The sequence below is a fragment of the Thalia democratica genome, chromosome 1, assembly GCF_965202585.1.
Source record: "Thalia democratica chromosome 1, ktThaDemo2.hap1.1, whole genome shotgun sequence".
Classification (NCBI taxonomy): Eukaryota; Metazoa; Chordata; class Thaliacea; order Salpida; family Salpidae; genus Thalia; species Thalia democratica.
The window spans coordinates 65,881,382-66,025,560 of record NC_139165.1 but is presented as its reverse complement, the minus strand read 5'-3'; the positions used below and the strand labels follow the sequence as shown (position 1 = coordinate 66,025,560).

The window sequence follows — 144,179 nt, the reverse complement described above, 5'->3', positions numbered from 1 at the left end:
ATTGATTTTTCTCCTTAAGTTTTTCTATTTATTTATTTTCACTGAAGAGCTCGACAAAATGACCTGAAACTAAAGTGATTTTAAACTCGGAGATGCGTTTTGCTTTGAACTTAAAAACGCCAGTCGTGAGAGGATTACGCTGGCTGGCAACACATGGAGATACTGAGGGGTGGCTGCAGTAAATAAGGCGGAAGATAAAAGCGAGAAGTAAAAAATTGCGACCGCTTTTCAAGCCGATAAAGATTTGCGATCAGAGCGAGAAAGTTTGCCTCGTTCTAAGCTTTATCAACGCTTCAAATCGAGAATTAATGTCGGCCCAGCCTAGACATTATGCTAGAAAGATGTAGATCTGTTGATCGCATTGCCATTAAAGCAGAGTCATCATCTCTTTTAGAAACTCGTATCAGCGACAAAGACAGTTACATCTAAATTGGCCTGTTGATACCGTAAAATCATTTGCAAAATTGCGTTTAAAGAAATAAAGTTTGATTTTATTCTAATTTTTAGTAATACAAAGTTAATGATGTCACAATTTGGTGAAAAATAAAAGCTAGCGCTGGTCGCTCAAAAGCTTTTTTAAATAAACAGCGCGTACTTGAGCGCTTTGATATGCGGTACGTTTCCTTTTATTTTTTACTGCCCGCTTTCTCTTTTTATTTGTTTGTAAGTATATTGTTGCAGGGTTATTACACGAAGACGTTTTGGGTGTTCTTTTGGTTGCGGTTGACGTCTTTAAATTGTGAGGCTGTTTTTTTTTCACATCTTCTTTCAACGCTTTATTTTCAAAACTTTATCAGTTCTGCCTATTCTTCAACTCACACTTGGGTTTAAACTGCACACATGATTTTATGAATCAGTTTTAAGCACATAAGTGGAATTAAAAAACAAGTTAAAGAAACTGGAAACTTTTTCAATTCTAAACTTTTATTTAAGTATGAAATTATCAAGGGTTAACAATGTTGAGATTATTAAGAGCAAAAAAAATCAGACTAACGTGAAAATAAGCTATTTGCCGCGATGCATATTTGAAGTTAGCCTCTGCTGTTGATGGCATGGCGCTTTGAAGTCGGTGTTTGATGTTGGCTCTTGCTAGAGTGTGCTGCCCCTTGAGACGCTCCATGCTTCTATAGTTTCAATCCCTTTTTAGTTTAAATATTTTGTGTTACTCTAAATTTAAAAAAAGAAAAAAAAAGAAAATGTGTTGGAAATATTTTCAAAGCAATTGTCTTTATAAACATCACCTTATTTTTGAGTTACTAAAAAATCACTAATCTTCATAATTCACTAATATCAATATGAAAGGAATGCATAAAAAACAAATATAGGAAATTATGTTTATTCAAAATATTTAGCAATTCTAAAGTACTTAAAGTCCTTCAATAGAATCGATTTCCGACCCCGAACAATTGATTTTATTCTTTTGTAATTAACAGAATTAGTGCTTGTTTTAAGCGTCCTTGAAATAGCATTTTTACGTAAAGCTTCCTCATTTGATTGATTTTTTTGACTAAAAACTGAAACTTTTATAGGTTCGAAAATCAGTAGGTCCCCTCCCAATGCTTCTGGATCATCAATGATAGAAAGGCAGAGCCCTGAAGGTAAAAAAAATACTTTAGTTAAATATGTGATGCTTCAAATTAGTTTTTGTAGTCCAAACATTTGAAAGTTGAATTTTGAATATATAAATTTCAAGTTTCAATTCTACTATTTAACTTCTGTAGTTAAATAAAACGACTAAAATATTTATCGATAGTTAACTTATATCAAGTTGCTTTGTTTTTGTACTATGCTCAACAAACTTCCAAATATTATTAAAATATATACTTACGATTCAAACTAGAACTTTAATTAAAATCTAAATGTTTAGAAAAATTCGAAAGCATCGGTTGTTTGTAATATTGGATAATAAAGATTTGAACAAAAATGTTTGTTTGAATATAACAATTACAAATTAAAAGTACTCAACTTATTAAAAACTAACAACGTTTTTCTGTGGTATTCTAAAATTAACTTTGTCGTCTTCTTTATAAAAACTCCGTATTAAATGTTTATCATAAATCATTAGGAAATAAGTTTAAAATTTAGAAACTTTGTATTTAGACAAAATTGTTTTAGTTTAGACAAAATATTTTTTAATATTTCTATGAAATTTTTTAACAACATATTTTATCGTCATTAACACAGTTATTTACAAACTTTAGATAAAGTTATACTGCTTAAACTGCTATAACTTTTAAACTCGTTTTTATTCAAAGCTTAATTTAAATTATAATAAAATTTATAGAAGAAAAATAAAAGATATACTTTTACAGGTGGCACGTTTAAGGTTACTAAAGTTCAACTGAGCCCTACAGAAATATCCAAAGATTGTGAAAAATCAATTTGCAACTGCGACAAAAAGATCGAGACAACCAAAAAGGTAATTTTGCTTATTCTTAGAAAAAATCAGTATATGTTATCAAAAATTAAATTCCAAAAAAATAGTTTTAATCTTTTTTAAAACGAGTGGCAATATTATTGTTTTTTATTTTAATAGTTATAAAACTTTTTCACGACTAAGACAGCCCGGGGCTTAAAAAGTGTTTGCAGGTAAAGTTTTTATTGCTTGTGTGGTATATATAAATAAGCTTTTCTACATGTTTTTATGAATGAAAACTTCGTTGCGACGCTTGTGTGATTGTATCAATAAAATTCACACAAAAGTTTTGAGATTTGCTTCCGTAATAAACTTCATTTTGTCACCAGTAAACATTTGTTTCATTAAGAGAAAGTAGCAGAAAAGAAGCTTTTTCTCACAAACATTGCGATTATCATCATTAGTTTACCAACAAGAGTTCCAACACGGAAATATGACAGTTTATCAAAAGACGCTTTTAGCTGCTGAAAAAGTCTTTATCATCATCACATGCATACGACTGCGGCCTGGCTAATACTAATATGATGCTAATCAGCTTATTATGGGTCGACCTTCCGCCCAGAGAGAGCCTCTGAGCAGAGCGCGTATCTGCAAAAAGGAGATGGCACAGGCAACAGCGGAAGCGATTTTATAATAACTGTTGTTTTTGACGTTTTAGTACAGAATTTCGCCTTTCTAGTCGGTGCGCTCTCGGATTTGCAAGCTACAAAACAGATTTCGCCCTGCCCTTTAGCCAATAAAGTATACCTTTGAAAGCGCCTTACACGGTTTATTGACTTCTCCGGTGCTCAATGCTTCGCTTATCGGCAACATTTCGTATTTTAACATTATGCTACTAACTAAAATTGAAACTTTTGACGGTACTGTGCAGTTCTGCTTAGTTTGTTTCCAATAGTCTAAATGGATTTTTCATTTTTGATTTGTTTATAAAATTACAAAATTCGATTATTGAGAGTTTGTTTTTGCCTTCTTTACTTGATGCACAATGTATTTAGTTTTGTATAATATCTTTTGACACTACAAATAAGTACAGTTAAGTTTATGTTACTACACAAAAACCTTATTAACAAAAATATCTGTGTAAACAACCTCGACAAACGGATCTCCAACAATAGCACTAAGCTTCAAAGTCTGTTTCCGCTTGAATAATCGGCTGATGTGCCATAACGGGATGTTGAGCGTCCGGAAGAAGTAGCATCATCCATAACAAGCCATCGACATCAAAAGAACAAGGCCGCACAAAGGGGAGGCGCGCCAACACGAGCAAAAATTTTTGTGCTTGAGCCGAGAAAATATGAGAAAATTAGCTGTCAAAAGCTCTTTGTTCTCTCGGCCCTTCGCATTCACGTCCGGCGTGTTCGGCCTCTCTGCAGTTGATAATCACCTCACGATAAAACTGCATTACATTTGAACGAGATATGAGCTAGAAAAAATCTCAAACGATTATTCCCTGCTTAAATTTCGGCGTGTAAAAGGGTTGACCCTTTTAGAAAGGCCTTTGGTGTTCCCTTTTTTGTCAGCATGAGTTTTATTGATTGGTTTTTAATGAGAGTTTTAAACAGTGGGAAAAAGTTAAGTTAGAAAAGGGTTTAAACGCAAAAGTGAAAAATTAGGTTAATTCAAGAGTTTTCGTATCTATCAACAACACTTTGAGTCTGAAATTTATTGATTGTGGTAATTTTGACCCTTTGACTCTCAGTAATTGTTTACCGCGGGAAGTTTTGATTTTTCTGTATAATTTAAAATTCTTGAAAATTTTACAGTTTAATTTACCTGAAGGAACGTCCAAAAATTCAGTATTGTTTTAATGGTTTAATATTTTTAGTTTCTAAGTTAATTAGTTAACTTATAAGCTGGTAACAAAAATTCAATTCAAGCTAAAATAAATTAATATTTATATAATTTAAAGATAAATAAAAATAAAATTCGGTGATTTTGTCAGCATAAAACTATTTCAAAATCTTAAAATAAGCTTTTTCATCGTTATTATTTCCTAAAAACACAGGAAGCATTTTGATGGGTTTTTGTTGTTGTACCGTACCGTTTATTTGTTTGTATAAAAGTTTATAACTTGATCAGTAAGTGCTTCAAGTAGTGAACAAAAGAAAAACTAAATGCTTTTTAAAAGTCTTATAAGTTAAACTTCCTTTGTCTACAAAATAAACTGTTATATATTTGTATAAACTATTAAGATTTTAAAATTTATTAAAGCTTTTAAACTAAAATCTAAAAACTTAAACACGTTGATCACTAGTATTATAATCTTATTGGTTTTAAATAAGAAATCTAACAGTAAGTTGTTTTATTAAGCTAAAAAAGTTACCTTTTATAACTGTTTTAAAATAGACGAAAAAAAGTATTTAAAGAAAACTAAACAAACTTAATTTTTTTAGTATTTGTACTTTTAAAAGGGCAACAGTGTTTATATAGAAACTAAAGGTTAACATAATCAACTTTAAAACACTATAGTTTATTTAATGTAGTTTACGCTCATCATAAAAAGGGTTGTAACTGAAACAAATTTTATTAAAACCTCAAATTATTAATAGTATTTTTTATTTGCATCCAAGTTCGGAAAATTTCTTATTTTATTTCATACTTAAGCAAGCAGCAAAAAGTGCTAACGACTATTTTTGCATCATTAAAAAAATTGATAAGACTTGCAAGCTTGCATTTGACTAATATTTTTGTTTGCAAGGCAAGCAACAAAAATCAACCCAATTATGACTTAGGTCGAGAAAAATTAACTGATAACTTTTTAAATAACTAACTTTTTTGACTTGATAAACTTTTTTTTGAACAAGCAATAGTTTTTTTAACTTTAAAAATTGTATTCGTAACGTTTAATAACAACTTTGTTGGATACCCTAGTAATAGTTCTTATCAAAAGTAACATTATAAAACAGAAAAAAAATGGTAGCTTTTTTCCTAGTAAAGAAAAATAAAAAACAAAGGGCTGAGGTAAAACCTTTTAAGGACACATTTTGCATGGCAAATTAGCGCGTAGTTGCGAGGCGTTGCCTTTCTCAGGCGTCGGGAATTTCAGATGTATGCGGTCCCAGACGCGCCTTGCAAGGAGACTAGTGTGTTAAAAATTTGCGGGTGTATTTTTCATAGTATAAATTTGCGATGCTTGCAATCTTTATCGAACACGCCACTTTGAAATAATCTTTATTCAAAGTTACTTTTTTGTAACTTTGTAATTGTAACTTGTGTAAAACATCGTTAAATCTATGCGTAAAATACGATATTTTATAAACTAAATTATATAAACTAAATTGATGGAATTTTACTGCAATAAGACAGTTGAATTATTTACCAAAACAATTTACAATTATTAAAGTTTATAAACAGTTATTATTGTTTTTTTTAATTAAATATAAAAAACCAGGTTTGAATTTTTTTGATTAGTATGAAGTTGTTAAAAAATAACACATCAAGTTTAACGACTGATTAAAAAAAATTATAAAAAATCCTAAGTTAAAAAACTAAAATTTATATTATTTATTTTCAACACAAGTATCATCCCAACAGCATTATTTATTTTACTTGTATAGTATAATTTTAAACAACTACAATGCAAGATATTGTTTATTATTTTAAAACTTTTGTTATTTGGTATTAAATAAAGAAAACAACTTCAAACCTTTTACGCTTAAGTATTACAACCAATAACTGAGGCTTAATTATTTGTGAAACTTAATAATTTAATGATTGATTTCACAATGATAAACGTAGTTTCTTCATTTAATTTTAAATGAATGAAGGTTTATATTTTCTGTAGTTTAAACGAACTTGTTTTGTTATAACTTCATATTTTGTTTTATTATCTAAATAATATATACTTATTATTTAGATATATATTTGATTACCGTTATAGTAATATTATAAACCTACTGAATTAGCATCACATAATATATTTTTTTAGCAGTCAGAAAAATGCATCGCACGAAAAGTATATTTTTCAAGTTTAGTATGAATAATTCTTACAGGCCGGTTTGACTATCTTATTTCCAGGCCAAAGCTTAAAAATTGTTAAGGTCGTTTGTGCAACGATTTTTAAAAGAAATAGCGGCTCAAATTGGCGGCCAGATGAAAAAGACTGAAGTATAGCGTCACATTTTTCTATTCATTTAGCTTCAACCTTATTCTCTTTCTCTTTCTCTATAGTAAAAGTTAAGAGCGCTTCAAAAATTTTTCTCAAGTTTGCGTTCCGCTTAAAAAAAGCTTTTAAACGACGCAAATTTTGTTTAACTAACAATATTTATAGTTTGAATTTAAAAACTATTAAAGTTGTTACAAAGCAAAAAAAGTTAAGTGTTTCACACTAAATATTATTTAAAACTTACAAAAAAGATACAACAAATTTTTAAAAAATATTTAATCTGTTTTAAAGAAGCTCACATATAGTTGTTTGATACTTTTTAAAGTCGTTTTTGAACAATTAGACATGAACTAGTTTGTAGTCGATAAACAGTGATTGACAGCTGTACTACAATGTTAATTAGAAGTAATAAGTAAAACCCGGTAATTTAATGCGACTTATCAGTGTCATTAAGCTTTTGTTTGATGATAGAAATTGTTTAAATGGTTGTACTTGATTTTTTGACAACTTGTTAAAAAACATTAACTGTTTAATGATTCCATTTATACTTTTTTGTGATTTTAAAAGTTTACACAACTAAATTTAGTTCGACCGCATTTAAATAACAAACATCTGTTTGAAGTCAACTTTGATTGGGTTATAAAAGCTTTCAAGCCTTTTTTGTAAGGAAGCAAGCCGTCCGACATAACATGAAAAGACAATCAGCGCCGAGATACAAACAGCAAATTCAAAGTTTTATCTGAAAAATATGTAAGCTGAATATTTTTACGTCATAGCTGTTGGGAGTTGAAATGATCGCGTGAGAAAAGAGCGCAATTCGGACAAGGCTGGCTGTTGTCAACGAGCGTTGAGATTATTAGAATTACTATTTCGTTTGTACTATCGGCTGCGTGTGATAAAGAAGTTGAAGTTTTTTTTTTAAACTGTTCCTTGAGTGTGAAAAAAACTTTAAACAGCATATAGCTAAATAGTTTGAACTCGATTTTATAGTCATTGTTTAACGAAAATTAAATGTTTTAAAAATGTTATTGAAATTGACGTGAACTAAGAATAGATTAACTTAAAATACCTTAATAATTGGAAATGATTAGTGCAAAACAAAATAATTTCCTACTTACATTTGTTACGAAGCAAATAAAGGATTTTGTAAATATTTTAAAAGTACTATTTTGAAACATTTTTATTAATGAAACTATTTTACAGACGAGACACCTTTTAAGTACAGCTCAAAAAGAAAACCTTAACAAGAACATCAAACTTTACCGTAATTACAGCTGCAAAAATTTCCTTTCGGGTTTAAAAGGTATGTTTTGTAAAAGTTCTCTTGTTTAACAAACTTCGTTTATTAAAGTATTGTTTTGAGTTTTTGAATTATATCTTATAATGAGGGAAAAAACCTAAGCATTCGAACTGAAAATTTTTAAATAATAAAGCTAAAGCTTTTAAAAAAACCTTACACAGTAAAATTTATTTCTAAACATTTAGTACGACAAGAAATTTATTTTACTTACGCAATCAATGTTTTTGTACATTAAACTTTTATATCTTAAGATAACGAAACAGCATAAATGAACTATACAAATTGATAAAAACTGCCAACTGTAAAAAATCGTAAAAAAGACAAATAAAAACTTCAATTATTCTTCAGTTGAACTTCCACCGGAAGAAGTTTCAAAAGAAAGCACGCACCAGGAAAAGCGCAGTGAAGGTCCATGCAACGTCGCTGAAGTGGGAGAGCACACTCTGTACTTCAACAATGTCAACTCTACAAAGTTTCAAAAAGATGTAAGTTCTCTTGTTTTCAAGTAATTTGTACCAGTGACCGTGCGTTCCTGTTTGTAGTTTTTTAATTTAAAGCAAATGTTTTTGAAGTGTCTTTTGGAAAGAAAACGTGTTTCCTAAATTAGTTATGTTGTAGCAGATCAATGTTTTAGCGTACACGCCGCTTAGCAGCGTTTACAATTTTGTTTTTCGATTTTATTAAAGCAACGCGTGTTCCAGCAACTGATTAAAAGGCTAAGATTTTTAATTTTTTTTTCTTATACTTTGCTTGCTCAATCTTAATCAACTAGAAAAGTTTCCTTTGTTGTCCGGGTTGAAAAAATATACACAACCGATTATCTCTAAATAGAATAGCTTTGCGGTTTTTGCTACAGAAAAAAATAATTAAGTAAGTGCAAATAAGCTAAAATCTTAATTGCTTTGTATTTTCTTCTTGTGAAAGTGTAAAACGCGGGACTAATTGCTCGTCGGCGTGTCATTGTGTTTTGAGGCGGTCTTTTTATTGTTTCCGACTTCAAAACCTCTTGGCCGCGCCGTCTCCCCACAAGTATCATTGTTGAAAAGCTTTTGTCGAGTCTTTCGAGACTTCCGTATAAAAGAATGCCATGAAATGATTTTAGTGGATAGACTGTATTTGGTCGTAAGAAAAATATTTTTTTGACATTTAATTATTAGTTTTTTCTATCTAACTCGGAATACTTGGTATATATATATTTAAACTCAAAACAGAATACATTAAAAAAAATTGTTTGAACTAATAAACTGAAACTAAACTGTGGAATAAGACTTTTACAGTTTTTAAATATCTTGCAGCGTTTATAGATTTTAAAAGTTTTCGCATACTTAGTTAAATTTATTTAGTTTTATTTGAACTTCTGAAAAACCTTTCACTTAATTTCACTAATTGTTGCTAATATTAATGTTGCTAATATTTACTTTCAGCTAGTTGCAAGGTTGACTTCCTCTCTTTGTGGGTTGATTGATCATCAGTTAATATCAGAGAAAAGTAGCCAGAATGAGAAGTATGCTTTGAAACTACAACTCACGCTTGTTCCAGAAATTTCTAATCAAACTGATAATTCATCTACTGAGAGTTTTAAAAACGTCTTAACAAAATCAAAGAACCGAACCAAAAGGTAAACGTTGTTAAATGTTAAACATTTTGTTAGTTGCATAAAAAATGACTAATATTATTATTAAAAGTTTTCAGAGTTAGATTAAAATTATCAATTAAACACAGCACAATAATTTAAGATACAAAAAGTAAACATAAGTATTTACAAAATTGTAAGATTTTTTGGAATAAAATGCTTACTAGCTATAATTATTTAAACAAACTGACTGGTATTCAATTTAAACATTGTTAAATTTTTCAGGCTCACAAAATTAAAACACACCAACTGTTCTGAGAGCGTTTTCAAACCCGAAGACGGACAAAACAGTTGTGATGAGAGAACGAAGTACTATCATCAGATTCCTGGCACAGAGCGAGTTAGCACTCAGCTCGACGACGAAGACAAAATACATCAAAAGCAACATCGCAGACCGCGGTTCAACCAAGGCATCAAGCGCGTTTCATCGGAGGCGTGGAGCAAAAAACGCGTTTCGCCTTCTGACGAAAAGTTTCACGAGATGCTAAACCTCCGCCTTCGACAGTGGCAAAATCAGGAGGACCTCCTCAAAAATTCGCAGCAACAGTCGCCGCAAACAAAACACGTTAACATAACAAGCAAGCAGAAAGGCAAGCTGGTGACTTCGTCTACTTCTTCTTCGTTGTCAAATTCTGAATACGGAGGAGATGACGACCGGGGAAGTTGCGAAGTTTTAGTTCCGTCTAGTTCCGCCAGCGTCCTACGCTTGTACCAGCCTGTCAGCAGGGAAGAAGTCGGAGCGACCATTTTGCCTGTTTTGCTTTCTAACGAACGGAAGGTTACCAATTGTAAAAAAGTCAAAAGGAGAAAGAGCAAAGTCAAGACGAACTGCAGTGCAAAAGGCGAAAAGTACATTATGTCGGAAGAAGATAAAAAAGTGCAAGAGTTGATGGAACCTTCTACTAGGGGCAACCACGGCTACCTGCGGGCCAACTCCATCGATCCTGGCGCTCCTTGCCCCTTTCCCAATACACCGGGCGTGACCGCTACTCCCTTTGCCATTGTTCCCTTGTCGGGCAAGCAAAATGAACCGATTTCGCTGGTGGTCCAGAGACACAAGCACGTCCACCATCATCACCATCACTACTACCACCCGGAATCGTGACAGTGACCTTCCAACGTAGTTTTTTATTATAATTCCCAATTCTCACAACTCTCTATGTTTTGTATAACTTATCGTGACGACTCTTGCCAAAATTTAGAACATCTTCTTATTGTTGTGTTTTTACGTTTCACTTTTAATTTTTTTGTGCTACCTCTAAATATTTCTTTTATTTATATACTACAAAACGCTGAATTTCTTCTTCTTACTTTCTTTTTTAGGCAAATGGCTTTTGACCGTCTTTTTCGATACAGACGAATAAACTATCAAATTTAATAAATTTCTGATTTTGCAAATGTTTCGTAAAATTTAGTTGTAAATAATAGCGTATTTGTAGACTTATTTATTTAAAATTAAAGATACTTTGTTAATTAATTATTTAATTACAAGTTTAAAAGTTTAACTACAAGTTTTAAACTAGTATTTATTAAAAGTAAAAATTTCTTATTTAAATAAAAAAAGTTTTTTTTTAGATAACAATAAAATAGGCTCAATCAAACATTCAATAAATTCACTTTAGAATATACGCTTTTAAAGCTAAAACTTCGTTTAAGTCAATCGATTATTTACTGCAAAGAAGTAAAAAATATTTGGTTTTTGTTAGATGCATTTAAAAAAAAATATATATTTTACAAAACTATTAAACAAAAAGATAACTAAAAAATATTATAGAATGTTTTTTTTTGTAGTTTATGAAAGTTTTTATTTCTAAAAAAGTAAATACCGAGTTAGAAACTAAACAAAAAATAAAAATTTGTTTTTTCTAAATTAAAACGTAATAACTTAATAAAAGTTGTTTGGAAAGTATTTAGCATGTATAAAATTTGAACTTTTAATTCCGAAGATTTCCAAAGTATCAAAGCACTAACCTTTATACAAACAAAAAAACACCTGATGCGTTTCCGTGTCAAGCTGCAAACACACACGGTGACGTAATAATCAGCATAGAAAATTCGGGACAGATAAGAAGGAGGGATTAAAGAATGCAAGTTTTGCGTAGCGCACGGACTTACCGAGCACAAAGGAAAAGGCAGAAATAAATAGAGCTTTAGAGAAGCGGTGTGGATCTTTTGAAGGTGGCACAGATTGAAGCTAACACGAAAAACGCCCCCAAAGTTTTCTTCGAAGCTCTAGACACCGGAAACTGAAACTTCTCCAACATTTTCGCTTTTGAAATGTGCTTCTTCTTAATGCGTTCTTCGATGAATTACTTTTTTTTTTGCTTTATGTTTAAAGTAGTAAAGTATAAGGTTTTTTTTTAACAAAGTGTTTTATAAAAAAAAGTACGATACTTTATTTAAATTAATTTTAATTGCTTATATTAGTATTATTATTACAAATTATTTCTAGAATGTTAAATGTACGGTTTGTATTTATAGTCTAAACTTTTTATTGTAGATTACATATTATTGCATTAATTTAATAAAAGTAAAAAATATTGGAATACTTTTTACTTACTAGGGTATATAAATAGTTTAAAGGTTTAAAGACTTTGTTATGCAAAAGTAGGACAACTACATTTGTATTATAAATTGTTTTACAGTAAGTATCAAAATTAATTAAATGCGACATAACGTTATCTGTTTTTAAGTATTTGAAAAAAAACGTTTGTAGATGGTTTGATATAGATAAAAAATAATTGGATACGAGTTCACTTAGTTTTTTAAATGATGAAAAATGCTTTTTATTATAGAGAACTTTTAGAATACTTTAAAGTATTTTGACCACAAAAATGAAAACTGTTTTAAAAATATATATTTCAAAACTATTTCTTACTTGTTTTTAATTAATTTTAGTTGAAAAATAAAGCAAATGACTTAAATAACTTTTACAGCAAAAAGTTATTAAAAAAAAATTTTTTTTTAAGGTAAATTAAATTTTAAGTTTTAGTTTCTAATTAAAAAGAAATTGAAAACAAAATTGTACTTTTACAGATATATTTATAAGTTAAATGTACAACCAATGTTCTAAAATATTATCAAGTATAATTGTGTCAACTACCTCCTGTTTTAAGGCAACTATATGTAAAAAAGTTAAAAGCGTTATGGAAAATTGATACATGTGAATATTACAAAATGTATAGCAAACATCGTTTACTTTTGTGTTTTCTTCGACTTATTGCAATCATGTTCTTGAAAAAAAATTAAAGGTTATGATCTAAAACTAAATTATTCTTTATATTAAATTTATTTTTACTCAAGGTATACTATATTTGTTAGTTTACATACAGTTTTTTTACACTATAAATTTTGGTTAAAGTTTATTTTTTACATTTTAAAAATTTTCTTTGCAATTAAGTATGATCAATCTAAAATATTTTTTAATTAGAAGTAGTAAAAACATATTTTTTAGGAAGTTACGAAATAGTGCTTTTAGAGAAAAAAAGTAGTAAAGATTTTTTCTTGTAGTAAAAACTTACTAAATTTAGCTTGATAAGCAAAAAGCTTAATTTTAGTTATTAAGAAAAGCATATTGTTAATTTTCCCTTGAAATTTAGAATTTTACAATAAGTTAGTCATATAATTTACTCTAAACTTCGTTTACATTTATGTACATCTTAATTAATTAGTTATTATTTTATTTAAATGTATAGATCAGGGATCAGCACCATTTTTATAAGTCACAGCAAATTTTTCTAGAAAGACTAGCTCGCGGACCGCATAGTAAAAGAAAGTCTTTCGCAGTGCGCATTTTTTTTATAAAACTGAAAAAAATATAAAAAAAATACTGTTCCTATACAAAGATTTAATAAAACATTCTATTAAAAAGCACTTGTACAGGGGTCGGCAAATTGCGGTCCTCGAAGGGTAAATCTGCGGCCCGCGAGCACAGTTTTTTTTTTGATTGGAATGCGGCCCGCGAAAGAAAAACCTGCGGCCCGCGAACATGTTAATGTGGCCCGCTGAACAAAATATGTTTTAAGTAGATTTTTTTTCGGTGATTTAATGTAAATTGACTAATTTAGTTTTAAGTCTGAGTATATCACTGTAAAACCATAAATATTTAGATTTCTTTGACTTAAAAATGTGAAAAAGACAGCTTAGCTTTCTAGAAATGTGTTTTCTCTGTTTAAATAATTACATTCTCCTTTCAATAACAACTGGCAAACTTCAAAAAATTACGTACTTATTAAATAGATAAACTAAGTGCAAATGTATTCAATTGTGTAAAAAATCATTACACAGCGTTTAACTAATATATCATATATTTGCATTTTAAATATTTTCTATAACCTAATCTGTACCTAAGTTTCTTTTAAAGACGTTTTATCACCGTATGTTATTTTTGTGTGTACACAATAACATTTAAAACAACATAATAGTTAGACATAAAGTAGAAGATTATTTTTCTGGTTTTGACTTTTTTTTTTGTTTTCTGTGCATTTTAAATAAATTCAGTCAAATAAATTCACAAATGTGCACAAACGTTCATTTCTGGAACTAAATTTAAGTTAAGTGTTATCTAAGCATAATTTTTTTCTATTAAAATTGTTTTTTCACTTTAATTATATTTAAGTGTGTTCAAACAAAAATAGAAAATTATATGTAGGCCGGTTTAATATTAATGTTGTGTTGTAGAAATATGGATGCCATTCGTTTTTGGAATCTTATTGAACAAGTACTACTTCCGTAAACTGTTGTGAAATAAGAGCAGTTTTCGGTTTCTGTTTTTATTTCATTTTTTGTGTTAGTATTTTCATTTTGTTTAAATGTTGTCGATTTCTCGACACTGAAGTAAAACAAGTATCAAATCAAATACACACAAATGTGTACAGAAAAGTAACAGACACAGGTTTAATATATGCAATACACTAGTATTTGTAAAAAATATTGGAAACTCGGTTTAATAAACTTTTATCTAAACAGAGCGCTTAATATATGCTCAAACTTTACCGCTTTTAAAGACGAACTTACAAAAATTAAAAATTAATTGTTTAAGAATTAGTATCCAAAAAACCTTTCAAATGGTATATAAATTTTTAATTAATACCAGGGTTGCCACACAATTAAAAAGCTCAGGGTATTTTAAAATTTCAGAAAATATCAGGATGAATCAGGATATTAAGAATATCTGAAAAAACTTAGGATGACTTAAGAAATTTTTTTTATTTTATAAAATGCTGAGGATAGTTTTAAGATTTTAAAATATCTCAGACCAGTTGGTCTCTCGATTTTATTTCTCGAACATATTTTTCTAACAAACTGATTTTGTTTATATTGTAAACTAAAAAAAAAAATTTTTAGAAATTAGAAAAGTACAGATGACTTAGAACATTTTAAGGTGACTCAGAACAGTTTTTTTAACTTAAATTAACCCTGTAATACTTAAGTCAGATAAAGTGTAATTTAAGCACAATTTTCTATTACAATTTTTTCTACATAAAATGTTTAAGTGTATAAATAGAAAACAATATATGACATAAGTTAAAATAGTTTTATGTTCATTTATACATTTTGGGTGCACGATTATTCGAATTCGTACACTTAAAATTCAAACAATTCAGAATAAAAATAGAGTTTAATTCTGCACAACTCGAAAAATAATGTATATAAAAACATAATTGAAAAAAAGTATGTAGGTCTTATATCTACAAGCTATTTTTTTCGTTTTGCAAAGTATCTATTACTTTTTTAGGTATGAATAAAATAGTTTTCAAAATATAGTAACTCTTATACTTTTATAAAATACTTTTTAAAAATCTATAAAACTATTTAAAATTTTACAAAAAAGAAAAATTGAGCTGTAGATTTTAATTTAACGTATTTTTAATTTAACATTTTTTATTTTTACATGTATTTAGTATATATATTGCTATAAAATTATGGTCTCTTAAACGTTTTTTTAAGAATTTTATTGTCGAAATTTGAATTTATCGATTTTGAATTGTTATATAAGTGTAAAATATCTATTCCTTTTAAATGATATTTATTTAAAAACTAATTCAATTCCTTTATATTAAACACTGTAATACACAGATGTTCTTTTTATTGAGCTAATATATAAGTTTATACTTCATTTAGGTATGTTAAATTTATTATTCTATATATTTTTAATCAATATAGTTTTAACTTATACTTTTTTAAATGGAATATAAAGCATTAAAGAATTGCCATAATACTCAACAAAAATTTTTTTTTGATTTTTATTAATTGCTTAATAATTTTTTATACTTAAATAAAAATAATTTTAGAAATTCATCTGTCTTTTCAAAGCTAACTTATGATAACTAAACGTTTGTGTTTATGCTGTTTATACTTACTTAACTATTAGCAAACTTCGTTATTGTTCTTTTTTGTGAATTTGAAGTCACATTAAATAACTTAGGTGTTTTAAAATTTCTAATTATACTACTTTAAATGAACCTTCGAATTTTTAAAATATTTTTCAAAATTGTAGTTTATAAATTGTATTTTTTTTAGTCCAGCAACATATTAAGTAATTTTATATGAAAATCATATTTTAGGTATTTAAGCTTGGTTAATAGTAAGTCTTTAAGTTTTTGGCTTTTTCAAATTTTAATAAACTTAGACTAGTTTGATGTAACTCAGGCATTTTTGACAGCAACCATGTATAAGACTGTATTGATTAATGATAAAGAATGTTACTAGAGTATTTAACCACTAGTTATGTTAAAAACTAGTTTTAATTTTCATAATACAGACGGGTATGAATTTATTTTAGTAAATTAGTTAAAAGATTACTGAATTTTTAAATAAGAGCAAGTTATTTAGTTCGTAAAGATTATTTTTAACTAATGTTTTAAAAAGTATATGAATCGATATTTGTTTACATGATAAATATATAAAAGTGACCTATAAATGTTTTTCTAACTCAGTTTTCATTGAAAGTTAAATGGTAATTAAAAATAAAGTTATTAAGTGTTTTAAAAGTAGACATTTTATTAAGATTTAAGTACATTATTGAATGTAAATTTTAGTCCGATAAATATGTACGATTTTAATAGGCCATCTATGTGTAGCTAAAAGCCATTTAAACTCATAAAGTAAATAAAAGTAAAACTGTTTTATTTTTGTTTGAAAAAATTTAACTAATAAGTTATTAAAAATTCACTAAAACCAAAACTGCGGCCCGTGAAAACTTTAAAACTTGAAAATTTGGCCTGCGACCTCCAACTGCCAGTCGACCCTTGCACTAGTACTTAATAATTATCAAATCAAGATCCTAATAGTTCGTTTTAAGCTCAATAATTTTACTTTTATTGTTTTAAAGTAGGATGTTTTTAGCTGGAAAGTTCTTGCAAGCCGCAGATCTTTACTTTTAGGGCCGCAGTCCGCTTATCCCTGGTAGAGTTGTATGAATGAACTATAAAGGTAAAAAACATGAATTTAAACTTTTAAAATTCCAATAATTAAAAACAAATTTATCATTAGAGTTAAAAAAATTTTGGTAGCCCTTGTTTAAAACTAAAACTCAAAAAGTAAAACAAGTAGAAAGTTTAAAATATAACGTGGGTTTAAGTCGTACTATTTAAAAAATTATTATTAAGTACTTATTTATGTTTCATATTTTTGTTGTGCTTCTTTGTCCAGAAAAAGAATACTATTTGATTTAAATATTTGTTCATTATTATAGTTTAAGTTTTAGTAGAATGTATTTTATATTCTAAAAATGTATTTTTGTGCCAGAAAGGTAGTCTAGGTTTTGAATTTCAAGTCCTACGGGAAAAATATAAAAAATCTAAATACAGTAGTTACCGCTTAGTTACGCAGTTAGAATACAGTGCCAAAGTGCGTACACAACTGGCATTGCGTACCCAACAAATTTTGGTCTTTAATTACCTACATTTTAGATAAATATCTTAATTATGGGATATGTAAATGTCAATTGCAATGCCTTTTTTTTCGTTAGTTTCGCTTTTTGTACAATTTTTACGTTTTTGTTTCAATCATACGGGGTATTATTTAATTTAGATTTTTATACGCTTTTAACATTTATATTTTAATCATGTGGTTTGTAAATTTAAGTTGCACTGTTCGTTATTATCTTTAAATAAATAGCAATATGTTTGTTTAAAATAATTGATTTGTTTTCCATCTAATATGCTCGTAATTTTTTTTCTGGTTTCTTTAGTTTTAACTAAATCAAAATAAATACAGTATAAAGTATAGTACTTTTGTAGTACTACTTTTAGGCTTGTCTTTTAATCTTTAAGTAAAAAAATTGCATTTTGTACACAGCGTTTTTCGGCTAAAGTGTACTTACCCAACCGGCAGTGCGTACCTAAGCGGCAGGTTACTGTATTAAGGTTTATCAAAAACAAAATAGTATAAAAATAAAGTTCGTAAACTTAGTAAAAATTCATTATTTATCAAAATGCTGTTAATTAAATATTAATTCAATTTATTCAAACTATTTAATGCAATAATAGTAAAAAAAAATGTCGTTGAGTCAAAACATAATTGTTTTTAAAAATTTTTCTGTCATAAGCAAAATGTATTAAAATTGAAAACTTAAAATAGTTTGTAATAAAATTAAAAAAAATCAACTAGGAAAAGATATATTATCGAAAATTATTACTGCTACATTAAAAACATTAAGTTATAAGTAGAACAAAAACCTAAATTATTATGAAGACATAATGCTTCAGTTTTTAAAGTTTTTAAAAAGCTTCTAAATGCTTCGAAATAAGTTATATATACTGCAAATTTTTGCACTTATTGTATTTATATTAGTTACAAAAGAAAAAGTTAAATTTTAATATTGTAATTATGATAGCTAGAAATTATTTTTGATTTGTTTCGACTGTTAAAAAATTTTCAGATATTTTTAAAAGTTTTAAATATACTTTTTTGGGAGAATTGCTGTATTGACTTTTTTGTATCAATATAAATTTGTTCAAAGTTTGAGAAAACTTTATTAATATAAAAAGTAGAAATAAAATTTATGAAATTCTAAATCAATATAAAAAAAAGTGTTAAACTTAAAGCTATAAAAAGTTTTCAAAAAAAAAAAGTGTAAGTTATTAAAAGTAGCCAAAGCTGAGAATAAAGAAAAAACAATCGATAAATGAATAAAAAATCATTCAGTTTTTATTTTAGATTTTACATAAGATACTGTGAAAAAAAAACTTGTTATTTTTTAACATGATTATTTTTTAGTTTATAGTTTAAGTTTTTTTTTAATTTAAATTTAAAGTTTTTGTTTTGTTATTCCATGTTGTAACTAGTTAACTAGCTTAACTTTTGCCAAAACAAAATATTCATTTCATAAAACGTTATATTTAATTTAATATTTATCCAAAACAATATACATAATCAGTTATAAACAATTAAATTAAAACATTTCAATTAGTAATTGTTGCAAATATACCGATGACGTATCTTTAAAAAACTGATTCAAATGTTAAACCTAACTTTTAAAAATAAAAAAAACTTTTAAAATTCAAGAACTTTTAGGGATGTAGTTAATTCTACAATTTTACCTTGTTTTGCACACTTTTGTTTACTCTTACATATAATTCTTAAAGTACAACATATTTTTTACAACTTAGGAAATATATCTTAGTTTTCAAACATAAGGGAATAACGGAGAGTTCAACAAGTTCCTCACAAAGTTGCATTTTAGAGAAATTAATACTATAAGTCTATCTCTCACTATATTTTAAAGAAATAATCTTATTTTAAACAAATAAATTTATAAAAATACTAAAAGTTATTTTAGAAATAAAAATTGAAATTAAAAACCAAAAAATACTTTTTAATAGTTTTTAACAATAAAATTTGTTGCAATATTTTTCAAATTCCAAATATCAATTTTTTTTTGATCAATGCAAGAAACATTTCCTATCAATTTGATCTCCCTAGTAAGCAAAACCTTTGTAAAAGTATAAATATAAGTTTATTTTTTAGCTTCCTATAAAGTTGATAATAAAGTGCTTTGTTTTATAGGTTTTTGAATTTTTTTTTTTCAACTTTCACTGTATCTAAAAAGTTATTTAATAAAAAACTATAAATATTAACATATATATATTTCTTTTTTTTTTTGTCATTAATGTAAGATAGCTGCGTTTAAAACTCCGAATACTTTACAAAACAAAAATAATATTTTTTTAGCTTTACCCATCGAAAAAACTAGAAGAAATCACTTAACAAATACTTGATATTGTGTTTTTTGTCGTAAAAACTAAGCGGTTTTCGCAGTTTGAGGTAAACAATTAAGGTTTAGTATAAATAGCAGACTCAGTTAGTACCGTAGCCAAACTAAGTTTTTAAACCAACTTCTTAAAAAAGAACCTGCTAAGTATAGCCATTCTAAAAGTTTGTTTTTTGCATTAAAAATATCAAAAACAGACTCATGACGTTTAAATACAATAAAGCTTGGAATTTATAACCATCAAATTAAAAAAAAATATCCTTTTAAAATTATACTCGGCACAGATTTTAATTTATAAAATTTACGTTACAATTTTTTTTTTCACTTTTTAACTAGAAAGACATAAATATACGTAAACCTTTCAAAAATTATAATAAATTAGCAATACAATTACATTAAAATGTATCTGACTTATTTCTAATGAATTTAGAACATACTTTGTATATATTACTATTCTTCAGTTACTTAGATAAAATTTGACTTCAATTCAGTTCAACTTTTCAGATGTACTAGTTTTTAGAAGTTTGATTAAAGATAAATGTTTACATTTAATTTTTGGCTAAGATTTCTTCAAGTATGAACTGAAATGTTAAAAATTTAATGACATATTAATAAAGTTTTTAATTTAGATAAACAAAAGCTCTAGATACCAGAATTTTAAAAAATATTCACTTCATTTAAACCATAGTCATGAAACCTTAAAAACAAAGTATTTTTTATAATTTATCGTTTCTCTTTAGATTTTAAAGAATTTTAAAGCTAACAATAAAATATACAATTGTTGCAGACTATAAATACGCTTTAACAAACTAAGCATAAGGTTAAGACAATTTGGATCTAATTGTTGTCAAACTTTGCTCGAAAATCAATGATACTAATCCTGGTTGCATGATGAAAAAAAGAGTTATCCTTTTTGAAACAATAACCATTATTGCACAACTATTTTATTATAAAAAATGAATGGTTTTTCAAAGGGAGCAATATCGCTTCTTAATTTGGGAACTACTGGTTTAGAGCTAACCCTGAATGTACAGAACACTATAATGAATCTAGAATAAATATACGCAGAAGGTCTACGACTTTCGACTTATAAATTGATTATATTTCGAAATAGTTTTTAATAAATACTATTATTTCCAATATTTGTTTTAGGACTTTGTAATTATACTATATCGTTAACGTTGAGTCGATCTGTTGAGATTTTATCAATTCGTAACGTTGAAAACTATTTATTGACAAAAGTTTTTGAGAATTAGTATTTATAATTGTTTCAGAATTTTTTTTTAAAGTCTTTTATATTGTTAGGTCTTTGTTTTAATTTCTAAAAATTAAAACAAATGAACAATAAAAAAAGTAGTGTGCTATTATCAATATTTTATATATGCAATGTTTAATATATACCAATATTTCTATCTCCGAAAGGTTTTTTGTGCACCAGGTCCTAGAGCCAACTATTTTAAGCGTCTTTTTTTTTGTCATTCAGAAACTATAAACTATGCGCATGATTACATGAACAATACATAAATTTTAAAATTTCGGACCACTCACCTTAAGATTAAAGAAAATTTTAAATATAGAAATAGTTAAAAAGTAAATTAAGTTTCATGAAGTAATGCCATGTTTTTTATAAAAGTTAAAGTCTTAATGCGTTTTTGTTTACAAATATAAATGTTAAGCACCGCTTTGCTAAAATAATGTGTTATCAATATGTAGTAAAGTATTTCGCGATTGATTTTTCTAAACATTGAAATTTTTTACAATAAAACACTCATACAAAAAGGTCACTTTACTATTTAAAAACAAAACTTATACAAACTAAGTTTTTAGAGGATTTTAAAGAATAACGTATAAAAAAGGCTTCTTTCTTGATTGATGTAGTAAACTTTTTTTTATAACTAGAGAGTTTAGAACAAATAAACAGGACACAGTAATCTATCCACTAATAGGAGATTGATAATTAATAATTTATTATTTTTGAGAATAAGCAATTACTCAGTTTCACCGCAGAGCGGATTTTCAAATTGTAAATCTGTAGTAAAATAATAATGTTAAAAATGACAAATATTTAAAAATTGGTTTGAGTTAAGCTTATATACAAAAAAAAAATTATACAATACAATTAAACCATAGTATACTGTGGGGTATTGATATCTCATAGATTTAAAGAGATAAAAACTATACAGAGTTAAAAGTTATGGAGTAGTAGATACATATTATTAAGCACACAGTTCTAATAATAAATTAATAATGTTCAAAATAAAACCAGGGAGTAAGCATTAAAAATTTTTTTGAAAGCATTGTTGTTGTTAACACAGTTGTATTATGATGACAAAGAATAAAATGGCTTTTGTGAAAAATTTTAGATAAGCGAAAAATAGAATGAGGGTTAGATTTCAGATGTTAAATTTAAAAAATAAAATATATTTAGTTGAGAGATAATCAAAGAGAGTATAAACTACTAATAATTCAACTCAAGAAAAAAATAAATATATATACTAATTCTCCAACAATTATGATTTACAACTGGAAATGGGTATATTATAGGGTATGCACAATTTATCTTATATCTTAATGAAATATATTTAACTAATAAACAGACTTGAAAAAATAAATAAATAAAATTGTTTTAACAGTTTAAGACTGAGAATGGGAATAATATTATGATACATGCACAAATAATAAAATATCTTAATAAAATTGATACCTATGTGAGGTATAAATTATAAATATTCATTTAAGTAATGTGGGCATTGGGTTATCAGTTCGTTTCTCTTGTTTAAGGTTTTTCTCTTGTCTGCTAGGGCTATAGTTTTAATTTTTTTTGTATATAAACTTAACTCAAACCAATTTTTTAATATTTGTCATTTTTAACATTATTATTTTACTACAGATTTACGATTTGAAAATCCGCTCTGCGGTGAAACAGAGTAATTGTTTATTTTCAAAAATAATAAATTATTAAGTAAACTTTTTTTTTACTTATCTTGAATTATGTTTTTATACCTTTTTATTTTCTTAGACAGAACAGGATTACGTGCCTCTAGTAACAATTAATCTTAAAAAAATAACTCAACCTCTAAATATATTTTAGTTGTGTTAAAAAATTTCAAAGCTATAAAAGTACAAACTTAGATATAACTTTTAGAATGGTTTATTTTAATATAAATTTTAAAATAGATATTAACCTAATTCAAATTATTTATTTTTAATATTCATAGTAACCTGTTTTTGTTGATAATACAGAGTGCTTCATCTTATCCGGCCGATTTTAGTCGAGAAGTAGATTTATTTAATTCAGCTAAAATCAATGCTTTATAATGAATACATATCTTATTTGATTTCAATAACTAAGCAACCAGTTTATATTCTTTAAAAAAAAAATATGTTATAATTCTACTTTATTGCGCTATATAAATATAATAAGAATACAAAACTGAGGGCTACTCCCAGCACCGAATTATTAATCGCGATGAAACTAGGGTTGTATTTTAGATTGTTACCAGGACATATCTCAGCATTAGTACACAACCGGCCGAATGACACAAAAACCAGAAACCACACCAGAAAAGTTTTTCACAACTTATCCACTTTCGTGAGTTTTATGCTAAGAAAAAAGAAAGTTATGTCAAACAAACTTCTACTTTTCTATTTTTGAAAGAGTTGCGATATTAGAACTGTTCACGATGTAATTTGTTTTCGTTAAGTTAATTTCAAACTTTATAAAGTTTTGTTTCGTTTATTTTTTTCTGTTTTAATTTCTAGTTTGTTGAAGAAAATTAAAATAAATTAGCAGTTAATTAAGCGTACGTTTTATTTTATGCATTGCATAATATTAACGAGGTAGGTATTAAAAAACTATATTTTGTTATTATCCGGCCAAAGGCTAATCCAGCCTTATTTACAACTTGCCCAACACGGCCGGATAAATGAGGATGCGCTGTACTGTCTAGTTAAAATTTTAAAACAACTACAGTTTAATTTTAACTTGTTCATCAAAAATTACATTTAAAAAAATATTTGTCAACGTGTGTAAAACAAAAGGTAATAAATTTACAAATAATTAAGCCAAGTAATCAATTGAACTTGTTATCAAACCTTTTTTTTAGTAAATATTCTGATAAAAGTAAATTGTTTATATAATATAATTTGATAACAAAATATTTACTTAGTATTTGAATACAATATTTAATAATAGTGATTCTTAACCTGGGGTAAACTCCCTTGTTTTAGGAGGTAAATTTTCTTTATTAAATGTTGTGTAAATCTATGATTATTAATTGCCTTTTTAATTTATAAGTTACTATTTATTTGCAATCTCTTTTTTAAATTAAATTTTACGATTTTTTAATATCAAATAAGATTAAGGTTCAAAATAAAACACTATTTTGTATAAGTAAATAGAAAGTAAATTTTATAATTATCTTTTAAAAAGAGGTAAACTTGGTAATAAATTTCCAAAAAGTCTAAGAACCGCTGCTCTTAAACTACAATTACTTTTTTGAAGCTATTTTGTTCTTTAATTTTTGTAATACTTTTTTAAAGCTAAGAAAAAAGGCAACTTTAAAAGTTAAGGCTCAGTCGTTATCGGCAGATAATTTAGTCGAGTCTTAAGATTTCATAAACTAAAATTGTTTTATTACAAGCACTAACTTTAAATCTACAAAAAGTAGTAGGACATGTTACATTCTGAAGTAATTAAATAATTTTAAATATACAATCTATACTTAGTAATATTAGCCAAGAATTGAATTAAAAATTAATTAATTTATTAAACAAGTTTATCTAAAGAAGACATGAAGTCTACTTGAGCACAAAGCCATATAAATTTTTATCAATTTAAAACCTAAAAACTTAACAAGACACCAACTAAAAATAAATTATTAATATTGATAAAGATATAAACAAAAAACATAATAAATAGAGCTTCTTTTTTTAAATATAAAATTTCTACAAATGAAAAAAAACCTTTGAGTAGAACTTCAGAGAATATAAATTATATTTAAATTTTAACTTTAGTTATAGATTAAAACAGCTATAATTTACTTTAAAGACGAGTTTTTTTTACGTAAGTATTATATTAACTGTTTAAAGTAAATCAAAACTTAATTTAACTATAAACAACAACAAAAAAGTGTAAAAATAAAATACTAATTTAGTCTAAATAGAATCTTAAACAAAAGAATATGTTAAAAAAGCCATTGGATGTTGAAAACATCAACTTTATAAGCTAGTTTAAAATGATACAATACTGTTATAGCCTAATACTACATAAAAAGCTTGCAACATGTTACAAAAATAAAAATAATAAAATTGCACTGGTACCTAATCCTTTGTGACGTCATAACTACATCTGCTGAGTTGAGTTGCCGTTGTAAGTAGCATCTTCGTCATCGGAGTAGTTGCGGAGGTCGTGCAACCTGCCGACATTGCGCCTTCTCACTCCTCCGCTGCAAATAAATAGTAATTTCATTTTTTTATAACCAAGTGTGAAAATAAAGAACATTGGAAAACAAACGATGTGGGCGATGGTTGGTTTTGTTGGTCGTTCGATGTGATCGGAGTGACGGCAGGTTGGTCCACACGAGCGCTGTTCATACCAGGCACGTATGAAAACAAGTAAGAGCACAAATCGCCGATTCGCCAACCTCTATTGATAGCACCCTGTTGTATGTTTCAGTTACTTGGTTTTTATTTCTTTACTTTAAGTTTTAGAAATTCAATAAAAATTGAACATTAATATACGCAACATTGTAACCACAATATTTTAACTAGTGGTCCACAAGTAACTAAAATAAAACTTACTTATTTAGAATACTGTAGTCAACAAGGTAATAAAACATTAACTAAAATCAGTAAAAATGTAATTTATTGACAGTGTTGCAGCAGCAAATGTCGTTTCTAAATAAAACTGCTTGCTGTTTCGCATTAGTGAAAAGTGTGAACCGCTAGAAGACGCTTGTTAGGGAATATTTTTCGGTAATATTTATATTTTTCATAACTTTCGGTATAACCAAAAAGTAAGCTAGATAATTTCAATTAATTAAACGGGCCCATGATTTTTGCTTATTTTTTACTCATTTTCAATAAATATTACACAATATTATTTGTATACCTATCAAAAAAACTAATTGCATTAGATTTTTATATTTTTCAAATACTCTTAGTAAGCTAAGAATAAGATTGTGAGATAGTTATAAGAATATTTTTACAGCTTTACATTAGTTTAGTTTGAAGCTTTGTAAAAAACAAAATAAGTAAAAGGTTTCAGACCCATTTAATTAGTTTGCAATTATCTAGTCAGCTTTTTAATTTATACAGGATATAATGAAAAATACAACTAATTATTATACCAAGAGTTAGAATCCGCCTATAATTATAAAAGAAAAGAACTAATTAAAAGCAATTCAGTTAATTAAGTTTTGTGAGTAAATCAATTGTCTTGTTTTTAGTACTGTCAAAACAAATCGTTTACGCATTTTAATTTATCTAAGTGTTTGTGCTTAATCCAATTATAACAACTACTATTAAAACAATTACTAACTAACAGACCTTTAAATATATAACTAAACGTTTCATTAAAGTTGTACAACTAACACCAGCAAAAGAAAATTGTATGAAATAAATCAGAAATAGTAAAACGCTTATTTTAACAAAACTTACTGGCACAACTTTTACTGATGATCTGTTACTGATTCCAAGCTCATTAAGCTTCTTATCACCATCTTCAATTTCAAGCACTTGGTTAGAGTAACTCAGCACTAATTGGAAATTAACCCCAGCAGTATTGCTTGCCTCGCTGTTTATATCTGACAGAACATCATTTAAAGTCGCATCTGCTTCATATGTACGCACTAAGTTCGACCCATTGGGAAATCTAAACTGTGAAATTGAAAGATTATAGAGTTACTAAACATAATTTTTTTAAATTGACAAACCTGCTATTATCAGTTTTTTATTAGTAAGCTAATTTGCAAATAGAAATATATTTTTAAAGAAGTCAAAAATCTAACTTGTATTACTATTTCTTTAGTGTTCACAACAGACGCAGTAGCTTTCTGATCAATAGAGGTCGAACGATTTCGATCTTCTTTTTCTTTTCTGTCCCTCGCCTGCCTTTCAGCTTTGTCTTGAGCTATCTTCCTCAACACCTCCTCTCTCGCCTGCCTTAAAAGGGATAATAATCTAAATAGCAATTAAGATAAGTACAACAAAAAAAATCGGGTAGCTGTCTAAATTGCACGAGCGTACAAAACTGCACGAGTGCACAAAATTGCACAAAGATACTTTTGCACGAAGGATCACTTTTGCACGAGCAGACAATTTTGCATTTTGCACGGGCTATAATTTTATTTTATTTTTTTTTACTATCACTGTTACCCTTAACCCTTACTCTCGGTCGGTAAGTTACTTAATTTTTTTTAATTTTTTACTATAACTATTACCCCTACCCTTACCCTCGGTAGCATTTATTTAAACTATTTTTTTTTTATTACTTTCACTGTTACCCCTAACCCTTATTCTCGGTCATTAATTTTTTTTTCATTTTTTTCATTAGTTTTTTTTTTTTGTTTATTTTTTATTCTCGTGCAAAATTGACCCTTGGTGCAAAATCGTCTTCGTGCAACTTTGTTCCCCCGTGCAATTTTCTAACCTCGTGCAATTTTGTGCTTTCGTGCAATTTAGTCCCCTCGTGCAATTTAGACTCGTTCCAAAAAAATCAGTTATGTACTAACAACCTATGTTTTAATATAAATCAGATATATTTTCAAAATCGTATTAATTAAAGTTTAATCATTTTGTTTTCAATAGAACTTATAATAAATTTCAAAATTCACACTAAATTACAGGGGCCACAAATAAAAAAAAATTCCTCCAGGTTTTTGAAAGTACAAGTTTGTGGGTCTATTTTTTGTTTAAAATTTAGTTTAAAGTAATAAACTGTTTTAAATAGTATAACTAAATTGAAAAGATACTGTTAAGCTACTTTAAATGTGTTTCTTTATAAAAAAATCATGAGGACAGAATTTATTTATCTCTATAATAAATTTTTGTCATATAGAAATTTCACTACTATACACGTAAAATTGTTTAAAATTCCAGGTTTAGTGACCACCCTGTAATTAATATTGTTTTACAAATTAACAGATACAAAATAAATATGAGATAAAAACAAATAACGTGTTAGAGTAATAGTTTTGATACCAATATATATATATAAAACAAATAAATTGAATTAACTGAACCATTATCACAATTATACTTGAAACTAAATAAATAAAAAAAACAACCGCTAACTTGATAACAATTTTAGCTAGATGTTAGAAATTTGAGTGCAAAATATTAATGATGTTTCAAGTTTTTACTACATATTTTATTTGATTTTTTTTTATTATTAACATACTACAATTTTATTCTTTTAAATATTAACTATAAGCTACAACAAAATAAGTATAAATCTAAATTAACGATAATTGTAGTGTTGCACGAACCTTTTACATTCAGTCAACAAGTTTTTAAAAACTATACAAAAACAAAGAACTATATGATAAATGAGAATCAAATCAAATTAAAACGTTAATATAAAATACTTTTCAAGGATTTTGTCTTTTCTTTTTTGTGCGGCGGCTTCCAACAACTGCTTCTTTCTCTGCTCTTCTTTGAATTCTTGCATCTGCTGCCCCATTTTTCTCCGTGCTACTTCATCTTCCTTTTCTTTCTGTAATTGGAGAAATCACTTTATTATTAAAATATTGTTTTTTGTGCAATGTTGAACTCAGGCATCACAACCTGAGCCACTTAAACAGTACACACAAGAAAAAAAAAAAAAAAAATACATTTATAATTAACAAAAAATAAATATAAACAAAATATTAAACAAAGTTAAAATTACAAAGAACTCATTCATAAGTTTAAACTTATTTGCTTGATATAAAAAGCGATAACTTAGTACATACCAACACATTTGTACAAAATTAATAAAAATAAATTAATAGTTTGTTAGGAGGGAGGCGTAGGAAAATAAAATAATTAATATTACAAAGAGAAAAATGAATAAATCAGTAGTTAATTTAGATGATATATTATGAAAAAATTATTTACTTATTTTTCTCTACTGTTTTTAATGGAAAAATATTGAAATTTACTGATATTTATAATATTTAGATTAAATCTCTTTAGTTTTAAGCTAAAATGTTACACCCTCTCACACGATACCACACCCTGTGGTAACTTTTTCCACATAGTCTTTGCTCTGTGAATAAATGAACCTTGCGACTGACTGTTGTTAAAATTATGTAAACATTAAATGTTTTTACTATTTCCTCTTAACTGATATTTATTATGGAAAAAACTGAAAAATTGACTGAAGAAAACCTTATATTTGCATTTATAATTTTATAAAGAGTAAATAAATTAAAATACCATCTTCTATGTTTTAGAGCAGGGGTCGGCAGCCTTATGTGACTTAAGGGCCGCATTTATTTAAAATATATTCCAGTAATCAGTAGAAAAATATTATTTAAGATGAAAAGTATAACAAATTAAGCAATATTAGACCATTAATAATAAGTATTTATTGAACTAAGAGCCTAAATAGAAGTTTTTACAACAAAAATATAACTTTTATTGTTTTTAAAATGTATATTTTTTGCTGAAAAGGAGCTCGCGGGCCGCAGATTTTGACTTTGAGGGCCGCAGTTTGCCGACCCCTGTTCTAGAGATTTTAATCCAAGTTTAACCAATATATCATTATATGATGTATTGGATATGTTACAACGATTACATATAAAACGGGTAAAATTTATTTCCACAGAGTCAATTTTATTAGTTTCTTCTTTAAATAGGGTGACCAAATTTAGGTATTGTATTCAAGGTTAGGACGAACGTATATTTTAAATAGTTTTGTCAGAATAGTAGCTGAACTAGTTTTAAAACTTTTTTATATAGGATGAAATTTGTGCAACTTTATATAAATAACTTATGTGTTCATTCCATTTTAAATATTGAGAGATATATATTCCTAAATCCATAAAAACTTTAACGGTTGGTATCTTAGTGTTATTGATAAATAGGTCAATCGGGTCAAACGGTTTGTTTTTCTTAATTGCTAGAACTTTACATTTGTTATGATTTAAAGCAAGTTTTCTTGTTTTTAGCCATTTGTAGATATTATCTAGAGTAAATTGTAAAGATATATTTGACTAAATAATTTTTTTTGTATCATCTGCAAATAAACTCATACCACTTTTAATATCAATGTTTGAATTAATGTCGGTAATGTAAATTAAAAAAAGGGACCAACTACACCACCTTGGGGTATACCACTGTGTTTCGTTAAAGGGTCTGACAGCGTATCATTAATGTGTGATAAATTATCTTTGTGATCTCCTATTTAAAATATTATTGAACCACTTCACTAACGATTCATGTAGTTCATAATGACTCAATTTTTTTTAAATCTTTTGTGTGATACTGAATTGAAAGCTTTTATAATATCAGTGTAAACTACTTTAATATATTCGTTTTTCAAATAAGGAACTATCCATGAATGTAAGCATGTTAACAGTTAAATGTTTGACGAGCGGTTAGGGACGAAACCAAATTTTGTATTAGATAGTAAATTATAGTCAAAAAGGTGATTAAGAATTTTTATAGATATATAAAATTCAAAAATTGGAGAAAAGCCACTAGTTAAAGATATTGGCCTATAGTTTATCGCGTTGAATTACTACTTTTCTTATGGACTGGAGTGACAAAAGACATTTTCTATTGTTCCAGTACTTCAGCTAATTCTATATAGCAATTGAAAATTAATGAAAATGGAAAATTTAATGATGGAATTGCATACTTTAATGAATGGCGGGATATTTTCTGTGGTTCTTATGATTTTATGTTTTAGGTGGTTAGTTGAACTTTTAATGTTATCATTAGCTATTAAAAAGTTTTCCATTTTACTACAATTTTTTTGAGCTAGTTTAAAACTTTGGTGGTTATCATCTTCTTTAAATACTTTTTGAAAACTTATGTTAAAAAGTGAGGTTTTTTAAAAATCTAAGGTTACTGTTTTATCTTAACATTCTCATATAAAAGGGGGTATTACAGTACTAAATTTAAGGTTAGATTTTACGTAACTAGAAAACTTTTTTGAATTCGGTTTTTTGCAGAATTTTTCTTCATATTCAAATTCAAAACTATATATTTTAATGGCTAATTGATATTATTTTGACTTATTTTTATTATCTTTAGAAATGGATTTATTTGTCTTATTTTTTGTACAGAATAAGTTTTTCTTTTAATAATCTTGTGAGATGGATATTTCTTACTTTTGTTATTTTTTGAATTAAGTGGTGTGAAACGTTTAATTAAGGTTTGAATTGAGCTTATGAATTCGTCATAAAAATGTTGGAAATTTTTTGACTTGTTAGAGGTCCTATTATTTTTATATTGATATTTTCAAAATCTGCATTTTTTAAACCGTATGATTTTTTTTAGCATTACTAACTTTTTGACTTTTTTTTTTAATGAGATCTTTTTATGGTCACACGTATTTGTTAAAATTGAAAAAGTTGTTGAAAAAATTACTAACTTTAAAAATACCAAGTTTATCCTAAAATAGTAGTATATAGAAAATATTTTTAAGATTTTTTGTCAGAGTATATGGATTGAGAAAGTTTTATATTTGTTATTCATACAAATAAATTTCTTATATAGCTATTATTAGCAGGATTGAATATACTAAATAGTTTTAAAAGTTTACTGAATAACTCAGTTTACTTTAAAAAAGAAATTAAAACAACATAATTTTATTGATCGAAAATAAAGAAATTGTTTGCTTACAGAATAATTACTTCGCTAAACTCTAAACTTCAAAGTAATAATAAGCTGATTGCATATAATAAAATCTAATTGATTATATTAAGATACATTAAATAGATGAGTATTTGCTAAACCTTTTGCTGTTCAAGAAGTTTTTCAATTCTTCGCTCATTTATCTTTTCCTTATAGTCTTCCATCTTTTTCTTTTTTTCTTCTTCAGTTAACGGAACATTATTTACTTTTGTAGGCTGAGAAGAGCCTTTATTAAAATATAATAACATATTTATTCAAACATCGAACGCAACTCTTAACATTTAGCTTTAAAAAAACACTTTTTATAAGTTAAGTGTAAAACATAATATAATGTTACTAGTAATTATTTGACCAAATTTATTTATACAAAAAATGCTTAAAGTTTTTTTTAAATTCTAATGTACAATGTTTAAAAAATAAATACATCAAAAAATCTGAAAATACTTATTTAATGAAGTAATCAAGATTAAATTATATTTTAACAATTTCAACTATGTATTTCTAAAACCGACACACGTTATTTACTAAACATCACTATTTTTGAAATAAATAATAACACTTCTTAGCAGAGTAAAACTTTTTATATCTACAAAAAATAAAAACCCTAAAACTTCTATTTCAATAGAAAACTTGAGATTAAAAACAAAATTAAAATTTTTCTTTTTAGTTATAAGATATGATGTATCAATATTATTCTTAGACTGTCATTTTTATTAGTTACAACATTTTTGAGTCAGTACAAACACGTTTAAGACGGTCTAAATTTATAAGTAAAACTTCAAAATTTCTCTACAGTAGTCTACATAACATTGTAAAATTATCAATTGTTAGAGTTATAACTTTGAACTGTAAAGTTGTAGTTAAAACAGTTTTCAAGGAGCATTTATTTAAATGTTTCAATAAAATTATTTAAAACTAAGAATATAAGTAAAAGTGGCCACATGAAAAATAAAAATATTGAATTAAAAATTAATAATAATAATAATTAAAAAAAGCATAACTGTAACTTCAACAAAATTTCTACCACAATTTTTAAAACAAAATTGACTATAATTCATTATATTTGAAATAAAAACTTGTGTTCACAAAATCTAAAAAAAACCAAGTCTTTAAATATAAAACAAGTCAGAGTAAACAACTACCCTGCTTTTTTTAAATAGTAAAATTTACAAAAAAAAAAAAAACTTAACAAACATATTGCAAAAAATATAACCTTGTCACTTTTATTACAAATCGTTGTAAAATGAAATATTAGGTAAAGTTGTATCAATAAAAGTTAACAAACCATTAATTTTAAAATATAGTTTAAAATATAAAAACTTACTTACAATTAGAATTAAAAAAACTGCTGCAAATAATGTTTAAATCACTTACTAGGTACACTGCTTGAAGAAGCACTTGGCTGTAGTTTGTTTTTCTATTAAATAGTATTATTTTAATAAGAAAGGTGAAAGTATTTAGCACTTTTAAAAGCAAAAAATAAACAATTAAGTCAACCATTATCTATACAGTGAAAGTTTACTTACTTCTACAGCATCTTTTAATTTTTCAACGGTTTCTTCAGCTTTAATATTTTGACCAGTTAAAATATGAATAGGGCTACCATTGTTACCAATCACAAAAACAGCTGGTAAAAGCAAAACAGGATCTATAAGTGAATATATTTTATACAGAAAACTTGTTAATTTTAATTAAAATAGTATAGTTTTGAACTTTAAAAATAAAGTATTAAAAGTATTTTATTTGAATATACTAAAACTTTTACCTAGCAACGTTATTCAAACAATTTCTATTTTCAATTCTAATGAGTTTGATTTATTTAAAATTCTTTAAAAAAATCCTGAAACATTCTTTTATATATTTTGAAATAAAAGAAATGTTTTTACTTTTAAAGGATTGAGAAACAAAATTTTTTGATAAAAAAAATAAAAAGGGGTAAGCTGTTAAATATTTTTCATTCAAATCATAACAACTTGTTATGGGTGAATTGTTTAAATATTAGTAATATACTGTTTGTAAAAACTTGAAAAGTCTGGTTAAAAATGGAGGAAAGATATATTTATTTTAATTTAAATAACTTTTTTTTTTGCTTTTTTGGTATTTGCCTTTCATTAGGTACCTATTAAGTTCACCGAATTTGATTGCTTTATCTCAAAATTTACTTTGAGTTTTGTTAAGCTGTAAAAAGTATCTGATTGTTAAGACAAAACTCTATAAATTAAAATAAATTTGTTTGTAAAGAAACAAGGTGGACCCCATTATGCCCTTAAGAGTCAACTTAAAATTTGTATCAAAACTAAAGTTTGTTCTATAACAATGATAAAAAGTTTAGTAATGGTCATCAAAAATATTCAAAAGTAAATATTATTAAAAAATTAAGCTAAAACCATAGTGATCAGAATTACGAACCAATTGAAAATTGTGATGATATACTTATTGATGTGTTAAGTAAAATAAAAACATAAACAATAGTATGTCTAAAAAATAAACTTACAAATTTGAGAAAACTGTTTTCCAGATTCACTGTAAAAAATATCAATTTATCATGTGTGGTCAAGATATGGAAGAAAATTTACTGCTTAATATTATACTTGAGAAAAAACTATATTTATTTGATTAGAATTCAATTTAATTTATAAAATATTATAAATAATTATTGAAATGTTGATCTTACCTTTCAGACTGAAGATTAAGACATACGCATTTGTTTGTGCATAATTCTACAAGCTGTTCATTTTCCCAAACAGATTCAGGCACTTCTTCAGCACCTACACATTTAAATAACTTTTAATAACAATTTTGGAAAGTAACACTAAAATAAGTCAAATAAACTTTAATTTACATTTAGTTTTTCCTTTGACTTCATTTGTTATTAAAGTCTTAAATTTTAGTTTGTATAAGTATTGCTTGACTTAATAATACTATTCAAAAAGTATACTTAAAAATTGGTCATGACAATTCAAGTTTTAATAATTCTGAGTTTTTCTGAACTATCTCTTTTAATATTTTTTCCTTTTTTATTAAAACAATCTTATTAATAAGACCTACATGACTACATATAATTTTCTATCAATCTTTTTTTTTTGAGATACTGCTTAATAAAGTTTTGAAAATTACTGAAACATAGTTATTTTTAGTAATCATTAACTTTATTTTTAATTTTTTTCAAGTAAAAGTATTTAATTGAGATGTAACCCCTTTAAGATTTTTAATTAGAATTTAGTTTACGGTAGTTTTAATACTCATGTAACCTTTAAAAAACTGTTTTCGTATATGTTTCAATAGGCAAGAAAAATTTTAAAACATTTTTTTATGTTTTTAACCTTTTTTAATTACACTAACTAAAAAAATAGTAATTTTTAGTAAAAACAGAATGGTTAAAATAAAATTATAAAAAAATATCAAAGCTAATGATAACCAACAATCATTTCATATACTTGTTAATTTACATCATTATGTAGTTTGAATTCAAAAATATATATAAACTTGTAAAAAAATAATCAAAACTTTTATATTTAACAACATTAGTGTTTAGCAACATACGTTTTAGTAAATAAAAATTATGATCATATGTTTATCATAAAATAAAGTTTTGTATTTTTCTATCAAACACCTGCTTATCATAAAATTACTTGCAATAATTGTCACATAAAAATATATTTATTTTTTTAATCTAACTAAAACAAAAGTTACAAACAAAAATGTAACTTATTACTATTCAATTGAATTTAAATATACAAAAAGTTTTTATTTGGATTAAGTTTAAAAAAAAGTTTAAAAAAACCTCTATAAACCTTTTAACGTCTAAAGAAGTAATAAAAATAATTTTATACTTGATTTAAAAACCACACTCATATGATAAAACTACATACTTAATATAAAATATACTTATAAACTCACCATGTATATACACAACTATTAGCTTTTTGTTAGCATTAGCTTTACCAATAGCTTCACCAACATTACCATTATACCAAACCATTTTTTATCTAAAAAAGTATAAAAAAATTATCTCTAATTGTTAATTAACTACTAAATATCTTAAACATAAAATAAGTTAATTATTGTTGGTTGATTTTACTGTGTTTTGAAGACACTCTCTCATTGTCATATATCTAGATTGAGCAGAATTCACACACAAATCAGTTGCTTCTGCTAAGACTTCTGAAGTCATTATGCCAGAGCTTAATAAAGCAGAAACTTGATTGAGAGTTGGAAGAACTGCAACTGTGACTAAGGCATTGCAGCTTGCATCAGAATCTTCTGGCACATTCTCAAGGTCTTCCTCATTCTGGTCTGGGTCAACTAGAAACAGTTCTTTGCCAATGACTCTTACACTGCAGGCAGTCAAAATATCATATGTATCAATACTTGCATCTGCCAGTGCAAATGAAGCTGCCATGAATACTGCAGACATTGCAGAACCTCCATTGTCTAATATTATAACATAGATTTCAATCTGGGATTTGGGAAACTTGTCTAAGCAAACAACAGACTGCATAGCTTCAGTTAATACTTCTGAAAGCTCATTTTCTTCACTTGAAGGAATGTGTTCCTTTCTTTGTTGACAGGAAAATGGAGCATATTTCACTTCACACACTACCTTACCATCCATTTGATAATCTTCTTTTTGTTCTATATCTTTTGGACCATGAACAGCACAAACAACTTTGTTATTACCAATCTCACAATAAGCTGACCCAGTTGCTTCTGACACTAATCCACACTTCACAAACAAATCTCTGAGTTCTTCATCTTTTCTTCCATTCTTTCTTGCACCATCTTTGGTAAGAATAACATTTTTACATTCTTTTTTGTACAAACATGGATTTATACTAATTTCTGGAACTGCCAGACGCCTAGAGTCAGAGGGCATTATTTTGTTTAATTATACCTAATCAAAATAGTATATATACTTTTGATATTTTAGGAGTAATAATTATCACCAGCTAAAAAGAAATCTAAGCTAATTTTTAAATGATGTCTAATTTTATAGATAATATCATTAGTTTCAGAAAAGTTTAATTTATCATGAATTTAATTAATATATATATATAAAATAAAAAGAAATAAACTGATTGTGAGTAGCAAAAATCTTTTTATATTTTCAAAAGTTAAATACAACTAAATTGTTTGTAAAAAGGTAATACCTGTAATGTCTTTTTTATTCACAAAATTATAATTTAAGCCAATCTATACTTATTGTTAAACAATTTTTTATTTAAAATTACATACAATTTGTGACAAGTTACAAACATTACATACAAAATTACATAAAATTTTAAATTAAAATATGAATATTACAAGAAAGTATTAACATATATAGGTACAGTGTTCATATAAAGTGCAAACAAAACAAATTAGTTTTCCTGGTCAAAGGTTTTTTTTAATTGTTACAGTAAGATTTTTTTACTAATGCAATTGAACAATTCCTAAAAATTTGAGGTCAATTGACCAAAAAATAAAGAACATAGATTTTTTTAAATTCTGAGAAAATGATAAACTTTTTTTCTATACTTTTATACTGGAAACCGTTTACACAATGTCAATACCTCAAAAGTTAATTTATACTTTTTAGTATGTGAAAAGTATTATACAGTATATAATTATAGCTTACATTTATAGTTCAAAGTTAATTTTTGTAAGAAAAAATGTTGTACCCCCCCTCTTTTGGCCTTAATGAATTTTAGATGAACTTTATTTTAAATGATATACCACTTTTTGCAAAGATCCAGATTCTAATTTTAAGAATAGATCTACATCCAACCAAATAATGATCTCAAAAACAGGTCTGTTCCGGGCCAGATCCTCCCAAAAATTTAGGCAAGATCTGGTATCAATTAATTCAAAAAAGCAATTCTTTTTTTAATAGAATCAAAGTGTTTATATTATAAAACATAAAAACCACACAAGATTTATATGAAGATTTTTTTGAAAAAATACAAATAAACCATACAGATACAGTATTAAGACTTTTACAAATTGTAATTGATGTAAGTATATGGTATAACGTACACAAATGTTTAAAAACATTTTTTTATGAGATTACGGGTTGAAAAAATGTACCTTGTTAGTAAAAATATAAAAATAATATACATATATATACATATTAGGTTTAAAAATATATTTAACAGTGTGAAATTACTGTAATGCTACTTTAAATAGTTTTCATAAATATATAATGAAAAATGTTTAATTTTTTTATTGTATACAATATTTATTGAGTATCCTATCTAAAATCTAAATTTTATAATTTTGTATAAAAAATTATTTAAAGTTGAAAGTTTTGACATGATTTGAATTTAAAACTAAAGGTTTTTTTTTTAATTTTTAAACTACATGATTTCCTAGGTAAAATGGTTACCCTGAAGCTAGTATGAGTTTGCCTTGATTTAGCCCAAGTTTAAAAAAAATTTTAAACTAGCCTGAGTTATCCTGACAAGCCTGAAGGTGTGGCAACCCTGTGAGCTACCATCACTGAATGCAACAAATTTTACCTTTATTGAAACAGTTTATTTTATTTTGATAAATCTTAATTTGATCACTCAAAAAGTTGTAGCTTATATCAGGATTGTCATTGTTTAAGAAAAAGCCAACATGAGTTGCATAAAACTAGTTTCATTCAAGCTGTAATTATGAGAAGCTAAAAATGAACTTTAAAAGCAAAACAAAAAAATCAAATCAAGCTTAAATCAGGGTGGCCTCTTTTTTATTTAAAAAGGCCAAAAACTAGTCTGATTTAGCCAGTTTAATAAAACAACAAAAAAGGTAGAATTAGAGATAGTTTCTGATAATAAAGCTTAAAAATAAGTTAATTATTTTAAAAGTAGTTTTTAGTAAATTAACTTATATCTAATGTTTTTCATTCATTTCTCTAGAAGGAAGAAAAGTCTTTAGATACCGTTATAAAAACTAATGTATGAAAAATAAGAGATCTGGGAATTGTGTCATAAGTTAATGAAAAATTCATCTCTATTGGATACTACTTGGCTCACAAAAAAAAAACTAAAAATTCACTATGTATTTTTTTAATCTTATAAATAAAACAAGTAGCAAATTTAAGTAAGTGAATGTTAAACACTCATCTTTAAACCCATTACTACTAAAGCTGACTATAGAAACTATAGTCTACCATGGGCACCAAGTAGATTTTGATTTTTAGGATCTTTTTTGTTCATGTTTTTCTTGTTGCTCTTTCAACAATCTTACTATAATCAAGAAGTTAAGTAAATATATATAAATGTCTTTGAGAGTTTCCTCACACTCAGGGTATTTTGAAGTTTATGAAAATATCTAGATTATTCATAACATTTTAATTTTTTTAACATAGGCTGACTTAGGATTACTGGTCATTGTTGCTTTTAAGGGGCGAGTATTTTACTTATTAAATTCACCTTTTTTAGAGGTACTTTTCGAAATTATATTCAATTTTTATCAAAGTTCCTACAGTGCTAAACTATATTTACTTTGGGAACAGGTCAAAATTGCATTACGACAAAATTGCACGAGGGGACTATATGCACGAAGACAAATTGCACGAGATGACAAAATTTCACAATCAAAATTTTCACCAAAGGTCAATTTTGCACGAAGACAAATTTGCACCAAGGGACTAAACTGCACAACGGGTTAATTTTGCACCAAAGGTCAAATTTCCACGAAGATACTTTTGCACGAAGACAAATTTGCAGGAGGGTTCAAGTTTGCACCAAGATACTTCTGCACGAAGACAAATTTGCACGATGGGACAAAATTGTAAGAAGACATTTTGAATAAAGAGGCAATTTTGCTCGAGAGTAAAAAAACAGAAAAATGATATAAATAAAAAGCAGAAAATAAAAATAAATAAATAAATTAATTAATAACTAACTAAACAAAAAAAAAAGTAACTGACCGATGGTAAGAGTTAAAGCTAACAGTGATAATAAAATTAAAAAAAAATATATTTATAAATATTATTATAAAAAAAAGCTAGTAAATTAATCAATAAAAATAAATTATTAAGAAAAAAAAAGCTATTGACTAAGGTTAAGGGTTAGGGGTAGAAGTAAAAAAATATAAAAAGAAATAATAGTCAATGAGAGAAAAAAAAAGATAAGTTACCGACAGAGATTAAGGATTAGGGGTAACAATGATTGTAAATAAACAAAAAAATTAAATGATAAAAACAGTTACACAAATAAATAGAAGGTTTTAGTTTAAATGATAAGATTTTATTTTAAGCATTTTCAGTATGTAAAATAAAAGAGAATCAGTTGTTTATGCTAGTTTATATCTAACACAGTACCTTTTCTTAAAAACTTTTGTATTCTTAAAAAAAATGCTTGCTCTTTAGAACAATTGAAAATTTATTAATCTTTTCTAGTCTACTAAAGCGTTTAATTAAATAGTTTTAAAAACATCTTTAATATATTTGCTAAAACGTTAACTTTTTTTAACAATGTACTTTTATAATCGTTGATAATCTTAATTTTTTTTTTTAACTGTAAACTTTTTTTAAATGTATTATAAAGTAAACATTGTTAAAAATAATAAAACTTTAATTACGATAGAAAAAATATGAAAGAAACTTAGATAAATACATTTACAACTTTCATCATAATTTAAAATTTATCAGTCATATAAAATAATTAAATAAATATATTCGTATTAGCTTATATCTTACAAGTTGACATTTTTTAGTTTAAAAATAATCTTACTTCAAGTTATTTAACATGATGCAAGTAAAACACTTTAAAATCGTTTTTATCTTTTTATAAAGTACGACAAAAAAAAAGTACATTCGTTTCTATCAGCAAAGCATAAAGTAGTGTTCGTTGTATGACGAATATTAAAAAATGAAAAAATAAAGTGAGACAAAATATTTGTTGCAAAAATTTTATATATTTTATTTTCTTATGTTAGTTTTTGGAATAACTTCGTTTTTTGTTTTTGTATAATAAAAATTTACTAATTTTTAAATCATAATTAAGCTCAGTTATTATATCAAAGAAATATAATTAGTTCTTCATTTTCTAAGATAATAATCTGAAGCAAATAAATATTTACTATAAAAAGTAAAGTAATGATTAAAAATTCAAAAAATTTTTTCAACATCTTACATAGAGATGAGTCAGGCCCGCAAACGATTTTTTTCTAGTAAAATCTGACCCGCTGACAAAATAACGTTGCCAACCCATTTTCTAACAAATTCAAAGTTTAAAAAATTATTTCGGTTACAGTGCAACAGAAAACAACTTTACTTCAGTAAACAAATTTCATATAGACAGTGTACACTCATTATATTGTATTATTTAGTAGGATGTGTTGTGTTTGCATTGATATAATTTAACCAGAAAGAGCATTTATAAAGAAGAAGCTATGGACAAAAACTTTGATTGAAAAATTTTAATAGAACACAAAGTTCTACCCAAAGGTGCTTTATGCCCTAAGTGCCACAAGCCTTGCAAGTAACTGTTAGTTTTATATTTTTCTCAGTTTAATTTATTTAACTTTATTAATTATTTATTTCAATTTATTAAATTTAGGCTGAACGTTAGTATTATAATAAAATTTATGTTAAATATATTTTTATTAAATTATAAGTACATTCAAAATATTATAAACCAAAAACATTGAAATATTTATGTTTTGTAAGCTTAATTTTTTTATCAGGTTCTCATTTGTCGTATGAACAAGTTCTAGATTTTGCTTTTGAATTTACTATGAAAGAATTTACCTGTTCTTCTGTTGTAAAAAGCCTTAAGTTACATAAGTCTACAGTAGTTCAGTGATGTATCTACTTCTGTCAAGTTATTAGTTTATTGTTATAAAATTTTAATCCGGCATTTGCCACTTTACCTGCAAAAACCAGGAACTTATGTAAAAAAAACCTGGAATTGAGAATTTTTGTAAAAAAAACCTGGAATTTAGATCACAAAACCTAGAGAAAAACATGGACTCTTGATAACTTTTCACTAAAAACCTTTTGCTTTTTACAAAAATTTGGAGAATTTTTTCTGAAATAATGAAAAACACCATAATTTTTAGACAACATTTTTTTTAATTTTAAAAATTTAGCAAAATTTTACTTAACTTTGTTTCCAATTTAATAAATACTTAGAGTATTATTAGAATTAAATATCTAAAATTAAGTTTTAAATAAATTAAGTTTTTATAAATTGCTAAAAACTAATGCTAATGTGTAAAAGAGTGTAAAAGCTTCAAGTATAAAAATAAAAATGTATAATTATAGTTACGTCATACAAAGTAATATGTAAAACATGTAAAATGAAAACTTAAGCAAATATTTTAGCTATAAGTAATGTACATCTTAAAGATAAAATGTTTGCTTTTACAAAATATAAATATTCAAAAAATATTTAAATGAAACATATATTTAAAATTACTATACATAACATTTTTTTTAGTCAAGCGTATTTGATAATAAAAAACAAATTTTTTTGTTAAGTCTGTTTGTTTTTGAAAATAAAGTTAGTTGTATATCTTATTATTAAAAAATGTAGATAAAGTACATAACTATTCGACAAGACTTTTACAAAAAAACTTTATTTACCAAACAGTAACAAACATAGGCATAGATTTCTAGTATATCAGGATAATAAACGGAGAACTATTATGCCAAATGACTTAAAAGATCAGGCTCATTTTGTAAGGTACGAAAACGATCTGAAAAACTATTTACTAAAAGAACGTTTGAATGGTTAGAGTATAGATAGATTACAATGAGATATTACTATCATAAGTATTAGGATTATACCGATAATCACTTTACCCAGAAATAGTCCCTACCAGTGGCGCAGCGTGGTATTTTGGTCAGGGGGTGCGCAAATTTTTTTCTCAAAAAATCCTCATAGTTAAAACTTTTGTAATTAGCTATAAAAAAACTTTTTATAAGTAATATAATTGAAATAAATTTATTAAGTAAAATAAGTTCGTTAACTGTTTTAAAAAATATTTATATATTACAAAATTAAATAATTAAATAAAAGTACAAATTTCATTAAAATTACTTATACTTGCAAAAATGTAAACTCACTAAATAAAAATTGTTTTTATTACTCAGAGTAAACTTTATATCATTAAAAATTAATATATTCAATAAAACGAAAGTATCTGTTTTATTTACGAAAAAAATATTAATCTCTTTAATATACAATACAACGGTGATACCAACACCTCATTGCACATAATTTTAATAAAGTTACACAGAAGTTAAAATAAACCAACTTTATAACTGTTATTACAGTTTATTACAACTTTGTCAAATAGTTAAAAGTATACTTTTTAAATTTAATTCATTTGATTGTATTTGTTTAAAATAAAAATCACAAACAAAGTTTATTTCTTATAGGCCGACACGCTCATCTTGTATGTTTACAAAAATAAAGTTCAGAAAACTAGCAGTAGTCTTAACAATGTAGCATAATAAAAAAATTGTAAAATTGTTTAATTTTTCTTTAAGCGTGACGTATTTTTGTAAACTTTTTGTAGAAAAATAAACTACCATAAGGTTATACTCCAGCGGTGCGCTACATGAATTGCGTACTTTTTGAGTATAAATTCTTATGAAGTTAATAAACTTATAAAATTTTTCCTTATAAAGTTTTTCATCAACATCGGTGCGCGTTTGCAATTCTGCACCGAATCAGTATATTAAGTAATAACATGTACTTTCCTAACTTGTCACTAATTGATATTCAAAATTTCGTTTAACTTTTTGAATACTTGACAAACATAGTTGAAAAAAGGCAAATTAAGCAGAAAAATTAAACTATAAAGGATAAAGATATTACATTCTTTTTTTTACATTTTTCTTTTTTTGGGTGGCACGCATGCGCCAGTGTCCCTCCCCACGCTACGCCCCTGGTCCCTACTAAGCATATTAATTGGGTTTTGATGACATTCATACAGTCTAGATTGTAAAAAGTACTGCTACATTTTACATAAGTTTAATAAAATGGTTTTTCTTTTATATTTAGATACATTTACAAAGTCTTTGGTATGATTGCTTTAAACAAAATAAAATAATAATCATTACTTAAATTACTGTAAAAAAATACTTATAAGATTTTTTGTATTAAACAAACTTATCGTATTAGTTTACTGTTTTCTTACTACAGTTAAAAACAGTTTAAAATAAGTCAATAAGCCTAAGTAATTGTTCTAAGAAACATACACCTTACAACTAAAACACCATTTATATATTTTTATCTTATGACAAGCTATTCTGAGTAAAGTTTTATAGTGTGTCTACTTTATTTTAACATGGTTTATGTTTATTTTTATTTTATAAAACTATAAAATTCTAACGCTAAAAATTGTTACTTTTTGTGTGTCTTATAACAAAAAAAAAAAGGATTCTGTCCTGGATAAGACCTTGAAAGTATCCGTAGTGTACAACTCGATATTCGAAAGCTTCTTCGAGCACCAGGTCCTAGGATCAAATATTTTGATCGTTTTTTTGTCGTTCAACGAATTAATAATATGTATAAGTTGTTATAGTCTGAACATAAAATGTGGTTACTATAAAAGAACGTAAAGCTAGTTATAGTTTTTGTATCACATGTATTTAAAATCTGTAAATGTTTAACAACTATTTAGTTTTTTTTTTCTGAAATATTATATACATTTAAAAAACATAGAGTACAGAAAGAAAGTAGAATACTTTAATAGCATACCAAAAAGCTGCAATTATTTTTTTTTGATATCTTTCAAACTAACCAACGTTGAAATTAAATTTCTCTTTTACTTTTTTAGAGCTTTGATATTTTCTATTTGGTTTAAAGAACTTACACTTCTGTTTAGCAAAATCAATTATTAAAGTATATTTTTGTAAACAAGGTTTCTTAGAAAAATTAAATATTTTTTTGTGTAGTTAACGTTTTATAAAAAAAAAAATAATAATAAACTTGTTTTTTATCTGGATATAACAGTTTTTTTTCTAAACTTTAACTTTGTTTCAAGTATGTGGCCAATACTTGTTATTGTTTTTTTATTGGTATTGGCTTTTGTTACCGTGTAAATAACATTAACTTATAAACAATTAAATTTTGATATGTGTTAACTATTGTGTTCTTAAAGATTTAACTTTGAACTACAAATTACCTATCTTCATTTAATTTAATTTTTTAGATATTTTCTTATAAAGTTAAGTTTTAAAGTTTCATAAAAGTTACAAACAGTCTTGAAAGCTTTTAAAAAAATTTGTTTGATAAGTTGTCTAAAAATCTTAAAATTAACCAAACTTTAAAAAGATACAGTGCTTCAATGCTCATCCGGTCCTTGCTAACCCGGTCTCTCGCTAATCCGACCGGTTTTAGTCGAGGAGTTGATTTAATTAATTCAGATATGAAAATTAAAACCGATATAAACAGTACTGTTTACGGTGTGATTTGCTTTAGTTTAATTCAATTTTAACTTTATCAAAGTTTAGTTTTGATTATATTTTCTATTTTTATTGCTTGGTTCGTTGTAAAAAAAACATTATATTAACAATAAATTTAGTGTGCGTTTTTATATATGCATTGTTAAATGTATACAAGGTAGATTATTTCAAGAAAAGACTTATTTTGCTCTTATCTGTCCAAAGGGTAATACAGCTATTGTTACAAAAAAGCTTGTCCAACATGGCCAGATTAGCGAGGATGCACTATACATGTAAAAAAAAATAATTTAAAATTTTAAACAAAGTTTCCATAACAGTTACAACAATTATTAATTTTTAAATTCACAGCAAAATTTTCACTTGATTTTCGTAATATCAGGATTTGAAACTTGAATATTTTGCATAACAACTGCATTATATTAAAGTATAAAATAATGATTTGAAAAAAAGATAGATAATAATTTTATTAATTATTTCAAACAGAAAAAAAGTAGTTAAAACATGTTTTAGTGTTCACTTTATGTGTTCTCTCACAGTACAATTAAATATATAAGTTTAAGTCTTCAAAATTTTATTTGTGAGTAACCTATTTATATACAACCTACTAATAAATTAAAAAGTAAGTATGCTACATTTTATAAATCACGAGAAAGCTTTTTATTTAGACGAAAATAAGAAATTAAATTTAAATTAGGACAACACCCATTCCAAGGCTAAAAGTTTTGGCGAAAAACTGAACCTCATAAAACCATTATAAAAAGAACGAATAGGCATTTGTCTTACAATAAAGTTGTGTACTTTATACTTTACAGATAACAATAAAAATTCTCGACTATTAATTTACAATTAAGTTAAATATTTATTTTCTCTAAAGCTTCTCAGTCATTCGTTAATTAGAAAATTAACTGCAGTAAATCAGTTTTGTAATATTTGACTAATGCGCCATATGGAACTTGCTAAGAAAAGCTTAAACAATAAAAAAAAGAAGTTTTTACAAATTATTTTTTGTTTTATTTAAAGTGTTGTTGATATCAACTGTATATAACTATAACAAAACTAATATACAAGTTTATAATTCTTATATTCAGTTATTTTGTTTTAAATCTACGAATGATATATAACACTAAATAAGTTAAAATAAATAAAGTTGTTAATTTTTTTTTGTACACTATATAAAAAATATATTTGGTAGGTTGTATTACTGTGAACTTATATAAAAAACGAGTTAAAATAAAAAGCTGTTGTAAGAGAAAACCTGATGATAACAAATAATGTTAGTTACTTATGTTTTAATTTTTCTAGGGCAAAAGTTTTTTTATGTTATACCTCTAAAAAATAATTAAAGCAAAAAAAAAATGTTTGTAAATTGAAATATGGTGTAATCTTGTGTATATAAGCAAAGTTTATAAAGCTCTTTTCTTAGTTAATTAAAAAATTAACTACTAATGATTAATCCTAGGGAATTATATTTACTAATTTTGCAAACAAAAATCTATTTCAAAATATATATGTGATATAGACACTTCAAATAAAATAAATACATTTAAGTTACATGATATAAATTTAACCCTTGTCTGTTAAGATAACCTTTCTGATTTAGATCAATAAAACTTTGGTATTGATTTTTTCTAGCTCGCAGTTCAAAGTTCAACTGTGTTCTGTATTTTTTATTGACCAGCTCTGCACTGGTTGTGAACGTCTCTTCTTTTCTTCATCAATAAATCTTGTGTTTGCTCTTTTAACTCTATCATAATGACTGACCACCCGGGATTTTCTTTGTTCTTTGACACTAGACGATGTTCTTTTTTCTTTGAAACCGACTGGCTGATCTTTAAAACTGGATGTTGTTCTTTGCTTGGCAGTTAGTCTTAATCGGTAGGATTTAGGCACAAGGGGCAAGTCGTCATCTTTTGAAGTCTTTTCCTTCTTTTTCTCCTTCCCAGAAACTTGCAAAAATCTTAAAAATTACACTTAAGTTGTTTAACAAGTACTGAGCCTCAGAAAAACTTATTGTCTTATCATATTTCAACTTAGTATAAGTAATTGCAAAACAAAGAATAAGGAAGCTGAAAGTTATTAATAATATAAAAAAATCATTTTTAAAAATATGGTTGATGATTTTTTAAAACAACTCGCTAACAAACAGTTGCTAAGAAATCAAAAACCATAAAACAAAATTAAACATTTAACCTGATTAAGGGAGGACTATCGTCACTTTCTCTTGATGATAAACGTTTTTCGCCTTTGTTTATTTTCTTTATGTTTCTTCTTTGCTGTAAACTTTTCACATTTTTCAACCTGAGCTCATTTGCCTCGCCTTGCACTACGACGTCATTTAGATCCTCATCAGCCTGGTAACCTGAATCATCGTAGCCGATCGTTTGATTGGCGGACACCAAGTTTTTAATAGACCTGTTTGTGGACTGTTTAACGTAGTTCTCAATTATACTGCGCTCGGACTCGTCTTTAGGATCATTTCTTTTGATGACGCTGGTGATTTTTTGTTGCCAAGCTGGGCTCGGTTTAGCATAGTAGAGCTTCAACTCCGCGTTTCTTCTGAAATTTTTCCACTTGTTACAAGATATAGCCAGTTTGTAGCATGTGAAAAGTAGCAGTATAACTCCAGCGCAGCATGCGAAGCCGGTTACAAATCCGGGCCAGAACGAGTAAAAAACGTCCGAAAGGTCACTACCTGTTTCTTCGTGGGTTGAATTTTCTTTTCTTAATCGTACCGTTTCTTTTAAACTTTTGTAGATCTTTCTCGTTCTTTTTCTTTCGCTTAGAATATTTGACGAGTTAAAACCATCGCGTTTGTTACGAAACTTACTACACTTTTTGCATTGCATGCATTTGAAGACTTTTTTATTCAAACCACAATTTGTATTATTCACAATAACTGTGTCAACCATGCAGTTTCGTTTTAGTATTTTAGTACAAGTTAAGTTACTGTTATTGAAACTGTCTATAAACCAATCACTCCATCTAGCAATGTCACTGCATTTACTAACGTTCACTTTTTGTGAGCTTTTTTCTAAGCTGACTTTCATACAGTGGGCTTGATTAGGTTCAACAATTAGTTGCGATATATTTGTGAAGCACGATGGTTCTAACCATACAGTTCTTGATATTTTCGAACAAATGGATCCGTTTAATTCTAGTTAAAAATTTGCATATTAGTGAACAAAGTATAAGTGTAAATATGAAACTTTTTACTTTTAGTGGAGTTTGATAACGTGATAAAGTATTTGCAATTTTTTATTGAGCTATGAGCTTTTTCTCGTAAACCTTTAAGTTCGTCACCATATTTGTTTATTGCGTGGTTTCCCAAGTTTCTGAAAATTAATCATTATATAAACTTAAATATGACTTTTAAGCTTTTACTTTTACTGGATTCTCTCTCAAAAGCAATCATTCATAATTTAAAATATTTGAAACTTTAGTTTTAATGTTATTACAAAGAATTAAAATACTAAATAAATTAGTTATGGTATTTGACATAAACAAAGAAACTTTCTAAAATTAAAAAATAAGAAAGACAAATTTAAAAAGGTAATGTAATTTTCGAATATTTTTGCAAACTATCAGTTAAAAAATATAATTACATAAAGTAGACTTGATCTACATAACGAAGAATATTTAAGCTTTAATTTTTATTTTATTTTATTTGGCTTGTTAAAAATTTAAATTTGTGATAAAAACTGTTACAATTTCGCTTATACCTACATTGATAAAAATCACTACAACTATCATTAAGAAACAAAACAAAAAACAAAATTTGTTCTACAATAGGACTGGACAATTTTTAGAGTGGCTGAGCCAAATTTACCAGAAAAATATTTTATCTGGGGCTAGACTTCTTAAAAACCTTTTAGAGGGTGGTCTATAAAAAAAAACTCCTCTAAAGTAAGTTGGCAACGAAATTATCATTTAATAGATCCTATTGTGAACAAAGAACTAAAATAAAAGCACATTTCATTTTTTTTTAAAGCTCAGTATTGTTTGATCAATATGATATGCTATCAATGTAAAAAATACGTCGCAGGCCGTACGTTGCCCATCCTTAACTAAGATACACATATGTAAAAAAAAAATTTTTATAGTTATAATGTTCTTCATTAGTGTTTAAAAAAATTAAAACTATAATAGTTAATATTAATATGTTTTATGGTTAGCTTTTTAAACCAAACTATCGCTATTGGTTATAAATATTAAGTTATCAACGAGCAATTTTTAGAAATCAATAAGATAATTTCCTAAGAGGACTTTAGGCAAAATTAAAACATTATACTTTGGCACAAAACTTGTAACCGACTAATTTTAATATGATTTAAGCTGTATTTTAATTTATTAATGTATTTCGTTTTGAATGCTAACAGTTATAATTGTCAACTTCAGTAGCTACAACTTTATTATATGTTTGGTTGTTTTGAAGAAACAATTAGAGATATCTACTTTAATAAAAAAAAAGTACACGGTTTATTTTAACCACTATTGTAATAAGTTTCCATAACTTTTAGAGATATTTTTTCAAAATTTTAGTTTATAAACGCAAAATGAGGAGTTGAACAAAACATTGTTTGCTTAATAAACTTTAGAAAAAACTAAACGTAGCTACAACTTTATTAATAAAAAACATACGTAACATAATAAACTTAGTAAAATAAACTAAATAAACATTAAAAAAGTACGTACTCTGTACATTTTACAGTGTACGTACACTTATCTAATTAACAGAAATACACATTATTTTTAGTACAATTAATGATATGATAAATAAATCTAATAAAAATGCAGTTGTTCACGAACTTAGCTAGTAAAAAAAATATAATTTATATTTATAACTTCATTGTTATATAACTTGATACTTGTGTACATTATTTATAAGTAAAAATTATAAGCCTGAGGTTAGAAAGTTATAAATATTTGTATAGAGTAAAACTAGCTTATAAATAAAAACAAATGATAAAATTTCTTAAGTATTTTTAAACAAACTTTACCTACAAACCGTTGTTTGGGAATATTCAGTCTTTAAGTATTTTAACTCAAAACTAAGTTTAAACGTTAAAAACAAAAAAATGATTTTCTTGAATATTTCATAGCTTTTCATTTTAAAAATTGATTATTTATTCTACGTTGTGGTGAAAGCTCTCTAAAATAAAAGTATTTTTTACAGTATAGTAACTTTGAAGTACTTATCAGTAACGTTATATAATTACAATTAATTTTTCTAACTGTTTTTTATTTATCTAAACGTTAGCAAACTTACAAAAAACCTGATAGTTATTTTTAAAAGCTCTAATAAAAAAGTGTTCAATTTAAAAATTAAAACATCATTTAAAAAATATCGTTAAAATAGTTGCCTTTTTCTTGTTGCTTATCAGGATATTACGTCATAATGCAGTCAAATCACGTAGAAAGTTTATTTAGTGATGCATGTAAAAAGTAAATGATGCCAATAAAATAATTTTTGCTTCAATAAAAAAAATCCTATTATTCCTTCACTTTTTCATAATCTAAAAAATATATAGGCTTTCTTTTTATAAAACTCGAGTTAAAACTAATAAAATCTATAATAAAAACACTGAATACTGTCTTAAATTCATAAAATTATTATTAATGTGAATTTATTTTGAAAATAAATAGTAAAAGTCAAAAAAAGTACATTTTAATTGGTATTTTAGGTTGAAAAAAAAAAGTATATACGTCTTTAACAAAATGAAAAGAAAAGATTCATATAAAAAAAGAAACAAATAATAAAATTACTATTGCTTTATTTTTGAGCCACTTATTTTTAGTATAGTAAATTAAGCTTAGGTAAAAAACTTGAACTTTTTTATTAAAATAATATTGTAATTTTTTCTACCTTCTTTATAATGCTTTTAACTTAACAGACTTAACATATAAGTTATTTGCGTTTAATACTTACGTCAAAGTTACATCATTCAAAAATTTTAGTTAATATTTACTATTCAGAGTTATTTTTAGAAAAAAAACGAAAATACCTTTTATTTAAGAGAGTTATCACTTAGAGACTTTGATTAATTAAGGAAAGATTAGAAAAAACACAAAAAAATGAAATTGATTTTTTTTTAAATATTTTGATCTTAAGTTTTAACAAATATCTAAGTAGATAATAAAATTATATATCATATCTTGTGAACAGCTTTGTACTCTTAACATACTTATTTACTTTTTTAAATAGATAAAAACTGTACTGTTGTTGTTTACATGCTTTTGTATAGTTAAATATTCTACTCAGTACAACAACTAATGTTATTTTAGGTAAGGAGTACAGTCACCTCTCACGAATCTACGCACTATCGTTTAGTTACGCATTTAAGAGTTCTCAAAAAAAAAAATTAAAAAGAGTAAATAGTTTGAATAACACAGGAAGAGATAGATTTTTGAGTTTTTAGTTTGTTCCTTCCTTAAGGATCATATTGAACTCTATGGCTTTGCCCTTAATGTCTTAGGTGTCTTAAGCTTAATACCTTTCTCAATCAAACAAGGTACAATACTCAATTCCTCAGAATATTTCTTCATTCATTTAAACACAATAAGTCCCATAATATTTTTCTAATACCATTTTAGAAAAGTTTAATTTTATGTGGGCAATAAAACTAGAAAAAAATAAATTCTTTACCTATAAACTATTTTTTTAAATTTTAATTTCTTTAATTTCATCAATGTCTTTTCAAAGAAAGATAGCTGTTACAAAACTAGAAACGAAATAATAAAAAAACAAATTACCTAGGTCAATTTCAACAAAGCTCATGATTATCTCTTTTCAATTACAGAATTATCATAAAAATATTGTTAGGGCAAGTTATAAGGTAGCAAAAGTAATTACTAAAAAGGATATATCTACTAGGACTTTATGACCTTCAATTATTAGAAAATAATTTCAGATCCTATAAAACTTGCACAAAAAAAGCATTTTGTTAAAGTGTATCGCACATTTACAACCAAAGTTTAATAGGTGCAATAGCTTGATTGATTTTTTTTTGTAAATTTTGGAGTACTATAATTTATTAAAGAACGCGAAAAAATGGCAAAAAAAACTAAACTTTGCAACAAAATATTATTTGAAAACTGAAAATATATAAATAACAAAAACTTTTTTAGTTTATGTCAAATATATTATTTAAAGTGTGTCTGTATACACTTAGATATTATTTATAGAAATGATAATAATAATACATTATTTTTAAACTTAACTTAATCTAACTAAGTATTAAATAAAAAAGTGGTTCAAAATATGAGCGTCTAAGTAAATTTGTGTGCATAGAAATTAATTTAAAGTGCACAGAAAACTTCTTAAAAATCAAATTGTGTCAAAATCAAAATATAATAAACATAAGTTTTTATTATTATGTAGTTTTTATTATTATGTAGTTTTTATGTATTTGTGTATATTTAAACTTAAAATATAGTTATAAAACTAGTTATAAGAGAAACATAGTATAAACTACATGTTAAACTAAATACTTCATTTGTAAAGAAATGACATTTTAGTTAATTACTGTGCATTACTCTTGTACATAATGGAAAACATTTGCATTTATTTTATTTATTAAATAAGTATTATATATTACTTATTAAATCTAAGCACTCTTAACACTTTATTTCAGATAATAACTTGCTGTTGTAAAAAGAAAGTTATTATGAAACTGTGAAAATAGTACTAGTCGAATGCTAATCTGACTTTTTCACATTTTTAAGCCAACGCAGTAAAGTCTTTTTAATTTTAAAAATCTTATACAGGGACTTGAAACGAAAATAATTAAATTAAATCGAACTACCGAAAAAAAATTGACTCAAAATATGTTTTTGCTCGGCGGACCGCATTTACATGCTCGCGGGCCACATAATTTTCTTTCGCTGGGCCGCTTTCAATTCAAAAAATAAATGTGCTCGCGGGCCGCAGTTTGTCGACCACTGCTATAAATAGAGTTTTTGTAAACTAAGCAGGTGTAATTCCTCTGATTTCTTACAACTAGATTGCCGTGCATTTGTTTTTAACGAAAAAAAAAACTAAATAAAAGCTAGAACTGCTAGATTTAAGACAGTCTTATTATAAATACTTTGCTTCGAAAATAAAATAGATTGTGACAATACGTTTATCTCCACAATATTAACTGTGCTGTAATTAAAGTATGACTACCGTAGTTTGAATTTTTTGTTAGTCTAGCTCTAGCGGATAGAAATGTCAGCTTTTTATAATTTAACAGTCATCTATAAAGTCTTAAGGAGTTAAAAGCAAAAAAAGTATGTTTAATAAGACAGCTAGACTAACGAAAGCTTCTTTTGGAACAGCTCTGATTTAAAAATAGATTTAATTTTCAATATAAGTTCTAGCTCAACATCTAGTTTTTAAAATATATAGTCCCGTTTTTTAACAAGTCTGGCCCGCAAAAGATGCTGTCTTGAAAATCCATAGTATTATAAAAAGCTGACGAACCCTGGCTTAGGGAGTTAATCTACACAGGAAAATTATCAAAAAATAAGTTGCATTCAACGCATGAATAAATAAAATGCACTCTTAAAACTTTTGTATTGTATAAGTATTTACCTAGTTTTAATTATGTTTTGTATTACAGACTTCATCATTCTTGTAATTAGTTTATGAATAAACTCAACCAAGAAAGATATATTTATTTATGATAAAGTCTAGGTATTTTTATTTATCTTCCTCATAGCATGGAGATGACAGAGGTAGAAAAACGTCGTCAACTGCACCAGTGCTGTGAGGAAGATCTAGGCGATGCTATTTTGAAGCGACATGAAGATGTAGTAAATTTAAGTGAGCAAGAGCTTTTAAGGATGATCAAGCAGCTTGCAGTTATTCTTGTTTCATTTGTTGTACGACGATCAGACTTTCTTAGTACAAGACAGGATTTAACTGAAAAAACTGAAAACACTAGATCATTTGCTGCCCGTTTAAAGAGAAAAGGCAGTACATGCTTGTACATATGTAAATGCCCAAAGGATGGATGTAATCAAATGATAGATTTTACAGACATAATCCTAAAAGATGTAATGGTGACTGGTCTAGCAGATGAGGATATCCGTAAAGAGGTGCTAGGATGGGAAAATCTAGATGAGAAAAATGTCAATGAGACAATCGGTTTTATTGAAGGAAAAGAGATGGCACAAGATGCGATGACGGAACCCGCTGTTACAGCCTCAGTTTTCTCATACAAATCCTTAGAGAAAACCACACAAAAACCAAGTGGTAAAATAACTTCTAGCATATGTAATAAATAAACTGATAAAATTGTTTGGAGCAGTAAAAATATGAAGTATATTGAGTGTTCTGCCTGTAAAAATGCTTGATAAAGTCCCGTAAAAAAGTTTATCAAAGTCACGAAAATAATGCTGATGAGTCAAATGCCTTTCTGGTTGGTGGATTATAAACACAAAATTTTGATAGCTTTTGCAGCCGAGGTCGTAGGGAAAATATGTTCGAGCGTAAAAATGTAAAGAAGAAAAAGAGGTACAGGGACAGAAAAATGTATTTCTATACACTGAATGGCGACGAAAACCGCACAAATCCCAAAGCAATCCTCGCCTACCTCCAAATGAGCTATTGATTCCAAAAGTTCCCTTTGAATCGATTGTCTGTGATTATTTTTATTTCAAAGTGTGGTATTATTTTGTAGCCGCTGACAGACTTACAGGTTAAACAGAACAGCAAAGAATAAAATTAGGTACAAATGAGTCTGGTTCAAAAGGACTATGTAAAGCTTTACGTCATATTTTTGTTACTTTTGGTGTTCCAGTTGAAGTATTTATAGATGTTGTTCCAGAGTTTTCAACAAAAGTTACCAAGAGTTTTCTTAAACAATGGGGTATCACCATCGTATGCCATCTGCATATCATCTTATGTCAAACGGTAGATCAGAACAAGCAGTAAAGGCCACTAAGCGTTTGTTAATGGAAAATGTTGGTCTAAATGGTCAATTAAATAATGACAGAATGATACAAGCTCTACTTCGCAGAGAAATACGCCTGATCGAGGATGCAAACTATCCCCTGCACAGTTCCTTTTGGGACGAAATTTAAAGAAGTCATTACCTTACGTCAGAAAGAGTGTTAACCCGCAGATCTCAAAAATGTGGTGTGACGTTTGGAATAAAAAGAAGAAGAATCTCTCAGTATTCGTTTTGTTAAGTTTCTCAAAAATTTAAGTGAGACGGTGATCATGTCATGATACAGAATCAAGCAGGTAACCTCCCTAACAAGTGGAGAAAAAGTGGTATAATGGTAGAGCTGAAAGACTATCATCAGTATGTTGTCAAGATTGATGGATCAGGTCGCTTAATTGTACGAAATCGCAAGTTTTCAAGAAAATTTAATCCTTCTGTTTGCAAATATCGAAATAGTATCCCTTATCTTAGAAAAGCAAACATACCACTGCAGAAGTTTGTCTTTTCTGGCAATGATGAGAGAAGAGATTTTAAGGAAAGTTTTGATGGTGAGCGCTCCCAGAAAGGAATACGTTTCAAAGCTGGAGATAACTTTGACAAGATTTGCAAAACAAAACTAGCTACCTTCCTTCCACCTGAGGACTCAAATTGCATAGATGAAAGCCAATCCTCTACAGATCAGAAAAATGGTAGATTGTCTCGTTTGGACCCTAATGACAAATCTAGGGTATAAGAAAGAAGTTTTTTTAACGATGGAGTGTTTCCAGAGAACGAACTGCGTCGTTCCGGTCGTGTAAGAACCCGGAGAAGGATTCACGATGCCGAAAGTGGTACATACAAACCTATTTAAACTGATGTTTAAATTAATGATTTTGTACAATTGTAACTATGTTAATTGTAACATTTTAGTGGTTTCCGTTCTTTTTGAGTGTTATTTCGTTGATTTTAGCACAGAAAACTGTATTTAAGTTTGCAAATTTTGTAAATATTTGTTTTGTCAACTAAACGTGTCGTTTCATCTCCTTTGTAGATAAAATCTGGGGGAGATGTATAAGTATTTACCTAGTTTTAATAATGTTTTGTATTACAGACTTTATCGTTCTTGTAATTATTTTGTGAACAAACTCAACTCTGAAAGAAAGACATATTTATTTATGTATAGTTTCCTGAAAAATATTCTTTTAAAACTTTTGTAGATTTTCCATCATAGATATGACTGATTTATTTTCATATAGTTATTAACAACTTAGAAAAAATAGTTATGTTAAAGGCTAATAGCTAGATATTAATTTGTTATATTTTGCTTAAAAAATTTACATTTGTATATGAAATGAAAACATATTATTATTGAAAGATGTTTTTATTAAATTTAAACTAAACACATAAATTTAGTTTAAAAAAACTAGAGAAATGAACAGCAATTTTGGATGAAGACTTTGAGATGCCATAACTTTTGTTTAATGTTGATCGTTTTGTAGCCTGAATGCTAAAGATATAGTGAGAACTGTGAAATTTGTTAAGTATATCTTGAAGATGTTAAAAGATTTAAAAAACAATTTATTACTCAAATTTAGTGTTGATATTGTAAGAAGTCGAACTTTTTTTGTTTTTTAAATTGAAAGTATAAGATTAAAATAAAATAAAAAGATTTGGTCGTTCTCAAAACATTTTTTATTTGAACTTGATTTTTTTTTCCATAGCTAAAAAATAACTACGTTTTATAAAAATTAACATTTTCAGTTGTATGAACATGTTAAACCGAGGTCAAAAAAGCGTAGTTTTACGGCAGCTTAAAACTTTGTTTTTAAAATGTTCTCAACAGGCCTACTTGTCACTGATATATGAACAAATATAACGGTTACAAATTGAAATTGATAGTGTTAGAACATAAACAAAACTTGTTATAAAAAAAATATATTAACTACCAAAAAACAGGTATATATAGAAATTTCTACAAAAACTATAGATCATAAATTTTTAACAAAAACAATAAGCAAAATAAAAAATGAAACACACAAAAAAGAACAGTTGTTGAAAGGAGTAACAACTTTAAATAGCAATTTAAGATAAAAATTATTTCTATATATGTTGTTTTAGGGAACGGGTCTAAATTGCACGAAAACAAAAATGCACGAGAGCAAAATTGCACGAAGCCAAAATTGCACGAGGAAACAAAATTGCATGAAGACAATTTTGCACGAGTTACATTTTTCCACGAGAGTAAAAAAACACAGAAAAAAAAAACTAAAAAGTTATTTAATAAGAAAAAAGTTCCTGACCGAGGGTAAGGGTTAGGGGTAACAGTGATAAAAAAGCTAAAAAAAATTAAAAAAGATTATAAAAAAAATTTAACCCGTGCGAAATTGTCTGCTCGTGCAAAAGTGCCTTCGTGCAAAATTGACCCTTGGTACAAAAGTATCCTCGTGCAAATTTGTGCACTCGTGCAATTTTGTCCCCTCGTGCAATTTTGTACGCTCGTGCAATTTAGACAGCTACCAATTGTTTTTTAATATTTGTAAGTAAGCGATTGTCACAAAAATATATAAACATAAAAATATATGTTGTTAGTTTTATTTTTTTTTAGTAACTTTATTTAGAATTTAATATAAAAGTATAGTAAAAGTATTTGATCTGAAGTTATATGCTTTTAAGATGTGTAGATATATGACATGCTTAATTACGCGGCAGGTTACTTTACCAATAAATTTCAACTGCTTAAAACGCTTAAAATTAAACAATTTTTTTTTTGTTTTAATTGTTTAGTACTTTTAGGTGTATTTTAGAACATTAGCGTTTTTTTATTTTAATGATCTAAGCCTATTTGTTATAAAAACAAAAATTTTATTTAAGTTATTAAACGTAAAAGTGCTTAAAAGCAGCTAGTAAACGTTCATTGCTAAAAGTCATTGCTAAAATATTTGCCTAATCGTAATAGCTACATTAAAACTCATATTATAAAAAAAATGTATTTTTGTTATAGTTTTGCTCAAAACTTTATTACAAAGTTTTAAAACTATCTCATTTGTTATAAAAATTTTCAATCTATAGGATAATCTAAACTAAAGTATAACAGAACAGTTGGATCTTTTTTTTACTTTATAATTGAAGGTTAACTTAATACTTATATATCAAACTATTTTATTTCTAACAGTTTGTTAACATGTATCATGTCAATGATTAAACCTAAAACATACTAAAGCTCAAACATAGTTGATGAGTTTCTATTCCCTTAATTTTGTATAATTTATCTAGTGCACCCAAAAACTTCAAAAACTTATTATAATCACTTTAAACTACTTTTAACAAAATGATCAAAAGATTATAGAATTGTTAGTACTTAGAGTTGATTATTCTTAATTATGATAACGTGGTGAAAAAAAAAATAATGTCTAAATATTATATGAATAATATTCTGCGAATTTACAAAGTTCTTAAACCATTTGTAGAATTGATTATACTTTTTGATTTTATATTTCTAAATACTTTGTATTTAAATCATACAAATAAATTACTTTATATAAAAAAGTTCTATTTGAATAACCAAGCCTAATTTCGATAGACAAAACTTTATTGAAAAAATCTTAAAATAAAATTTGTTTTAGTTTTTTAGTAAATTAATTTGTATTATGATCAGTTACAAAATATTTTATTGTTAAAAATAGATTAAAAAACTACACCAACTTCAAGAATTATCAGAAAAGTCTGTAGTTTTACAATAAACTATTAGAATACTGTACGGCTCAAACTTTAGTTTGAGATTACATTTATTACCAGTGTGAAAATCTCTGTAAAATTTGACGTTCGGTCATGTTTTAATTGGAAGTAAATTAATTTACAAAGTTAGAAAAAGTTGTATAAAGTTAAAATAAAAGCAAGAAAACCATACAAAATATACTACTATAGGTAATATTTTTAACGTCAAAAAAGGATTTTACAAAATTAGAAAAAGTTGTATAAAGTTAAAATAAAAGCAAGAAAACCATACAAATTATACAACTATAGGTAATATTTTTATCGTCAAAAAAGGATTACTGAAATTTAAATTTGAATAAGTTAACTACCAATTTTTACATATCTTGTGTTTATGTTGAAGTAGATAAGTTATGTTCACTTGATTTTTTATTAACTTTTTAAAATCTTCAATTAATTTTCTAGACAAAACATTAAAAACAGTAGCTACATATTGTTATTCCTCACAAATTTAAAGTAGTAGTGCATCTTTTGTTTTTACACTCTAAGTGCAATTAAAAAAAATTGTACTAAAATTATGATGCAAAAAATCTATTGTCATAGCTTAAAAAGTTCTATACATTTTACGAGGCGAAAGTGTTAAACTAAAAACATATAAAGTTTTTTACTAAAAAATTTAGTATTCAACTTAATTACTATTAATTTTTTTTATTAATGTTCTTATTGAAAAAATCAAAATAATAAACAAAAAAAGCCTAATCTACTACGCTAATTTTTCATGCTAAACTCGTAAAAACATTATCTAATGATTTTCCTTTTTTTTGGTCTTGGCCATTTGCTTTTATGCTTTTTCGTAAATCGCTTCGGTCGCAAATTTTGTTTCTATGACTGTTTATGTTTAGCGACGATGAAAACGATGGGTTATCATCAAAATTTTGAATTGATATTCTTTTCTGCGGCCTGGGTGGAAGGGGTGGTTTTTGGCGCTCCGGTTTCAACTTAAATTTATCGTTTTCATTCAAAGATAACCCGGGATACATTCTCGAAGCAAGCTTTACTTCGTTTGCCCTTAAGTCAGGGTTTTGTTGTTCATCTTCACGAGAATGTTTAGTCTCTAACTTTTTAGAAGTCGATGTGTTTTCATAAATGACGTCCCGCGAAGCACTATGATTATGATGACGTTCTATCGGAACTTTGATGTTAGGCTGACTTCTTTTTCTCGAACCACCGCTTTTTACAAGTTTGTCTTGTCTGTCTGGTGTTGAACTGTCACTGTCAGAATAAGTGATGTCAGAACTGTGTGCACTTTCGGTGGAAGATGGACAGTTTGCCATGAAGTCGTTCCAACCATTAATTGCTTGTTCTGTTTTAAAAAGCATTTAATAGTCTAGATTATGTATTCTAACAAAAGTTATATCTTTCAAATATGCATACCTTTGTTAAAGTTTAATTTTCTGTTATCAAACGTTAATCCCTTGCTCATTATTTGAGTGTTGTTTGTATCTGTAAATAAAAAATCAACTAAAAAAAGTAATTTTAAACAACTTTTATAAACTTAAACATAAAAAAATTTTTCACTTCAATTTCATAAAAGAGTTTTATTAAACTAAATAGTGTTGTATAAAACTACATCGTTTTTTTTGTTAGTCGTAATTCATGTTAGTTTTTAAATAAAATAACAGAACAAATACCAGTTGTGTGTCCTCCGACTGTTGTGTTATTTAACAGATATGTTTTCGTGTTATTTAGATGATTTGATTTTGAATTTTTTTCTTTAAAACATCTGCAAAAATAAAAATAAAATTACATTTGATAAAGTTTAATAGAGTAATTTTAGTTTATTATTTAAAATTTAGTATAGTCTGCTTGATATATACAATTTTACTGATTTAAGTCAAGTTGCACAAAAAAACTATTTATCAAAAAAAAAGTCATGGGTAAAACATTTATTCTAATGTTTATATTTACATACTTTTTGTAGACTGTATCAACATTCTTAATAAAAGCTTACATATTTTTTGAAGGGCCTCTTTTCCAGGAGTTGTATGTTTTTCTTCCAGCAATCCAAAACAAAGGAGGAAGGGCGACGACTAGTGTCATTGTGTACTTCACATAAAAAATAAATAGTGGAGGCTGCTTGTTTTCTGTTTATTTTTATTGAATATCTACAAGCAAAAACAAAATAAACAACTTCAGTAATAAATACGATCAAAACATCAAAAATTAGAATAAAAATATTTAAGCAGTTAAATTCCAATAAAAAACGTTATTGAAATAAAATAACCAGTTCTTACTTTAAAATACAAACTTTAAAATCTTTTTTGTTTTTATTCTTTTTTTTTGCACATACAATACTGTGTATTATCTAAAAAAAGCTTTATAAATAAATTTATCCTTAAACTTCAGCATTACAGCAAAAACTTAAATCATTACGTTGTGCGTATTTTCCCATTTCAGTGCTCTTTACAGGGCAAGGTACACCGAATGTATCGCAGTTTTCACCAAACCATTTAGCTTCCCATGCCGACCTATTTGACTCTTCATACAGATAAACTGCTATGAGTATAAGCTGTTAAAAACATCAATAATTAATCAATTTTTTTGAGAAAAATAAATACACAATGTAGCTTGTATCAAAAACTTTATGAAGTACTTGAAGCAATTTTATCTAATAACTGCTGTATCAACTTTATCATTTATAATCATTTTAGTTATTTTTTAAACTTTCATTTACATTTATTAAACTACTACTGATATTTTATTAAAAACCACGAAATTTTTTTTATCTAAATTAATGTTTAAAATAAGTTTTTAGTTAGAAAAAACTTTGTTTGAAAAAAGCTTTTAAATAAAATAAATATAGCTAATGTAGTTTGTTAAATTTTGCCTTATAAAAATGAAGAAACAGTTTATAATTCTATTTTTCTAGTGTATATTTTGTTAAAAATATTTTGAAATTCAATTTCGGCAAAAATATTTAATTAACTAGCTGAAAAAATATCATTGACTATTTTTTCTCTTTTTTTTTCTTAAGTAAAAAACAACTTACAAAATTCTAAAATATGTTGTAAACATTAAATAAACATTTAAACATCAGATTGAAGCTTTAGAACTATAATTAATTACTTGAGGAACTATAAACAGTAGACTAAATATTCCAATCCGTAACATAAAGTTCGCTAATTTTTGTTTATTGTCTTCGTCATTGTTTAAACTTTTTCGAACACGATTCAAACAGAAAAAACCTGTTAAAATTAAAATTATTTTTTATAACCAATGTTGAGTTATATAAAGATCGATATTTTTTTATAAACTAGAAAGAAACAAAAATCTTAGCATATGAAAAGTAGCTACTTAGTTTTAAAACAAACATACCTGTGAATAGAATTATTATTCCAACAGAAAGATAAACACCCATAGGTACCAATAGCAAATACTTTACTCCAACTGTATCGTATATACCGACGTAACACAAACCTGGTTCAATTTATTTGTTTTTACAGGTTTAACACGGTTAGGATTTTAATAAAATTTTTATTTTATTAAAAAAAATAGTTTTTACATACTTTCTTGTAAGTATCATAGATAAAGAAAAAATAAATAATCACAAAATTTTTTAGTGCAGTTGTAGGGAACTGATAAAAAATAAAAAATACTTTTGTTATAGACATCTTAATATAGTACTTCGTATTAGTTTTGATATCGTATTTTTGTCATACTTTTCAGTTATAACAGAGTATAAAGTATATTCAAAAAGTTAATTTAGACTAAAGTTTACGAATGTCTATAAAATTTAGTAAGGCCAAGGGTTTTTGACTAATGCAACAGCCAGCTGATTTGTTGTTTATCTTTTCAAAACTATAAAACAAATACAGAAACTGAAAGTTAATTTACCAGTAATGTTATCGCCTTCAACTTTCCTGTGTAGAACAGCAGCAGTTGTTTGGAGGGCGGGTAACAGCAGAGCAACTATGTGGTACAAAGTTGAATGCTTTTCTATTGCTTCTTTTGCCCATTTAAAAGCAGCAGCTAGAAGCCAGGTGAACGTGAGAATCACCCACCATACAGTGCCTTTCACTGTGATAAAATTTAACACATTAATCTAAACACATTATGTTTGTGCATGAAATTAAGATAACTTTTATTCAATTAGTGTTTGATAATATTATGATGCTTCATAAGAATCTACAGATACAAAATGGACACTTTAATGCTTAGATAAACTAAAGATTGCATTAAAGAAACAAAGTGTCAATAGAAAGGAGTTGTTGTTAAAATTATTTTAAAACTTTTATAATTATTTTTCTTATATAAATGTTGCAAAATAATAAATGAGTCCCTAAGTTTTCATAAAATAATATAATTCTACTTGCTTATCAATACTATTTAAAACATTAAACACCAATATAAATAGGCTCAGCTCAATTAAGAAATTTTAGAGAAACTTTTAAGACACTGTTATGATTTGACTTTTATAAAAACTTTGCTTTGGCATAAGAAAAATTTTTAAACTTGTTTCATATACGACTGTTGTGAAACATTTAAAGCTAAATTTGAAATCTACAGCTAAACATGTAAAGTTAAAAAGACTTAATTTTGTTTATTTTTCGATAATATTAAGTCTTGATATCACCGGTTTCTATCACAAAAATATATGTAGATACTAGAGGAAAACCATTAAAAAAATTAAAGTAGGTATAAAATAACATCGTAAATGTAAAAGATATTCTAAAATACAAAATGAAAATTTTTACAATTAAAATTTAAGTTTTTATTTATGAAAGTTAAACCCTCGAAACACTCATTTTATTATAAAAGTTTTTGACCGAAAGCTGTTTTTATAATGAATAATAATAAATAGTTAGAAATTTTTAAAGTTTAATAACTATCTGTCAGAATTTAAGTTTTAGCTTTGTTTTTTTATTACCAGCTTTTTTCAAAAAACATATAACTACTTCACTGAAAAATCATTTGCTTAAAGTAAAAAAAAAAGACAACGTTTAAATACAAAAACAAAACAATATTTTATTTGTACTATTTATAATTTTTTCATAGTAGACTATCGAAAATTATCAATTCATTAATATTAAATTCTTACAGTTTCAAACAAGTTTACTCAAACTAACTAAAACAACAGTATTTGCTCGATAAAAGCATTAAAATGTTGTGACAACAAAAATTCACGGTTTATCAAAGTTCAATAGAAAGTAAAAATTTAATTGAATTTTAGTCACCTATGTTTGAATTTCATAGGCTTAACGGTCCATTTAATTTCGACATAGATATACATCATGTAATTTTATTACAACGTATTTCTAATTCAGTTCGAGATATATTTTAAAAATATAACAAATTTATTTAAATGTTAACAGTAAGAAGTTTGAAGTATGAATTTAGAATATTTGAATAGTTTATAATAGAAAGAAGTATAAAGGTTTTAAAAGTAACAACAAAATTAATAAAAAGTGGTTAAATGTAGTGTTATGTTTTGTTTTATTATATTTTTAACCTAAAATAAAACAGTTTGTTTGATTAATCAAAAGCAAATATTTGTTTTTACCCTAGGTGTTTGATGGTTTTAATATGATTTGACTTAAATATCTTAATTTAAGTACTAATTGTAAAGGCATAAAAACTGAAGTAAAGTACATTTTATGGTTAGATAGTATTAAAAAAAACTTTTTGTAAATGAAATTCATAACTTCAATGTTTTTAAATTGTTTAAAGATTGACAGACTTGATAAGTTGTTAAAATGACAAATATTTTTTATATTACTTGAACAGAATGTGTGTTTGTTACTAATAAGAAATTTGTCGTACTTTAAAATCCAAGTGAAAATAAATTCTTAATAACAAACAAAAAACTGATTTTATAAACAGTATAAAAAAATGCTGCAAATACAAAAAAAAAACTAATTAAAGTTATTCTTACTTTATTTTTGCTTTGAAACTTATAATATAGCTTTGTTTGTATTGTTTTAGTTACTTTTGTTTAATCTTTTAATTTTAAACATGAACTTTCTCACTTGTAAAAAAGTATAGTAGCATAAATATCAATGTGCACAGTCTTTGGTGGATACCTTCTACAACAGTAAACCCATAAATAACTTTATTGTCGTCATCTAGAATCTAAATAATTTTTATTTTATTAAAATAACAATTTTAGTTTTCAGTGCTTAGTTAAAAGCAGTGGTTTTCACGGTCTGTGTACATTTAACGTGGATAAAAAGGTTTTGTGCACTCAAAGCTCCCCAGAAATATGCAGAAAACCGTTTTTTGCTCTTCATCATAACTTTTAGAATGTCTAATGTAACTTTGAAAATTAGTTTCGTGCATCCCTGCATGAGTTTTATGCACCCCAAAATAAACTTGCATGGGTACACACCGTAAAGACCACTGGTTAAAAGTAGTGAAATAAATTAACAGTCTAAGATTATTTTTGCAATGTATATTGTATACTTAATAGACAACTTGCGATTGTATATGAATGTCTAGTTCATAGTCAACTAACTCGTTTATTACAAGATGCATTTAGATTGATAAAATATGCTGCAACATGCAAAGAAGATACTACAAAGTATGATGCAGAGTAGAAAATTATCGGTCTTTCTGGATATCTAAACCTGTAAAACTATTTTTTAAATAAAACCTTACAAGTTTTCACAGTACAGTATAAGTAGTTTTAAAGAAAAAAACATAACTTTTTGACAGTGAGTATATGCAGCTACTCATTTAAATATTAAATTTATAAACCTCTATATATTTGTCATAATAGAAAACATTATTATCAGCTTACTAATTTTTTACTTATAAACTGGTTAAAAAATAGAGAGTTAATTTACACACGTTATGCTTTTAATAGCAAAAATTTTTATTATATATTTTTTTTGGAAACATAAAAATAAACATGCTGCTTATAAGATAAAAAAAACTATAAATATCCTCAAGTAATTGTTTTCATAAAATTTTCAAAACTCATAAAAATTAGTAATTAGCAGTGCGTATATTATAAAAGAACTTTGAAAGTGGGAACAATAAGCATAAGAACACTTAAAGTTTAAAACTAACGCGAACTGTTTTAACAATGGATAGCAGATCGTTTTCCTACGCGCATAAGAAATGGCCACGTGAAAATAATCAATCACATCAAAAAATTCCGCAGTAGGTTAATATTTAAAGTGCACATCTTTTTAATTAAAAGCAAAAACATAGTTTATTATGAAAAAGACTAACATTTTTCTTTAAACTAAAATAAACTAATTTTTAAGTCTTAGTTTAGTTCTAATGTAAAACTTGATACTACCTTTTTAAAATAACTTATATAAGGTTCTCTGATGTTGATACGATTTTCTTTTAAATCATTAACTTATTCTATTTTTTACAATCTGATAAGTTTATGTTACGAAGAAATCGATGTATTTTAAGAAAATAAGCACAATAAAGTGGCAGATGTTCAAAACATCATGTTAACAAACATACAACGTAAATTTTTTAGTAATGATAAAAAAATTCAAAGCTGTTATTAAAACAATGAATTATTGAGTATTTGTTTTAGAAAACAGTATTGTCTCAATGTATAGGAATTAAATTTATAAAGATAAAAAAACTGAATAAAAATAAAATGCAGGTCTTAGTGCTCAAATAAATAAAAAGTTGTAAAGTTAGTTTTTTATAGAAAACAATAAATCAGCTTAAATATACTAATTATAACATTATTACAGATCAACTTTGTTGATCACGAATCAAGAAAAATCATTGTCAAATAAACCTGTCAGTGTTTATTAGGAATGTCAAAAGAGTAAACAATGACACAATTGAGCAAATCAGTGAAACTAAAAGAATGAAACCTCTCAGAACAACCAGTTCGCCTTCGCTTACGTACATGTTCGGGCATGGAGGGCTGCATCCTTCGATATTCAGAAAGCTGTAGCTGTTTTGATTACACGATTAAAATTAAAATAATTCTCTATAATTTTAGATGTGCAGTGCATATCAATATAAACGAAGTAACTTAAGAGCTTACGTTTTGATGTAAGAGTGTTTTAACTTAATTTATATAGTTTCCAACACAAATTTGTATCTTAAGCTTGTATCTAATTTTTAAAGATCAAACTTATGTGACAACCAATTAGGAGATTTGTACTACTATTTAACTAAATTTGCATAAAAAGCAGACGGCTGAATAATAGTTAGATCTCTGATGATGAATTTATCTAAAAAACTGTTTTTTAGTTATTTGTAATAAAACATTGATTAAAAAATATATAGTATTTACTTATATTTGTATTTTCAAAGTAAGTTTTAACTTTACTTTTATCAGTTTATCAAGCTTTTTTTTTGTTGAAAGATTTTGTAATTAGATTAGGATTAAAATAGTGGTATGTACTTCTAACTTCTTAAAAATATAGAACAAAGTTAAAAAAAAACTATTAATAGTTTAAATGCTTACGTAGAAAGACATTAAATTTAACAATACAGCTCCAAAAAAATAAAAAACATTAACAAATGCTGTTAGAAGCTAAAAATAAGTTTTATTTTTGTTATTTTACATCAGTTGGTTAAGCGAAAGTTCTTGTGCAAAACTTACTATATTTAATTTTATAAAATAATTTAAATGCTTACTTCTATATTTCAGTAATTGTTTCAATTTTATACTTTGATAAAAATCGAAAATATAAACTAAAACAAAAAATATAATTCAAATATCGATCAGAGATTAATAATTAGCTTATAAAACTTAAATATTTGGTTTATCTCAAGTTTTTGTCAGTTGAGCACGTTTAAAAACTCAAGAAGTTTTCGTTTTGTTTACATTTGTCTGAACTAATAAACTGCTATCACTGTATAAACTTAATTTAAAACGTTCTAAAAATAAATACATAAACTTCACATGCTTTTTGTTCGCACGTCAAAAATTTTTTTGTTCAAAAGCTACCAGAAAAAAAACAAGGATGAAAATACAGGTCAAGCATAAACTATAAGTAAGTTTTTTTTTTTAAATTTATATAAAAAATATTCTATAACGATGAAAGTATACTACGTAAATAAATTTCACTTAGAAAAGATTAATTTTTAAATTATTTTTACGAAAGTCTTTATAACTTGCACGAATAAACACTTCACCATTAAATATTTTTATTAAACATTAGGGGTGGTGTTTAGCTGTTTACTTTGTTTTAACTGTACTTTATCAACTACATAATAAAATTTAAAATCTTGTTATACAATATGCTTTAGTAAGCAAACAAAATTTTTACTATTACGGTGTTAATAAAATGAGTGATAAAAAACAAATTTACTTAGTGAAAGTATTTACTTGGTGTATTTACTTTTATACCATTGACACAATGTTGGAAAATTTTAAGTACAAAAATTAAACTAGTTTATAACCGGTATTAAAAAAAATAATTTATAGTTTGTTACGTTTTGTTTTTTAATTAAAAAACAAATATCTGACAAAAGTTGTTTCAATAAATATAATATAGAGTTGAAATTATTTATTACTGCAAACCATTACTGTTTAAGTGTTGAAAAACGATTATAAATTCAATTGATAAAAAAATAAGTTAAAAAAACCCTGAAAAGCTTTTTGGTGATCGCAGTTCAGCAGGGCACCAAATTCCAACATCTATATTGGTGATATTTGTAACTAAAGTTTCGTTTATAGCTTTATTTGGTTTTTTAGCGATTTCGTTAATTATTTCTAAAGAGTTGTCTTCGTTTGATGGTGGTATGCATACCTAAAATATTCTTAAACTAAACTAAAAGTCTGTAAAGCTTATTTGTTAGCTAATATTGAGGAGATACTTAAGCAATTTAAGTAATAGATAAAACAGCTAGACATAGTACGAGTTTTTCAAATTATTATTTTTTATAGTATTTTCAATTAAAAAATTACAACTGTAGTTATGTTTTTTTTTTACCTCGTTTATCAAAATATTGTCTTGACTCATTTCTAATGTTCGGCTAATTAAGCGCTCGTCTTTCTTAGTTTCTTTTAAAGCTACTTTTTTGTCTACAAACTGATTGTTTATTTCCATTGAAGGTAAAAGACTGTGAACAATTTTTTTATTATTACTTTAATTTTAATACGTAAATTTTCCGTTTCTATAAAAGAGGTTTGACAAACTAAAAAACTAGTTTAACTAGAAGTATTTCAGTTCTTTAAGAAGTTTATTTACGATTACTACGTGAAATCTTTTAAAAAATTTACTTGTTTTTTTAAAACCGATTATTTATAAAGTTAACTTTCTTTTCCTATCAATAAAATACTTTTTTTCAAAACTCAAAATATTTCACCTGCACTGAATCATGTGTTCTGACCATATAATACCAAAAGAAGAAGCAACTTTGAAGCATTCCTCATGAACTTTCTCGCAAAGCTCTTTGCACGGAAGAAGAACCCCCACATCGATGCAAGCCGGTTGGTGGAGAGAGCAAGAAAACTGACGTATGTGCTTTGAGCATTCGGTTTTTATGAGAGGGTACATAAAACTAAAACGTTCAGATACCTCACTATCTGAGTTCAAGCCCGACAAAGTTGGGTAATAAGTAGAGTTGAAACCCCAGTTAACAGTGTTTTCAAATTTTAGTTTCTCATTGAAACAGTACTTTTCTGTGACAGGAACACATTGTAAACTTAAGATTTGTTTGCAGCTGTATAGAAGAAGTACAAAAAGCGTAGATATCACGTACATTTTTCTCTAAAATTTCCTCTATTCTGTTGTGTTTTGTTTGTTCATCAGTTATTTGGAGTATTCAGTTTGTTTCTTTTCTGGTCAGCAAACTTGTTTGTTTTCGACAAACACTTTTAAATTAGTATCAAACACACGTTTTATGAGAGGTTGACGTAGAACTGCAAAACGTGCTAGCCATATAGATGGTTTTTTTTTGTTTATAAGCTATAATAAAAGAAAACTAAATGAGAACATTTCTTAAAGTATCTTGATTGCAGTAAAATATCTACAGATTTTATATTTATGAATAAGAAATTAAATAAAAGACTAATAATTAATTACTTACATTATTTTTATAGATTTTACTACTTGAAAGAATATACAATGATTTTTCGTTTCTAATAATTTTTTGTTTATCATTGTTAGACTCCTAAAATGATCCTAAAAATGATCTCCTTAAATAAATTGTTAGACTTAGAAATAAATATCTATATTTAGTTTACAAATACTCGTTTATAAATATGTCCAATAGTTGAAAATACGCTTTAATTTTAAAGACAAATGTCAAACAAAAAGATGTGTAAAAATAATTTACTAAGTAATGATGGCGGGCTTCACTGTGTAGGAAAAAAATATTTTGCGGGCAGTAGTTGAACAAAATAATTATTAAAATATATTATTTCAAACCACAAACTTTATTAAGAAAAAGAAATGTAAGATTGATTAACTAGTGATTACTACAATCAAGGGAATAGTTATAGGATTTTACAATGATAACTAAGTTGTACTTAAAAAGTGTGTACGGCCCGCGGACTGTAATTTTCCGACCTGTGATGTAAAGAAAAAGTAATTTTATTTGATTTAAAACATTAACTACTACTAGCAACCACAAACTTTTCTTTATAAGCATTTAAAACATCGTTTTGCAAAGTTAAATACATTAAGAAGTTTACTAAGGAATGAAAATATAAACATAAGATATTAAGAAATTTGTATGTTTGTTATGGTTATTATTAAAACTTAAACCAAGAAATAATGAGTATTAAACGTGGATTATGATTTTTGTTAAGCTTCACCAGTAAAAAGTGTACTTATCCGTATACAAAAGTAACCCTTGCAACTCTGACACCGATCTGTATAAATAACTATTTTTGTTGACTACGCATGGCATACTATTTTCAAACTAGTTCAACTCAGTTTAAAGGGTTAGTACATAGTCAAGGCTGAAGTAAAGTATTTTTTAATTAACTACTAAATTTTTTTAATAATACAAAAAAGTTTTTAATTAGCTGCTTAAGTTATCAAAGTGCTTATGATATAGTTTTTTTTTAATTTAATGATTAAAGCTGCTGGGTACCAATAAAGCTCTTAGTCTACTACATTCTATTTAATACTCTAAAAAATTCAAAAACTTGTACAAGTTATTTTAAAAAGCCAACATTTTTTGTTTAAATCGCAGAAAAGTTTACAAAAGCTGATGATATTAAACAACAAAACAATAATGCAGACGAGCCGCGCTTCGAACAAAAGCCAGTTTAGATGATACTTGAACGGAGGCGCCGCACGCTAAAACGACACAATTCAAGCAAAAATAACAAAAGTGTGCGAGTTTTAATCATTCATTTTTGTTCTGACTGCTTGTTTGTTCGAAGCTTACAGTTTATAAATAATTCGAACAGACAAAAAAAAACTTTATCAAAATAAGTAATAAAAGATTGTTTTTCTATAAATAAAAACTTAATTTGAATTCTTGTAATCGTTATAAAGATGTATAAAACTGATAATTGAGACGTAAACCAAAAATAGCTTGGTTGTTTTATGTACTATTAATAAAAAACTTAACTTAAACATAGCACTAAACTTATTATTTGTTAAATTAAATTTTAAATACGAAATTGACCTAACTATGTAACAATGTATAAAAATACAAGTACGTTATTAATTATCCTTGAGCAAATACAAAATTTTGAATTAATTTTCTTATAATAGCATAGTAAAGTACAGGTTAAAGATTTTATCAATAGTCAGCGAACAGCCAAAGGCTAACTAAAGTTAGACAACAAAAATATCGAGTTATGACAATTTTGAGCGATTAGAAACGTAATAACATCAATTTTTGTTTACTTTTCTTGTATTTGAGCTTTGTGATTTTCTCAATTTTAAACAACCGTAAAATTTGTTTAGTTTTCTATTTGAACTTTTTTGACAAGTAGCTATCAATGAATTTTGTTTTAAAATATTTTTATGGCATTAAAAAAAAACTGTTTCTTCAATAAAGTAAAATTGTTTCAATATGGAGTAAGAAAATCAATAAACTAGTATACATTCAAATTAGAAATTATAATAACTTTTTAAATATAAGTAGTATAAGATAGTTTTTAAAACAATATACGTATTAATTTTTTAATTATTAATTTTCTAAAATAACCTTTATTTTGAAAACTAAGTTAATAAATTTTTTTATTATAGCAAACGCATATTTCAATATACTTTTTTATTTTTAAACTAAAATTTTATGATTTTTAAAATAACGCTTTTTCTAGACTAGTTTGAAACAAAATAAAGATCTTCCGAAAAAGAAACAAATATACTATACGAAAGAAAACTTTTTTTTGTTTAAAATAAACTCTTCTTGTTTAACGAAATGTTTAGGGACCATTTTCATAAACTTTTATTTGTCATTTATGATGAGTGTTAATTCTAGTTTATAGTATTTACACATTTTTTGAGAGAACTGGTTCTACAAAAAAATCCAGTTTGAAAATTTGTAAGAGCGTTTCAAGCGGATATTTTTTATAACTTTCAAACATGTTGGTACAATCTAATATCTGATTTTAAATAACAGTATATTTTTATTAATTATAAATAAGTTTTTGATTGGTATATTAAATATGAGTAGTAACCTTTTGCTATTTTTGATGACTTAATTAAACTTTTAAATAGTTAGAGAATAATGATTATAATAAATAAAACTCTTAAGTTACTAAATTTCACTTTAAATGAGGTTTGAAAAGAAAGTTTAATTTTCTATCAAATTAAGATAAAAAGGCATAACTTAAAACTTAACTAATCTACATTTCTAATTTTTTAAAGTCTTTATACATTAGTTTATTTACTATTTTTACTAGAGATAGTTATAATACAATTTTATTGCTATTTTTAGAATAAGTATATTGAAATAAAGTTATTAAACAATCTTAATATTAGAATAGGTTTAAGGTTAACTGTATATTAAAATTTACATATCGTTCTATAATCATCGAACAATCTTTGCATATTAAAATTCAAGCTATATCAACACTTCATAAAAGTAATTAAAAATAAATATTTATTCTAGTCTATTTCCTTTTGTAAACAAGACATCACATTAATTTTTAAGCTATCAGACTTAATTTTTCAGGTGTTTTTTTATTTTATTTACAAAATCATTTTATTATTAAACACTTTTCTGATACCTTACTTATATTTAATGTCACTATTTTTACTAGCTGATTATAATTACTAATCAAGTAGTCCTAGCACATCATAAATTATTTTTTTAGTATTTAAATAAAATTTAAAACTCTTTTTATTTTGATTCTTATTTAATAGCACCTGCTTGATCAAAGTAGTTTTTAAATAGCAATTTTGATAATATGCAATTTTTCTCTAAACTACTCAAATTATTTACATACAATGGTTTAACTTTTTTATTTTTTAAATAATTGCCATGAAGTCGTTGTTTATTGTGCTTGATATATTTACAACTATTAGACGTATTACGTCCTTAAAAAATTATAAACTTAAATTAATCAATTAAATTTAATTCTAGCTTTATATTTTAAAAGTTGCTTTGAAGAAGGGCTTCCCTAAAGTAAACGGTACAGCCCCCTTTTGAGAGATTTTGGTTTGTCACTGGACAAAAAGTAGTTGATTGGTGGAAGAGGGCCAAATTTGAGTTAGTTGGTAATGTTTCTTGCGTAAGTAATATCTAAAAACTTATCTTAATACTTTGTATTTTTCCTGAGATGTTGTTTAAAAAAAAAGCTAATATATAAAAATTAAGATTCTATTTTCATATAAAAAAGTTTATAATACAGCCGAAAAATGAACTAGTATCAGTTGCATATTCAAAACAATGACTTTTTAATGTGTAAATAAAACAAAATAAATAATTATAAGTCTTCTCAAAACTCTTTTTTAATAAATTTAAAAGTTCTGTAACTTTGATAGTTTAAAGTTTTGCTCAAACAGTTTAGTTGCATTGTAATAACTTTCATACTGATGCACAATTATTTGGACAACTTAAGTTCCGAGAATTCAAAATTTGATAATTGTGTGTTTTTGTTAATATACCTTTTAATATATTCTAAAAAAATAAATTATTATACATTCATAATGTTTTTAACTAGATCTACATGCACAGTTTTCATTTTTTACAGTTTTAACAATTTTATGAGGTATAGGTTTTCAAATATAACTATTCAAAATTTGAAATTGATCATTTGCTAATAAAGATCCTAGCGAATCAAATTCACTGAAATATATAATAATAACAAATTTGAACAGTTCTTTCTTTATTAATATAACAAAAATGTCTGTTTTAAACTTGTTAACACACAGAAACATGCGTTAGTTTAATAAAGATAGAGTACTGTTAAACTTTAATATTGACTTTTTTTTCAATATAGTGATTTGTAGTAATTTTAAAAGTAATCTCATTAAATAAACAATAGTTTTATTTTTTAAATACTACCATAATCTCATTAGTTAGAACTAAAAGACCTTTTTTTTCAAGTATATATTACTTTTGAGATGTGACTCCTTAAACATTTTCTTTAGAATTTTAATTGTCATGTAACCCTCTCATACCGATTAAGAAAAAAAAAGGTCTTAGTGTTTAGCTTTGTAAAACAATATTTCTTAAAGTAATTTAAAGTTTTAACTATTTAACAATATTTATAAATAAAGTACTTTAATATAATTTTACTATTAAAAGCTATAATCAATATTTAAACAAGATGTACATAAGTTTAGGATACTTCACTAAAAATACATTTTATAAGTTGGCAAGTTTGTCATAAGTTTTAAAAACCCTGCTTTAAAGCCTTTGTCGTTAGTAAGTAATAATTAGTTTGTAACATCAACTTAAAAAAACTATTCTGTTGTTAATATATATTCCTGAAATTCGATTATACTTGGTCATCAATGCTAGATGTAGTTTAAACCCTTTAAGGGTAAATTTATTTTGGTCGTTAACAATATTTCGACCACAGTGCATTCTTAATAGAACTGAAACTTTTTTCTTTGTTTAAGTTGTAGAAAAAATAAAATATGAGTTTTTGAAAACATCTTAAAAACATATATATGAAATTGCTGTAAACCTATAATTTTTTAATTAAATTTTTGTTAACTTTAAAAATATATATGCATCTGATAATGTGATGTTTGTTATATTTATCTTAAATTTACGGCAGTTTAAAATATCAAAACTGATGAAAAAATGAATATTATTAACATTTTTAGTAAATTTTAAAAATAAAGCAAAATGTTTTAATCAAACTAAGCTATTTAGGTATTTTTACTTAGTTTATTGAGCTCGAAAAGAAAAATTCTCAATAAATATAAGAAGAAAAGAAGTTTAAAATTCACAAGTATTTTCAATGAACCTGGTATGAAAAAAGACCTTTCGGTTATCAAGCTACACAGCATTTATTTACTTTGATTAACCTGAGGTACAAAAAAACTGCTAGAGTCTCAAATTTTGTGAACAGAAATATAGTTTAAAAAAAACTACAACATTTAAATAAATAACAATCTAACGTTTATAAAACAGTTTTACTTAAAAATTTTCCTTAAAATATAAACTCAAACATACTAACTTGCTATAAATTCTAAAATCAAAACTTGATGTTTTCGAACAAAATTTATCTTTTTTTATAAACTATCAACTTTACATTTGAATACCTACCTTAACCTAAGAATATAATTATATCTAATATAAACACGAAACATGCCTAAACTGTTAGTATCTTAATTTGCAAGAAAAAAAAAGCTACAACATAGCTAACATTGAAATTAGTTAATAGTTTTAGTAATTTTTACATGAAAAAAAACTTAAACTTATGTGAAATATTTAGTTTAAAACGATTTTATAGTACAAGAACACTTTTCTACGATTAGGAAAAAAAATAAACCATATTTTTTTTTATTTAAAGTAGTTAACAAAACTATAGTATTCATTGCATGACCATTTACTAAAATTTTGATTTAGATAAGTTTATTTTATCTATTTATAATAAAAGTTGTTAAAATTTTGAAAAAAAATTCTTGAAGTATAGTGTACAATAATGTTTAAATGTATAGTATAAATTTGATGAAAAAGTATATTATTAACAAAATAATCGTTTTTTACTATATCTACAAAACTAAATAAGTCAATAGTACCTAGATAGTGTTATACGACTGTTTTACAAATTGTTATAACATAGAACTATTGTTTTATCTTGAAACACTTTATACTTTCTAAATAGAAAAGAGATAAATATTTTTTTAGGACTTAAAGAAAACAAACTAAAATATATCAAAAAAAAGTATTAAATTGAAGTTGAGCCTTGTAAAAGCTTCAATTGGTCAGTTAACAATATATTTATTTTAGCTAATTCACTTTAAAGTAAAGCCAATTTCTTAATGTCCAAATCCTTTTAAAGATTATATTCATTTTATAACTTGATAAGTAATACATATCATAGGAATTTAATAATTTCGTACTTAACACATATTACGTTAATGAATTTTGAAGTTTATGTTAAATATTTTAATTTATCGACTCGTAAAAGTTATTAAAAAATGCTAGAACTAGGTTTCTATCAATGTTTTTATTTGTTGAGTGTCGAATTAGACATTTATAAGTGATAAATAGCGGAGCTAATGCTAAAATCTTTCAGTTTTGAAAATTTTAGAAGTAACCGCACAGCTGTGCTAGTGAATCCAAATACGAGTAGCTTAGAAGTATTTCGTTAGATTAAAAGTTTATAATAGCGTTGATCTATAATGAAAAAACAATAAACAGTATTTTTTAAACAATTTCAGTAAATTTAAACTTCTGAGTAATTTGTTTACTATAATAAATAATCAATAGTTAAAAAAAACTATTGATTACAACCTTTTTTTTTAGTCGGTTTAAACTACAATTAGGTGATAATAGTAACTGTTGTAAATATTTAATTTTACAAAATAAATTTACAACATTAAACTAAGTTTAATTTACTTAATGTACTTTAAAAACAAGATTATTACTAATCATAAGACACTTTAAAAGTTTTTTATACACCAGGTTCTTTGATCCAAATTTTTGCACTTTGATTTTTCATTGTGTTTAATAAACTTAATTTTTTTTAAACTGTCGTAATTAGTCTAGTTCTATCTACATAGAAAAATGAAACTATTAATTAGGGTAATGCATAAAAAAAAGTAGTCAAAACTTTACCCAACCTAAACAATTTCTTATATTGTTTTTAAAGTCAACTTTAGTAATTTGCAAAACTTATTATAACAATTTTTTATTCTCAGTAAAATATTATTTAATGTATTTGTTAGAAAAAAAGTATTTTTCTAATTCTAACATGTTTAAGAACTTTGGTTTTCAGTAACTTATTTTAAAGTAAACCATACCAATGGCTAATAAAACATAAAAAATTGATTGAATGGTTTTTTAATGGTTTTAAAGTAAATTAAGCTAATTATTTAAAATCTATACTGGAAAAGTGACTTTGCTAAACTTGAATTATACTATAGTCTAATGTAAATTAATGTTTGTTAAATCTTTATAAAAATTTCTGAAACTTTTTTCATTTTAATGTTAAGTCTAATGAAGTACATTTATTTTAGTAGTAATTTTAAACAAACTTAAGAATGTTAAACGTAAACCATACATGTTTAAATGTATTAGCCTTCGGACTTTGAAACACTGAAAAAATTAAATTTACTGGCTTCATATGTTTTGGCTTTTACTTTAGTACTAAAACTAAGATCTTTTTGTAGTCTTTTTTTATGTTTTATAAACATATTTAGTTGAAAAAGAGGTATCAAAATACCTTAATTTTATTGTTTGCAATGAAAATGTAATGTTCAGATACTTACAATGAACTATACTTATGTTTTTGATATGCTAAAAACATTAGTTAACATAGGTAAATAATAAATTTAATTTTAATTTTTTAAAAACTTCATTACTAAATTTAATTTTCAGCAGTAGAAACATTTTAAGAACTGTTTTATTTCTTATATTGTTTAAAGTTTACCTATTCTGAATTTTATTTTGTTTATAACTGTTTTATTCCTTAAGGTTTGAAAAAATATATACTCATAGCTGAAATTATTCAAATATACTCAGTTTTAGTTCTTTTTTTATGGATTAAGTTAAAAGCAAAAATAATTTTATAATTACAAAAAGATAGTTTTTGATTAATGCAGCACTAAATAGAATGCTTTAAATTTCTTAGTTTTACGTTAAAGCGTGGTATTATACTGATATTCAAACAATTTATAATGAAAGAAGTAATAAGTTAAATTCTCAACTTGCACACAAAACATCAAGACACTTAAGTCAGATAATTCTAGGTAAGTTATGAGAGTATTAAACAAATTTAAGCATTTTAAAAAACTTTTTTACATAAATTTTGACCTTAAACTTCCAAAAATGAATACACATTACTTTTTTTAAAGGTAAATTTTAAAAGAAAGCAATGTAAATGACTTATAAGCTGTCATTTAAAGCATTGAGCTAAACGATAAGGCATGTGCTTGCAGGTGCAGCGTATTAACTGCTCAAAAGTATAGCTTAATAGTCTACCTGGTATAACAGCCACAAGCAAAGGCTTACATGTGTATTACTATTTATTACTGCTTCTATATTTTAGCGTACTTTAAGGAAAACAGTTTATGTTTAAAAATGCTGTTAATATTTCAATTTTGTATACTACTTTAGATACTATAAACATTTTTTATCTGAAACAATACAAAACTTTCATCTTTAATAACATTGACCTTAAGAGGAAAAAGTAAGTAATAACATAATTAATTATGTTATTATCTGCAGTCTGTAAAATAAATTTAAGACGGTTAATTTATGTATTAAATATTCATAAGCAGTCATAAAAGTTCAAATAAATCTAAAATAAGCAAAGTTGTCTGGTTTGATTGCGAAACAGTTTTGCTTGTTAGCCCCTAAGTTTAAACCGCATAAGTTAATTGTTAGACGAATCGAAAGGTGAGGCGCCACAGCTTTTGTTTCAGACGGTTTTTGTTTAATTACGTCATTGTTAGTGAACATCACGGAACTCGCAAAGTTTTTGTGACAACAATTATGTTTTGGCTACTACAGATTTAGTTTGGTCATTAAAACTTTTAATTTAAACTCTTTGTAATTTGTTTTTTTTTCCTGATGGCTAGCAGGTCAATAAAGAGCTAGCTACAAAGCTAAATCAATTCATTGAGTACAACCAAGTTAAGAAAAACAAGATGAATCAAGCATAGCCATTTTCTGTTTAGAGGTACACACAGAGTGTAAAAAACTTTTGTTATGGTAATCACTCCGAATAAAAAGTTTTGATGTAGTTGACAACATTTAGTATGTTTCGCAAACAAATTTTTGTTGGGTGTATATAAGTTAATAAAATGATTACTCATTAGCGATTGTTTATCTGTAAACGCTTTAAAATGTCTATACGTAAAACTTAAACAAATGAAAGAATTGTTTTTTTTAATTATAAATCAATTCTTTTATTTTCTAAGTGTTTTACTATATTTTCTGTATGCTTTATTCGTGTGAAAAAAAAAAGAATTTTAATGGATATGTGTTAAAATATTGCAACTCTTAATTTTTTTTAATCATTTTCGAAAGAAGATTTAAAAGTTTTAATTTAAGAAGAAAATATAGATGTATAAACTTTGAAGTTAGAGGAACAGAGCATAAACAAGTTTAAACTTACATTGAAATAGTTTATTTATCACAAATACTTTTAAAACCTATCAAATTTGTTAAGTAAAAAAGGCTTTTTGTACCTCATTTCGTATCTTACTTGAATAATAATTACGAGGTTTTAATAACCAAAACTTAATAACTATTCGGTATTAGTTTAAAAAAATTTTCATTAGTAAAATACTTAAAAAATGGGTAAGTAATAAATGTAATCAAGTAACTAGTTTTCGTCTAAAATTCTTTATTTTACTAGATTAAGCAAAATAAGAAGACTTCAGATTAAAAATAAGAAAACTATCTTCATAACTATTAGAACTTAAATTTGTTATAAATGCACATGTCAAAATTAAAGCTTAATTTGCACAAACAACTACTTTTAAAAACTTACTTTAAATGTTTCATCTTTAATGATATTATAATTAAAAGTACAGTTCTCAGCATTTAGTTTATTTTAGCATTTAATCAATTGTAAGAAAAACATTAGTAAAAATTATTTTGTGGTATCTACCTAGTACTAAGATTTTATGAACTACTATATTACTTTTTTTTTTCTATTCAGTCAAGTTCAAAAAATTTATAGTGTTGCGACGGTTAAAGAGTATTTATTTAGTACTTTTTAAAGTTCAACCTACTCAAACTTTAGTATTTTGTTTTGGGTTGCTAATAGTTGTTTACATAGTTTTTAAACTAGCAAAAAACATTTATACTTTGACAGTATGCAGAAATGTTTTGTTAGTTTTGTTAATAATCAATTAAACAGCTAATGCAACAATTTTTTTTTTAATTTTACATCTAAGTATATCAAGAAGTAAAATAGTTATATAACTGTACTATTTGATGTTAGCTTTAAAAATAAGAATAACGATTGCTGTAGGTGTTTAATTTTAATGATAAAAAAACAAAAAGGTAATAAATAAACGACACTGACTTCCACAATGATCCTTTAAACATTTTCACTTCACAATAAAAAAGGCATGCAAACATAATTGCTAAGTAACAAAACTTTTAACAAAGCAGAAACAGAAACAGTTTTTTATTCCTTACAAACTTAAAATGTGACTGAATATTACAACAAAATTAACGATTAAGTTCAAAACTCTTTCAAAAAAAGTGGTGTAAGTTTGGTAATTTAATTTTCAATAATGTTTGTATGGTTTTTACACACTTAAATTTTGTTATTTAAGTATATTTTTGTTCGTTTTAATTGTTGTTAACTTTTAAAGCGTGTGAGTTTTAAATTAAACATACTAGATTTATGTTCTTTTGACACTATTGTTGACAAGTTGTTCACGAAGGCACAATCTTCATAATGATCATGCCTTAAACTATTTAACATAAAAGTACGGCTCTTTGGTTTAGTTATATCTCAGCATGATAACTAATCAACTGTTGTTATCTAAACGAAAGCGAAAAAGCAAAAGAAATAAAAAAACAAAAAGTAACAGGCATCAAGTGTATGTACCTATAACAACTAAATCTTAATTCATTTAAAACGAAGTTTTTTTACTCTACTATTTGTAAATTTTTTACTTTGAAAAAGTTTTAGAAGTTTTAAGAACCAGACTTGCAATAGGTTTTATATATTATAACCAAAAATAAGACATGAACTCAATGTACAAACAATGTAAAAAACTGTTTTTGTTATAGCTAGATGTTTCTTTGGAAAAAAAAAAGAAGTGTATAAGCTAGAACGAAAATAAAAAAACTAAATGCAGAATGTGTAAAACTTTTTGGTATTATGTCACAATTAATAAACATTTCAAAGGCCAAACTCGGTCTTCATATAAAATTACTTTTATCATGTTAAGGAAACTGACGCAAGATATCGGAGGTAGCAACTTGCTCACAATTTTCAATCTTTGGAGTATTAGGAGGTAGTGTGCGGTGTTTGCTGCAAGTGATGCTGTTGCTGCATCTCCGCTTGCTGCTGCTGTTGCAACCACAACATGTGCTGCTCGTGCTCTGTCACGGCGACGTTGTGCTGCTGGGGGCCGGTAGAAGACGACGGTGGCGGGTCGAAGGGTCCCATCGAGGAAGGGGAGGGTGAAGGGTGCATGGAGGTTGAAGCGCGGTGCTGGATCGGCTCGTTCTGGTGAGGGACTCCACCTTGGTGCTGCATCTGCATCATCATGGCCACGTTGCTGTCCACGTCTATGTGCGGCATATACTGGCGCAGGAACTCTGTCGGCTGCTGACCCGGCGCTCCCGGATGTAGATGGTGTTGTTGCATTGGGTGAGGCATTCCGGATGGCGGAAAAATGTCGCATGTTGTGTCGACGTTTTGAGCCAGCCTTCCTCCCATGACTGAGGAAGGCTGACAGCACGGGAGCATTGGAATTCCTTGTTGGTTGGAGGTCATGGCCATCATCATCTCGTCGCTCCCGCTGCTGCTCGGACCTTGCATCCCAATTCCCATCGGCATGCCTGTAATCTATAAATAAAAATAGTTATTTAAGTTAGTTTAAAAAAAAAGAATAACAAATTAAGCATTGCAAAACTTTTTAACTGGAAAGAATTTAAACCGCATGCATAAAAATAGTTTAATTTATTCACTTCAGTATAAAAATAGAATTCCGTTGGTGTGCTTAAAGATTAAAGTTCAGAGGGTAAGTAGGTGACTGAGGTGTACGGATCAGAAAAAAAATGTTAGGCAACATATGTTAGCGTCGAGGTGACAGATAATAGAAAGTAAGCGATTAATTATATTTTGCAAACATTGCAGAAATCAATAGTTTTCATTGCAACTGCACTGCTAGTTTGAATAGAAAAAAAAATCGGCAGCAAAGTTACAAACGTTGAAAAATTTAGTAATAAATCTTTGAACTATTTTTAGAACACCTTTAAATGTATTGCTCAGTATCGTTTATTTGAACACCAACTCATACGTACAGTTTCGAAAAAGTAGAGCTAATTATGTATCGAACTATTATTTTTAAGCTTGTGTTATTTTATAAGAAACTGCTATTTTAAGAGTAGGGTTTATAAATATGTTTTATTCAAAAATTTATGGTGCGAAAGAAAACTTTTTTCTGTGGTGTACATTTTTTTGGAAACTGTTTTTAGCTATGAGTTTTTCTTAATTGTTTTAACTTTTAAGTTTTAGGAAAGCTCATGTTTACAAATATATTTAATAACAGAAAACTTTATTTTGATAACATTTTTAATTTAAAACTATATATCAATGTACATGCAATTCACACTAATTTAATCTTATTAATAGAATAGTACTAGCTATGGTTAAAAAAGGTTAAAAAGGAATGTTTTAATTCTATGTTCTTATAAATAGAATTAAACATTTGAAATAGAAGAATTGAACATGTTGTAATAAACAAAAAATATTTTTCAAAGCATTTTTTTCCACAGTTTAGACAGCTTTTAAATTAGTTTTTTACCATAAATATTATTATTTAAATTATTACAAACTATCCGATACTTAATTAAAAAAGGAGTTTTATTAACTTATCTTTCTATTTAACTATATAGTTAACCTTTTCGATTTGACAAACTGTAGTAAATGTTAATACAATGTTTTTTACAATTAAATATATACATTTTAACTGAGATACCTAGGTACTATATATAAGCCTTGTTTTAAAGTTAAAATACAAATACTTCAATTTTTTTTTGTTATTTATGTATAGGAAAAACATTGATACAAGCTATTAATTTTACATGTACTTAACATTTTTAAAATAGTTGTTTAGTTATAATAAACTAAAAAAACAACAATATAACTATAATCGGCTAAATAAATACTTTTTAAGTATTAAAAAGTCACAAAAGATCTAGAGTATGCTCGAGCATACAAAGAGAACTATTTATTTGTATTTTAAGAACGAATACTTTAATGAGAATTTTTTTAGCTTTTTAAAGTTTCAAATTACTAACTAAACCAATTTTTTTAAGTACTTTTTTTTTATTTAGCTACTTTACAGCTAGATCAAAGTCTTACAATCACTATGTAATAACAAATACTTTTGTATAGGTCAAATGATGATCAATAAATAAGGTTAATCGTAAAAAATTCTTAGTGATTGGAAATACAGCATTGCAAAAAACGAAATAGTTGACAGAACATTTTTAAAAAAGAGTTGGTAATACTGTTTCATGTATATAGTAGAAATATTATTACTACTTTAAATCAAATTATTTTTTCGTTTTTGCTGTGTATCTACAATTAATTTAGATACTTTCATGTTCTTTGATTTTTGTACAAGTAATGTGATTTTTTAAAAACTTTATAAGTAATAATAATTAAACAAATATTGTATCAAAAGTAAATTATTGTTATAACTGTTTAAACATGTTATTTTGTTTCAGAAAAAAAAGTTTCTTGAAAGTTAGTTGTAAGCATTAAAACTGTTTATTCTAATAAGCGAATTAAAATTTTGAGTAAGAAAGGTGTTAAAATATTTTATCGAGAAGTACACTTTTATATAAAAACTTTTTACAGTTTAATACTATACACTTTATGAGTTCATATCTACATTTCCCAGTCACGGTTTATTTTTTGATAAAGCTAAATAAAACTAAGGAATGTTACTTTATATGTTTGTTTTAAATTACTACGTATAAGTTATTTGGTATTTTTTTTTACTTATCAACGAAATAGCATAACTTAACTCTCATACTCTGTAACCACAACTCAATATCTCTAGCACAAAAGACTTCTAAAGTTTTGGCTAAAAATAAATGGTTGAAGACCATTTTTTCAATGTGGCTGCGATGCTAAGTCTGAAAGTACGTGCCAACAACAAAACATGCTGCTGCTACTGACCACACGCATTAAGCAATGCGGCAGCATGAGTCATTTGCAAAACTCTTATGACTTTCACTCACGCGAATGCTCGTCGCAGCCCGCGAGTCAATACATTAACACAAATCAATATGTAATAATAAGTCGACGGAGCGAACCAGTGAAAACGCGCTGCTCGTCTTTTGAAAATATTGGTAGAGGGCTGCTGCGTCGCGTGGATCTCGGTAACAGTGATAAATAATGGCCGGCTCGCACGGTATGGCCGAAATAAACAATGCGAAAATAGAAGCATACACACACGTGCTTAAACTATATGCCAAACGCATTGACAGTTTATTTAAAATTCTTCACTTTCTGTCTGAGGTGATTTATTTCTACATTTTAGTTTTGCCTCATGAAGCCTTAAGCGCGAGTTTTATTTTCGGTATAATCGATAAAATGTTAATTCAATACTTTTCACGTTTTGTAAATGCATGTTTTTTTTTAATAGGCAACAGTGATTCAGGATAGTTTTTATTCGGGAAAACAGTCAAGTGGTAGTAACTTAACTATTAGTTGTTGTAGTAATATAAAAAATAGCTAGAAACAATTATTGTTTTTTTTATTATTAAGATAGTTGTAAAAAACTTAAAAACTGTATTTTTTTATTTTAACTAAAAAGCACTTATAAAAGTAGTGCTTTTTTTATTGATTTTAAGTTCAAAAGCTTTTAACAAGCTAAAAATTATAATAAGTCTGAAACCGCATTACTAAAATACTGTAAAATTTAAAATAACATGTTACATATGTATAAGTAGACTGTTTTGACATTTATCTACGATTTATCATAGTTGTATCTATTTAAAAACTACGATATGAAGCCCAGTTTAACTGCGAACTTAATCAAAAATAAAGTTCTGATTGTGACAACAAACAAAAAGTTCACAAAGATAAGCTACTAACCATGTTCTGCTGCTGGAGCTGTCTGATGTGTGCGTCCTGGCTCCTGTTGAAACCCTCGTACATTTCTGGTGGCTGTTATAAAATAAAAAGGTGATAATAACCAATTGACAGTATAGCAGTTTTAAGATTTAGTAGAGAGTTTTGTTTTTATACAGAAACGTTTACGGTACGAAACAAAATATACTAGGTACGGTTTATTAAAATGTAAACTGAAATACACTTTTTTGTAAATAATGCTATTCTATTCCATATTTTAATTTGTTTTAAAGTTTTTAGATAAATAAAAGCTTACAGTGATAAAAGCTTACAGTGATAGATTAAGTTTAGTTTAAAAACGCTAGTTATAAAAATATCAAAAGTGCGTCTTTATTAAATGGCGTCTCTGGCTAATTTTAGTGATGTCGTTTAAAAACAAATTAAATAGCTTCTTACTAAAAAAGAGTATTGATTAGTACTTAAACCACTTTGTAAAATATTTTAAAAACAGTTGCTAGGTTTATTTAATAGTAGTTCATAATCTTTTGAAAATGCTTTGTTTATTTTGATAAACTAAAAAAACCATCAATAGTTCAACAATATTTTATTTTTAAAAGAGTTAATTTAACTTGGCCAAAACTTTTTCTTGTTTACAAAGTAACTAGTTTCATAGTGTTAAAAGGAATTGCCAAACTAGTATACTTAAAACTACATAATAGTTGATGAAAACTACTTGGTCACGCTAATGTAACTTTGTAGAACTTATAAAAATAGCTGGACCTCGGAACAAATACGTTACTCTGTTCAGTATTTCAGTTGTTTTCAAATAATTACAACGTAAACAGTATGAAATCGAACTACATCAGTGAGCAAAAGGGTTAGCAGATACAAGCTAGCAAGTATACGGGGGCCTGCTCGAAACGCTGATGCACAATTATGTGCGGTTGCCTGGAAATCGATAAGCCGGCTGAATTTAGCCTCAGTCCGATATCATTGCAGTAGCGTCCGTGTTACCATAGCAAAAGTCATCAGCGTTATCTATCGACTGGCCGCTTGCTCGCGCGTTGCTACATGCTTGCCTCGCGACCAGATGGCCCTTTTAACTGTCTACCTTTGCATAGAGCAGCAACGACTTACTGATGATGAACGCTCGATTTTGAACATATGTCGCCACGGTGATTATGGCCGTTGCTACGGCAACGATCCACGATACCAAACAATGTCTTTTATTTTCGATTACCGTTTTGCATTTTTGTTGTCGATTTACTTCGACATGATTAGAAGTACAAGCGGGAAAGTCGTACTTATTTGCTTTAGATTTATCACTGATCATAAATTTTGATCTTTTAAATTTAAACGGTTTCGAAGCTTGCTGCTTTTACAAATGTTAAAGGCTATATAGAGGAGTTTTTAAAAGTGTCACATGTGTACAGACAATTTTTTTCTCTTAGTTTAAACTTTTGCAAGTTTGGTCTTCCTTTGATAGTAGACTTATATATTAACCTTTTAGGCATAAGTTACTACTATTTTATTAATTCTTAACAATGTAATTTTTTCTATAACCAATAAAAGTCCATTAATTGTACAAGAAATTATATTTTGCGAAATCTATAAAAACATTTCAGGCTTGAAAAAAAATTCTACAAGTTCATTAACTAACTTAAGTTTTATAGAACGTTGACATTAATGACAGAGAGAACTAGAAAGTTTACTTTTATACTTATAAAAATTTTTGAAGAATTAAAAAAGCTTACCCATTTTCGTGGTCTACCGCGTGGCCTTTTTGGAGGTCGTTCAATTCTCTGTATAAAATAAAACTTTTGAAGGTTTTTAATACTTTATACAGAAACTTTATCATAATTTCAAGTTTATTAAACAGTATTTTATAAAGTAAAAGCTATTAAAGTATCAATGTTAGAAGATCGGTAATGAAATTAATTTTATAAAGATTGTTGTTTTATAAACAATTGAAATAAAATTGATTTTTTTAATTTGAAATTACAAGTTAATTTTTTTTTAATTTATTAAAGATCCAACAAACAATTTTTATCGGAAAACTGAACAAAAATTGAAAAAATCAAAAATACACAAAACAAGTTAGATTAAACTATTGTCTTTTTTGTACACAAACAAACTACGATAAACAATAAAGGTTTAATTAGCGATCGTAGTAAGAGTCAGTCGTTACGTCACAATAATCAAATGTCAGATTAGCAGCGCAGAGTGGAATCATAAGCGCAAAGTTGTTTGTTTGACCACAATCACAAATGACAAAGAAGAACGTCACTAGCACACGAAATTCGTGTAATTAATTCAGAGAGTGATTGTTAAGCTGTGTGCGCAAATTGGTGCATACAACACATGCAAAACCTCTACTCGCTAGTTTAGTCTAAGTTTATAGCTTTAGACACCTTTGTAGACGCAAAATATAATCCCGTTCGTGTTGATTTCGGCAGACTAATTTTTAATTGCTTTTCGTCACTTTTGCTAACGAGCTCGTAGCTACGAGCAAATTTAACGCGATAGCTTGACCTGGTAAACTCAAAAGCTCATTGACTTTCACGCGGATTAAGCGAAAACAATGATAAATATCAACGAACTACCGTTTTAAGGTCAGTATAGGTGTAAACTAGTGCTTATAAAACTTTGAAATAAAATTTTAATCCACTCATCTTGATCTAAAAGTTGGCGCCGTCGGACGCAAGTGTTAAATTTTAGCAAATATATACATTTCTGTTTTTTGTCTAATGTTTAACCTTTCAAATTTTGTTAAAGCTAATATTTAAGTGTGCCTTTCTTTTTAATAGTTTGTATTTAAGTACAATAGCTGCTTTTAATGTACTGCTAGTTTTATTTTTGATCGCATATTATTATAGTTTAGATAAGTAGACTGATTGGCGCTGTTTTTACATCTTTTATAAAAATTAAAACCTTGTGATGTTAGAATAATTAATGATTCATGAAATTTTAAATATTAAATTTAAACATTACTTTTCTCTTTAATGCTGCTATGCTAAGTCATACTTAAATAAAACTAAAAGCATTTAAATTTCTACAACAAATTAAACTTGTTTCAAATCAAAACTATTGATCGATTTTTTTAAACCTAACATTTACTAGGCATTTAAACATAGATAGCTTAATAATAAAAATCAAAGCTTTATAAATAGAATTATTGTAAAAAAATAAAATTTGATCCAATTATCGTAATTGAGTGTTAAAACTCGAGAAAAAACAAGTCTTTTTAGAACAACTTGTAGCTGAGTTTATTCAAAAATTAGTTTGGATAGTAAAAAATAAATTCGTAACATTCAACATCAAAATTAAGTTATTTTGTAAAATTTGGGTTTACTTTTTAAATTTTATAACATTCACGTAAAAAAACTTTTACGACATATATTTAAAACCAACACATCTTAAATTAGAACTTTACGACATTAATTAGACTGCGCCAAAAGATACTTGGGCACTTTATATTATAAAAATTAGTTTTCAATATTTTTTTAAACTAACACTTACAACAATTAAGATTATAAAATAAGAAATTTTAAAACCCTTACAATTTGTAGCATGCAAAACTTTATAAGACTACAAAACACAAATCAGTATGCTATTATAAAACACTTACCGCTGTGTCTTTTTGCTGCTTTTTCGTCATTCAGAAGCGAAGCCATGTAAAAGTAAAACATTCAAATAAGAAAGTGTTAGTTTTTCGTTTATAAAAAATAATTAAATTAAACCATATCCATGTAAATTAGCATCCCGTAAAACAAATAAATTTTGCGCTAAAAGCTTTTCATATAAATAAAATTTCGTTGTGTGCGAGCTCTAAAAACACATCGACGAAACAAAAGCTCATGCAAAATTAATTGGTTAATAAGGCAGGTAGGGTAGTACACTGGTCAGAATAATTAGTATTTAAGCCGGCTATCAGCCATCCACCGGCAATATGTCGTTTTGAGGAGTCAGGGTTAGCCGACGCAGTCTACGAGTCGCCAGCCATCACAACTTAAAGGCAGCAGTTTTGTCTTTACCGTTTTGTTTTTGCTGTTTTACCAATCATCTTTTAGTTGGCGATACAATCAAACTACGCAACGCACTTAAATTAGTTTTTACTTTTTATTTAGTTTTGGCCACCTACATACGCTTTTTCCTTAGCTATAACTAACACAACTATTTTTGAGTGATCTTGTATACTTTTTTATCAATAAAATATTCGATAAGTTACCTTGTAAGTTTTTAGATTACATTTTTTACTTTAAATCAAAGTTCCCGTAAATTTTTAAGTTAATATTGTTCAGCATTGTAATGATAAACATGCTTTACTATACCTCAAAAATTAAAAAAATTATAATAATTAAACGTTTTTTAAATAAAAACTATATTAATTGCCACTAAATTTTGTATTTTTTATTAACGACGGCTTACCTTTCTTGGACGTTTATTTTTTGAACCTTTTGGTCTTCCCCGCGGTCTACTCATACCAGTTTGCTTTAAAGGCTGTAAATTTTATTAGTAAATAAAAAGCTGCAAACTTCAAGTTATTTTTAAAATCAAGTTTAAAATACTTGTTTCTATTCTTTAATAAAGTATTCTCAATGTTTATCTATATAAAAGTCTATTGAAACAAATACAACATCTGAGTTTATTTATATACACACTTTATTAATAAGTACTTATGTGAAATGTTCGGTCTAATTGTAGGCAGTTTTTGGTAAGTTAAACGTATAAATGTAAAAATTTTGTACTATTTGCTACTTATGTAAATTAGCGGAAAGTGTTACAATTATATATTCAAAATTGTACTAACATGCAAACGCGGCCTTCCAAATCCTCCCCGCATCACTGCAAGCTCGCCCCCCTCCCCCATATCGCCCATTCCCATGTGGTGGGGTAGCTGGTACATGTGCTGGCCACCGCTCGGCCCGGCCCCCATTTGGTCGTAATACATGCCGTGGTCCGGGTCCACCTTGGGCAGCATCAGGTTGTCGGGGTGCTGCTGGGGATGAGGGTGGTCCTGCTGCTGCTGGTGATGGGCGTGCTTCGATGCTTCGTACTGCTGGTGAGCGTACTCCTGCATGAGGGACGCCTCGTCTCGTTGCTGCGGGTGCATCTGCGCGCTTTGCTGGTGAATGAGGTGCTGACCGTGCTCAATCATGCTCGGCGGTGTCGATTGTTGTGAGTGTGGTTGCTGTTGAATTGGACCCTGACTACCTTCGCTTTGCTTCTGATCTGGTGTATCTTCGTTCATTCCTGATGAAAAGCTTGTTAATTAGATAGCAGGTTAAAAAATTTGTTTAGAAATTTTAAATACTGAAGTATAACGTTTTTGCAAAGCGTTTTTGTTTACATTGAATTCAAAGAATTCACAGTACTGTTTAGTAAACTAAATAAACATTTTCACAGTTGCAAGCTTGAAATTTGCGCGCTTTGGTGTGAAATCGCCGGACGAAACGTCGATTTGTAGCAAAACAGAGCGGTGAAGGCCGCGCGTGAAGCGAGCTGCAAAGTTCGAAGAAGTAGCGATATGTTGTCGTTGATCAATTATAGATGGCGTCAATCTTCATCGGCCGTTCAGGGTGACAACCCTGTCATCAATTTACCGCCTCCGCCACTTTTGTAATTGTTGCTAATTGCGTGCGCTTAAACAATTTGTCGTGAAACTAAAATTAATGTTCGCGTTTAAACGTAAAAGTTCGTAAATAAACAAAAGTCCATGAGAATTCGCTGCGAAAAATAAGTAAAAGTTTCAAATATCTTTGAAAAAAACGTAATTTAAGCTGCCGCATCTTTTCAACTCAATGAAAAAATAAAATACTAAAACAAATAATTTTTTTAACATTAGTTTCGCTAAATTGAATTTTTGATGTGATTTAAGCAAAACATACGAACTGGAATTTATACGACGGCGTGTGAATTTTTTTTATCCAAGTTTGTTTCTTTAGTATGAATAAAAAAAACTGTCAGAACTAGTCTTAATAGTATAGATAATCTACAATCTCATCTGATATTCAATAATAGTGCATAATTACCCATATTTTAAATATTTAAGTAGCGGTTTTAAAGTTCGATGAGAAAAGTATTTTGCTTTCTTAGCTCATTTTAAAACCTGGTATATGATAAAACATCTGAATTGGTTTAGTATTAAACTAAAACTTAACAAAAAACTTTGTTTTGAAATCGTACTTTACTTAATGATACAAATCATTAAGTTGGTTTGTATCTATATTTGCTCATTTTAGTATTAATATATCTAGTTATTTAATGATTACATACATTTATTTCTAAGGGATAAATAGTTGTTTTACAAAATATCAGCTTATTTTATTAGTCAATAGTTTACTTCTTATTTTATCTACATATTACAATAATCAAGTCTATCAATCTAGTTTAATCAAATAGTACCACTCACCGTCTTAAGTTTCATACGAAGTTGTTTGTTTTTAGTGGATGACAAAAAGTAGAATATTACAAAATTCTAGAATGGTCAAGTTTGATACCTGCACAATATTTGTTCATAGTAACTTTAGTGTTTGAAAACTTAAAAGATATATAATTTATCTTGAGACTAATTAGAAATTTTAAAAAGCTTATATTACAACGTATGTTGCTAAAGAAATATTAAGGGGTCGATATATTGAGATGTCACAAGAAAACCACAGTAAATACATCAGAAAGCACAAAAACGCAAAGTAAAGCAAACATAGATAACATTGGCGATAAGATTTAGACATAATCTTTACATTTAAAACTTTAATAACTTCCTCAGCGAGAATTAACGGGTAGCCGATCAGTTTAAATAACATATCGTCTGTGTTAGCTAAAACCTGTCCTTATTATAAAGTCGTTTAATTGCATAGGAAGATTGCGGAATATTAAAGTTTACAAGCCCACCTACTAAGTAGTTTAAATTTTCTCAAAAGGTTATTCTTTATCTCTGAAACGCTGTTTAAAGTTTTATACGAGTCTTGTACCGAAAATAATTAACTTACCGTCCAAAAAACTATAAAAACTAATTAAAATGCAATAAGCTCTTTGTAAATTTGCTAATAGATTTACAGTAATTTGATAAGATGAACTATAAAGTATAAAAAGTATCTATTTTCAATATCACATTGTTTTGCTTGTTTAATAGAATTGTATAAGCGAACATTTACGTTGATTTATTCCGTAAAATAGTATAAAAATAACCTTACTGTACGCTTGTTGAAAAAATACAGTTCTATCAGCAGTCATTTCAAATCAGAAGCACCAGTTAGAATTATCTCAACAGCTCCAGTTTTTACAAGTTTGTTTAATATCAAAACTGTTAATTTTGTACTAAAATTTATCTAAAATTACGCTAAAATTGCTTTTTATTTTTGAACTATGTACCTTGTGTAATCCTACGTTCTCTTGTATTTTCAAACGGAGAACGCATTACTTTATTTATTTTTTTTACCTAACTAAACTTCTCGTTATACTTGAAGATTAATGGCTTATAAATGTCAAGCTAGCGATAGGTAATTGACTTTTGAATGGCCTATCAGTTAACTTGATTACTGTAAGTACAATCTTACAAATGTATTTACTTTCAAAAAGTTTTTGAACACAAAATAATGAAAAGAATAACTTTATTTTTGCGACCACAATAGTTTGCATCTGTAAAACCTTAATATTTTCTAAAAGTAAATAACTTATAGACTGTTTTTAAAGCTATAAACGAAAAATTAAACTGTACTCGAAAGTTGAATACTAAATCTTAAGACAAGTCCTAAAACTAGTTAACAGTATTTAAAAGTAAACATATCTCATTTTGAAATAAAAATAAATATGAAACTTGAACAAACTAGAGTAAGAAAAAATATATTTTCACAACATGTAAAAACACGATAATGTCTCCGATTAAATATTTTTAAAAGCAAATGCATGTTTAATTGATGTAACTTTGTGTAGTATTAAAATTTAATTATCTTATTTATTAGAATTTAATAATTTATTGTGTTTTTAAAACAACTTTTAAAATTAATTCTAAAACATTTCTTTTTTATAAATATTTAAATAACATCTTTAGGTAATATTCATAACAAGGGATACATAATTTTTATATAATGAAAACTTTTAAGATGCAAAGCTTCATTGAGACTTTTTAACTAATCTGTAGTATATTTATCCAGTAAGAAATTAAATATTAAGTCTACCTAAACAACTTTTACACTTTAACTGATTTTTAATCTAAAAAACTAATTCTTAACCTTGTTTTTAGCATTTTTACTAAGGTTCAAATAAATTTTTTATTTCAATAAATAACTAACGAAATAACCTATGCCGAATAAAGTTAATAATCTTATCTCTTTTCAAACTATCAGAATTAAGGCTTTAGAAATTTCATATAATAACTACTAATTTTAGCTGACCTAATTTAAACACCTTTATCTAAAAGTATCTTGTTTATTTTTTCTCAACTCTAAAATAAGAAAAATTTTGATTTTTTTCTTAAAGTTGTTAAAAATCGCACCATAAGCAGCTATTCGGGTATAATCTAAGCCTGAACTTTAACAAAACGTCTTTTGCCGAGTGAACTTCTCATCTTTGTGGTCAAGTGCCTAGTAAAATTTAATCTGATTACTCTGCAGCTTAATATTTACGGTAATAACAGTCAATCAGCTAATCAAGGGTCGAGCGTCTCACCGTGTGCTACTTGTCTTCGCATTACATCGTTTAGCTGATCACCGACTAACAACCGACTGACTTGCCGGGAGCTCCAGGCCGAAAGTACATTCGCATCTTTCGCTTTTACTTTTCTTCTTTTCCATATTGTTTTTTTTTTCATTTGAGAGAGCGAGCAACATAGCGGCGCGTGCAGAATTGCAGTCGAGCGTTTATCAAGCCGTCCGTTGCCATCAGCGGCAATCAACAGCCCAGCAAACGGCGGTCGAAACCCGCCGGTCGATAGGCAGCCCTCCATCGGCTCGGCGAAAATCGAGTCACGCCGCAGTTAACTCTTGCTACTTAAAAATGTAAGGCATCACCAAAAAAGAAGCTGAGCGCCCGCTTGAAAAACGCGCCATACCGTGATTTAAAATCCAGGCACTAGTATTTGTTTTTTGCGCCATGGATTCGCGGCAACTCTACGAGCGTGTTGTGGAAATCGATTGTTGAGAATGTTTGTTGGCACAACACTCCCTGTGCACAGTAAATGCAAGTTCTGTCGGTTACTTTTTGTGTTTTTAAAGAGCTCACGGTGGCTTGGAAAAACAGCTGCGATCTTTCGCTAATGCGTTTTTAACGGCATAATTAAAAATATGAGGCATTTAAGCCCCATGTGTGAGAAAATAAAAGAGCTTCTGTTTGGATTTGAAAGTATTTTAGAGATTTTTATTACTTTTGTGTGTTTTAATGTTTATATAGATGCACTGCGCAAGTTTTTGTTCAAGAGAAAAAAAATTAAACAAATTTGACGCTAGCTAAAACAAATTAAATTTATTATGATACTCGATATTTTTCTTGACTTCCCTTACAAAACCTAATATTTTTAGAGTATACAATTTACTTTTTTAGAATTGATTGCCTTGCTAAAGCTAATTAAAAATAAATGTCTTATAGCTAAAATACTTTTTTTAAATCTTAAAAATAATAAACTTGGTATGAAATAAAACTATTTAGAGCATTTTTGTAAATTGTTTTAACCAGCATTCTCAGTTGCTACAGTTTTTAAGGTTATACAAAAAAAATGTTTTAGTGAAGTCACAAAGTAATAAATATAGTTTATTATTAAAAATATTTTTTTCAATAGATTTTCCGTTTTGAAAAAGCAACTACATACAAAGTATTTTTTATCAGTTTTCGTTAATCTTAATAAGTTTTAAGTCGTCTTTACTTTTTGATACTTATTTTGGCAGATGTTTTTAGTATGCTCTAAAATAGTTACTTTTTTGTCGACATACTTTTGTATCTATTAAGAATTATAATTTTTTTATTAACAATTGTCGCAGTTCTCCATGCAGGTTTTGTTGCAGAAATAAATAGTTATTAAAAAAAAAACTTTCAAGTATCAAAACGTCTGACAGCAATATTAAAAATATTTTAATATTATATATATATATTATACTCTTAATAATTTAGTAAAGACGTATTGCTAACATGTTCGAAATATTAATAAACAAATTACAGACTTTCATTATAACTTAAACATTACAAAAAACATAATAGTAAAAAATGGTAGCTAGTTTGATTACATATAAACTTTTTATTATTAAAAACAGGTTAAAGCAAAATAATAAAAAAGTTTTAACTTAATTATTCTTTAAAAATCAATTTGTAGTTAACTAAACAAGAAACAAAGAGATACTTTTGTATACTCATTACTTACTAAACTTAAAATTTGAAAAGTTTAAAACACTTTTAATGTATTTGTTATGTATGTAGTGTACTAACGAAAAAAATAGTTTAATAAACTTTTAAAAAATAATTAAACTATTTTTTGTATGGCTAAGTCTATTTTTTTATTAATTTTAAAACTAGCTAGTATGAGCTTCTACTATTAAAATATATCATAAATCTATACAACAAAAGTCATGAACCAATAATTCATAATTAGCTTGATTTTTTAAGCACAACAAATTTAACTGTTTTATTTTATTCAACCTTATGCTAAACCACTGTATTTGTTTTAGTTTGAATAAAACAAAATTAATATAAATAATTTGAAACGAAATTACTTTTATACTTATACTTTTTAACTTTAATTTAACATGATTAACATTAGTTTTATGTAAAAAATTTATTTTAAAAGTTTTTTATTTAACTTAACCTTTATAAATCTTTTATTTTTACTAAAGCAAACTATATAGTTCAAGAAGTAATTTTTTTCGCTTTTTTACGATAATAAAAAACCATATATTTTTGTTTTCTTAATGTTAGAGACGAAATCGCAACTTCGACATTTTAAAAATGATAATTTTAGTTAATTATTATTTCTTATGAAACTAATCTCGAGACTATCAAAAGTTTTGCTAACTAAACATTAAGAACTTAAACACTTCAATATCATTCCAATCTGATTTAATCTAAAAGCAATTTACAGCAGACACAACAAATAAACTTAAGATGAGAAAATATTTACCGTTTAAGAACTATAAAGTGTTTAAATTAAAAGTAAGTACCTTTATAAACTATTGTCAAAATTTAATTTTGAGTCATAAACAAAATAAATAAAAGTTAAACAGAAATTCAGATGTGTATAAAATGTTTTATAAAAGATAATGTGTTTTTTAACCATTGAGTTGAAGTTTGAAAACTGTATATAACTTTTTTTTTACATAACTAAGTAAATTAGACTTAATTAGTTAATAAAATTACTAAACGTATTTTTTAGGTATTATAAGGCTTAAGTTTTTTTTATTGTTAGTAGCATGACCGATTGCCGGTATATAAAAATTTACTTAAACATTTGCTATCATTAAATATATAGCATTAAAAAAAATAGATAACTTAAAAAACATGTACTTTACATCTAAGACAATTAACAAGAAAACTTTTAAACCACATCATCCAGACCATAAAAAAATTTGTGGTAAATCAAATAAAAGTCTAAACCAATGTTTGGTAAAACTTCGTAGGTAAACGTCAAAAGGTAGTCAAGCTGTTATCAAAACTATTTATACCAAACTATTTGAGTAGCGAAAATAAAATAATTAGCGAGCGACAGCGCAAATAATTACGACAATGATCGGTGGTCATCGATAAACGAACGCGTGTTACGTGACAATAAACATCATGCTACGTCATAATGTTCGGCTGAGTCATTTGAGTGAATGTGATTTCGATCGACAGGAGTATTGATTTCTTTTATTTTCGGTTTGTTTGTTTTACGGAGCGAGCATTATCAATTATCTTAAGTTATTATAAGTTATCTAAATTTAAAATTTTCCAGGTTTAAGTAAGATAGCTTTAAGTTCAGTTTTAGCCAGATAGTCTAAGTATTTTCTGTATAATATAGCATTAACGTTTTTAACTAGTTAACTTTTAATTTACGACTTTAAAAACAAGCTTTTAAATAACTCTGACATTAAAGTTTATAGAATTTTAGAGATATTTGGTTATAGTTTAAAAATTTCTCTAAACAAATTACAACTCAAACGCTAAAAAAAATTATATCAAGAGTCAAAAATAAGTCAAAACTATCGAAAATAGGAAAACTGTTGTGTTCAATGGTATAAACCAAGATTCGTAAAAAAAAGACTTTAAGAAAACAATACTATCTTTACAGTTTTTTTTTTCTAAAAACTTAATAACATAATTATTTTTTAAATTTTTTAAGTTTTGTGTGTTAATTCATTTTGAACTTAAATTAACAAAATTTAAAACAACAACACACATGCTGATAAGTTTTTACTAGAACTTGAAAACTAAATTATTTTTTTCCTATTTAGATTTTTTATGGTGTTTATAAATAGGTTTTTTGATTTGCACTTTTTAAGCAATAATGTTTAAAATTAAACTGTTTTTAGCTGTATACTATAGAGGATTCTTAAGTTTATGTTATTCAAGGTAAAAACTATAACTGAAAAAAAAATGTAATAGATAATATAATTTAGTTTTAGACTCTGAAATAAATTGTAAGTAGTTTGTTAGCTATATATCTTTAAATATTTTCAGTATTTTAATAAACGATTCATCTCCTTTCATGACTATTTTGTATAAAAAATTTTTTTTTTTTATAAATACGATTAAAAGCTAAAAAAAAGTATTTCTTATTAATTTAGAATTATAATACTATTCAAAATTTAAAGTTAATCGTTTGGTGATGAAGATCCTACCGAAACAAATTCACTGGAATATATAATAACAACAAGTTTGAACAAATCTTTCTTCATTTAACTAACACATGTTTCAAACGGAGCTCTGTAAAAAAATAAATACTGCAAGGAAAGAATAGAAGCTAAAGTAAGTGTATATATGTGTTTATTAGAAATAAGAATAAATACTATACAGTATTATAGATTAGTGGTTAATAATAGATACAGTATACAATATTAAATCCGAATGTTATAAAACTATGTAATACTTTTAATTACCAAATCTAAACTATAATAAAGTAAAGTAAAATACAAAAAAATAAAGTATATATAAAGCACTCACAAGAAAGTTGTAAAAATACTTATTCATAAGATCTAAACCATCGTTAAACATTCGAAAATTTTTTTAATAGTTACGTCACCATATTATCTTACAATACATTAACATTAAAAAATGTAATTTACCTTGCATTGCAAGATAGATAATTTACTCTTTTTGTTTGGAAAAAAGCAGTCAGGCACTTTAATTTAAAAGAAAACAATTATTTTAAATACAGAATAAGTAATCTATTGTAAAAAAAATAAGTAAAAAACACAAATATTAGTTACTGAGTTATTAATTAATTTGTTAAAGAATAAGTTATCTATATTGCAGTGCAAGGTAAATTCTATTTTTTAATGTTAATGTATTATTACATAATATTGTGACGTAGTCATTAAATATTTTTTCGAATGTTTAACGACGGTTTATTCTTATGAATCAGTTTTTCTACAACTTTCATGTGAGTGCTTTGTTTTTGATTTGTTTTTTTTTTTTGTTTTCTATTTTACTTTACTTTTTTATAGTTTAGATTTGATACATATAAATACTACATAGTTTTATAACATTCGGATTTAATATCATATACTGTATCTATTATTAACCATTAATCTACAATCATGAATAATATTTTTTTTTATTTCTAATAAACACATATATACACCTACTTTAGCTTCTATTCTTTCCTAACAGTATTTATTTTTTACAGAACTGCGTTTAAGTGTGTTAACTTGTTAACACACAGAAACCTGTATTAGTTAAATGAAGAAAGAGTGCTGTTTAAACTTGTTATAATTTTATATTAACAGAAACATGTGTTAGTTTAATAAAGAAAGATACTGTTAAATTTTTTTATTATCAAAATTAAAATACAATATATTCAATAGAGTTAACAAAACTTAAAAGATGAAAACAGTTTAATCATAATACAGAAGTACTACAATTGATCTTTTGTGTATGTTTTGATTTAAAATAAGCACACCTTTTCATTAGTTTGTAAATCATAAAATTTCATGGCATCGAAAAATCATCGAAAAATTACTCAAACGTAAACAAAATTTTCTGAAATCTTACAATTAAACTTTAAAGAAAAGTGTTTATATTGCAACGATATTAGTAAACATGTAAAGCTTTTGAATATTTTAACGAGCTCTCTACAAAAATAACTCAATAAATAACAAATAATAATGTATAAGAAATTGTTGTTGAAAACAAAAAACAAAAAAAAAATCAAACTAAACTTTCTGACAGCAAATTAAATTTATTCTAAGTATGTTTTAAGAAGAGCAATTTTTTTTTTACTTTAAAAACTTTTATTTTACACAAGTTTTTTAAATTTTAAAAACAGTTGATAAAGCCAGAAACTTTTAAACATTAGCAATTCAAATGTGTGATAGATAGTATACTTTTTCGTTACCCTATGAATTAAAGTTAAATTATTGAAAAAAAAACAAATATGCTCAAAAAATTTAGTCTAAGGACCTTGGTTTACGAAAAAACCTTTTAATTATCAAGTCTTACACCACTATATAATGTGTAATCGTATACAAAAAAAATATATTTTTATTCTTTTAAGCACAATACCCACAGCCGATTTCGACTGGTAATGGGTCTACTAAATTAAAATTAAAAAATATATAATGGTATAAAATATATGAAATATGATACATATTTTTCTACGACCTTTTTTCAAATATTTGTTAATTTTGTTATATATTATATGTATCTGCTAATACTATGAGTCAAAAACTTTTGAGTAATGTTTAAAGACTTTATAATGTTTAGTACTTGTCTACTACATCAATAATAAGTGTAATTAAAAAATATATAAAATTATTTTGTTTTTATTAATGTAAACAAATCGTTCTAACTTATAGCCATTTGCATTATAAAAGCTTATCATAAAACTTTTTTCAAATTATTAATAAAAGTAACTTAATATTTTTTTTTTATTTAAATAGCAAAAAATTGAACTAATAATTGTGTGCTAGAATAAGAATATATATTTCTATAGAATTTTTTTAAACAGTATCACTTTGTACTAATTTCAATCATTGTAAATTTTTTAAATGAACAAAAAAGACTTTGTTTTTTATAATTTACAGCATACTTATTATTTTTTAAGTTTAAATTAATTCAGACATCTGTAAAAAATTTAATTAAGTTATGCTTAGAAATTTTTGCAACCAAGGACGTTTACATTTACATTTTATACTAATAAACCTTTAAAAAATGTTATGTATGATGTATGTAACTAATAAGAAAATACAGACATGCTTTATTTTAAATTCAAAATAAAGATTAAATATCTTTTTTTTTTAATTTTTAACTAAATTTATACGACCTAAGTATAAAAATAATTACTAACGCATCTGTTCTATTATTAAAAGAAATAACTGAAGTACTTGCTGATAATTAAATTAATTAAAAAATACTAAAAAAAGTAGTACTATTGACAAAAAAACTATTACATGGTTTTAAAAAAAGATAATAAGAAGTATTTAATTTAGAGTCGTCTAAGTTAAAACCTTTTAAATATTTTAAATGCTGTGCACATTAAAAAGAAAATGAATAATTTCTGAAAACATTCAATCGGTAAGATATTATTTGATAAAATAACTACTTTTGACATGGTTTTGATTTTATTTCTTAATGCAGTACAAGTATATTTAAACTTTTTTAAAGTTACAAAACAAAAAGAATTCGAAAAAAATTATATATAGAAATTGAGTACATTTCATTTTAGCATATAAAATACGCTACTCAATAAAATTCCTGTGAAGTAGATTTTAGTCTAAATATCTTTTTACATAAGTGCAATTTTAATAAGTGCTTGAAAGAACTTTAAGTAAAGAATTAACAGTAAACCAACTTATTATTGGTTTTTATTAATTATTTTTATGATATTGGATTTTAAAAAAATTTAACAATAATTTTTGTATATTTACTACTGGTGAATATTTACTTAAAAAGTATATAATGTTTTTTCATGTCAACTTGTTTAGTAGTTTGTGATTCTTTAAGTTTTTGAAGAAGACAAAAACTTCATATTGCCATACCTCTTTATTTTAAGTATACATAAAGCTAAAAAGAGAAACCTTCGGTCTGTTTTTACTTTTCTCCGAATTATATTTTGAAGCAACAAAAACGTAAGTTAAAATCTATATAAAGCAATACAAAGTAGTTATTTCTGTACAAATTTTTACATGTTAAGGGAAAATAAGACTAAAATCAATTTTTACCTATAAATAAGATATGTAAAAGCGTGTGAGACATATAAAGTTTTAACACGTGAAAATAAAACTATATCAATTTTAGTAATTTTGCATTTATATATAAAAAATTATGTAATTTATGTAGTTATTTATTGAACGACAAAAAACGCTCAAGATGTTCGGTCCTAGGACCTGATGCAAAATAAAATCTTTCGGTTATCGAGTCGTACACCGCTTGGATACCTTTTAACGTGTTGTTCAGGACTAACTTAGGTCTAATCGAAAAGATTTTATTAAACAAGAATATCAATTAAAACAAATAACTGAAAATAACTGTACTAAATACTTTTCAAAAGGATATCATAAAATAATAAAATCTTTTGTAACACTTTTTAATTTTAAAGTTAATACAACAGGTTTTTTTGTGAAACTAGTTGAGTTTATCGGTGAAGCTATAAATTAGTTTCAAATTTTTTTCAGAGCTTTAAAATTTTATATGTTATTGTACAGTAATAAAGTAAATGACCCGAAACATGGTCTACAGCTGCAAAGCAAATAGATGCTAGAAAACTTTTACAGTAACAACTTTAAATTATCAAAATTTAGTACTTTGTGTGAAAATAAGTAATAATGAATGTTTACTATTTTTTATAGCAGTGTGACTCTTTATTTTCTGATTAAAAGGTTTACTTAAAGCTTTTATTGGTGATTTAGGACCAGACAAGTTTTGATTTCAAAAAAAAAAATCAAATTTAGTGTAAGAGGTAGTCATTTTTTTAGAGTCAAACCCTAATATTTACAAAACTAAAACTCAAACTAAATTTATAACAAAATGTTCCCTGAAAAAACACAAGTAAACAAATTCACAATATTATTATAGGCTTCTATTGAAAAATTTTATGTGTATTGTTGAAATACAAATACAAGTAACCTGTCACCTAGGTAAGCAATTGAACACTGCGCAAAAGAGCGTACTTAAGAAATTTTGGTCTTTAATTTCCTAAATTAACTCTAATACAGCCATGTTAAAAGCTTTAGAAGTTTATAAATGACTCTTAAGTTAAAATTTCCCCAAAAAAAACTTTCTTAAAAAACAAAACTATTTTTTTGAAATTATATTAGAAGTAAAAAGTATTAGTTAGTAAATATATCTATATATAAGTTTTATCAATGTATGTTATTGTTTATATTCAACCAACAAATTTTTTTTAAATCTCTCTTGTGCCTTGTACCTTTAAAGTTTAGATAGTACATATAATCAAGTAGTAACTTTAAATAAATAAAAATTTATTAAAACATTGATCACGCTTTTGTAAAATTAAATTTATTGAAAAAAGCTGTTTTAGGGTTATAAAACCTCACTGCTGCTTACTTTTTACTAAGCAATTTTGTATTTAAATTTTTTTTCTTGGAAGAAAACACAGCATTTACGTTTTACGTTTTTATTTTAATCATTAGGTATGTAAATGTTAATTACCCTTTTTACTACTTATGTTACATAAATAAACTTTATTATATTTTTTTCAAATATTGGATTTTAAATACAACTTGTAATTTTTAAAATTATTTTTTAGTTCTTTAAGCTTTAATATTTTTGAATTTAATACAGTATAAACTATTTTAACTTAATTTCTAATTTTATTAACATAATTTTTCATTAGTCTAATTTTTTATTAGTCTAGTAAATAAATACAGGAAGTTTTTCATGGATAAACTTTTGTATATTTTCAAGTTGCAACAGCGTGTTTTTACTAGTAGATTTTATTCCTTCTAACTTTTTTATTCCTAAACATTTTGACCTTTTTTTAATTTTTAAAAATGTTATACGTTAAAGTGAAACTACTGCAGTAGTCGGTGAGTTAGAAATGGCTGCCTTTTGTAAGTAGCGGGCCCGATTTTTTTGATCTATACTTTAGTATGCAGCTTTACTTTTAGTAAAGTTATACTAGAAAAGAGTTTTTAAAGTTTATAACCACCAAATTGTAACAAAACAACTTTAATAGCACAAAAATTGCTCCCAACTTTGTTTATATTATATTTTTAAATTTTTATCAAACATTTGTTAATTTCTTTGTTTAGAAAAATTTTCACAATTAATAAATTAATCGCGGGCCGAATCCTACAAACATGTCCACCTATATTTTATGAAAAAGTTGAAAATCAATAAATCAAGCCTTGTTTATTTGATTATAGATTAAAATGGGTAACATATGACTTGCATTTAGGGCCTGACTCATCAAGCAGAATCCTCCAGCTTGCATTTTAAGCTTAAAATAAACTAGAATAGATCTTTTTATGAAAATTTTTTGAAGTGTGCTCATAACTTGAGTTTTCGTATATTACTGAAGTTTTAAATCAGTTATCATTCCAATTATTCTAAGATTTAAAATTGTTTTAATGTAGTTTTCCAAAATTATGCGGCCCCTCAGATTTATTTTTTGATATATCAGGCCCGAAACAAACTTATCTGGTAAATGTTATTGCCGACTGTAAAAGTTACCCATATCATAGGTTGTAAACAAAAAATATTTATTGTGTCATATTTAGCATTAACATTTAAAAATGTTTTAGCTTTCTAGATTTCGATTTCGTCAGGTCTCGATTTATAATAAGAAGCGAAAAGTCACTACTTGATAATAAAAAAGTTTCCTGTACCTAATAAAAACTCAATATTTAATATAAGTATGAAAATTACGCTTAACACTAGTAATAATAAAAGAAATTAAACGTGTATAGTAGTAGTAACATGATAATATTTGCTAGCAATGTATAGCAGTAAGATAATATCAAAATCTGAAAAAAATAATTTCACTGCTTTAAATGAACAAAAATATAATAAACATACCTTCTTTTTTAAAATTTATTGACTTTTTGGTACTAATAAGATTTGGTATTACTAAAAAAAATTTTATCTTTGTGTTAAAAAAATAATTACGTAAACCTACGAAAATTTTTCAAAAACTAATTAGTGCAAATATGTAGGACTTTTAATTTTATTTGCTAGTTTATATGTCATATTTTTCAAGAAAAATATGTTTGGAGAAACAATTATTTTTAATTCAAAATTTATAAATCAGGCCTAAAACTTATTTTTCTTACTTCTTTAAACTTTTGAGTCTTCATCATTATCTAAGTCTTGTTTAAAAAGACTTACTTTGAACATTTAAAACTATGCACAATATGAATTTAAAATACAGCTTTGTACCATACATCAAGGAAGTTTCCAGAATACTTTGCAAAAAAGTCTAAACTTAAAATATACTATGAGCAAACAAAGAAACATTACATTTGAATTACAAAACCATCTTTAAAGTTCTCTTTTATTTATAGTACGAAGTCATCATTCTAAATGCAGGGTTGCCAATTTTTTTTGTTTGAAATTTATTCCAGGTTTTCAAATGTACACGTTTTAGGGTCTATTTTTAGTTTAAAAACTTTGTTAAGTATTATAATAAGATTGAAAAGATACTGTAGAGCTACTTTAAAATGTTTATAAAAATTTGATGATGACGAAAAACTTTCATCTATATGATAGATTTTTCATCTTAAATTAAAGTTTTACTACATACTAAACAAATGAAAATTGTTTAAAATTCCGGGTTGTTTTCTCAAAATTACTAAAGTTCTAGGTTATTTTAATCTAAATTATCAAATTCCAGGTTTTTTGCAACCCTGTAAATGTCACCAGAGGGACATACATCAAATAAATGGGTGCATAATATTTGAAATTTTAACTGTTTTAAAATATTCTTTTAAACAAATATTTTCACTAATACAATCTTATTAATTAGACGTTCATGGGCAGTTTTTCAATTTAAATTACTTTGAGACATGTGGCTTAAACTAGTTTTTAAAAAATTTAAATATTTTTTTAGTAACTATGAATTTTCTATAAAAAAGTTTTTTCTACCATCGTTCTACTAAATTGACTTACATAAAATTTCTTTACTTTTTCTAATTTAGTTTATTTTTGGAGATTAGCCCTTTCAATTTATTTTTTAGAATTTGAATTGTCAGAATTTTAATCGCGTAATTTGAATATCCTTGTAAACTAACACATTTGAGTTATGTGTTAAAAACTAGGGTTTGTTGTAAACTTGTTAACAAAATATGCAGAGTAGAAAATATATACTTTTTAAACATAAGCTATAAGTTTTTTTTTTTAAACAAATATTATAACTTCAAAACTGCACGGTATATATCAATTGTTTTAAACAAAATGTTTGTTAGTCATTAATACTTAAAAAAATAAAAAAAAACCTTAATTTTCAATGACTTTATAAAACAAATGTTAAATACTAACTTAAGATAATACATCAAAGATAGGCTTTCTTTTTATCGTTAGTTGCATGTTATGTACTAATCTAAATAATTTTTCATAAAAAACGTTAAAAGATAAATCAAGTTTAAAAAAAGCATGGTACGTATTATTTATTAATTTATAGAAATCGTATAGAAATATATAAAACCTATAGAAAACAATTATATATAAAAGGCTTAATTTCTGTATTTTGATGAAAAGTCTAGTTTCTCTAATTTTTTAGGAGCAGGAACCATGCATAAAACTTTCACAAATGACTTTGTTATTAGCTTTTAAAAGAATAGTTTTGTTATAAATAAAATCGCTTACTGAAGATAATAAAACAAAAATTAAATTACAGAAAAACTCAGCGAAATAAGAGAATGTTTAAACACTTAAACAAATTTAAATTATTTTCACAAATTTTTAACTTGTCAAAGTTAACTAAATTCAACATAGCGGGAGTTAGACAATTTCCCGGAATGAATGGCAACCGTTTAAATTTTCAACTCTATTTTATAATAAAGTTAAGTATGAACTTAATTTAAGGTTCATTAAACGAATCTATTGCAAAAAATAAGATTCTTTTGTTCTTATTATTATCAAAGTTTGTAGAATTTTTTCTTTTAACGAAGCAACTTTTTTAGTATAGGAAAAAATAGCAAAAATATCATGTTTCTGTGTTCAGTAGTATAAATTTTTTGGTAATACAATTTTATATTAAAAACATATGTTGTTGTAAATTTTATATATGTAACACTTTGCTTTTTTTAACTCGTACTGAGAAATATATAGGCAGTACTACTTACTCACAACAGGGTTGTCACTGATTTTTGAGAAATTTATTCCAGATTTTTTAAATTACTAGTTTTTCAGTTTATTTTAGTTAAAAGTTTAAGGTTAAAAAAATGTGTAACGTAGTATAACAACATTAAAAATATACTGAGAAACTACTTTTAATGTGTTTTTAATTAAAAATATTTTGGTGATGACAAAAAATGTCTATTTATATGATATACTTTTCGTGTCAAATCAAGATTTTACTACTAAACGTGTAAAAATTGTTTAAAATCCAGGGTTTTTTATAATTTCTCAACTTCCAGCTTTTTCCAAGATTACAGGTTTTGTGGACCCCTGTCATGATATAATTTTTAAAAAAGATTATGTAACACTATATCTGATACGGTTCCTTTATAATTTTGTATGTTATGATATGTTTTGATATGATAATAAGTTATACAAAAAATTATCACCAAGTTATCATTGCAACAAACACGTCGAAAATTTATTTTTATATAAAAACATACTGAAAATAAAACAAATACTAACACTTATAATGTGTTTTGATGTGATAAATTCAGTAAACAATAAAATGTATTAAACTCCTAATTTTAAATATTCTAAATACACGATAAAATTAAACTCACAATAAGTAAAACCATACAACTAAAATTAAAAACAAATATTCTAAAATAATTGTCTATGTGAGAGTAAAATACATCTAACGTAGTGGGCTGTCGCTCGAACAAAAATTCTTAAGGCTCATCAAAAATTTCAGCCGCTATAAACGTGCATTTCAAACTTGGGTACGTTTATTTTGGGAGGCAAGAAAATCCTTACATCTTCCAGCGTTTCCGCATTCTTGCAAAGCTTCAGGAGCGGGTGTTCCGCAGCATTTCCACACGTCTGCTGCTCTTCCTCCGCCACAGTTGTCGGCCACACCACCGACAAAGCCTGCTTGAAAGCCCTGGTGGTTTGCGCTGTGGCTTGCTGAAGCATCTTGGCTTCGGAGTCGAGCGAGTGCAGGTGCAAGTTGCGTATCAGCGAAGGCACGTTGCACAGTTTGTTGTTCAGATCCGAGTAGAGCTCGTGGATGGCGTTCAGGATTCCTTCCTCCTCAAACCTCGATCCTGGCTTGGTCGAGAATTTTTTCTTCTGCTGCTTGCGACGTCTCCTTGCGGTGGTGGCCTTCGAAGCGGAAGTGTACCTGCTCGACCTGCTTCCCGAGGAGCCCGTCGTCACCGATCCGAAGTCTGATGCCACGTCTGAGTGGAAATCTGAACCGTCACCTTGCGCGAACCGCTCCTAAGTTCAAATAATAAAATGTTAAATAATGAGTTAACTATAAGTTAAACTTGTTTTATAAAGCTTAGTATACTTTTTTTTTAAATACTTGATAAATAGTAGAGCTTATTTTTATTTTGTTATAAAAACCATTAACTTACTTCAGCTGCTTTAACTTTGTTTTCTCGAACGACAAGCAAGCGATCTTTGTACCTATTAAGCGAGTCAAGCTGATTATTCAGAGTGGATGTCAGCATGGTTGAGTTCTGAACCAACCCAGACTTTAAACAGCTTTCTATAAGATTATCAAGTCCATGTTTGTATATGACATTTAGAGCTTTTTCGTATTGATAGCCTTTTACCAAGCTTTTAACCGCTTCTTCGTTCATTGACAGTGCGTTCTCAAATATATCTGCTGCCTCCATATGCTTACCCTCATCGGAAAGTTCAAAAGCAATCTTTTTTGCTGTAGATTTAAACATTTCACAGTCTACTTTCAAAATCCTTAGCGCATTCAAAGTTTCCTGCCAACAGTCAATTGATCTTACAAAACATTCGTAGGCCTTGCGTGTAAGTCCGCTTCGCTGTAAAAGCAAACCAGCTTCTTTGTACTTACGCTCGCTGATTAAGTAATCCGAATATGTTTCAACTACTACTTGGTGGTTTGAGCTATTCTTGTAAATTTCCAAGGCTTCGCGGTACAAACAGTGCTCTGTAATCAAAGAAATGCATTCATCAAACTTATCCTGACAATTAGCTAGATGTACAAGTGCTTTTGAGTACAGCTTAAGGTGCATGTCAATCTTGTACATTCGTTTGTTTTCTTCCATTTCGTGGAGTTCGTTGAGGAAAGGCATGTATTCTTTAGGGTCTTCCTTGGAAGCTTGTGCTACCATGAGTGCCAAATGCAAATCGTAGGTTCCGAGAGACTCCTTGAAGAGAGTGTTGCTGTCAACAAGTATGCTCAAATACTTCAAAGCCTTGTTCACAAGATTTTCGTGTTCTTCAGAAGAACGCTTTAAAGTTTGTACAACAACCAAAGCTTGTTTTATTTCGCGGCTAGGTTTCATCACGTGGGCAGTGATGTAAGGAAACAGAACTTTACTGAGATGCTGCTGTCCTTTTAAGTATTCTATCATGCTGTTGCACACAACACTAACTTTAGTGCTTGTATCGTTTACTATTTGATTGTCACGGTAAAACTTACTATAAATAGTTTTGGTAAAATCTTCAGCACGCAAATCTGCAAGGAAAAGATTCAAAAAATCATCTTTCAAAGCATGAACCTCTGTAATAAACAGTGGCAAGTTATCTAAAAGACCCTGTGGGTCATGGTCATACATTAAATTTAAATTGATTCGATTCTTTCTCATTAATGTAAAAGCTTCTCCATATTTTCTTTTGTTCAGCAATCTTTGAATCTTGCTTACAACTAAAGCTCTGTTTAAAAAGAAAAACTATTGATCGTTAAGTAAACTAAATGTTATGAAACACATGTTAAAAATGTTAAGTTTTTATATTCAACGTATTCATTAAACAATTTTTCAGAACTGTAATCATCAGAAAAGGACAAATGATTACATAAATTTGGAAAAACATCAGAAAATAAATAATTCCGTTGTAACACGATTTAATTTCTTTAACCAGTTTATAAACATACCATTGTTATCATCTTTATTTCAAGTAAAAAGTTTCGTTATAAAAAAATACAAATAAAACTAAATTTTCTTATACAAAACACCAAAATTAATACAAAACAACTACCTTGGATGAATAATTTCAAGATTACCCCGAGGAAGCTGCAGAACTAGTTTTGTAGTATGAGCAGGATGCGACACAATTACCGAGCCTCTTTCAAGCGACCTTTCAGATGAATGATGTTGTATTATCTGTTCTGTGAACACATTTTCACCAAGAATTGATACAGGTATGCTGAGTAGCTTATGAGATGATGTTGTTAACATTACAAAATCTGTTCCAACAACAAAAGAGGTGCACTCCTTGCAAATATTTTGGTCATTTATGTAAAAGTTTTGGTGTGCATCAAGTGTAAGTACTTTGACATCATCTACTTTAGTCGAGTCATTTAATTTTAAAATTTTGATATCAATAATGTTTTCGATGTTGAGTAAACTAAGTTCGTAGTTTATGATTTGCTTATTGAAAACATTAAACAATCTGGTGTCATACAAACCATGCAAAAAAATGTAAGGGGTTTTTTCATTGTCTTTCAAAACTAAACAAGAAATATTTTGAATTTCAAAATCAACAGTATGATATGTTGTTATGAAGTTTTCATCAGAAAGTTCAAAACACACTAAGTTAGTTTGTGACAAACCTTCATTTTCTTGACTAACTATTGCCACAAAAACATTTTGAGTTACCCATTTTAATTGTCTAACACTTCCTGGTAAATGACTAAAATCAGACTCAGATATTAATATTTGTTGTTTTTTATAACAACCAGGCAGTGTTATTAATTTCTTCGGACCCATTAATGAAGGATTGACCTTCACTTCATCAAAAAAAACATTAGTGTTTTTGTGGGAAAACAAAAATATTTCATCATTGCATGTTAGTACAGCCATATTGCTAGTGTATCCTTTTTCTTGGCAAAATGTGACGCATTGAACATCATTCTTCAATTCAACTTCGTAACAGCACATTGGTGGAGGAATTCCAACGTATGAAAAAGGTGTCATCTTCACTTTATTACCTTCAATTACTGCTAAGTAGCTTGGATCTTGTTGTGTGTCATCATAATCAAGAGAATTACTAGAGCACAATGTGTAGTCAAAAAAATAACTTAGAAGTTTGTTTTCAACAGTTATATTTAAACAAGGATACACTTGAAAATTTCTAGCAGAAACAATAGAAGAAAATTTTAAACTTTGTTTCAACATCCAATGGCAGTTTGAAACTGTCCACAACATTATGCCGCTTTTAACAACTGCTTCTGTGTTAAAAGCTTCATAGTAAATCATTAACACTTCAGAATTTTTGTCCCACTGCATTTCCTTAATAAAAACTTCATCTTTTGCAAACGGGAGAGCAAATTCAGAATATTTTAAGCCATTCATTTCAAACAAAATCATTTTGTATGAAGTTTTAGTTCTTTGGGGTGCTGCAATAAAGCTTCCTGAAGGTTTCCATGCAATACAACTTTCCAAGCCTGGCAAAATTTCACTGGTATACTGGAGCTCCATATCACGATCCCACACACGAAACTGTCGCTTTCCATCAGCATTTATGAAGCTACAAAGAAAATACTGGCCGTCTCTTTTCCACGACATCTTTAGTTCCAAGTCTGTGTCCAGCAAATCATGAGTTTCCTCTTTTGTTTCCTTACCTGTTCAGATTTAATGATTTAATTGCTTCAAAAGTTAAAATAAATAATAGGTAAAGTTGTGTCTTACTTTAACTAAGTATGGATATTTTATATAACAAATGTTTTTACGAGCGTTAACTTAGCTCGATTAGCATTTTTTTGCAATTTTTTAAAACTGTTCAAACTTTAGATTCAATTATTTTTTTTATCTTTAAAGCTAGCTAAGATTTGTTTCTAGAGAACGCTCCTTTGCTTTTAATTAGAAAAAATATATTTGATTGAGGTTTTGTTTTTTGAGTGGGGCCCCTTAAAAAAATTTTTTTTTTTGGATATTTTTACTCCGACGGATGTTTTAGCCATAATCTTTTTTTTTTTTAATTGTTTCTTTGCTGTGTTTTCAAGGGCTTTTGTTTCAAAATGTCTAATATTTTACTAATATATACAAATAAACCCGATTGTAAATTTCAAAATGGTTGCCACTGAACAAGCTGAGAAAAATTTCCTGACTTTTCCTGACTTTTTACCAAAATTTTCCTGACTTTTCTAATTCAGTTTTAATTATATAAATTATTCACTAAATTTAATAAAATACTACCTTAACTATTTATTATGAAATCCTTTAATTAAAAATCTTTTAAACAAGAATATACTTAAGCAACTGTAAAAAAGGACATAAAAAAGTAAACTATATACCTGTTGTATAAAATATTTCCTCTTATCATTTAGTATAAAATTTGTAACAAATAAATATACTCTTATTTACTTTGAAAACTTAAGTTACTTTACAAAAATACAAATAACAAGTAAACTTAATCTTGGCATATACCTCTCATATAACTTAATTTATAATTTTAAACAACTTTGAAAAAATTATAAAGAGGTTAAGGCCATAGGGGGGGGGGGTAGATGCCATTTTTTGACCAAAAATAACATATAGACTTATATTATAGTAAATTTCATAATCTTTCAGATGTTTTTTTTACATTTTAAAAATATTAAGTAACTTTTTTTTTATGACCGGTTATATAAAGGGTTGTCTTTATAAAGGGTAACTTTAAAGCCGTTTTTCTCGAGTTTTTAAAAACGGGCTTTAAAATCTATCTTCTCCTTCATTTTTCAAGCAATCTTCTTCAAATTTTCAGGAAATGTTCCTTACATTATGAGAAAAAAACGTTATTTGTGAATTTTAATAATTTTAAAAAATAAAAATTTTATGACAAAAAAAAAAAAAAAAGTTATTTTTTATCAAAAAAAAATTTTTTTTTCAAAAAAAATGTATTTTTACTTTAAGTTTTTTAAAGTCACAAATAACGTTTTTTTGTCATTGTATAAAGAATAGACTGTGAAAGTTTGAAGAAGATTGCTTAAAAAATGAAGGAGGAGATAGATTTTGAATGCATTAGTCTTTTTTCGCCATTTTAGTTTTTCCTTCCCCATAAGGAACCTGTTATGCGGCCCGACTTTGGCCGGTCATATCTCAAAAACTAATTCGAATTTTTAAAAACGCTAAAAAGCAACTTGAAGCTTAGTAAAAACTCTATAAAATAAGATCAACTTGTAAAAAACATAGCCTACCCCCCCCCTATGGCCTTAAGTATACACATTAACCTGTTACATAAAATACTAAACTAACTGCTTAGTTATAAAGAACTCAATTATTTTAACAAAAAACACTTTGATTATAAAATTATGCTAGATAAACTTCTGTGTATATATCACAGTTTCACTATGGAAGTGTCCTTGCTACAGGTCATCGATACTAAAAGCTTACAAAATCTGCTTGTTCAAGTAGGGTACTTGTTCAATATGCTAATAGAAAATTTTTGCAGTTTTATAAAGAATATTTTACTAATTTATACCAGGTGAAGGCATTGGAAATAAAAGTAAATATTTTTGTAAATTTCTAGGAAAATTTTGGAACTTTTTTCTGACTTTAAAGGACTTTTAATTAGTTTTTACCATATGAAGGCTTTGGAAAACAAGGAATTTTGTAAATTGAAACTGATAAAATCTGACTTTTTTTTAAATTTTATCAAATTTCCTGACTTTTGATGACTTTTTTTCAAAACCCCCCATTTTTTCCTGACTTTTCCTGACTTTTGTCCTTTTTTTTAATTTTTCCTGACTTTTCCTGATTTCCTGACTTTTCCTGATCGAGTGGCAACCCTGTTTCAAAGACCCTCAATTTTCTAATAATCACTGTAGCAAAAATTAAAATATTTATGTATTTTTATAGTACTTCTTTTAAGAGGGATTTTATGTTCATAAAATGATAATTTTGGTAAAACGTGCATAGGTCTTACATAAAAACAGTTTAGATTAAAAAAAAGCGTAAACAATTTAAAATAGTCATAATTAAGTGTATAAAAAAAACTGAAATTTTTTTTTGTTACATTGACCGATAAAAAATTGAGGGTCTTTGAAATTTACAATCGGGCATATTTTGTATATATCAGGGACGTAGCTAGCTCAAAAAGTTACGAATCTGCAAAATTTAAACATCTAAAATGACGCGTGATAACGTCCTGGCGGTAAAACAGCAATTTAAACTACCTCTAATGTTATTTAGTTTAATATAAAAATATGCAGTTATGTAAATACTTCAAAAATGGAGAAGTATGAATGATAACTGTGTACAAGACAATTTATTTTACTCCAAACCCCCTATGACTCTTTAAGTGTTGCCACTTGTATAAACCCATAAAACTTTCATTGACAATAAGTATAAGAAAATCACAATTTGAATCAAAAACATTTATACTGTTTTCTAAATCAAACATTTAATGTAGTCAATAGATACAAAATAAATTATGCAAATTTTTGTAATATAAAATTATATGATTTTAAAGAAAAAGCTACAGCTTCCATTACAATCAATTTTGCAATGCAGCTTTTTGACAAATTAAATCTTTAATGCGCTAAATGATACAATTTAGATGTTTTTAACTCGTTTAGTTTTTACGACACTAAAGTGCTAAAGAGTATATATATGTCAAAATCATCTCTCAGGAGTGCATAACTAAGTATAAATGAATACTAAAGAAAGCAGAGTCTTTTCAAGCTGAAATAAAAGCAAGTTGTTTCGCACATAAGTATACGTTTCTGCAAATTTGTACCAAGCTACGTGCCTGGTATATATGAATAAAATATTAGAAAAAAAACCTTGAAAAGACAGCAGAGTAAGAATATCAATAACAAAAATATTTCTGGCTAAAACATCAGCCGGAGTAACAATAAACAAAAAAAAACATTTTTTTAAGGGGCCCCACTCAAAAAATCAAACAAATGGATTTTTTTAGTTAGTTTTAAAGATAAGGAAAATAAGTGGATCTAAATTTTGGAATTTTTTTTTAAATTGCAAAAAAATGCTAATTGAGCTGAGTTAATGCTCGTAATGTTTTTACAAAAAGTTTTTGATGATTTTGAACTTCAACTGATTAAAAAAAGTTTTGGACTAAAATAATAAGTTTTTTAGGTTATATTCACAACTATTAGAAAAATTTACAAAAGTAGATAACAAGAATTATACAAATTTACCTTGTATAGAAACTTTTTTGCAAGGATTATATCTTTAAAAATAAATGAAAATTTGGTGTTTCTTAAATAGGGACTAATGGTTCGTATCTTAAGCACTTACATTAGTAAACATTTATTTTTGTGAAAAAAAAAGTTGATTACATTAAAGTTATTATATTAATATTTAAAATTTTCATTGCAAAATTTAGACAACATTGAAATTTTAAGGAAAAGTAAAAAATTAAAAACATCTCAAACATTACATATAGGAGTTTATATCACAGCTAGCAAAACTATTTTGTTGTTAGCTGAAGAAGGAAAAACAGAAAATTCTACAAATCAAAAGTAACTTTTTAAAAACTCATTTCGTAAATGCTTTACAGTCTAACTATTATTTTTAAGTTGTCTTAGGTTAGAAAAACTATATTAACAAAAGTAATGTAAAACTTACATACCTTTTACAATTTTACCCCTTTTTCCTTGAAACTGGGTTTCCTTTTTACCCCAGCCAACATTAATGAACTCTTGATCACCAAATCCTTCTTGGTTAACTTCAATGTCATCAATTTTATCCATGCCTTGAGTTAATGCCACTATCATGTTCAAGTCGGTGGCTAACAAAACAATTTCATCATCAGGACTCCATGCCATTGAAGTGATGCATGCACCTATTGCAGCCTCTTCTTCAACTACACCATCCATTTCGCCATAAGTAAATATGCTTCCATTGCTAAATGAAGCGTACACTTTGCGGTTGATATCACAGAAATGCAGACCTGTTAAGCTGGTTGATTCTTCTTTGTCGATAGGCTGTGACCATATTTGTCTTTTTCCATTGAGGCATACAATACAGTTTTCACTAGCTAAATAAACATTTTGATTTCCAAATTTAGAATAAGCTTTGCTTGTACAAATATACTTAGCTTTGTCCTTTAAATTTTCAAACGTAGCTTCAAGACTGTGATCTGATCTAGATGATAGTATGAGATTTTTCATATTTTTAGTTAGATCTGAAATGAAAAATACATAAACAAAAAAATTATATAAATTGAGTAGTTTAAAATATAATGAATAAATTAGAATTTAATCAAAAAGCTACATGTTTTAAATGGTTTATCTTATTTAGAATTTCTGTATAAAAAAAACAACTTGAATAAACAATATTAGTATTACTTTTAGCTTTAAAAACACTTAAAATGAAGATATATTAAAAACAAAATTACTTAAAACACCAATTGTATAAAAAAGACATAAAGATTTCAATTTTTATGTAAACAGCATAAATAAGTTTATACAGCAAACCTATACATATATATATATGTACATTTCTAAAAATTGTAGAGCAAAAAAAAAATTCTATTTTTTTACAAAATTACTTAAATAGTATTTATTTCTAAAATCTTAAAAACTGTTTAAATTAGAGCTCATAGATATGTAATTACAAAAATAAAGACTCTTATTTCATTGCTAACAATGTTATACTTTTAATTTTCACTTAATACATATATAAAACATCTTTATACTTGATAAAATTGTTAATTACATATATAATACATAGTATATACATTTATCGAAAAATAACTTGTATAAAAATAGTAATTATTATGATTGGAGCTATATAAAAACTTTGTTTAAGTAAATTGTATATTTAGCTTTCACATTCAATGTTAGTTCAACCATATAAAAAAAATACTAATTGTATCATAGTCTTTATCAAAATAAATCAAAGACACTGTTAGAGTTGTCATTGATGTCAATTTCAAAGGTCTTTTTAGGTTTTTTTATTACTAGACCAGATGATGACAGACTATGACGCTTTTTAGCTATTTGTTCAGTTTGGTTTATATCAGACTTTTCTGCCTTTTTAAATACCATTTTCTCAGAGTTAACTGCACTTTTTGTGGATTTCATGTCTGCTATTTTTAAAATTTTAGAATGATAATCATTACCACGTTTTAAAAACGAATCTACAGGTGGTTGAAAACGACAGCTTGAGTTGCTTGCTGAATGAATCATTTCTTTGGCAGACAGCCTTGAGTTGCTACTAAAACGAGATTTTGAATTTTCAACAGCTAATCTGCCTATCTTCAACAACTGAGAATCTTCATCACAAAAGTCTTCTTTATTAGACAGGTTAGCTAAAAATTCCTCTCTTTGAAGTCTTTCACTGCGCCACTGACTTTCTTCATCCACAAGGTGGTCTTCTAAAACATCATCCCCATCACTGTTATCCGCATCATTGATGATATTTTGAGTAAAACCTCTGTCATTGATATTTTTCCATCTAAAACGACGTTTTCTGTTGTTGAACGGGTTATCTTCTACAAATGCTTCCTGCAGAAGCTCTATCTCGCGCCTGTCCTCATCCAACAGCTGTCTTTGATGAACTCTGTTTACTTGATTTTTCAGCTCGTCCTGGTCAGGCAGCTCCTCGTCAACCCCATCATCTTCATAATAGTCATTGTCTTTGCCCTCGTCAAACTCATCTCCCTCACCAGCATCATCTCCTGAAAGTTCTGCTTCTTCATCAAGGTAATTCTCAATAATGGGTATTTCTTCACTGTCTTCCCTAATTTCTTCTGACTGTTTGTTTTCAACCAATATTTTTTTTGATACATTTTGAGAATGTTTTTTCTTTCTAATTATAATAGCTTCATCCTCATCATCTGAAGATTCTCTGTCTGCATTTTCATATTTAGGATCTTGACTACTAATCCAAGGACTACTTTGAGCTTCATTAATTAATTCACTATGAGTATTGTTTTTGTTTTTAGGATTATCTGTTGCAGTAAAGTTATGAGAAAGAAAATTCAAAAAAGATGATCCTATTTCTGTCCCATCATTAGCATTATCACTTTCTGCCTCCAACACTAAATCTATTAAATTTTCTTGTTTTTTCTCAGGAGACTGATCAAATGTTGCAATTTCTGAACAATTAGAAATTTCAGAATTAAACACGTGACTTTCTGCTGGAAAAGATGTATTAAAAAAACTACACCCACTTGTATTGTGAACTGACTTGGGTGATGATAGAACTTCATGATTTGGTGGTAGTTCCATTTCTAAATCTGATAAATTTTTATCTTTGAAAAGGCTTTGTGATCTTGAATCATTCAGATTTTCATTAAAATCATTTGCACAATCAAGTGTACTATTTAGTACAGTAGTTCTAAAAGAAGCTTCTTCATCACTTACATTAGAAGTGTTTAAAGACTCTTTTACACCAACACCATCTTCTTCATCACCTTCTGAGCAATCTACAGAAAGTATTTCTTCTTTGTGTAAATTACCTGTAGCAATATCTTTATATTTATCATGCTCATTAATGTCATCTTGAACACTTTCATCATCAGTCAATTCAGCTTCTTCTTCATCGTAACCATCCTCATCAGCAATCTCTTCATTGTCTATTTTTCTTTCTTCTTCTTTTCTAAGGCGCTCTTGCTCTCTGTTTACTCGCATACTAGCCTTAAGTTTCTCCTTCAGCATTTTTCTGTCAAATATAGACTTATCAGATTCTATCTTTTTATCTTTTCGCGGTATGAGTCTTTGTTTAAAATTTAGAACTTTCAAATTTAACTTTTTAGGTTCCAATTCAACTGATTGATTTATTTTTCTTTCAACAGTTAAAACTTCACGGAAGTCATTACTTAATTTAGGAACAGGCTTTCCTAACTTTTTTTCCAGTAAGCTCATCATTTTTGATCTATGTTTTTTTACTTTATCAGACTCTTTGCTTGAAAAGTTGACAATTTCTTCTTTTACTTTTTTTCTACTTTTCAAATAGTCTGACAGCCCAACTGGCTCAGGTGTATGATATGGTAAGTTAACTTTTGACTCTCTTATCATTCTCTGTGTTTCACTTTTCAAATTCATCAAAGTTTCACTTTGCTTACTTCGTTTGTTACTTTGTTTTTGTTTCTTACTAAGTAATTTCATTTCTGCTTCTTCTGCTGCAAAACTACCACCATCATGATGAGATGTATCTCCACTACGATATATTCTAACACTATCATCACCATCACCAGTTTCACTATCTTCAAGATCATTTTCTTCCTCACAATCAGAAGGAGGAGATGAACTCATGTCAGAGTCATCATCAATGATATTTTCTTTATCTTGGTCAAGCAAGCTTTCATCAGGATCTTCAATATCTATCTCATCATCTTCCTTGTCACTGGCAGTAGTATAGTTTTCAATAACTGTTGACCTGTCATTTTCATTATCACTGTCATCATCTAGAATAACATTTTTCACTTTCCTTTTAATTCTCACAACATCTTCACTGTCTTCTTCATCACTGTCATCTATTGTGATATTGTTTGACTTCTTTTTTATTTTTAATTCTTCTTCACTATCTTCATCATCACTATCTTCTAAAAATGACTTTTTTAATTCATGGAAATTGCTTGAATTATGTTTCAACCTTTCACTACCGGATACTTCAAATTTACTTATCTCACTTGTTTCTACTTTATTTTCATACAGCTCTTGTGCATTACTAACAAAATTTATATTATCTTCTGATACATTTGTAGATGTACAAATCTTACTCATTATGATGTCTGTAAAAACATAATTAATTTAAATTTTTAATTTATTCTTAACTTAAAATACATTAAAATTCAATATATAATTATATAATAAAATAATCACTTTTAAATTAAACTTAAAGCATTAATTTATAATAACTTTAACTTTCAGCATATAACAAATTTCAGAACAAAGGCAGGGGGTCTAATTTTAAAATATTTACGATCAAATTAGTTCAGTATGATGAAAAAGTAAGAAAATATTTTTTTTAATTTATCTGCCATTTTAGTTTCCGCCTCTAACAGGGAACCTATTGTTGCCTCTGACTTTGACTGGCTGTATCTCAAAAATTATTTTGAATTTTTGAAATTTGTAAAAGCATCTTGTAGCTTAGTAAAAACTATATAAAATAAGATCAAATGCCTTTAATATATTCTAAAAGTTATTTAATAACACAATTTTAAAAAAGTAAAAAAAAAATTATAATTAACATTTTCCAAAAATACTGATATGAAGCAAAGTTTCAAAAGGTTTAAAGCTGGCAAGCTAATATCTTTTTGTGCTGTCTATTTATATGATTTCTCACCTGCAAAAAATGGACTAAGCAAAATTTCAAAAATTTAATTTTTAAAGGGCAACAGATGCACCTTAATATGCATATAAAAGATTTTGTGTTGAAAAAAAAAAACATTTTAAAAACAAGTTTAAATTAATGCAAAATAAGTTTTGTTCTATTATTTAGTTGTTAACAAATTTTAATGTATATATCATACAACTGTTAGACAACTAATCCTTAAAAAAATATTTCAGGGTTGCCACTGATTTTTGACAAATTTTCTCCATGTTTTCAAAATTTCCTACAGGTTTTGAAAAGTACTTGTTTTTAGGTTTATTTTTAGTTTAATATTAAGTATAAAGTTGAAAACTGTGTTAAATGATATAACAACATTGAAATGTACTGCAAAGCTACTAAAAAGCTACTTTTTTTTTTAATTTGATAATGACAAAACTTTTTTATTTATATGACAGATTTTAGTGTCAAATAAAAATGTTATTACTTAGCATGTAAATATGGCTTAAATTCCAGGTTTTTCCAAGTTTTTTTTAGACTAGATTGTAAAACTTCAGGTTTTTTGAGGATTATAAGTTTTGTGGCAACCCTGTATGATGTCATAATTACAAAAAATATGCAAATTTTGTGTGTAAAATTGTACTTTTTTCTAATATAAAAAGAAAAATATTGAGCTATTTTCTATTTTAGTTTCTTTGATTTCTAATGTCAAAATTGTGGACTCAGTTAAACAGAAAAATATTACTAGTGTAATATCATTTCAATTTCATGTTGACAAAGATATAAAATACAGTAGACTACCGCTTAAGTACGCAAGTTGAACCCGACCAACAAGTGTGTACTTAGCACTGGTAGTGTGTACTTTTAGACGACATGGTATAACATGAAATTTAGTTGTTTGTTTTCTTTCTTACAACTAGCCACCAAATAATTAAGCCAATAAACAAGTCTTTTTATTTAAAATAACATTTAATAAAAAATTATAATCTGCCAAATTTTTTAATAGATTTTAAAATGATTTATTTTTTCTATAAAAAGTTTCTACATTATTAATAAATACATTTAATATAGAAAGTCAATGTCAGTCTTTTCACTTTTCTTCAACCACTACATAAGTATTTAGTTTATTAACACTTGAAAACAGGACTGTTACTACCTCAGGCCACTTAGACTTCTCAGGATTATTCACCCTAGTTTAAAAGTTGTGAAAGTCTCAGGCTAACTCAGCAGGTTGGCCATTCTACCTGGAAACATAAAATAATCAGGAAAAACTTGATAATTGAAAATTTAGGCAAAAAAAATTGAATTTCTTAGAAGTTCTAATATAACATCCTTTATTTTGATAAATAAATTGTACATATAACGGCACAGTTAAAAATGTAGGTTTGATTGTATTTTTAAAACTTTTATTTTTCTTGTTTATATTAAATACTTTTCAGATATTTTTAAGAGCATTGAGTTATGTCAGCTACTAAAAAACGATTAACTAAGTTTGAAAGGTTAGAGAAACCTGTGAAAGCAATTATTCAGGTTATTTGTTTATTTAAATTTGATATAAATATAAAAAAAAATTATAAAAAATATATATAAAATTTAGAATTTTTTTTTGTCTTTCTGGATAAGTGCGTACTTAAGGCGGGGTGCGTACCAAAAAAATAGCTTTTATCATGGTATAAGATTTTATATACTAAATAGATAAATGTTTATACCAGAACTGGTCTCAGTTGCTCCTATTAGAGCCATTACAGAAATTTAGGAAGACATGATTAGTTAAGGGGCCACAAAGTCATAATTTTAAACCTACACTAGATATTCTGGAGTTGATGAAGAATAGTCAAAAAATGGGCTTAGGCGATTAGACTGGTAGTTTTTTGAGAAATCTCGTTAGTGGGGCCTTAACTTTTTTTATTGCTTTAAAGGGAGCCTTTTGAAAAAAAGGTTGGGAAATCCTGGGTTATACCTTGCTAAGCTCTAAGTCTTGTAAATAGCATTTATATAAATATAATAACAGATTGTTATGAGTTTCAAACTAAATAGGATTTGATACAAAGCTTTTAAATTAGAGAACTAAAACATTTTTTTTTAACTTACAAATTAAGTCTTCATTAGTTTAAATGTAAAATATCTTAAAATTAAAACTAAAGTAATGTGAAAACAATGACATACTTAAACCTAACTTAAGAAAAAAACCAAATATATATAAATAATTATTATTTTATTAAATAAAAACTTTTCATACTTATACAATAAAATTACACTAATTTTCATAAATTTACATATCATTTTTATAATGTATAGGTCTAAACCTCTTATTCTTAGTCAGGTACTCTCAATAATCAAAACATCTAATAACTGAAAGTGATTTAAAATGTATTTAATATTTAAAATGTATTTTATATCTAGACTATATCAACACGCAATTGATTTGACATTAAATTAGTAATATCTTTCTGGTTAACTTAATCCATACTTTTGAAATTCAAAACTAAAGAAACTAAATGTAAAAACAGCATGAGAATTTGATTCTTATAGTAGAAAATGTACATCTTAACAGACAAAATTTGTATATTTTGTATAATTATGATATTATAATACATCAAAAGCAGTTGAAATGTCTTTAAATGTATGTCTATAATTATAAGCTTTCATTTAAGATATAAATCATAAGTCAAGGACATGTATAAGTGACTTTAGTATTGTTTAAGTCAAAAATTTGTGATTTTCAAATAAGTTTTTTGGAATGCAAAAATTTTTTTTGTCATTTCAGATTTTTTTTTTTCTTAATTCTTCTTAATGAAACCAAAACACATCCGAAAAATATGTTAGATGTGAATTTCACAATATTTCAAAGAAAAAACAAGCTGTACTCCTTACCCATATTTTACATTAAAACTTTAAATGCCAGCTATATTTTAAAACACTTCAGCAACTTTATTTGTGTACTAATATCATTTCACAGGATTTTTTATCATAATCTTAAACATTATCAGGGAAAAGATCTTTACAGCTTTTTTATTGATATTGTAAACATTTGAAAAAATTTATTCTATTAATTTCTCTTTAACTGTGAAAACAAAATACAAGTTTACTTGCTTCATACTTATAATGTAGTCAAGACACTTTTTAATTAACAAAAACTCTTAAATTTTATGATTTAAAGGAAAGCTTAAGTATTTACTGTAACTGGGGTTGGAAGCAGAGTTGTCAAATGCTTGTGTTGTTATGGTGATTGAGTTTTGAAGAAAAATTTCAAATGTCACCTTTATTTAATTAAAACTTCACACTTGAGTGATTAAAGCAACTTGTTTTAACAAGTATGGTAGGAAGGTTAGGAATAAATGGAATATTTCTGTAAATTTAAGATCTCTAGCTCAAAAATTAAGAAAATACTTTTTGTATATCTTTAAATTTCCAAGAAAAGTGAAAATGAGAAAATTACAGGGATGTTTGTTTTAGAAAAATTTTTACAGAGTGACAATATCTCAAAGATTTTTTTTTAACTGCCTTAACCCCATATGCCCTTAAAAAGTTTTTATTGGGTAAAAAACTAAATTATTAGTGATAAACCAACTATAAAAATTTAAAGAGGTTGCTTATAAAAAAGAAATAATTTTCAAAATAGCCTTTTTTCTTCTTTGAAGTTAAATATTTCTACAGGGAACTTAATTAACTCACCAACTTTGATCATTTGTATCTAAAATTGACTTTGATTTTTGTCATGTAGTTTTAAGGTTTTTGGCAAATTTTCTATAGGTTTTCAAAATTTCCTCCAGGTTTTTAAAAGAACACATCTTTAGGTCTATTTTTAGTTTAAAATTAAGTTTAAGGTAAAAAACTTTGTTAAATGGTATAAAAACATTGAAAAGATACTGTAAAGCTACTTTAAATGTGTTTTTTAATAACAAAAATTTTGATAATAACAAATATTTCTTTATATATATGGTAGATTTTTAGCCTCAAATCAAAATTTTTCTACTTAACATGTAAAATTGTTAAAAATTCAAAGTTTTTTCAGGTTTCCACGTAAAGTGGCAACCTTGTACTTAACATGTAAGAATTGTTTAAAGTTCTAGGTTTTTCAAGGCTTAATTAGAGATTTTTGTTCAAAATTCCAGGTTTTTTAGTCTAAATTGTCAAATTCCAGGTTTTGAGTTTTTTAGCAACTCTGCCTATGGCCTTAATAACTAAGTTAAATCATTTCTTAAAACATAAACATTAGCCTGAGTTACATCAAATAGCTTGAGTTAGCCTAAACTTATAAAAATATAAACAATATTTTTTAATCACAGTTATTAAGCTTGAATACTTAAAAAATCATAATAATAAAAATAACTAATATCTAGAAAAAAACAGAGATAATATGTCATATTAATTAATATGGTTAGAAAGCTGAATACTTTATACAGGGTTGCCACTGGTTTATTTTCAAAATTTTCTCCATGTTTTCAAAATTTCTTCCTGGTTTTTAAAAGTACATGTTTTTGAGTCTATTTTTAGTTTAAAATTAAGTTTAAGGTAAAAAAAAATGTGTTCAGAGTATAACAACATTGAAATTATACTGTAAAGCTATATTAAATGGAAACCAGTCTAATTTTCACAAAGACAAAAATGCATTACTAAATTGCACAAAGCCAAATTGTACATAGCCAAATTTGCACAAAGCCAAATTTGCATCAAGATGATTATGCACCAAGGGTCAATTTTGCACAAGAGTAAAAAATTACAGAAAAAATAAAAATAAAAAACAGAAAAAATTATTTAACAAAAAAAAGCTACCAACCAAGGGTAAGGATTAGGGGTAATAGTGATAGTAAAAATAAAAATAAAAAAATAAAATTTATAAGGAAAAGTTCTTTTTAAGGAAAAATTTTAAAAATGTTATTAAAATAAATAAGTTACTGACCGAGGATAAGGGTTAGGGGTAACAGTGATAGTAAAAGTATAAAAATAAATAAGAAAAATTATTATTTAGAAAAAAGATATATTTTAAAAAAGTTACTGACTGAGGGTAAGGGGCAACAGTGATAGTAAAAAAAATAAATAAATAAACTAAAAAATATAACAACTTACCGACCAAGGGTAAGGGTTCGGGGTAACAGTGATAGTAAAAAAACTAAATTAAAAAAAATATATAATAAAATTAATACAGAAATAAAAAATAAAAATTTAATCCATGCAAAAATGTCTCCAGGCAAAATTGTCTGCTCGTGCAAATGTGTCTTTGTGCAAAAGTAACTCTTTGTGCAAAAGTATCTTTGTGCAGTTTTATCTTCATGCAATTTCATGCCCTTGTGCAAATTAGTTTTTATGTAAAAGTGTCTTTGTGCAATTTTGTGCACTTGTGCAATTTTGTTCCCTCATGCAATTTTATATGCTTGTGCAAATTAGACAGCTACCCATATTAAATATGTTTTTAAATTAAAAAAAATTTTGATGATGACAAAAAAAATTATGTATATGATAAATGTTTTGTGTCAAATCGGAACTTTACTACTTAACATGTAAATATTGTTTAAAATTCCATGTTTTTTTTGCCTAAATTGTCAAATTCCAGGTTTTTCCAGTATTCCAGGCCATCCTGTATAGTAAAATTAATAATTGAATTATCTACTGTACACAAAGTTTTTATCAGTATTCGCTGTGTACAAATTTTTAGGATGTTAAAATACACTGCTTTTGGCTTAAGATATTAATCACAGTTGCCACTCTTTTAAACAAGTCTAGCATGTGTAACCAATAACTAGCCTGTAATAGATCAAACTTGTCTGAGCTTATAAGACTGAAAAAGTAGTATAAGTCAAAAACTGAAAGAAGATATGTTAAAATACCTAAAAATATCATGACAAAATCAAGATTACGTGATATATAGGAAAAATATTAATTATAACAACATTTTTTCAAGTCATAAAAACTAGCCTAAAAAAATTAAAGCAAGCTAAGTGACTGGCAACCCTAAACTTTATACTTGGTTCTTATTCTAAATTTCTAATTATCCTAGTCAATTATTCACCTCATATCAAATAAAAAAGTCAAGTCAAACTTTTAACATTATTTATAACCACTTAATTTCGAATTTAAGTTCATTTTCTTATTCTAAGTTTGAGAATAAACTTAAAAAAATCATCTATTTATATTTATACAAAATTAACAAGTGGCTTTATAAGCCTAGTGTAAACTATTTTGCTTGATATATTAAATTTCATTGAAAACTTTAGTGTGGCCTGAAAGAAAGAAAAATGTGAACCCTCACAACTGATCAATGGATTGATGTGGAAAAAAAACATTTTGGTTACCAAGCTTCACACCATATATTTTTTAAATAACTTTGATAAGTTTTAATTAGAACATTATAATATAAAATTAATTTTATGATCAATAAGTGAATTTTTTGTATTCATTTTAACTTAAGGGCATAAAGGGGGTAAAACACTTTTTTCACAATTTGATCTTATTTATATATTTTTAAATAAGCTACAATATTCTTTTTACAGATTTTAAAAATTCAAAATATTTTTTGAGATATAGCCGGTCAAAGTCAGTAACAATAGGTTCCTTATTGGAGGCCAGACCAAAAATAGTCTATTTAAATAAAAATTTATCTTCTCCTATGTTTTTTTTTTAGATAAGTACCTAAAAATTTCAGGAAGTGTTCCTTGATATATTTCGAAAATTCTATCTGAAAGAATTTTTTTTTAATTAAAAAATATGAATCTTATTACAAAAAAAAAAAAGTTTTTCTTTTGTTTTGTTGTTATTAAATTTAAAAGTTTTTAAAATTTTGTTCAAACAATTTTTTTTAAATATTGCAAGGATTATTTCCTGAAAATATGAGGTAGTTATCTCAAAAAACGTAGGAGAAAATAGATTTTCAGTGATTTCTAGTTATTTGCCATTTTAGTTTTACGCCTCCCATAAGAAATCTTTTGTTGTTTCCGACTTAAACCGGCTATATCTCATATAATATTTTGAATTTTTTAAATCTGTAAAAACTATCTTGTAGCTTAGTAAAAACTATACAAAATAAGATCAAAATTTGAAAAAAGTGTTTACCCCCCTATGCCCTTAAATTAAATAAAGAAATTAATACTAAATAAAAAATATTTTATTTTATTTTAAACCCATTACTACCAATATTAACCATGACAACTATAGGTACCACACTGTCTCCTCCCACAGATTTCAATTTTTATGATCATGTACATTCACATTTTTCTTGTTACCCTCTCTCTAATGCAACCATGAAAATGCAATAAAAAGGTAAAAGTGGTAAAATTAACTTATTATTCTTTTAGTTTTATAAATAACATGAGTATAAGCATAAACTGTAAAAAAAATATATTCTAACAATATCTATAGCTGTATGTGCTTATAAGTAAAAAAAAGAGTAAAATACTTAGAATGTTATTAAACTTTTTAAATATGGAAATGACTCATATAGAGTAACTAGTTCTCAAACTATAAATTACCAGATAAGTGTGAGAAAAAAAAAGCAAAATAAAAGCAATAATTAAGGAAATCACACTAATAAATGTACAAGAAATTAACAAAAAAAAACTTAACAACTACAAAAGTAAATAATAAATAAATTGTTTAATAAATCTCACAAAAGTAAATGTAATGATTTTCAACCATACATGTTATCAAAGTTTTATTACTTAAAAAAACCTAACATTTATTGAAGGAAAAACAATCATACTTAATTACAATACTCATATGAAAAACTATAATAATAATAAACAAACAAAAAATTGGAGTATGATGGAGTAGGGGTCCTAATGATGGTATTTAAAACTCACTGATCTTATATGAAAACACTTATACAAAAAACAACTATTTTGACTAAGATACAGTACTGTTTACAAAAAATATTTGACCCTAGGACCTGGTGCACAAAAAACTTTTTGGTTATTGAGTCACACCACTGATACTTTATAAAGTCTTGTCCAGGACATACTCATTGTATATAAAAAAATTTTAATACAAATTTTTGAAATTAAAAACAAATAAATTTTAAAAGATTCTTTATAGTTACTACATCAGGATTGCCACTCTTTGAGTCAAAAAATCTTTCCTGAGTGACCAGAAACTTCCCTGGGTAACCTTAAACTTCCCTGAGTTTCTCTGAGTAGTTTTCAAATCATTAAAAAAAAAAAAAATTTTTTATTTAAATATTTTAAAACTACTATATTAATTCTAACAAGATTAAGAACTAGCCCCATAGGTAAAAAACTTTTAAATAAGCATTTTAAAATAAAATAAATTAAATTTTTTGAACAAAATATTGAATGTGGATTAACTAAATCTCATTCTAGATATAGAAAAAAAATTCCCTGAGATTTAAAAATAAAATTTTAACTTTCCTGAAAATTTTTAAAAAAATTAAAACTGCCTTGAGTTTGTAAAAAAACAAAACTCCCTGAGTTTCCCTAAGATTTTCTACAATTTGAAAACTCCCTGATTTTCCCTGAGCTCCCTGAGTGTGTGGCAACCCTGCTTTATGTGATATAAAAAAAAACTGAGAATTTAAATTAGGTTTATATGATTTTTTTGAACAGTAAAAAACTGTATGAGTCATCTACTTACAATTGTTACTCTGTTGCTATTTTTATGCTTTTTTTTTTTGGCCATAGTATCTAATCTAATACACTTTTATTTTAACCTGTTGCAGGTTTCTTTGGATAATTTATGGACGAGAAATGATTGTTTGTTTATTGGAATAGGAAAGTTAAATATTGAGTTATAAAAGTTGTATGGCGCCAAGTATATATGTAGTTGTAACTGACATGTTCAACATTTTATAATTTGGCTATAACAAAAAAAAACCAACTAACTTAAAGTCATTGTTTTTTATTCTCTGAAATATCTATGTTATACAGAAAATAAAAAAAAGTTGTTGAAACTTAAAAATAGTAAATTTAAATCGTTCAATCTACTTAACTTTAGCTTTATTTTTTAAAAGTTAAAAATTAACAACTTCTAGCTTTCAAAAAATTTTATTATAGCTTAGACTTTTTACTAAAAACTATATGAAATGCACAACTGAAAGTATTTTTTTGAATGTCAAAAAGATATATTCAAAAGAAAGTTTGATTGATATAAGATTACTTGTTCTCGTCGTGTAACAACTTTTTTTTAAATTTTCAAAAAGCTTTAATTATTTGTTTAAAGACTGCTACAAAGTAACTCCTAAAAATAATAAACAATAAACTAAGTATTTTGAAAAAATTTTATGTTTGTAGTTGAAAAAGAATTTATTGTCTAAAAAGGTACAAAATTTATGCTCGTTTTTGTAAAATGTTTATTAATAAATGTAGAACTTTTACCAAAAAAGTAGAGTTTAGTGAATAATAGCAATTAGATTTACGCAAGTTTTTTTTTTTCTTTAAGCTTAACCAATTTTAAATGAGATGTTTGGTTTTTTCCATGAACTTCTATTGACCAACCACGCTAAAAGTTCTTTGTTGCTTTAAACAACAAACATCTTAAACTTTATTTGTTTTGTTATTCTTGAACATTTAATTTATAACTACTGTTTTTTATACAACCTTAGGTCGAGCTAATGTTATACTAATTGGTTCCTTGTTAAAAAAGTGCGTTTTTCTTTTATCATTTAACTTATTTTATTTTTATTAAAAAAGATCTTCTATTTTTAATGCTTAATAATCGATATCTTTTTTTTTTGATTAGCAGTAAACTTAGTTCTAAAATAATTGCCAGGGATACTCCAATTAGACCTTGGCATTAAATAAAAAACTATTTATTAGTTTTTTGTTTCATTTCAAAAAATTACAAGTAATAAGATTCTTTTATTTTATAAAAGAAAACCTTTTAGGTTTTTGAAATAATATAAATAAGGTTTAAGTTAAAAAAAAAATTTAAATTTTTTTTTTGTTAACATCCAATATAGATATTATGAAAAATAAAACTTTACGTCTAAATCTTAGTTTTTCTAGTCTTTGCTGAAATAGTATTATAAATACTTATACTTTTGTTTAAAAACATACGAAAACATTGAATATATGACTTGAAATATCCGCAAAGGTTTAGCTCAGTTTGTTTTTTATTGAACAATTTTAAATTAAATATTTAGTGTGTTTTTGCATGATGTAAACAAAATTATTAGTTTATAAGATATTTTTATAGTAAAAACCAAAAACAATAAATAGAAATAAGGACAAGAACAAAACGTTAAAAGGTATCCGAGAAGTGCGACTAGATAACCGAAAGGTTCTTCGTGCACCAGGTCTTAGACTAAATATTTTAAGCGTCTTATTTTTCGTTCAATAAACTATAATTACAAACTATTATTAACTTTTATCGCTCACTCTTAACTACTATTTGTAGTAGATTTTTACTGTCAACGCTTAAATTAAATTTGATAAATATTAGTTTTAATTAGTTTTAAGTAGTGGCAACTCAGTATTTTTTCGGGGTTGTTAAAAATTTACAATTTAGAAAATGCTTTTACTTTAATTTTTGTTTTAATCTACTTAAAAGTCTTAATCTAAGTACTTAAATTAGTTTAGTTTTGTTATATATAAAAGTTTAAAGTTTTCGTACTAAAAAATCTGACTTGTTCAAAATCCACCCGCAATCAAAATCCATCCGATCAAAATCCACCCGATCAAAATCCACCCGATCAAAATGAACCCGATCAAAATCCATCCGAGTCAAAAACCACCCGATCAAAATCCACCCGAGTCAAAATCAACCCGATCAAAATCCGCCCGAGTCAAAATACACCTGGAAGAACTTTTGAAAAGCTTTAGAAAATTTCTTAAACAGATTTGGCAATCCTGATTTATGTACAAAGGAAAATAAACAAATATAAAGTTTTTTTTTTTTTTCGAATTATATAAACTTTAAAAGAAGTTTTATTGCTTCTGCTTTATATCTTAATACCATAAAAAACTTCTGCATTTAAGTAAGTGTTAGTTATTACAAGTTAGTTAAAAACTTTCATATAATTGAACTTAGTTTAAAAAAAAGCTGTTTAGGTGTTGTATTAATTTTTTAAAGTTTATTAGTTTTAATTATAGTTAAATCACAAAAATTATTTACAAAGTGAGTTGATTATTTGTAATCAAAATAATCTCAATTTTTGAGTTTATTTGAGTTCTTTGTTGTAGTAGGAACTTTTGTTTTGTACTTGTAAAAAAATTTAATTGTATAAATTAATTTTAACTGCGATCAAGCTGCAGTAGTAATCAAAGTTTTCAGAATACTATAGTAGTTTTTTTTTAAATATATTTTAAGTATTTTAAAAATAAGTTTATGTGAAACCATATTATGGTTCTACTTAATAAGTATAATAACTTTAATAATTTGTTTTGCAGTAAAAAATAAGTGTTAGTAATTTTAGAATATAAATTTAATCAAACCACCATAGATTATATTTTGTTGTAATTAATACATATAGTTATCTTGATAGGTCTTTTTATTTAGTAAATCTTATTTTAGTTTGTTTGTAAACTTTCAAACGTTAAAAAGTTAAAACGTTTTATTTTTGTATACTAAAATCTATACAAAACTAATGATAAAACATTTATTTATAAAACTTAAATAAAAAAATAGAGAATAGTAAACATTTTATTACTGCGCAAACACGTTTAAAAATTTTTTAGGGCTTCAAATTCAAAGTTCAACCTTCACCTTTCAATGAAGAAGCAATAAGCAAATGTGAGAGTGAAAGTCCTTCTTGCTACTTAAAGACTGTTGCAACGGGAAAGGCATTAGAAGTTGCCAAGCAGCACACCAGAAGTGAAAAGCCAGTTCTTGTCATCGGTGCTGATACTGTTATTGTAAGTTTCGATGTAAAACATTTGCTTTATTGTATGTTTTGTCTTGGCGTCATTTTATACATTGTAGTTTGAATCTTAAGCCTAGTAGAAGTCTAATATTTTAAAATCATACCTTTGAACTTTTTTTTTTTGATTAGAATTATCCCACCTTTTGTTTACAAGCTCGCTTTATTTTGTGAGCTTTTGTTTCAGTTGTAAAGTTTTTCTAGTTTCTAATAAAAATTTTTTTTTTTTAAATGTATGATTTTTGGTGTTGGCATTTTTGTATACTCTATATAGAAAGTACAAATTAAAAAGTTTAATATCACTACTTACTTTAAAATCTAAAAACTCAGATAGTTTTACTGCCATCTGTAAAAATTTTGGCAGTTAGTCATAAAAAGTAACAAAATTGTTTAAGTGTTACCTTTTATTTATTAAAAAAATATTTCCTTTAAAAAGTAGCCTATAATAAGAAAGGCATCTTTGAAAATTTAAAAATTTTTGATTTTTTTTATCTATATAAAAATACGTTCCTAAAATTAAATGTTGCTAAAGCAGGTATGGACAATGTCCGTACTGGTAATAGAGACATCTGGCCCGCTGTAAACACAAGGATGTTTTTATGGGCTTAAAGGGATCCTATGCTCTTATATTTTGCTGTTTTTATTACTTGCTAAACTGTAAAAGTGTCAAGATGCATTAATAAACTTATAAAAAATACATAAACTAGTAAAACTGTGAGTAAGTCAACATATTGTTGCTTTAGAATTAAAACTAACTTCAGTTTGGTTTTTGATACCGTTGAGTATTAATATAAACTATTTTTATTAGTTTTAATATTTAAAAAATGTTGGTTTTTATGTTTTTTAAATTTTTATATTGTTTGTTTTTGATATGTAAGTTGTCCAAAGCCATTAACTAAAATTTGTAATGTTTTTAAGTATTAGCAGTAACGAATTGTCATGTAAAATATTATGGTTTTATACTGTAACTAAACTACTTATACGTTTAAATTCAGGTTCATGATAATGAAATTATTGGAAAGCCTCATACAGCTTTTAAAGCAAAAGAAACACTTAAAAAGCTGAGTGGGCATTATGTTTATACTGGTTTGTTTTATTTTTTTGTGTAATAAACTTATGTGTTAAATCAAAATTTCCTAAAAAAAACATTTTTCTAGCCTTTATTGTAATTAATTTTGAAAGTTTGTACAGACTTAGTAAGTCTTATGTTTTTCAATGGTTTATTTAGTGACGTAATAATCTTGAAAGTGTTTTGCTTACTTCATGTACATTTTTGTTTATGTTTTAAGATACTAATATAATAAACAAACTTAAGAGCTGTTCTGTCTAACAGAACAGTGGAACAATTGTATTTGTAAAACGTAGTCAAGTGTTGTATTAATAAAAATCTAGCTATATACTAACTTATAGTTCATACTTCAAAGTTTCGTTTAAGAGTCAATTTAAGTAAAAAGTGTTAGAATAATAATAATAAAACTTTATATGACCTTAAATGTACTAGTTTTTAAGTGTGTTTTTAAATATCAGCTTAAATTGTTTAAAAAGTTTTTTAAATTATTATGTAATCTTAGCTAACGCAATATATAAAGTTTTATACTAGTTAGTATAACCGATCTAGGTAGTTAGTAAAAAGCAAATGTTTTTTTCATTTGTTGTGATTTTATTTATGATTGAGTTAGAATAATTATAGCATTTAATACAAAAAATATAAATTACACGTTGTTTGAATATAAAGCACTTTAAAAAAAAATTATATAATTTAAAAAATTTTAAATTTAGCTAGCATTAGCTTTTTTTTACTTAAATCAGGGTTGCCACACACTCAGGGAACTCAGGCAGGGTTGCCACTCGGTCAGGAAATCAGGAAAAGTCAGGAAAAATTTAAAAAAATGACAAAAGTCAGGAAAAAATGGGGGGTTTTGAAAAAAAGTCAGGAAATTTTATAAAATTTAAAAAAAAATCAGATTTTGTCAGTTTAAATTTACAAAATTTTCCTAGAAATTTACAAAAATATTTTATTTTGTTTCCAATGCCTTCACCTGGTATAAATTAGTAAAATATCCTTTATAAAACAGCAAAAATTTTCTAACATATTGAACAAGTACCCTACTGGAACAAGCAGATTTTGTAAGCTTTTTAGTATTGATGATCTGTAGCAAGGACACTTCCATAGTGAAACTGTGATATATACACAAAAGTTTATCTAGCATAATTTTAGAATCAAAGTGTTTTTTGTTTAAATAATTGAGTTCTTTATAACTAAGCAGTTAGTTTAGTATTTTACGTAACAAGTTAATGTGTATACTTTACCTCTTTATAATTTTTTTCAAAGTTGTTTAAATTTATAAATTAAGTTATAAGAGAGGTATATGCCAAGATTAAGTTTACTTATTGTTTGTATTTTTTTGTAGAGTAACTTAAGTTTTTAAAGTAAATAAGAGTATATTTATTTGTTACAAATTTTATACTAAATGATAAGAGGAAATATTTTATACAACAAATATATAGTTTACTTTTTTATGTTTTTTTTTTACAGTTACTTATGTATATTCTTTTAAAATTGATTTTTATTTTAAGGATTTTATATTAAATAGTTTGGGTAGTATTTTATTATACTAAGTGAATAATTTATATAAGTAAAACTGATTTAGAAAAGTCAGAAAAATTTTGGTAAAAAGTCAGGAAAAAGTTAGGAAATTTTTCTCAGCTTGATCAGTGGCAACCATGCTCAGGGAGTTTTGATTCTTTTTTTTAAACTCAGGAAACTCAGGGCAGTTTTGATTTTTCTAAAAACTTCATGCAAATTTTAAGTTTTTTTAAAAAATCTCAGGGAAATTCTTTTCTAGATCTAGATTGAGATTTACTTAATCCAGTTTCAAAATTTTGTTCCAAACAGTTAATCGTTTTAAGTACTTATTTTAAAAATTTTAAGCCTTGCGGCTAGTTCTTCAAGGTTCTTAGAATTAACATTGTAATTTTTTAATAAATAATAAAATTTTTAAGGATTTGAAAAAAAACTCAGGGAAACTCAGGGAAGTTTAAGGTTACTCAGGGAAGTTTCTAGTCACTCAGAGAAGATTTTTTGACAACCCTTTTAAATGCAATTAGTTTTATAGGTTTTGGAGGTTTTAAATGCAATTAGTTAAGGGTACTATATCGGAGATCTCAAAAATTTTATTATTGTTATGTTTTATTTAACGAAATTGTCACAATTTAGTTGAATAAAACTTAAGTGTGTAAGCTCTATTTATACTTATAATAGAGCTTTATATTTTCATATAGTTTCATTAATGAAGGTCAAATTAAAAAATGCGGAAAAAAACAACTTCATCAAATTCAATCTCCTACAATTTGTAGCAAACTTTCCCAGTATACCCTCAATTTAGGATCAAACAATCGTGTTTAAGGAATTTTAAAAACTTAAAAATAATTTATTTCTTATTATGTTTTTAAAATTACTTCATGTTTTCAATTAGTTACTATAGAATTTTTTGCTATAATGCAAAAAATCTTCTTAAAAATCTGAAGACAGTCACTTTAAAAATGAAGAAGATAGATTTTTAGTGTACTTTTAATTTTTTCAGAAAACAAACAACGAAAAAGTTTAATTTTATATGTTTGTATCGGAAACTTTTTACAATAATCACTGAATATCCGAATCATTTTTAATTTTTCTATTCCATAAAACTGACTTATAGTTTAAACTTTATAATTTCATAAATGAGCTTTGGTTAACTTTTGTTAAAAAAATCCCTTACCCCAAATGCCCTTAATTTTGTCAAGCGCATTATTTCTTTGTATATAAAAACAAATTTTATTAAATATGTTGTAGTTTTTATGCAAAATAGTGGTACCATGATCCATTTAATCAATTTTTTTATTATTTTCAACTAAAGTGCCGACGAAATATGATGGTTCATTTCTCATTTAAAGTATAAGCGATAACCTCTCCTTAGCTTATCAAGTACTAAAATAAAATCAGTATGCTGTAGAAAAAAAAAGGTAACAATTACAAAACACACTCAAACCATTTAATTTTTTAATAATTTAACATGACTCAGGCCACCTCAGGCTAGTTTGATTTCTTTCTAGAAACTTAGACAATTTTTTTAGAATTCTATTGCTAAAAAGTTAATCAACATGTTAATACTTTGTCATTTTTTCGTTAATTTGTGCTTAACTATTTAGTTTTATTTTGTAGTGTTGGAATCAATTATTTCATCGGGTGAAATTTTTTGTCTTGCAACTAACATTTAGTTTAAAAAAAAAAATTTCTATACCAGTATTCAAGCTAAGATTTATGATGGTAACATAAAAAGTACAGATTAAAACAATTAAGTTGGCGTTTCAAACTTAAGGTAGCTTGTTATATGCTAAACTTAGTTGTTTACTTGCACTAGAACATACGCTTTAGTATTTAAGTTTGTAGACAAAGAAAGTGAAAGAATACAGTTGTGCCGTTAGAGGTTTTTAATAAAAAATAACTGTATAGAAGCTTAAGGTAAAATTGAATTGAGGTTGAGACGCATAAACATTTAAAAGTTCTTTTAATAAACTCAGGGTGATTTGAACTAGCTTTTTTTTTTCAAAGAGTGGCAAGCAACTCTAAAAAATAATATTTTGCAGCTGTTTTACCTTGTAGTGTTTATGGCAGTTTATTGCTAAGTAAACTTTTATTTAAAGTAATTAATTAGTTTTGTAATTTTTTTCAACAATATAATATAAATTTATACCACTGCTGTGGTTTGATGTTATTAAATTAAAAGAAGCTAACGTATATATATATATATATATTTATTTATTTAATTACATAAAAACTATAATTCAAACAGCTGTTTCACACATTGAAATGTAAAATTTCATGTGATCTTCAGTGAGTTGTAGTTTATTATAATAATGAACAGAAATTTCGATTTTAGAATTTTTTATAGTAATTATGACGTAGTAATGGTACAGTTTATTGTACGATTAGTTGAATTTGAAATACGCTGTAAATGTTATTCTATGCTTTTTAGGAAAGTTTAAAAAGGTTATTTTGGAAAAATGTTTTAAGCTATTAGAAAAATTTTTTAGGCTGTTGGGAAAAATGTTATAAAATGCTATAAAATACTCGTGTTTGCCGCTTCGATTTTATTTTGTTTTAATATTTAGTTGGTTTTAATTTTGTTAAAAAAGTATTTTTGATAATGGATGCATATGTTTTGTCTTTCGCTTTTCTTGTTTAGTGTTACGTTCTTATCTGATTTTTCGATTTATTATTTTCGAATTTTTAAACTTTCCTAAAAAGCATAGAATAACATTTACAGCGTATTTCAAATTCAACTAATCGTACAATAAACTGTACCATTACTACGTCATAATTACTATAAAAAATTCTAAAATCGAAATTTCTGTTCATTATTATAATAAACTACAACTCACTGAAGATCACATGAAATTTTACATTTCAATGTGTGAAACAGCTGTTTGAATTATAGTTTTTATATAATTAAATAAATAAATATTAAGCTCCAATTTGATTTGTCGAGCACTATCGATCAGAACTTTGTATAAAACCTTTAATATATATATATATATGTATATAATATCAGGTGTGTGTTTGATGGTTTGTGGTGGACCGTTAGGCGACGGGGGACCAACTAGAGCTTTGATAAGGGATCATTATTTTGAATCGAGCACATTGGTGAAGTTGTGTGAGTTAGACGAACAATTAATTGACAGCTATGTGGCCACCGGCGAACCTCTGTTAGTTTAGTGTTTAGAGAAATTTTCATAACGTTTTTAATCGCTATAATATAACTTTTTACTCTACACCTTAGAAAAAGAATTTTTATAAACTTATAAAAGAATTTTTGTGACTGTGTTTAAAAGTTTATATATACATCTTTTTAGCGTATGTATAACAACTATTTACAGATCTGCCTAAAAAACCTGAATTCCTGAAATTTAGGCAAAAAAAAAGGAAAAACCTGAAGTTTTAAACAAAAATCACTATAAAATCTTGAATTATAAACTGTTTTTACATGTAAAGTAATGAAATTTCAATTAGATGCAAAAAAAAATTCATATAAACAGTGTTGTCAAAAATCCTGCAATCCTGGAAAAACCTGGAATTTGACAATTTAGGCTAAAAAACCTGGAATTTGAAAAAAAAAAAACTGGAATTTTGAAAAAAAATTACTAAAAAACATAAACTAAATTTCAAACAACTTTTACATTTTAATTAGTAAAATTTTGATTTTACTCAAAAATTCTATTGTATAAATAAAAAATTTTTATCATCATCAAATTTATATATTAAAAAAGATATCTAAAGAAGCTTTAAGATATCTTTTCAATCTTGTCATACTATATAACACAGTTATTACCTTGAACTTAATTTTAAACAAAAAATAGAACTAAAACGTGTAATTTTAAAAACCTGGAAGACATTTTGAAAACCTGGATAAAATTTGCCAAAAACATTCGGCAACCCTGTAAAAATAAATGTTTTTGTATTGTTAATTTTTTTATTAAAAACACATTTAAAGTAGTTTTACGGAGACTAGTAAAATTAGCATGAAGGGTCGTTTTTGCACGAGAGTAAACAAAGAAATATAAAAAGAAGAAAAAAAAAGTTACTGACCAGGGTAAGGGTTAGGAATAACATTGATAGTAAAAAAGGAAAAAAAAAAAGTTAATAAGAAAGGAAAAGTTACCGACCGAGGGTAAAGGTTAGAAGTAAAAGTGGTAGTTAAAAAAGAAATAATAAACTTATCAGTCCGTGCATAAGTGTCTTTTGTGCAAAAGTGTCTCTTCGTGCTTATTTGAAACATACCCAGTTTTACAGTATCTTTGAATATTTTTATATTACTTGATACTTTTTTACCTTGAATCTAACATTATAATGAAAATTGTCCAAAAAAGTTGTTTTTAAAAAACTTGGAAGAAATTCATTAAACGTGAAGAAAATTTTCAAAAATCCTTTGGCAACCCTGTATTTAGTGTAGTAAATGAGCATAGTTTTTAAATATGTATAAAATGCGTTTTTAGGCGTACTATGAATGATTGCTGCCATTGTTAATTTGGTTTTTGTATCTAATGTTTTTAAATTACGTTTTATTTTACACTTGATGGTCCTGCTTGTAACGTGACGGTATAAATGTTAAAACCGCTAATTTGAATTTAGATAATTTTCATTTATATAAATGAGCCATTAGTAAATCAAAGTCACCATGGTCTTCTTAGTTGTGGTGTAAACTTACAAGGCTACTTAAAAACTCAAATTCTTCGAAATGTTTTAAGATTTATTTTTATAAAGTTAAATATTCAAAATCCTAAGATAATCGTCTGTTAATAAAGATTCTAGCGAAGCAAGTTTGCTGAAATATATAATAAAAACAATTTGCGCATTACTTATATTTTTTATTATTTTATTACTTATTATTTTTTACAGAACTTACTTAAAGTGTTTAGCTCGTTTAATATGTCAGTTAAATAAAAGAAGAACTGCACAATTTGTTTTAGTTACTTATAAATTTATAACTTTCGAAGTTTATTATTGAATAATTAGAAAAAAATGCACTTTTTATCAAATATAAGCATTTTAATTCTGCGTTTTCAGTAACAAAGCTGGTGCATACGGAATTCAAGGAGTCGGTGCCTGTTTAGTGCAGTATGTGAATGGCGAATATGCAAACGTAGTTGGACTTCCCCTTAACCAAGTTTTTAAGCATGTTGAAAACTTTTTAGACGACATTCACAGGTGCAACTACAACAACACCCTTTGAATTGAAAAACTGCCTCATAAAAGTCACTTTCTCTGTGCAATTTTCACCTCACATTATACTAAGTTCAATTCTTGTCGTTTTTCTGCTATTAAAGTTAATCAAATGTTCATGTTGACATTTTTTTACTAATATTTTGATAATCAAAGTTTTTCAAACTGTTTTTAAAGTTGTTACAAATTAATCTAATAAATTTCACAAGTTATTAACCCACTAAAAAGTCTGAGTTTAAAGTTTCGATCTATTGTATTTCAAGTTAAGTTACATATAAATTTTTAGTACTTGGAAAATAACGCTGTTTTAGTTAAAGCTTCTTTATAGTTTAAAAACAATATTTAAGTATAGTTTTAGTTAATAAATTCTAAAAACTGAACTATCAACGACTTAAATGTCTAGTAAGATCAAAAACTATTTTTTTAAATTAAAACTACTTCAAGGTCCGTCCGATTAGTTTTCATTTAAGGCAGAGATCGGCTGCCTTTCAACTTGGGGCTAATTTTTAAGAAAAAAGTCTTCTGCGAGTCGCAGTTAATCAAAGTAGTTATTGGAATAAACACAAAGATAATATTGTAAACCAAAAGAGTGATAAAAAGCAATAGTAAAACACTAAAAATTACCAATCATTAAAATAAGAACCTAGTTGTAAGTTATTACTATAAAGCTAAGCGCATAGGGGATCCAATTTTTTTATTACAAAAATTAATATTGGCTCTTATTTAAAACCTTAGAGTACATAATTTAAGATACTTTTTATAGAACAAAATAAATCGATTAACTTATGAGATATAACCAGTTTTGTTAAAAAAAAAACTGATACAACCTTATGGAATAAAAAAATTCAAGGTCGATTTTCTTAGAATTTTGAAACTAAAAGTATATCTCCTCTTTAATTTTAAAAAACACTTTACTTCAAATTTTCAGAAAATGTTCATTTCATTGATAAGAAGCAGGTTTTGGAAGAAAGACATCAAAAAACTATGAACAATATTAAAAAAAGAATCGACTTGTTTTGTTTATTTTTATTAAAAAACTATTTACACAAAATTAAAAAATATATTTTCCTACGAGTTTATTATAATTTATTAAAGATTACTTTGAGAAAGTTTTAAAACGAATGCTCAAAAAAAATGAAGGAGAAGATAGATTTTTAGTGATATAGTCTATATTTGCCCTTTTAGTTTGCGCCTCCTATAAAGAACCTATAGAACTCTCTGAATTTAATTGCTTATATCTCAAAAGTTACTTTGAATTTTAATAAGCCGTAAAACGTAACTGGTAGATTTAATAGTTATGTAAAGAATTAAAAAAAATGTAATTACCTCACTATTCCTTTTAATATTTTTTAACTAAAAAGTACATCATGGGTCAAACATTTTTGCTTTGTGGCTGCAAACTTCCTATTTCTGAATTTAAGGCCATAAAAAAGTACAATTATTTTTTAAAAATAACATTGAAAATTGTTTGAGAGCTTTAGGTATAAACTATAAAATACTTTTCATAAAAAGTATGATTTAGGAGTATTTATTGAGATAGCTTGTTTACAATAAAAAGGATTAGATAAAATTTTATTATGATAACATCTCGAAGACTAGAAAAAAATGCTTTAATATTACACAGTTTTACACATAGAATTATGTATAATGCTTATATTTTCACAAATTTTACTCAATAGTTTAAAATTTTTAGACCATCTTATCTAACAAGCGTTAACTTAGCTGGATTACAATTTTTTTTAAATGTCCAAACTTTAGATCCAATTATTTTCCTTTACTTTAAAGCTAACGAAGATTTTTTTAACATTTTAGATAATGCTCTTTTGTTTTTTGTTTGAAAAAAAATATTTGATTTGGGTTTGACTTTTTGAGTGGGGCCCCTTATAAAAAAAAATAGTTAGAAAATATTTTTTTTTTTTAATTCTTACTTTGTTGTGTTTCCAAGTGTTTTTTTTTTCAAATTTCTAATATTTCAATAATATATACAAATATGCCTGATTGTAAATTTCAAAGACTCCAATTTTCTAACGATCACTTAAACAAAAAAAAGTTTTATAAAACTTTATTAAATACACTTAATTATGATTATTTTAAAAGATTAATGCTTTTTTTAAAATCTAAACTGTTTTTTTTTTGTAATGACCCATGCACGTTTTACTAAAATTATCATTGTTTGAACATAAAATCCCTCATAAAAGAAATATAAGGGATTTAATGTTCAAATAATGATAATTTTAGTAAAATTTACCTCAGGTTAAAAATCGCTGAGCTAGACCAATGTTTTTCTGCTTTTGAACACCTTTGCTCTCCACACTGCAAATTAGGTAACTTAAAAATATTCATTTGCACGCAAGATTTTTAAGTGAAGACATTTTTAAATTGAAAATCTATTTTTATTTTTGCTTGTATGTTCTTGTGACTACACTAAGTGAATGAAGTGTTAAAAACTATATAGACATTTATAAGGTATGACTTAAATGTAAATTATTTTACAACTCATCTAAACTTCACTGCCTAGTAAACCAACTTTTTGGCGTATACTTTGTAAACTTTAAGAAACAATATCTTGAGATCTAAACTGATTGAAAAACTTCAGCAAATATTTTACAGTATTAAAATACGCCTTTACGCAGCTAGTTTTTAAATATCTTTCAAATAAATTGATGTAGAAAAAAAGATAGCATTTAAAGTATTAAAACTTTAAACAGTACCTATTCAATTTGCATCATCAACATCGTTTTTTTATTATTAATTTTAATAACCTGCCACCAAAAAAGTATGTTCGAATAAAACTCTGAGCTTATAAGAATTTTACAGTAAATATTTACGTTCCTGCAATTATTAGTTTTTATCTCCGATTAAAAAAGTTCTATCATAAGATTCTCTTTATAAATTCATAACAAAAATATTCATTCTTGAAGATTTATATTTTAGTTTTCTCGTATACCTATTGCAAAAGTAATGCAATATTTTCATATTGTGTACTTTAAACACATTTTACCTTTGATACCTTGTGTCCAACATATTTAGTACAATAAAAATTTCGTCTTATTTTGTACCTTAAAGTATTTAGAATATGTAAAGTACTAGTTTTCACAGTAAATAAAATCAGTTCACACTATACTGGAAAATATTCAGTACACCTTAAGCTGAAAACTGCCCTCTTTTATATTCTTCATTTCAAACCTAGCGTTCGTACGTAAAATTATTTTGCAATTTTAGCCTGAAATTCTTCGATTTAGACCACCATTTTTCCTAATCTTTGTTTGTTAATGTCCAGTTTAGCTTACAACCAGATAAAAGAACGTGACATAGCCAACTTATGATAGAACTTTTTAGTATTTTTTTTTTTTGAAAGTATTTAAAATGATAATATCGACCCATCCGCTGAAAATTATCATTAAAAAATTAGTTTTCGGAGCTAAAATTACAATGTAACTACTAAAAATACATTTAACATTTTATTTTTAAAGTGCTAGCTCACTTTTTCTTGATATTTAAAAAATATTTAAGTACATAAACTTGGTACACTCAGTTTATGATACTCTCCTCTCATTAAAAAATGTACTCACTTCTTTCGAAAAAATTCTTAAACGCGTCAATTGAAAGTTAACTTTATTGAGTCAAAACAAAAATAATCTCAAACTTCCTTTGATATTCAGAAATTTTAAAGCATTTTACTTAAGAGATTGCTTACAAAAACCAAATGCTTATTAAAAAGTAACTCACAATTTAACTTTATTAAGTCAAAACAAAAATAAACTCAAACTTCCTTTAGAGTTCAGAAATTTTAAAGTATTTTACTTAACCAAATGCCTACAAAAACCAAATGCTCGTTGAAAAGTAACTCACAATTTAAAAGTCTACTCAAAATTAAAAGTTTGTTTTTGGAATTAAAAAAAAAAAAGCGTTTGAAATAAAAAAACCACTTTCCTAATTTTAGTAAAATTAAGGATACAAACACCAAATTAAAAAAATGTTTCATCTTCTTCAGCGTTTAAAACACGTTCGTCGCAAGGTTTTTGTTTAATCTTAAATAAAATATTGTACTTAAAATGTTTTATACAAAGTTTTACTAGGTAAAACCTATTTTTTATGTACTAAAATTATAAATACCACTTATGAAAAGTCGAGAATTTCTGTTATCTTCTACGAACTTTACAAAGCAAGCAAATTACAATGTATATATAAAATAAATTGAGTTTTTAATTCTTCAATAACAATGGTGAATAAAACCTTGTTACGTTATTAAAAAGAACTAACTCAGTGACCATACTAGTATTATTTTTTTAAATTTGTTAGATAATAATTGGCAGATAAAAACACAGCGTCGTTACAAGTAAATTCAAATTTACTTGTTTAAATTTTTATAAATCTTCTCACTTAAAATAAAACTAAAAAACACAAGCTAATAATAAGCTAAATTTAGAATTCAAAACATGAAAATATAATTTAATGTTAAAATTAGAAGTATAATATTTAGTAACAATTACACAGTGGGTTTAACTTGTTATGAAGTAGAAAAAGAAATATTAATATTCTAATGAAGACTAGTGTTATATATAAGATATTTTTATTTTTAGTTCTTTAAAAAAATAAAACATTGGTTTTCTAAAACAGTTTTTACAATAGGCTAAAAAGTCGGCTTACTTTCTTTCTGGTGTATGTAAAGTTAAACCAAGTGTTATACAAAGTTAAATAGGACTGGATTTCTTGTTTCAAAAATAACTTTATTTTCTGCTTCAAATATTCTAGAAGTTATGTTAGTTTTACTCCAAACAATTTCTGCCATTTTTAGTTCAAAAATTAGCTTGCAGAAAAATACACAAAAATACCGGAAATGCTTATACTGTTGTTTACTCTTTTTACCATTTTTCTTGAATTTAGTATATACATATTTTTGTATGTTTTTAAAATTAGCTTTGATAAATAGTAAATAGTAAAGTATTTAGATACTATAAGCATAATAGAAACCATTAAAAAAGTAACTTTCATTAATACGTTTTTTTCCATTTACAAAAGTGTCGTTAAAAGTTGTATTTTTATAGTCTTATTTAAGTACCTTAAAATTATAGCAAACATTTTAAAATACTTTAATAATGATTTGTAAATTCTGTGATTCAATCCTATCTCACTAATGTTTTGGTCAATGACT

General features: G+C 26.3%; 9 protein-coding genes across 9 annotated transcripts in view; 2 read left to right on the top strand and 7 right to left on the bottom strand.

The window, feature by feature from the left end:
- LOC145833611 (uncharacterized) overlaps window positions 1–10,852 on the top strand; it is an 11,043-nt gene extending 191 nt beyond the window's left edge. Inside the window, exons 2-7 of the mRNA XM_082940768.1 lie at window positions 1,530–1,598; window positions 2,313–2,419; window positions 7,725–7,824; window positions 8,170–8,306; window positions 9,246–9,439; window positions 9,680–10,852. Of these exons, the coding sequence (XP_082796894.1) occupies window positions 1,530–1,598; window positions 2,313–2,419; window positions 7,725–7,824; window positions 8,170–8,306; window positions 9,246–9,439; window positions 9,680–10,559 (1,487 nt within the window). The 3' untranslated portion in view covers window positions 10,560–10,852. The remainder of the gene's footprint in view (window positions 1–1,529; window positions 1,599–2,312; window positions 2,420–7,724; window positions 7,825–8,169; window positions 8,307–9,245; window positions 9,440–9,679) is intronic.
- Window positions 10,853–24,446: 13,594 nt separating this feature from the next.
- On the bottom strand, window positions 24,447–35,502 carry LOC145829231 (UBX domain-containing protein 4-like). Its single transcript, XM_082936975.1, has 11 exons — window positions 35,418–35,502; window positions 34,192–34,285; window positions 34,012–34,040; window positions 33,044–33,165; window positions 32,892–32,934; window positions 31,619–31,743; window positions 28,259–28,386; window positions 26,681–26,834; window positions 26,331–26,549; window positions 25,186–25,331; window positions 24,447–25,117 (listed from the first exon to the last, which is right to left on the bottom strand). Exons 1-11 carry the CDS (start codon window positions 35,497–35,499, stop codon window positions 25,015–25,017), a joined length of 1,245 nt encoding a protein of 414 aa, XP_082793101.1. The 5' UTR covers window positions 35,500–35,502; the 3' UTR covers window positions 24,447–25,014.
- Window positions 35,503–35,505: 3 nt separating this feature from the next.
- Window positions 35,506–36,405, bottom strand: LOC145829240 (exosome complex component MTR3-like). The gene has a single exon (XM_082936986.1). The coding sequence runs from the start codon at window positions 36,391–36,393 to the stop codon at window positions 35,575–35,577; it is 819 nt and encodes a 272-aa protein (XP_082793112.1). The 5' UTR covers window positions 36,394–36,405; the 3' UTR covers window positions 35,506–35,574.
- Window positions 36,406–46,365: 9,960 nt separating this feature from the next.
- Window positions 46,366–50,017, bottom strand: LOC145844187 (uncharacterized). Its single transcript, XM_082951560.1, has 4 exons — window positions 49,902–50,017; window positions 48,118–48,236; window positions 47,095–48,058; window positions 46,366–46,861 (listed from the first exon to the last, which is right to left on the bottom strand). Exons 1-4 carry the CDS (start codon window positions 50,009–50,011, stop codon window positions 46,552–46,554), a joined length of 1,503 nt encoding a protein of 500 aa, XP_082807686.1. The 5' UTR covers window positions 50,012–50,017; the 3' UTR covers window positions 46,366–46,551.
- An 8,499-nt stretch (window positions 50,018–58,516) lies between these two features.
- LOC145848977 (frizzled-3-like) lies at window positions 58,517–69,416 on the bottom strand. Its single transcript, XM_082954122.1, has 14 exons — window positions 68,823–69,416; window positions 68,447–68,576; window positions 68,100–68,263; window positions 66,292–66,453; window positions 65,035–65,146; window positions 64,550–64,652; window positions 62,418–62,600; window positions 61,899–62,000; window positions 61,650–61,768; window positions 60,957–61,092; window positions 60,535–60,667; window positions 60,215–60,306; window positions 59,958–60,026; window positions 58,517–59,886 (listed from the first exon to the last, which is right to left on the bottom strand). The coding sequence occupies exons 1-14, from the start codon at window positions 69,218–69,220 to the stop codon at window positions 59,300–59,302; spliced, it is 2,490 nt and encodes an 829-aa protein (XP_082810248.1). The 5' UTR covers window positions 69,221–69,416; the 3' UTR covers window positions 58,517–59,299.
- Window positions 69,417–80,981: 11,565 nt separating this feature from the next.
- LOC145846838 (uncharacterized) lies at window positions 80,982–92,142 on the bottom strand. The gene is made up of 7 exons (XM_082953426.1): window positions 92,026–92,142; window positions 91,247–91,334; window positions 89,645–90,087; window positions 89,263–89,334; window positions 86,589–86,636; window positions 84,859–84,930; window positions 80,982–81,591 (listed from the first exon to the last, which is right to left on the bottom strand). Exons 3-7 carry the CDS (start codon window positions 90,083–90,085, stop codon window positions 81,028–81,030), a joined length of 1,197 nt encoding a protein of 398 aa, XP_082809552.1. The 5' UTR covers window positions 90,086–90,087; window positions 91,247–91,334; window positions 92,026–92,142; the 3' UTR covers window positions 80,982–81,027.
- Window positions 92,143–106,937: 14,795 nt separating this feature from the next.
- LOC145835626 (elongator complex protein 1-like) lies at window positions 106,938–115,340 on the bottom strand. Its single transcript, XM_082943341.1, has 4 exons — window positions 114,811–115,340; window positions 109,276–110,860; window positions 107,673–108,951; window positions 106,938–107,532 (listed from the first exon to the last, which is right to left on the bottom strand). The coding sequence occupies exons 1-4, from the start codon at window positions 115,055–115,057 to the stop codon at window positions 107,002–107,004; spliced, it is 3,642 nt and encodes a 1,213-aa protein (XP_082799467.1). The 5' UTR covers window positions 115,058–115,340; the 3' UTR covers window positions 106,938–107,001.
- A 512-nt stretch (window positions 115,341–115,852) lies between these two features.
- Window positions 115,853–118,912, bottom strand: LOC145849341 (uncharacterized). Its single transcript, XM_082954464.1, has one exon. The coding sequence runs from the start codon at window positions 118,910–118,912 to the stop codon at window positions 116,069–116,071; it is 2,844 nt and encodes a 947-aa protein (XP_082810590.1). The 3' UTR covers window positions 115,853–116,068.
- Window positions 118,913–126,598: 7,686 nt separating this feature from the next.
- LOC145838109 (dTTP/UTP pyrophosphatase-like) lies at window positions 126,599–139,034 on the top strand. Its single transcript, XM_082945652.1, has 5 exons — window positions 126,599–126,655; window positions 131,084–131,260; window positions 132,261–132,351; window positions 136,857–137,010; window positions 138,869–139,034. The coding sequence occupies exons 1-5, from the start codon at window positions 126,599–126,601 to the stop codon at window positions 139,032–139,034; spliced, it is 645 nt and encodes a 214-aa protein (XP_082801778.1).
- The last annotated feature ends 5,145 nt before the right edge of the window (window positions 139,035–144,179 follow it).

What these genes read in the sequence shown, in the direction of transcription:
- LOC145829231 (XM_082936975.1), bottom strand. Translation starts at nt 35,499, where the DNA reads ATGGTTTGGTATAATGGTAATGTTGGTGAAGCTATTGGTAAAGCTAAT. An exon ending in TTCTTCAAGCAGTGTACCTA is followed by an intron (nt 31,744 to 32,891) that starts GTAAGTGATTTA and finishes ATTTTAATAAAG; the next exon opens with GCTCTTCTCAGCCTACAAAA. An exon ending in AAAGACAAAATCCTTGAAAA is followed by an intron (nt 26,835 to 28,258) that starts GTATTTTATATT and finishes ATCCCTTTTAAG; the next exon opens with GCAGGCGAGAGAGGAGGTGT.
- LOC145829240 (XM_082936986.1), bottom strand. Translation starts at nt 36,393, where the DNA reads ATGCCCTCTGACTCTAGGCGTCTGGCAGTTCCAGAAATTAGTATAAAT.
- LOC145844187 (XM_082951560.1), bottom strand. Translation starts at nt 50,011, where the DNA reads ATGAAAAGCTATGAAATATTCAAGAAAATCATTTTTTTGTTTTTAACG. An exon ending in TCCCAAACAACGGTTTGTAG is followed by an intron (nt 48,237 to 49,901) that starts GTAAAGTTTGTT and finishes ATTAATTTTCAG; the next exon opens with AAACTTGGGAAACCACGCAA. An exon ending in GATAGTCCTCCCTTAATCAG is followed by an intron (nt 46,862 to 47,094) that starts GTTAAATGTTTA and finishes GTAATTTTTAAG; the next exon opens with ATTTTTGCAAGTTTCTGGGA.
- LOC145848977 (XM_082954122.1), bottom strand. Translation starts at nt 69,220, where the DNA reads ATGTACGTGATATCTACGCTTTTTGTACTTCTTCTATACAGCTGCAAA. An exon ending in ACAATATTTTGATAAACGAG is followed by an intron (nt 68,264 to 68,446) that starts GTAAAAAAAAAA and finishes AGAATATTTTAG; the next exon opens with GTATGCATACCACCATCAAA. An exon ending in TACTGTTTATAGTTCCTCAA is followed by an intron (nt 61,093 to 61,649) that starts GTAATTAATTAT and finishes TGTTTTTAACAG; the next exon opens with CTTATACTCATAGCAGTTTA.
- LOC145846838 (XM_082953426.1), bottom strand. Translation starts at nt 90,085, where the DNA reads ATGAACGAAGATACACCAGATCAGAAGCAAAGCGAAGGTAGTCAGGGT. An exon ending in GCGGTAGACCACGAAAATGG is followed by an intron (nt 84,931 to 86,588) that starts GTAAGCTTTTTT and finishes ATTTTATAACAG; the next exon opens with CCACCAGAAATGTACGAGGG. An exon ending in AGCTCCAGCAGCAGAACATG is followed by an intron (nt 81,592 to 84,858) that starts GTTAGTAGCTTA and finishes TTTTATTTATAG; the next exon opens with ATTACAGGCATGCCGATGGG.
- LOC145835626 (XM_082943341.1), bottom strand. Translation starts at nt 115,057, where the DNA reads ATGGATGGTGTAGTTGAAGAAGAGGCTGCAATAGGTGCATGCATCACT. An exon ending in AAGGGGTAAAATTGTAAAAG is followed by an intron (nt 110,861 to 114,810) that starts GTATGTAAGTTT and finishes AAATCTGAACAG; the next exon opens with GTAAGGAAACAAAAGAGGAA. An exon ending in ACAAAGTTAAAGCAGCTGAA is followed by an intron (nt 107,533 to 107,672) that starts GTAAGTTAATGG and finishes ATTTGAACTTAG; the next exon opens with GAGCGGTTCGCGCAAGGTGA.
- LOC145849341 (XM_082954464.1), bottom strand. Translation starts at nt 118,912, where the DNA reads ATGAGTAAGATTTGTACATCTACAAATGTATCAGAAGATAATATAAAT.
- LOC145838109 (XM_082945652.1), top strand. Translation starts at nt 126,599, where the DNA reads ATGACAACTATAGGTACCACACTGTCTCCTCCCACAGATTTCAATTTT. An exon ending in TCGGTGCTGATACTGTTATT is followed by an intron (nt 131,261 to 132,260) that starts GTAAGTTTCGAT and finishes GTTTAAATTCAG; the next exon opens with GTTCATGATAATGAAATTAT. An exon ending in TGGGCATTATGTTTATACTG is followed by an intron (nt 132,352 to 136,856) that starts GTTTGTTTTATT and finishes ATATAATATCAG; the next exon opens with GTGTGTGTTTGATGGTTTGT.